General features: G+C 47.4%; 1 protein-coding gene and 1 pseudogene across 8 annotated transcripts; both read left to right on the top strand.

The window, feature by feature from the left end:
* The first annotated feature begins 24,407 nt into the window (after positions 1-24,407).
* On the top strand, positions 24,408-138,056 carry PTPN3 (protein tyrosine phosphatase non-receptor type 3). Of its 8 annotated transcripts, XM_065946825.1 has the most exons (29): positions 24,408-24,544; positions 32,516-32,702; positions 34,971-35,133; positions 58,578-58,732; positions 64,278-64,385; positions 64,461-64,503; positions 67,518-67,596; positions 72,361-72,405; positions 75,845-75,897; positions 80,423-80,543; positions 81,653-81,740; positions 88,029-88,117; positions 89,282-89,345; positions 90,732-90,904; positions 93,914-94,048; positions 96,379-96,555; positions 102,610-102,705; positions 105,227-105,413; positions 105,579-105,653; positions 106,945-107,001; positions 108,070-108,226; positions 110,001-110,161; positions 120,720-120,810; positions 121,084-121,145; positions 123,087-123,233; positions 130,545-130,673; positions 131,620-131,765; positions 132,207-132,342; positions 134,460-138,056. In XM_065946825.1, exons 4-29 carry the CDS (start codon positions 58,595-58,597, stop codon positions 134,535-134,537), a joined length of 2,835 nt encoding a protein of 944 aa, XP_065802897.1. In that variant the 5' UTR covers positions 24,408-24,544; positions 32,516-32,702; positions 34,971-35,133; positions 58,578-58,594; the 3' UTR covers positions 134,538-138,056. The 8 variants fall into 8 exon arrangements, with proteins under 8 accessions (XP_065802897.1, XP_065802899.1, XP_065802896.1 ...); XM_065946827.1 differs by lacking the exon at positions 34,971-35,133 and having other exon boundaries at positions 32,516-32,642; XM_065946824.1 differs by lacking the exon at positions 34,971-35,133.
* On the top strand, positions 73,709-73,826 carry LOC136143948 (U2 spliceosomal RNA; annotated as a pseudogene).
* Positions 138,057-143,235: the final 5,179 nt, after the last annotated feature.

The raw sequence follows: 143,235 nt of genomic DNA, 5'->3' as shown, positions 1-143,235 counted from the left end.
GAGTTCCTGGTGGGATGTTCTAGCAGAGATGTCAGAGAAGCAGTTGGATAAGTTGCCCACAGCTCAGGAGAGGGAGATGGGCTGGAGATATGTATCTGTGAGTCATCAGCACAGGGTTGGCCAGGAGAGGGGATGAGATCATCCAGGGAGAATTTGCAGAGTTAAAAACAGGGCAGGTCTAGCACAGAACCCTTGGGAACATCAAGGAATGTTCTTGGAAGAGAGGCCAGCAAAGAGGATGGAGCTGTAGCCAACACAGAGCAAAAAAAAATAGAGTCCTGGAAGCCCAGGGACAGAAGTGTTTCAAGAAAGAGGGAGCGGGCCAGAGTATCCAACACCGATAAAGTCCAACGGGTCTGACCACACGGCATCAGTTTCCCCAAAACAAGGTGCTCTGAAGCTAGACGTTCAAACACATGGAGAGAGCTCTCTGAAAGAAACTCAGTGGCCTGTCTGCACATTTGGAACGAGCCCAAGCAGACACATCCACTCCTCCCTGAAATTATTTACAAAAGTTTTTTTTTTTTTTTTATCAAAGTGCAACATACATACTGAAAGATGCACAAACCTTGAGTGTATGTAAGTGCATGTAAGCTCAATGCATTTTCCCAAGACGATCACACCTTGTATCCAGCACCCCAGCAGCACCCCGAAACCCCTCCATGGGTCCTCTTCACGAAACTGCTTCCACACTGATTTTCACAAGATGCCAGTGCACTGTGAGATCAGCGAGGAACCCTGATGAACCTGAGGCTCACTAGTTCCTATCTCAGAGCTTCCTATGCTCCCTGCTCCTCCCACCCCAACCTGTTCCCAGAGGTCTCCCCCCCTCTCTCTTTCTCCTTGATTCATTCCTTCTCTCTGTTCATCATCCATGCAGTAAACTTACTTAGAGGGCCTGTGTGTTATATACTGTCCCAGGGGGCAGAGAGAGAGACTATAAAGGTGAGGAACCCCAGGTCTTGTGCTTTAAAAGACAAACATGTCAATAGGCAATGTGGAAACATCTCGATGTGATGCTGTGGAAACAGAGCTGGTACTGTGTGTGGGTATAGAGTGAACGTGCACTTGGGAAAAGGTGTATCAGAAATGGTTGAACTTGTGCGGGAAGGATGAACAGGACTTCTAAGCCTTTGATGGAGTGGAGCAGGACCAGCTTTTGCTTTATGCCGTGGGCTTCTTCTGTGGCTGCCCTTCACTGCTCACCACCGTTTCAAGCACAGACTGATTTTTCTTCCCATTGAACAACCCACACCACTGACAGTGCTTACCTGGACAGTGGTGGTGGTGTTCAGTCGCTCAGTCGTGTCTGACTCTTTGTGACCCCATGGACTGCAGCATCCCAGGCTTCCCTGTCCTTCACCGTCTCCCGGAGTTTGCTCAAATTCATGATCATTGAGTCGGTGATGCTAGCTAACCATCTCATCCTCTGTCGTCCCCTTCCCCTCTTGCCCTCAATCTTTCCCAGCATTAGAGTCTTTCCCAGTGAGTTGGCTCCTCACATTAGGCGGCCAAAGTGTCGTAGCTTCAGCTTCAGCATCAGTTCTTCCAATGAATATTCCGGGTTGATTTCCTTTAGGATTGACTGGTTTGATCTCCTTTCTGTGCAAGGGACCCTAAAGAGTCTTCTCCAGAACCACAGTTAGAAAGCATCAATTCTTCAGCACTCAGTCTTCTTTATGGTCCAACTCTCACATCCATACGTGACTACTGGAAAAACCGAAGATTTGACCATACTGACTTTGGTCAGCCAAGTGATGCCTCTGCTTTTTAATATGCTGGACAGTAGAGGGCGCTAAAAGACTGTGCTTGATTCAAAGTGCCACGAACTTTGCAATCCAAGAGGAAACACTTTCAGCAAGGCGCTGGAAGAAGTGAAAACAGATAAGACGAGAGAGAGAGAGAGAGAGAGAGAGAGAGAGAGAGAGAGAGAGAGAGAGATGTGCCCAGGATCGCATGTCTGCTCAATAGCAAAACAAGCCCATCCCACCAGACCCATGCAATTTAGTCGGTGATCCAAAACTCACAATTAGTATAATTTAAGGATGCTTCCCAGGCAACTCAGTGGTAAAGCATACACCTGCCAATGCAGGAGAAGCAAGAGGTTCAATCCCTGGGTTGGGAAGATCCCCTGGAGGAGCAAATGGCTACCCACTCCAGTACTCTTGTTTGGATAATCCCATGGACAGAGGAGCCTGGTGGGCTACAGTCCTGGGGGCCATAAATGGTTGGACATGACTGAGTGACTGAGCCCTAAAAACATTATCCTTGTTCTTTTTTGCCATGCTATAGAGGCATATTTCAGCTTACAAACCTATTACAAATATATCTAGATGTTTTCTCTTTCTTCCTAAAGCTGAAGCTAGTGTCATGTTCCCTGGAAAAGTACAATGGTTCAGAGCAAACACAGGCTCTGGATAAGTCTGGGTTTGACTGTAAGATCTGCCTTCTTCTTAGTATGACTCTGGATGCATTTCTTAACCACCTCCAGTCTCTGGATCCTAATCTACCAAAGCAGGCCATGATAACACACATACCATATGAAGGTGTTGTCGGGGTTAAGTGAGTTGATGCAAACGAAGTTCCTGGCGAGGAATGATTGCTCCGTCAACACAAGCTCTTATTTTCAGTCTCCTGGCTGGGCAGCACTGGGCAACCACTCCGGCTGTGTCCATGTGTGTGAGGAGCCCAGCCGTGTATTCTCAAGCCCTTGGAATCAGCAGGCTTGTTTGGTTTTGAGTCCCTGTCCTGCCCTGTTTATGGGCTGTGTGATCATAAGCAAGTCCCTCCTCTGCCCTGAGCTAGTTTCCTCATTCCTTAAAAGGGCTGATAATATCATTATTAATATTACTTCTCCTAGTGCAGCAAGAATTCCTTTTAGGTCAATTCAGAAAGTATTTTCTGATACACTACTATCTATGCCCTAGGCCCAGTGTGTGTGTGTGTGTGTGTGTGTGTAAGTGGGGTGGGGTCCTAGAAAGAAAGACAAATCAGTCTAAGCCATGTACTTGAGGATCTAGTAGTCAAGTGGGCTAGATATGCTGGTGATCCTACAAATTACCAAAGACTATGATGAATACAAGAGAAGGAGAACTAGTTAGAGGGTTCCAGGAAGTCTTCGTGGAGGAGGTGAAATCTCAGTTGGCTTTTGAAGAATGAATAGGAGTTTGCCAGACTCATTTTCCTTTAAAGTCAATGGAGATAGTTTGTGGTATCAGGGAGCTCTGTTGTACATGTGTGTACATATGTGTGTGTGTTAGTCACTCATTCGTGTCCAACTCTCTGTGACCCCATGGACAGTAGTCTGCCAGGCTCCTCTGGAGTCCATAGAATTCTCCAGCCAGAATACTGGAGTGGGTAGCCATTCTCTTCTCCAGGGGATCTCCCAACCCAGGGATCAAACCCAGATCTCCTGCATTGCAGGCAGATTCTTTACTGTCTGAGCCACCTGGGAAGCTCCTGCAGTACATGCCAGCTAGAGCTTTTCTTTTGTCCTAACCTCATGGACCCCAGGCCCAATACACCATCTCATTTCTCTCCCTTTTCCTAGATACCCCTCTGAAGGAGGCAGGTGAGCCTTGGTTCAGTTCAGTTCAGTTCAGTCACTCAGTCATGTCCGACTCTTTGCGACCCCGTGAATTACAGCATGCCAGGCCTCCCCGTTCACCACCAACTCCTGGAGTTTACTCAAACTCATGCCCATCGAGTCGGTGAGGCCATCCGCCATCTCATCCTCTGTCATCCCCTTCTGCTCCTGCCCCCAATCCCTCCCAGCATCAGGGTCTTTTCCAACGAGTCAACTCTTCGCATGAGGTGGCCAAAGTACTGGAGTTTCAGCTTCAGCATCAGTCCTTCCAATGAACACCCAGGACTGATCTCCTTTAGGATGGACTGGTTGGATCTCCTTGCAGTCTAAGGGACTCTCAAGAATCTTCTCCAACACCACACTTCAAAAGCATCAATTTTTCAGCGCTCAACCCTCTTTATAGTCCAACTCTCACATCCATACATGACCACTGGAAAAACCATAGCTTTGACTAGACGAACCTTTGTTGGCACAGTAATGTCTCTGCTTTTTAATATGCTGTCTAGGTTGGTCATAACTTTCCTTCCAAGGAGTAAGCGTCTTTTAGATACCCCTCCGAAGGAGGCAGGTGAGCCTTGGTAGGCTGGTGAATTAAACCTGCTTTAAGAGGAAACAGGACTTCCCCCTAGTGGCTCAGATGGTAAAGACTCTGCCTGCAATGCAGGAGACCCAGGTTCAATCCCTGGGTTGGGAAGATCCCCTGGAGAAGGGAATGGCAATCCACTTCACTATTCAGGCCTGGAGAATCCCATGAAGAGAGGAACCTGGCAGGCTACAGTCCATGGGGTTGCAAAGAGTCAGACACGATTGAGCAAGTAACACTAAGAGGAAACAAGTCCAGGGATATCTCCCTGGTGGTTCACTGGTTAAGACTCCATGCTTCCAATGCAGGGGGGCATGAGTTTGATCCCTGGTTGGGGAACTAAGAACCACTTGCTGCATGGCAAGACCAAAATAAATAAATAATAGAGTCCAGCATGATATGATTTAAAAAATAAAAAAGGAAAGGAGCCCAAATCATGGCAGTTGGGAAGGGAGCCTTCCTCCACGCCCCCCATCCCACACAGATCACCTGGAGGTGGGGCATCCCGCCTGGCACCTGTCTCAGGGGAGCAGTCCCCATCTCAAGACTGAGGCATTCCTCTGCCTTCCAGCGGAGTGGGCACAAAGACCCCACCTCTATTCCTCCTTCAGGCAGCCTTCCCAGACATTGCCATTCACATCTTCACGACTCTGTCTCTGCCTGAATCATTCTTCCTCATCCTTTTCCTGCCTTCCCAAAGTCCTCATGTCACCTCCTCCGGGAAGCTGCTGTTGCCTACCACTCCTGGCACAGCGGTCCCCCTGCACTTCCGGTGTTACCCCAAGTTCCATCATCATCACCCTGTGTTCTGAGGTTCTGCCTCCCCTTAAGCAGGGAGCTCTCTGCAGGCAGGAACCGTGTCTGAGTGAGCTGTGTGTCCTCAGTCCCTGGCAGAGCCCGCTTCAGAGGACCTCGCTTGGTAAATGTTTGCTGAATTGAACTGAACTGAGCTGAACTGGGCCCAGAATTCCCGCCTCTTTCCAGCCAATGTTTTTGTTTTCCTATCTTGGCAGGAAGCACAGGGCACACTCAAAGAGGTGACTGGAGAGTACGTAATGAACAAATTATTTAGAGGTCTGGTTAGGTGAAAAGAAATCAACATGGTGCACTCTGGGTGCTGGGGAAGTGCCACCCGCGAGGCCAGAAGGGGTAACGAAAGGCAGCTGGAGTGAGATTTGGCAAGAGCTGCAGCCGGCAGAGAGGGGCTGCCCAGCAGGAACGGAAGAGGCAGCCACTGCCAAGCCACAGCCTGGAGTGGAGGGCGAGTCAGCGCCCACCGTGGCTCCTCCCAGCTGCCTCCTGCTCTTTGTCCCCATTGGTCGAACCCAAATAGTAGTCAGAGACCCAACAAGCCCAGGTGGTACAGGCCCCAGATGGCAGCTGCCCTGGGCACAGAACGGAGCGAATGAAGCAGAGAGCAGACCTGGATGGGGAAGTGGGGAAGACCCAGCACAAGTGCTTTTTCCCAAAATATCATCCACGTTGCATCAGCCTCAAACGACTTCAGGAGCTTGTTTCAAAAGCAGGTTCCTAGGCTCCAGCCTCTGATGGTGCACTTCCCTGGTAGCTCAGAGGGTAAAGAATTCACCTGCAATGTGGGAGACCTGGGTTCGATCCCTGGGTCGGGAAGATCCCCTGGGGGAGGGCATGGCAACCCACTCCAGTATTCTTGCCTGGAGAACCCCACGGACAGAGAATTGTAGCCCCTGTTGGGCTACGGTCCATGGGCTCACAAAGCGTCGGACACCACTGACCACAGGCTCCAGCCCAGACCTTCTAAATCAAAATAGCTGTCTATGGGGCCTGGGAATCTGCATTCTCAGGAATTTCCCCCAAGTGATTCTAGAAATCACCTGAGGACCGCTGGAAAGTACGGAATTGTGGGAAATCTGAACTTGGTTAATTCGAATTTAAACCCACAGAATCATCCCAGGGGTGGGGCCTAATGATGTTGGTTCTTCATCTGTGACTTCCAAGGGTCAGGGGAACCTCATCCATTCGTTTACCCAGCACTCCTGACACGTGCTAACCTCTGAGGCCTGGGGAGGCTTCTCCCAGCACAAAGGTGTTCCCCACCTGAACATCCTAGGATAACATCTTACATGCCACCTGGGGATCCTTCTGGGGCTCCAGAAACCTGCCTACCATGTGGGGAGACTCCTCAGTGCTTCTGCCAGCACCAGCTCAAGCACCAGGCCCAAGAGCAAGCAAACTCATAATTTATTTCAACCACCTTCACACACAAGAAACCCAAATACATCTCTCTCCCGAGTTCGGATGTATAACTGCCTGTGAAACTTGGAGGTCCCACAGTTCCCCCGATCCACATGGTGAGTCCATCTTCTATCCCCAGCCCCCACCCCAAGGCTCCCAGCAGAAATCTGGGAGTCACCTATGACACCTCCCTCCCCCTACTCCTGCCCCCAGACACCAGATCCATCCATCAGCCTCCTAACCCTACCGCCCCTCCCCTTCTCCAGGTTTCTGCCTACCCTTCAGGGCATCTACATCTCCCTGCCTTATCACTGCAATGACCTAACAAGCTTCCTTGTCCCTTCCCAAGGCACTGTTGCCCGAGGGATCTTTTAAATATGCAAAATCCAAACACGCCACACCCCTGTTCAACTTCTTCACTGATCCCCTGTGCCCTCAGGACCTAGTCCAGACTCCTTAGGTAGAATACAAGGCTCTTGCATCTGGCCAGGCCTGACTTTCTACCTCATTCCCCCCACTTCACCCCCCCTCCTCACCCCACACACCCTCACACTCTCATCATAGATTTTAAGCTCATTCACTTTCATATCTTCTCCCCAGAATCTCCCCGTTTCTATACCTGTTAATTTCCCCCTTGCCTATCAAAGTCATCTCAAATGTTGTCTTATCCTTGAAGTCTTCTCTGAGCCACGAGACTATACTACCGCAGAATCTTGCTCTCCTTTCTGAAAGATTTTTATCTCACCCCTGGGAATAGTCCATTTGTTTCTCCTATGCGTCTGTGAGCTCTGTAAGGACAAGGATCAGTCATGCCTAATTTGCCTTTATTTCCCAGAGCTGACAGAATGCCTTCCAGCCCCCACGGGTGGGTGGATGGCAAGGCAGACTGAGAAACTGAATGGATCATAGTCTCTTGCACAAAGATCTTCCAAGAGGAGATCTAGGGAGGACTGCTTCATTAAATCCACTGATTTTGACAGGAGTTCCATCTGATTCTACAACTAGTGGAATGTACCACACACTACACCAGGTTCTGTGCCAGCAGCAGGGCCATCAAGAACAATCTCTCCTCTCGAGGACCTCTTGATAGTAGAGGAGATATTGTCTTAGGCATTTTCAGACTGCAAGGAAAGGACATACTCAGGCTTCTTAGATACTGATGAAAGGGCTAGATGAAGACACTTCCTGCATAGAAGCTTTTCTTGTGTGGAAGTAAGGAAGTTTGAGAACCCCTCTAGCAACTGCCCAGTCCCTCTGAGGCAAGGATGTCAAGTAGATCTCATGGAGGTTAGAATTAAAGTTCCTTGGATCAGCCAGCTTTTGTCCCAGTAACGCTGTATAATAAGTCATATCCCCAAAACTCAGTGACTTAAAACAACAGTTTATTTGCAGTTTGGTTACAGTGTGTGTGTGTGTGTGTGTGTGTGTGTGTGTGTGTGTGCGCGCGTGCTAAGTCACTTCAGTTGTGTCCACCAGTCATGATGGGATTCTATCCATAGGATTCTCCAGGTGAGAATACTAGAGTGGGTTGCCATGCCCTCCTCTAGGGGATCTGCCCGACCCAGGGATCAAATCCAGATCTCTTAATCTCCTGCATTGGCAGGTTCTTTACCACTAGTGCCACCTGGAAAGACCTTGGTTGTAGTACTTTGCATTTTTCTCATTCTTCTGGGACCGGCAGTCTACTTGGGGCAGTCTTTTTGTGGCAGGAGCAGAAGTTCAAGAGGGACCAGCTTGACCACACAAGCCTGCTGCAAGCCTCTGATTGCATCCCAATGGTCAAAGCAAGTCACATGGCTCAGCCCAAAGTTCAGTAGGGACAAGTCCAGCTACTTCTAGTGGAAGGAACTTCCCAGTCATGTGGCAAAAAGCTTGGATGCAGGGAAAAGGGAAGAATTGGGGGCCAAGGCAATCTATACAACCTATCAAACTCCTCATTTTTCAAGATAGAGGTCATCTTAAAAACAGATATTAATGACTTTGTTTTTTGTCTTTACAAATATAAGCTCCATAAAATCAAGGACTTCACTCTCTTCACAGAACCTAGAACAGACATGGCAGATGGTTGGTGCTAATCTATATCTGTTGAATGAACAATGCCTCTTGCTGCCCCAACTCACATTGTCCCTTCCCAAGAGATGGCATCTGATTAGACAGGTTTGTTACCATCCACGATGGTGCAGGTGCCAACTAACGAGTTTGAACTTCATTCAGTGAACAGGCCACGGGAAACCATTGGAAGTTTGCCAGCAGAGGAATGACTTGTTCAAACACGTGCTTTAGCAAAATTAACCTGTTACCAGATTTCAAGAAAAAAAACAAAACTGAGAGAAAGTTGGAGACCAATTAGACAGCTATTTAAAGGAGCTCTGGTGAGAGATAAGGAGGTCCTGGGGTGGAAGGTGGAGTCTGGAAAGGAAGTGAGAACTATTGTGGGGGTAGAATGGAGAGAGAGCACGTCATTTTCTGAGCTGACAAGACAGGGAGGTGTTGAGGCTGGGAGGCCAGGCAATGGGCAGGCAGTCAATGGATAAGGAGAAGAACTTATGGGATGGAGTTGATCCTACTACTTTGGGAATTGTTTGAAGTGTTTGAGTTTGAAGTGCTTTAAATGGCAACCCACTTCAGTATTCTTGCCTGGAGAACCCTATGAACAGAGGAGACTGGCGGGCTACAGTCCATAGGGTCGCAAAGAGTTGGCTACAACTAAAGCAACTTAGCATGGGACATGGGGCTATCCAGCTGGAGGTATCTAGTGGACACCAAAAATTCAGAACTGGTTTTCATTTCCCATGAATACCTCAATCTATTCATGGGGCTTTCCTGGTGGCTCAGACAGTAAAGAATCTGCCTGTAATGCAGGAGATCTGCGTTCGATCCCTGAGTCGGGAAGATCCTCTATAGAAGGCAATGGCAATCCATTTCAGGATTCTTGCCTGGAGAATCCCATGGACAGAGGAGCCTGACAGGCTACAGTCCATGGGGTCAGGAAGAGTTGGAAATGACTGAGCGACTAACACTTTCACTTTCATATTGAGAATTATATTTATATATGACAGCCACGAACCCAAACTCTTCCAAACCTGCTGGATACCTTCGCCAGTTAAAGATCAGGCCAAGCAGCTTGTGGTGAGTTGTCTGGTTTTCATAAACCTCCACATGGAGGAGAAAAGGACAAAGGACAACAGCAGGAGATGGGAGTCAGAGAGAGACACGTGACCAGTACAGGGCACAGATGCCTTTCTTTCTCTTGAACTTTAAACCCCGCCAAAGACAGCCCTTGGCTTTCACACAATCAACAGATATTTGTATTAACCCTGTCTCTGTGCCAGGGACTGTGCTCAGGGGATTCCCAGAGACAAGGGGATGACTATGGAAAAGTCACTGCTCTCGGGATGGGGGAAGGGCAGAGACTTCCGGGCTTAGGTAAACCCTACCAAGTAATTTAGGAGTTTGGATAAATATACGGTGGGCATTAAAAACAGGGGCTGGTGGATTCCGTCTATCTAGAGGGTGGAAGATAGTAACAGACACCAAAGGTTCAGCAAAGGTCCAGATGGATGGGGATCGATAATGATAAAGAACATTCCAAATAAGGAGCATAACTTGAGTTGGGGCTAGTGATAGAGGTGAACAGCAGACTGCATTCATATTTTGGAAGGGCTGACACTTGAGGTCAGGAAGATGGGAAGGAGAGAGGGGTGGGGAAAGGAGAGTGCAAGGAGATGCTGCCTGGCTTTGACCCCTAGGTGAAGGAATTAGAAATGCAGCCAGGGTTTCCAGTCCCTAAAACATTTTACATAGGGGTTCCAAACTTTGGCTTTCCTTTTCCCGTGGAACAAACTGCATGCGTGCTAAGTCGCTTCAGTCGTCTCTGACTCTTTTCAACCCCATGGACTGTAGCCCACCAGGCTCCTTTGTCCATTGGATTCTCCAGGCAAGATACTAAAGTGGATTGCCATGCCCTCCTCCAGGGAATCTTCCTGACCCCAGGGATTGAACCCAAGGCTCTTACATCTCCTGCATTGGCGCCATATGGGAAGCCCTACAGAATCATAATAAATTCTGATTGATTGATTATCTAAAAATAGGTAAAATATTTGAATCCCCTACAAGACATATTTACGGTCAAAAGCTTACTAATCACATACATGGTGTTTTCAAAAATGCTATCAAGCTTCTTACCTCATCCAGCCCTCCTGGTATTTGAGACACAGGTGTTCCCAACATCTGATTGACATGTGAGACCATTAGACTTAGCACGAGTTCCAAATAAATACTTCTCACAGTGCTCATGAACACCTTTCTTCAAAAAGCCTTAAAGATGAGCATGAGAATGTCTAACTAAGAAAGTGGGTCTTCTTTGCTCTGGGGAATGAGAATTGTGTTCAGGCTGCCAAATGACTTTCCCAGAACTGTGTTGGCTGTGGTTTCTAATTCCTCTTCAGACTGCGGACCAAGTTGCATCAGATTCACCCAAAAGTTTTCACTCCCCAGGTGATTCTGATTTAGAGTCAGCTAGACAAGTGGTCATTTGGCCTCTTTCAGTTGCAAGAATAGCTTGAGGGCTTGATGGTAAATTGTGCTTCATAGGCCTCCAGCCTTGGCATCACTACTCAGGTGCTTAATAATCGTGCACTTTCCTGGATCCCAGATCCACCAAGTCAGAATCTCCAGAGGTGGGGTCCTGCAATTTATATTTTGAACATGCTCCCTAGATCTGCATGTTCATTTACTTGTGGATATCTCTTACTAAGGACTTCCCTGGTGACCCAACGGTAAAGAATCCACCTGCAACGCAGGAGATGAAGGTTTGATCCCTAGGTCAGGAAGATCCCCTGGGAAAGGAAATGGCAACACATTCCAGTATTTTTTGCCTGGGAAATCCCATGGACAGAGAAGCCTGGCCGGCTACAGAGCATGGGATGGCAAAAGAGTCACACATGACTTAGCGACTAAACAATAACACAACGGATCTCTTACTATGTGATGACAGCCTTCCAGGATGGAGGCGTCATGGCAGGCAAGACCCACCACATCCCTCACTTAAAGATACATTTTGACTCAGCTCTTTGAAGGCTGGGGTTTGACAACTCCTGCCTTATAATGTATGGCAGATAGAGAAGATGGAAATCTGAGTATCCCAGAACAGACACCCAGCTGGGCCCGGGTGAGCCAGAGAAGCAGTTTGGGAAAGAAAGGACTCAAGGTGGGGGCCCCAGCAGCAGGAGGTCCCACTTTGGCTGCCTCAGCTAGCTGTTGCTGATAACAAACCACTCTCAGGATTTAGTGGCTGAAAATTACAGTGTTTTTTTTTTTTAACTTTCTCATGATTCAGTGTGTTGAGAGGGTAGTTCTTCTACTGGTCTTCTCTGGGCTCAACTGAGACAAACCCGGCCTGACTGGGTCTCTCGCTGGAGCCCTTTATCCTGGGTTTCTTAATGGCATGGTGGTCCAGGGTTCCATGAGGGCCAACCCTAGGGGCAAGTGCCTATTAAATATCTACTTGTGACCTGTTCATGATGTCCCATTAGCCAAATCAAGTCACTGTGGCTCAGCCTCAGCGTGGGAGGGCACTATAGGATACCAGGAAGTCACTTCTTTGGAGGGCATCAGTATAACATTTGACCACAACTCCCCTGGCTGTGTCTTGATCCTGGGATCTCTTTGTGTGCCTTCTCACTTCTTTCCTTGCGTTCTCCAGTTTAAACGTCTACATGAAGGAATTCAACTGATCTTTCTAAGCACTTGCATGGCTCATGGGCTTCCCAACACATGGGGATTCAGGAAGCCAGTGGGGTTGGGGTAAAAGAGACGAGAAAGAAATAATGGGTATCTTGGGCTTCAGAGTTAAACCTCCCGTAGAGGACTCATGAAATTCCTGCAGTCAGTGCTGTAGGTACCCTGATAAAAGAAATATCCTCCTATACAATTACCTAGGAGCAAAGTCGAAGCTTTGCGTTTCCTATTGGTTACCTAGATTTAAAAACAAATTTCCTTCATATTTCAGAGTGCTATATGTGTATGTTATAGAAGCTTTGAAAAATATGAAGAAGAAAATGAAAGTCACCATTGCTCTAGACTGAGTATTTGTATCCTCCCCACCCTAAAATGTACATGTTGACACCTAATCCCCCATTGTGAAGGTATTTGGAGGTGAGCCTTGGGGAAGTGATTAGGTCATGAGGGTAAAGCCTCGTGAGTGGAATTAATGCCCTTAATAAGGGATTCCAGGAGCTCCCTGACCCCTTCCTCCACGTGAGGCTGTCTATAACCTGAAAACACATCTTCACCTGACATCCAGTCTGCCAGCACACTTTGACCTTGGACTTCCCAGCCTCCAGAACTGCAAGAAATAAATGTTTGTTGTTTACAGACACCTGTTGCTATTGCTGTTTACTTAGTCGTGTCCAACTCTTTGTGACCCCATGGACTGCAGCCCAACAGGTCCTCTGTCCATGAGATTTCCCAGGCAAGAATACTGGAATGGGTTGCCATCTCTTTCTCCAGGGGATCTTCCCGACCCAGGGATCAAACCCGTGTCTCTGGAGTCCCCTTAACTCGCAGGTGGATTCCTTACCACTGTGCTACCTGGGAAGCGGGTATGAACAACTAAACCCATTGTTGTTGTTTAGTTACTCAGCTGTGTCTGACACTTTTGTGACCCAGTGACTGTAATCATGCCAGGCTCCTCCCTCCATGGGATTCTCCAATCAAGAATACTGGGGTGGGTTGCCATTTCCTTCTCCAGGGGATCTTCCCAACCCAGGGGTCAAACCCACATCTCCTGCATTGCAGGGGGATTCCTTACCACTGAGCCACCTGGGAAGCCCTTATAGCCACCTAATCTATTTCTATTAAAATTTTAAAATCTATTTCTAGATAATTTCTTTACTTTTCAGTGAACTCTCAGGCTTTTTTATGTGCATATGTTTTTATTTATGACGTTATGCTATGAATAAACCTTTATGCCTTCACCTAAACTGTATCACTCCCATTTCCTCATGTGAAATAATTTTGAGTTCTATAATAATCAATGGGCCACACTATTATATATTCATTCAGTCCCTTATTTCATGTTTTTAGCAGCAGTGCTAAAATAACCTATTTCTACTCATCAGTCTTTATCTGCATTTTGGATTTTTTTCTCTGAATAGATTAGGTCCATTTTTTTTCCTTATAAAGGAACAGCTTTCAAGATTACTTCAGTTTGCTTAATAAGTAGCTAAAGAGATGTTTTTTTCTCCTGAATGGAAAGGATACTCTCCTTTGCTCCATACAGCAAGGCTGGCTTTGCAGAATGGGTCCATTTCCTCCCTCTGGACGATCCTTGTCTATTCCCATTTCCGTGTAGGCACAGGACAGCCAGGCTGGGTTGGGTTTTCAGTGACTCCGCCAAAGCTGGAGACAGAGCAGGACATGTTCCCACGGTCACCTCTTTATCCAAAGTGTGGAAAACTGATTTCATAACTGGCACAGGCTGTGTTTGGGTCAGGAACCCAATATTAACTACAAAGACTGACCTCAACCCAGGGAACTCGAGAAGAAGCTAGATAACACTGTTGGGAAATTGTTCCCTCCTGTGAGCTGGCATTTGAAACATGTACTAGCATTAGGCACATGTTTTTATGCCACTGAACGAAATGTAATGGAAAATAATACACTGGCCTTTGGAAGTCAAGGGACTTGGGTTGACTTGAGTATATCAATAAGGCACTCCAATCTCCACTGGTTTTTCTCTCACATCACACTCTTGGTAGGTTCCTGCTTCTCTCTAGGCTCAAGGAATAAGGAGAAATGATGTGAGAGTTCCCAGCAAGGGTGGTAGATTTGCTCGATTATCTATAATGTGTTCAGTGTGAATCTAGAGGAATCTCAGTGCAGAAAGGGGCCCCCTTGGGTCTGCCTATGTAGTCAGAGAAAGCTGGTTATCCAGACTGAACAAGACTAAGAGATGAAAGCCGCCCTCAATGCATCCACCCTACACTGGGAGGATGAAATATCGTCACGAGTGCTGGCAAAATTGGCCAGCTTCCCATATTGGAGACTGCTTATGATTCTAGATCACAATGAAATTGAAACCAGGAGACACTAAGTGGGGTTTAGCTCCCTCTATTCCCTGGTCATTTCTGGGTTGCATTTTACTCGCTCTTTTATTCCTGGTCCTGATGTCTCAAGATGGAGCTCATGGAATTAACTGCTTAGCAACCCAGGTAGAAAACAAAGGGGTGGGGCTTGACCTGCAGACCTTCTGCTAGCATGAATAGGTGACTTGCAGGTATGAAGAGGCAGGATGAGGTCCTCACTCTGTGAATTGTTCCACACGGAAATTGACAGTCATAGCGATGGCTAATTGGAGCTTAGTTATACCTTACCTGGGACACCACTGATCCCATTACTCCCTTATCTACCTATCTACATCTATCTGTGTCTCTCTTCTCTCTCTCTGTTAGTCAATTAATTATCAAATTCACAAGCAAAGTCCTGGAAGGAATTCTGGAAAGACTTTAGATACTCGTCTCGCTCACTGCAGAAAGGCAAGTGATTTTTCAGAAGGGACTCATAGCCCTTTGCATCTTGCTCAGAAATTAGAGTCACAGACACATCAGGAATGCCTTTGGCCCCATTCAGGGATTTTCCAAAAGCCTTGCAAAGGGACATGCATGTTTATAACTAAACACAAGTCAAAATGAGCTGACTCCTGGGGTACAGGAGTTAAGGAGCTCATAACCAGCTGGGCTCATCCAGGAAGCGGTAGCTGGTGTGATGGACCATAGAGGATGAGTAGGATTTCAAAACAGGTAGAGGTGGGGGAACGAGTCATTTCAGGAGGTTGAAATGGGTGGCCTTCATTCTTCAAGGGGAACCAAGAAAAAGGTTTGCGCTTGGGCTTGAGCGAAGATGATCCAGGCTAGACAAGGTGGTGACATCAAAGACAAAACTGAGAGAAGTCTACAGAGGTGATAAAACAGAGAGAGAGTGATGTTTTCTCATCCAGAAGCTGGAGAACTTCACCCTGGTCAGACGTTTAGGATCGAGAAGAGCAGTATCTGTGCCGGCTCTGGTGGCTGCCACAGGAAGTCAATCCCCGAGTGCTACTCAGGCACCTTGGCAGGAAATCATACAACTCTCATCCACCCGTACCTCGTACGTGAAGATGATATGCCTCAGGAGCTCTGCTGTCTCTGAACCGAACACAGATCTCCTTAACTTCACATGTGACTCATGTTTACAGAGGCATCTCTGGACAGCCTGTTTGGACTGGGATGCAGTGGCTGTGTGTACCATGGAAAAAATGAGAAAGACACCCCAGCAGGACGCCAGGGCGCAGTTGAGGAAATCCTGTGGTGTGTCATCCATGCAACGCTAGAAGGTCACCAGAGCACGGGGCAGGCTGAACAGCATCCTCCATTCTTGAAATGTCACCAGGGGGTGGGAGCACAGCTCTCTACCGAGCCTAGATCAGGTTTCCAGAGTCTCAGGGATGAAATGGTCAGCCAAGTTAGGACAGGTTTCAGATGACTGTCTTCCCATGAATGCCGTTCTCATTCGAGGCCTGGGTCACTGAAGTGCCCCATCTTCTTTCTCTAGCCATTTTGTTAACCAGTTGTGTCAGGAAAGCATCACTCTTGATCTTGAAAAAGTTACTGAAACGACTTTTTCCTGCATGTTTCTCATCCAAAGCTTTTCTTTTCTGTTGCATCTCCCCAGCCACAAGCATACCCAATGGGAATGAGAGTTCTTGACCCATGGCTGTTTCTTTTGAGCACACTATATACTGTCATGCCCTGGGCATAGTTGCAGCCTTGACTGTCAAGCAACCCAGGCTCTGTGCTTCATTAACAAAATTTAAAGGGAGTCAAGTGTGCAAACCAAGTTTTTAAAAAGTAAAAATGTGCACACATCATTATTTTTGTCCAGAAAGAAATGGTTTATTTTGAAATAGGTTATATGTCCCACGGCAGATAATGCCGAAGATACACAAATGTTTACAGAAAAAAGTAAACACCCATCGCTCCCCTGCCCCACTTGTCCAATTCCTCTTCAGGAGGTACTGACCTTCCTTGTTTCACTTTTATGTGTACCCTACATACTTCAATGTGTTTATTTTAAGGTCTGCTCCTCCTAGCAAAATGACCACCACCATGACTACCGCCATTACCACCTCCTCTCCAATTATGTGGGTTTCACCAATGGCTCAGAGGTAAAGACTCTACCTGCAAAGCAGGAGGCGTGAGTTTGATCCCTTGAGTTGGAAAGATCCCCTGGAGGAGGAAATGGCAACCCACTCCAGTATTCTTGTCTGGAAAATCCCATGGACAGAGGCGCCTGGCGGGCTACCGTCCACAGGGTCGCAAAGAGCTAGACACAGCTGAGCACATCACAGAATCAGCTCTGATCACGTGGTTAGCTTGTTAGCATAGCATAGCAGCAGCTCTGACCATGTTCCTGGCCCCAGGAGAGCATGGTCAGATGGATGGATCCAAGGTCAAGAGCAGGGGCTGAGAGCTCTCTATTCAGTTCAGTTCAGGTCAGTCACTCAGTCGTGTCCGACTCTTTGCAACCCCATGAATCGCAGCATGCCAGGCCTCCCTGTCCATCACCAGCTCCCGGAGTTTACTCAAACTCATGTCCATCGAGTCGGTGATGCCATCCAGCCATCTCATCTTCTGTCTTCCCCTTCTCCTCCTGCACCCAATCCCTGAGCTCTCTATTAGAGATCCCTATTTACCTGTAGGCACCTCTCTCTACATCTTCACTTTCCCTCCCCTTCTGCCTATATAGATATGCACCTTCTTTAAGAGACTGACACTTTGCTCCTTGGTCCCATCCATCAAAGCATCAGTGATATAAAATCTCTCTTGGTAAAATTTCCCATCCTCTTCATTTATTACTCAGACTGCTTCTTGGTGTGCACACAATGGAGACTATAGCATAGAAGTTATAGAGCTTCAGTGTACATAAGCTTCTTACAGTGAATTATCAAATGCAGGTCCCTGGGTCCCACAATCAGAGATTCAGAAAGTCTGACCTGAGACCAGGAGTCTGCTTTTTCACAATGATTCCTTCTCCCAACGTGAACTTGCTATGTGATTCCTGATCAAACTTATAAAATGCTGCCTTCAGTATTGTTCCTCAGTCTTTACCCTAGAATCTTTTATTAAGGAAATCCTCAGTGTTTCCTTTATCACTGCTGATTTTTTTTTAAAGCCAAGACCTGTGTGTGGATTGCACTGCCTCGTGCTTTTCTCTCTCTCCTTATGTTCTCGGGCATATGAATCTTCAAGGTGTGGTTGGGAGACTTGACAAACCCATTCTCCCTGGGTTTTGTTAGAGGACACCACTCCTTTCAAGGAAGGCCATTGCTTGAATACCATTGGCCACAGTTCAGAACGCCAGCTTTCATTCTCTGCATTTCTCTTCACTTCAGAGTCAGATCTCAAAGTCCCTAGACTAACATTTCCATTTTACAAGTAGCAGCAAAGCTATGTGGTGGCTCATGGGGCCATTATGGTCCCTTTGGTCTTCTGGCATATCTATAGCCCGTGCACCAGAAGACTGTTTTTAAAACCCAGGTCTGTGTATCCGTGAGGGTTCACTTGTATGTTCTTGAAGGTCTGAAAACCCTCTGGGATAACTGGTAAATATTATCTTTCCATTTATACTAATGGAATGCTGATACTATAAAAAATGGATGCATAATCTGGATCCTATGGCTGATTCCCTTACAATGGAGGGCTGCTACCTGAATTCAGTTTCCATATTCAAAGGGCCAATTTAAAGGGACTGCATTGAACATCTGACGTGTTGGCAAGCACATCTGACTTCCATCTGGCTCCGACTGAAAGGCTGAGTCCTTCCTGGGGATGACAAGTGGAGGGCCGTCAGCTTCCGGCCCCTGGAACCTCTCTGAATTCATCTCCTGCAGCTTTCCTTTGGCCCCACTGGCCTCCTTACTCTAGATATGCTCTCTTTAGGGCCTTTCCACCGACTATTCCCTCTGCCCAGAAGGTTCTCCCCCCAGATATCTGCATGAATCATCCCCTCATCTCCTTCAGGTCTTTGCTTAAGTGGATTAAATTTCTCAGTCTTGTTTCAAATTACAACTTGCCACTCGCTTCCCCTCCATCCATCTCCCTCTCACCCTTGCCCCTGGTCTCTCCACACACAACAAAACTCACTCACTCAGAGTGTGTCCTGGTCACTCTCTGGCTGGCCCCGCTAGCCTGCACGCCCACAAGAACAGAAATTGTTGTTTGTTTTGCTCACTACTGTCTCCCAAGCACTTAGACCAGTGCCCGACACACAGTAGGTGTTGAATAAATATTTGATGAAGGAATGGATGAATCATCAACAACTTCCTCATCTCTGCTCTTATACTCATGCTCAAGTTGTTCATCAGCTTTTCAGACCAAACTCCTCTCTTGGCAGTGAGGATTTGCAAATGGAAAGGCTTTTTGCAACGGCCGAAATTCTACACTTAAAAATGTGTGTTTCCCCCAGCTCTGGTCACCTGAGAGCCCCAAAGCATATCCTAACACTAAAAGTGTACTAATTCTTTTCCCCTTTCCATTTCCCTGGTAGTTCAGTTGGTAAAGAATCCGCCTGTAATGCAGGAGACCCCAGTTCCATCCCTGAGTCAGGAAGATTGGCTGGAGAAGGGATAGGCTACCCACTCCAGTATTCTTGGGCTTCTCTTGTGGTTCAGCTAATAAAGAATCCGCCTGCAATGCAGGAGACCTGGGTCAATCCCTGGGTTGAGGAGGTCTCCTGGAGAAGGGAAAGGCCACCCACTCCAGTGTTCTGGCCTGGAGAATTCCGTGGACTGTATAGTCCATGGGATCACAAAGAGTCGGACGTGACTAAGTGACTTTCACCTCCCTTCACTTCCTTCCCCTTTTCATTAGGCTTCTTTTTTATTATTATTAATACAAGTTGTTCTAAATTTGTTACTTTTTCTTTCTTCAAGCTGAGTATTCTCTATAGCTTTCTTCCCTCACACATTTATTTCAACCCCTTTAACTTTAAAAATGATTGTGTGTGTGTGTGTGTTAGTCGCTCAGTCGTGTCTGACTCTCTGGGACCCCATGGACTATAGCCCACCAGGCTCCTCTGTCTACAGAATTCTCCAGGCAAGAATACTACAGTGGGTTGCCATTTTCTTCTCCAGGGGATCTTCCCAACCCAGTGATCGAACCCGGGTCTCCCACATTGCAGGCAAATTTTTTTACTGTCTGAGCTACTAGGGAAGCCCCTTAAAAATGATTAGGTACGATTAATATTGTTTTAAAATAGAAAATATGTATTTTTTGTGTGATAATCAATTGCAGTTATAGTTTTTTGTTTGTTTTTAAAAATGAAAATAAACGTTTGTGTTTCTCAAAGTGAGATCCACATGGTTCAAGAATTCCAAAAACACAAGCTGAGGGGGTGAGGGGTCCCAAGTCAGGCTAACACATCTCTACAGGTTCCTGACTTGACCACTGACCACTTCCTCTCCCTCCCTCCTGGGCCAAGGGCAGTCATCCTGTCGCCATCTGCCACCACTGGACAAGCACAGACAAGGCCTCCCTGAAAGGAACCTCTCACTTTTCCATACAGTTGCATTTTCCCTCTCTGTCTCACTTTCTTTGGCTTGCCAGCTTTCAAGTTTGTTTCATTTTTCCTAATAATAAATGAAACACACTTACCATAAAGCAAGATTTAGGGAGCTCTAAACACATTCAAAGAAATTAGAGGCCCAAGACTTGAAACTCCCCAATTTAAAAGATACCTTCTGTATCTTGTTTCTCTGCTTATAAATGCAATACTCAGACACAACCACAATTAATCTTTTGGTGCATTTGTCTGTATTAAGTCAAACTACAGAAGTTACCGATGCTCAACCATTGTTTACCTACAAGATGGCGATTTTATATGGGATACCCTAGTCACTCACACAGTTGGAGCCACACTACGCATATAATTTTACATCCTATCCTTTTCACATGTCATCACAACAGCACCACTTGCCCATGTATTTGTGAGCTTACATTAACAGCACAAATAATTGATGAGCGTTAGCATCACAGCTGGGAGTCCTCCCTTGTAAATCACTGAAAATGGTCCATGTGGTACCCGGGCTTCCTGAATCTTCATATGAATGACAATCCTCAGTGACTCTTCCCAGAAACCCTTTCTGTGAATGCCCCCAGCCAATTGCCCGTGTGCAGCCCTTGGCACCAGATTTCCGGCCCAAACGGCAGCTTCTGGGAATGCTGCTAATGACTGTGTCCAGTTGTTCATCTGGTTCCTCTTAACTTGTGTGAATTTGGTCCTTACCTTGGGTTTGCGGTACATCTTCCTCTCCAATGAAATGACTCTCTTTGGCTTTTTGTGTTTACTGTTGTTTGTCTAGTGATTTCTGGGCCAGGTACAGTCTACCAGCATGATTTAAAGAGAGAGCTGTCTTTTTTTTTTTTTAGCTCATCAGCAGTAGGAAGGCTGTTTTTAGGGCCCTGGCTTTCTCTCTGCAAGCATCAGCAGACTCTCAGGTCTGTACTTTTTCAATACAGAGGAGTCCTGAGGAGTCCATAGACCATGTGGTTTCTTTATTCTGTGATTCTGCCTCCAAAATGGTTGTCTAGGGACAGTAATTTATGTGGGCCCTTATTATGCGAGATTTAGGATAGCCCTATTCTTCACTGGGCCACCATGTGCTCCAGATCTGGCTGGGTTCAACCACACAGGCTAAGATTGTGTGTCCACCCCAAAGTCCCATTCGCATAAAGTTTGGGAGTTTATGATATAAGATCAGCTGTTATCACTGATAATAACATCATGTTACTTCAGGTGCAATAACTTAAAGGATGGACTTTAACATTTTGGGCCCAAGAATAAAACAGTAACAGGAGACCAGAACATTTAAAGGTAATCTACAGCCTGTAACACATCAAAGGGGTATAGAAAATATGGCAAGAAGACACAAATGAAACATGCCTTCTGTCTTATGGGCAATACCCACCAAGTAGAAAGGCAGTATTATAAGACCTTAAACCCTAGTTTTGAGGTCAGTTCAACTTGCATTCAAATTCTGACCCTGGGGACTTGATTGGTGGTCCAGTGGCTAAGACTCCACATTCCCAGTGCAGGGGGTCTGGGTTTGATCCCTGGTCAGGGAACTAGAGCCCACATGCCGAAACTAGGAGTTCACATGCTTCAAGAAGACAGAAGATCCTGCATACTGCTACGAAGACCCAACACGGCCAAAAAACACCAAATCCTGACCCTGTCTCTTCCTAGTTGTGAAAGGCTCCTAGATTGTTTCCTTTTCTGTAAAACTGACCTAAAAAACACCCACTGTGCAGAGTGACTGTACAGAGTAAAGACAGAGCACATGTAAAACGCTGACCACATGTGAGCATGACAACACTAGTTATTACTGTTGTGATTATTAGACACAAAACTTCAAGAATTTTTGATTTGATATTTTTAATGTTTATCATTGCAAACACGACATTGTGACAGTAACAAACTTAAGAAGAACCAACCTCCCTATCAACCCAAATCAAACTATTTACATTTTCCCATATTTTCTTTATACAGGATATTTGTATATTCAGATTTTCTTCACTTAAGAAAGTGAAGAAAATTATTGTATTGTAAGTTTCTTCCTGTCACAACATGGTCTAGTTTAGTGTAAAATAGTTATTTCAACAACTATACCCAAATCTAATTAATCACTCCTCTATTTGTGAACATTTACTTGTTTGGGGAATATTCTTTCCTTTGTTTTTGCTATGGTGAATTTAAATGAACGATTTAAAAAATATTTATGTCTTTTTCCTTAGATGTATATATATATATTTAGCTCGAGTTTGAGAACATTGTATAAGTTAACGGCTGCTGACTGTGGACAAAGAAAAGTAGCTTCAGACTGGTTTCTAGTGGAAGGCAAACTGGAAAAACCCCAAGAATTCTCAGGTTTGTTAACCTCGGTTTCCTCATCTCCACACTTGACAAACTGGTATAAGGATGACCGAAAATTGAGGTAGGCAATCCAGAGATAGATCTTTAACGTGGACTAAACACGCTCACGTTCTTGACTTCATTCATTCCCTACACATGGTTCAAATCGACGCGAGAGGTATTCATATTATTTAAGGCACAGAGAGGGTAAGCTGCTTATCCCAGGTCACACAGCAGCTGAGAAAGGACAGAGAATATTTCTCGCAGTTTCTCAATTCCCAGCTCTCCCACTGAGCTTTGAAAAAAACAAACAAAAAGAATGCCCCCAAACCCCACCCTAATTGGGGGCGGGAACCGAGTGGGCTGAAGGTCTGGCTGAACCCTGCAGGAGGCCTCGCCCACCCCGCCAGGAGGCTCCTCCTCCCGGGCGCTGGGGCCCTGCCGGGCTCCGAGCATGCCCAGTGCGCTCCCGGCCGACCCAGTGGTGCCGCAGCTCCAGGTTTTGCTGGAGACCGGGGCGCGGGGCGGGGCACGGGGCGCGGGGCGGGGCGTAGGGCGGGGCGTTGGGCGGGTCCTGTTCCCGGGACTCCCTACCTCTGCTGAAATTTCCCGGACGCGCTGCTCCGGGGGCGCCCTCTGCAGGGGCGCTACCGGGGGCTTGCGACTCGGGGATAAGGACTGAAGTGAAGCACCCAGGTTCTGCCAGCTGCCGCGAAAGGCCCCAGGCCTACAGGGCCCCTGGACCTTGGGCATTGGTCGGGACAGGGTGATTCCAGCCTTCACTCCCTCCATTCACATATTCATTCAACAAATCGTTTTTGAGCATCTCCTGTGTGCCACGTGCTGTTGTACGGGCTGGGACAATGTAGTGAAGACAGGCAGGACTACAGTCCCAGAGCTGAAATTCCAGAGGTGAATACACAATAGTGTTAGTCGCTCAGTCGTGTCCGACTCTTTGCGACCCCATGGACTGTAGCCCGCCAGGCTCCTCTGTCCATGGGATTCTCCAGGCAAGAATACTGGAGTGGGTTCCCATTTCCTTCTCCAGGGGAATACACTATAAGAAGTAAGCAAATCAGGAAAAGACAGTGACCGACCTCATCTCCTGCTACTTTCCCCGGCTTGCTATTTCCTAAGCATTCCTGCGTCTTAATGTCTGCACTGGCTGATCCCTCTGTCAGGAATGCTCTTCCCAATTTATCTGCGTGGCTGAAAGGTCTTACCACCTCATCGAAATTGCACTCCCTCCACCCCTTCTCTTTACCCTGTTTTTTTCCCCTCGTAAAACGTTATTACCTTCCACTCTGAGTTCGCTTCTTTGCATGTTTATTGCCTGCCGAACTCCAGCAAGGAACAGGATTTTTGTCTCTTCATCACACGTAAAGAATCAAAGTAAGTGATCAAAAATTATCTGTTGAATGTACTAATGGATAATGATAAATGTGAGGAAAATAGAGTGAGGACACGGAAAGTCCTATGATCAGGGGACTAATTTAATAAAGTGATCAGGGAAGGCCTTTCGGAGAAGGAGGAAGTAAGGACAATGAGAAGGTTCCAGTCAAGGGTAAAGGTGGGCAAAGACGACCCACAGAGAGGCGAAAAGGTATATGCAAATGTTCTGAGGTTGGACAAGTTCTGCGTGTTTGATGGACAGAAGGGTGCTCCTGGAGGTGAAGGAATGCAGGAGCCAGGTCAGGTAAAGTGCCCATAAGTCTTCGGAAGAAAGTTTAAGCTGGGAAGTTTTCAGTGGACTGGGATGGGCACTGCACGGGAGTCAGCAGGACCCTGGCTGGGCAAGATTTTTCCTCATTTCAAATATTTGTTTAGCGCTGGGTGCTTGACATTCCTAGGCATAAAATCACAGAGGGCTGGGCACACAGTAGGTGCCCAATAAATGGTTATGGCACGGACGCCTGCGTGCATGCGCGAGGGGACACCGGGCTGCACGGACCTCGGCGGCAGAGCCTGGGTAACCCTGGGAGACGAGTCCGAGCGCACCGGCCCCGGGCGGGGGCGGGGGCGTCCCGTAGGGCGTTCCGGGCGCCCGCCCCCAGCCCGGCGCGCGGGCCCGTCGCGGCCAGCCGGGCCGGCGGGAGCCGCCCGCGGGCGGCACTGGGCATGCTCAGACGGCGGCCAGGTCGCGCCGCGAGCGAGCTTCCGCGCCGCCCGCACGCGCGACCTACCTGGGCGCCCCGCGCCCCCGGATGCTGCAGGTACGGATCGGCGCGACCCCAGCGGGCTCGGGGCGGGGCGCGGAGCCGCCGGTGGCCGGGGTCGCGCTGGGCGCCGCCCCACCCCCACCCGTCCCCGGGCGCGCGGCGAACGCGCGGGCGGACTGGCGGACGCGGCGGCCCCGGAGTCCCGGCGTCTCGTCGGGGCGGGGAGGGGGCGCCCTGGCCGCGCTCACCTGGTGGGGCGCGGGCGGGAGGGAGCAGGCCGGGCCGGGTGGGGCTGGGTCCCGGGCGGGACGCGGCGGCGGCGGCGAGGCGTGGGCGTGCGCTCCGACCCGGGCATGGGCGGACGCGACCGGTAGAGCCGGAGCGGCTGGCGATCCGGGAGGCCCCAGCGCCGCCGCGACCCCCCGCCCCCGACGCCGAGGGGGCGCACAGCCCGCGCGGGGAGCCAGCCAAGCGCGGCGGCCAGACCTTCTCGGCTCCCGGGGCGAATCCGCCTCTCGGCTTTCAAAGATGGCATTTCCTGGGCCTGGCACGAACTCCAGCCCCAATAAATCCTCCCCGTTCCGCGGGTGATATGGAATGATTTATCAGGTACCTGCGGTGAGACAGCTGCAGTGGGGGACTGTATGTGAGAGCGCCCGGTGCCCCGGAAATTCCCATTTTCAGCAACCTGAACTTACTGAGAAGTTGCGGTTGCCTTAAAAAATTCATGGGAAGTTGAGACGACTTGACACCTGGGTTTTCCGAGGTGGTGGAGAGAGCTTGTGACTGGGAAACTGGAGACCTCGGTTCAGGTTAGGCCCCCACCTTAAGCCAGATGATGACCTTGGACGAGTTGTCTAACCTCGCTGATCGTCAGTTTCCTCCCTTGCAAACAGCCGGTAATAATGCCCACCTCACTGGGTTGTTGGGTGGATTAAGTGGGATAAATGATGTGGAGGTGTTTGGCATGGTGCCCAGCACAAAGCAAGCGAGCAGTTGGCGTGATGTGAATTTAATTCGTTTAGAGACCCTCGTGGCTCCCATTTCACCAGGAAATTAGAATTACAAGAAGGCATCTTCAGGGCCTAGTGGCAGAGTGACAGACCCTGCCTTGTGCCCAGGAGAACTTCTCCTGAAATCTTTGGAAAAACAGTTTAGCTGAATTGTAATCGGAGAGCATCTTCTTTAAAAGCAGTTTTATACATTTAGAAACTCCAAGAGTTGGCAGTTCAGCTTTACTTACAAAAGAGCTGTCTGGCAATCCATCTTGCCAGTGTTTAGGCAGCTCATGCTTGAAAGTAAAGCCTGGTTAGGAAGATTTCTGCTCTAAAAAGCTCCCAAACTCAGTGATTATTTAGATTAGGGTTTTTTCACTCTGGCACTGTTAACATTTGGGGTTCAATAATTCTTTGTGGCTCTTTTTCTCTGCATTGTGGGATGTTAAGCAGTGTCTTTGATCTCTGCCCAGTAGATCCCAATAGCAGTCCCTCTCCCTCAATTGTCTTCCCAACCTCCTTCCCTCTGGGCGAGGGGCACATTTTCCTTTCTCCCCCTTTAGAACCACTGATTTAGATCCACCCTGCTTTTTGTCATTAGCCTATCTGAGTTGTTTGAGAAATTCATCTTCTATTTTCACTATAATAACCAACTTTTTATAGTCTTGTAGAACTGCACGGAGTGCATCCACATGCATCAGCTCATTTGATTTTTACAGCTCCCACCAGTAAGGCTGGTGTTATTCCCATTTTACAGATGAGGAAATTGAGGCTTTGTGCAGCCAATTACACAGTATGTGCTGTAGCCCGGATACAACTCATGTCATCTGGTTCCACAGGCAGGACTTTTTTCTTCTGCATCAGGCTCCCCTTTATTGTTTTCTCAAATAGATGGCTTTCCTGATTAAATCAAGATGGAAAGTAGATTGTGAGCTGGAAACCTTTCTGGCTAGTTGAAAATTAACAGCAGTAAGCTATTATCTGACAGAGAGTAGGTCATTCTAGTTAAATATTCTAGTTCATAGTGAGCTCCCGTAAATTCTACGTACAGTTAATGGAATACCGATTTGCAGAGAATTAGAGTAGGATACAACGTGCCTAATACTCTCTATTGATCCTGCCTTGTCTCTGGTGATTTGCTGGCTCCTCAAAACAACTCCTTTATGCAAATTAGACATTAGCTGGAATGTAAAAGGTCAGGTTCCTGAAGGCATCTCAGAGTGGCTGGAGGGTCCTAGACATTCCATTCAGCATTTATTGAGCTGCTGGTGCATGGCAGGTGCAGTGCCGGGTGGGGATGCAGTGTGGGCCAGACTCCAGTAAAGAACTCCAGGAGTCCCTGGGGAGCTCCTCAAGGAGAGGGCAGGTCCTGGCCAGGCCAGACACATGGGAGGCCAAAGTCAGGGACAGCTTGGGGCAGAGGAAGGAACCTCAGTTAGCACAGAGTCAAATTCAGGATCCCACACTGCTTCACCATCCTCTCTCTGAGCCCTCCTTTCCACATTTTATCAAGGAGAAGATATTCTCATAGCTTTTTAACATTCCCATTCAAGTGTCAGGAACCTAGTCAGAGACAATCTTATCCCTGAAAGAAGTTGAGGTTCCCAGCCGGTCATTGGTCCAGAGGATTGGGACCAACTCCTCGATTGTTGCGTGTGAACTAGAAGGTCCCATGTGCGGTGTTTAATTTCAGTGTGGTCCTTCTGCCCTCTCACAGATGCGGTAACTCAGCTAGCAAAGGTGGTGTGGGACCAGGAGCTGGAGGGATGAACTGGGACTGTCTGACCCTCAGGTCCAGGCCCACGAGGGATTCCATTTTCTGGGATGGCTATAACCTACCAGAGGGGCTTAGGGAATGGTAGGAAACAGGAAGACATGGCACCTCACCTTCCCGAAGTCCTCAGGGTTTGTGGCCCGTTGGTGGAGGGGGAACCTGCGATTTGTAGTCCTTCCTCCTCTCCTCAGAGAAGTGCCCATTAACCCTAATTCTCTGTGCTCCCCTTCCTTCCACCAGACAATGGGCCTGGAAAGCGGGGCCACCCTCTTCATTTCTCAGCAGGGTCTGGAATGCTGAGGGCAATCCCCTGGCGTTGACAGGCTGGGTGGGCGGGGCAGCGTGGTTAGGGTAGCTTTCCAAGCCCGAGCTCTTCTTTCTGACTCTGAGAGATAAGACCAGAGCAGATCAGTGTCCAGTTTGCCCAAGTCTGGGTCCTGGCTACTGCAGACCCCACTCTCCTAAGTGTGTCCTTTCATCTGCCTGAGGGAGAGTTAAAAGGGAGTGTTATGTAGGTCCCTGTCTGAAATCTGATCAGATCGTGCATTCCAAGACCCAGAGATCCTGCATCCCTGTAGCTTCTCCTGATGCGTACACGTGTAAGGGACTTCCGCCTCCAGAGGAAGACCAGCTGTGAGCACAGACATGACAACAAATTCGGACCATTATTGAGCCACTTCTGTGTGTCACAGAGATGGAAGGTGAGCCTGTCTTGGAAGGATTCATGGAGTTAGCAAGGTTGTGACATCGTGACGTTTCTGTGTGTGTATGTGTGTACTCGCATGTGGGCATGTGTGTGCTGTGTCTCATCTGTCTGATTACTGCTTTAAAAGAGGATAAAGCTAGATAGATGCAAGAGATCCCCGTGGAGACAGCCTTTTGTTCTGACGGGCATCAGGGACCCCTCATCGGGAGTAGCTGGCATTCGAATTCAGCCTTGGAGGTAGGAAAAGATGGTTTTCAACAGGCAGAGAGAACAGCAGATGGGACAACTTAGAGGCATGAAGAAACCTCTCATATTTCAGAAGTGGTGACTTCCCAGATCCAGCCTTCTGATCTTGGCTAATGCAGGACCCACGTTCTGTAGTTAGGGTGACCCCCCCAACCCCCTGTCTCTGTATAGTGGCCTGGCCTCACTCAGTCCAGGGGTAAAGCCTTGTTTTCCCTGCATAGGAGCGATGCCTCTGGGCCGTGTCTAAGGCATGAGCACCTTCTGCCAGAGATACCTCTGGTTTTAGTTATTGAACACTGATATGGCACTTACTGGCTGCCAGGCAGTGTTGTGAGTACTTTCCAAATATTAATCAGTCCTTTTAATCTTTGTAGCAACTCTCTGGCTGTGTTGCTTCCCTGAGTACAGGCCACTGGGGTCGGTAGATGGGGCAGAGCTCATGTCCCTAGTCTGTCTCCCTCTGTGGGTGATGCTCTCTGCACGGTACAGCTTCTCCTGGCCTCCAGTTCACATCCATGTGCCAGGAAGCAGCAGTCTGAGAGTCCCGATGGAGTGCTGACTGCCCCAGATTTCTCTCCCTGACCCCGTTTCCTTCAGGGGGCCAGCAGGGCTCCACTGACTGCATTTTCGGAACCAAAGACTGGGATCTGTAGTCTGAAAAAGAATGTTTGTGCTGCGTCTTTGTGCAAGAGGAGGTCTGGGAGGTGTTGTTTGGATACTGAGAGAGTGGAATTTTTGAGACATTTCAATGGTTTATGTGGAAAGTTAGGACAGAGGATTTGAAATTGGGATAGTCCTGGAAAATTCAGGTCCCATGATTTACTGTCAGGATACACAAGCTCTTTGTAAATATTTAAGCAATGTGTAGTTTGAATTTTCTGTCCTCAGCCTCTTGGCGCCTCAGAAGGGAATAAATAGTACCTTCTAGCCCCAGAACGTTGCTAATACTTAGCAGCCCCAGTTTACAGAATGGGATGAGAAAACTGAGGCTCAGAGCAATGAAGTGACTCTTGGAAGGGCACACTGCTCTACAGGGACAGCTAGGATTGGAACTCGAGTCTGTCCCTAGACACATCTTGACTGTTAAACGAGGATAATGATAGAACCTGTTGCCGTTCAATCGACCATTTTAAAGGAGCCAATGAACTGAAAACCCACTCGGGCAGAACTTGGCACAGAAAAGGGTCTCCTCCCTTTGTGGTTGGGCCCCTGACTCACAGACAAGCGTCCTGTTTAGCGTTTGATGCTGAGAGAGGCTGTGGTGAGTGATGGCTGGCTCCCAGGGCCGTGCTGAGGGCCCGGTTCCCAGGGCTAGAGGCTTGTTCCAAGGGGCAGGATCCAGGACCAGAAAAGGGTGGTGGCCAGCTGCATGCTGTGTTGACAAAAGGCACTGGTCTGACTTAGAGAGGAGGATGTGAAGACCTGGTCCCTGCCCCTCGCTTCCCTCAGGTGAGTCAGCCTCAGTGTAGACCCCAGGATCCTGGTGGGAGAAGCAGCAACCGGCTTTGTCAGCCAGTTGTCAGCCCTTGACCCAGCCCACTGGTGGGCCTGGAAGGGGTGTGACGACAGCCTGAGCTCATGTCTTGCCCACTTTGCCTCCCTCTCTACCCTCAACACCCTCCCCCCTCCCAGCTCCTCCCTTGGTCTGGTTACCAAGTTCATACATGGTGGTTGTAGAAAATGAAGGTGTCAGGGAGCAGAGGAAAAATCATGCGTGGGGGTCTTCCTGGAGGCGGCTCACCACCACCACCATGGTGGACTCCACATGCCTGCCACGTGCCAGCCTGTTCTCTGCCACCCGCCAGAGGGCCTTTTAAAGCCACTTCCTTTTGCTCCTAGAGTAAAAGACGATACTAACGCTGGCATCTCTTGCAGGCTCCAGTGTACTTGCTTTGGGCCCCATGCTTTCTCTTCTCATGGGGCCAGCCAGAGCTTGGAACCTCCGTCCCCCTGCCACCCCCCATTAACTCATGCTTCGGACCTTGACTCCATGTCTGCTGATGTCTTCGCCTGCCTTCCTGCTGTGGGTAAAACCGCCCACTGTAAACACTCCCATCACACCACCAGGTCTCTCTCCTTTTACAGCACTTTTCACAGTTGCAATTTTGTGCTTAATTAGTGCCATTATTTGTATTAGTACCTGTCTCCGCAGCTACACTGTGAGTTCTGTGAAATCGGAGTCTGTCTTCCTTTAAACACACACCCCCACCCCCACACACATACACGGTGTCCCTGAGATTTATTTTTTCCTTTAACTTTTCATTTTGACCTAATTCAGACTTAGAGAAAAGTTCTAAGAATAGAACAGAGAACTCCCATATACCCTTCACCCAGATTCCTCAAATATTACCATCTTATTCTTCTGTATATACATTTTTTTTTTTTTTTTGCTGAACCATTTGAGGATCATTTATAGACTCTTCCTATCCCTCCAGATACTTAAGTTTATTTCCGAAAACCAGTGACCTCTTCCTATATGACTATGATACACTTTTTAAAAGCAGGAAGTCAGTACTGATACAATACTGTTATCTCATCTGCAGGACCTGTGGGCTTTGCCAGTTGTCTCGAGAGTGGCCTTTGTAGCAAAGAAAACCCCAGATCAGGTGTTGCATGTGGTTGTCGTGTCTCTTTAGTCTTCTTTAGATTAAAGCAGTCCCTCAGGCTTTCTTTGTCCCTTATGATCTTGACATTTTTGGAGAATGCAGGCCAGTTCTTTGATAGGATTCGCCTCCGTTTGAGTCTGCTTTGGCCCACCCTTGTATCTTCACTGCCACTGAAACATCACATGCACTCAGTTAGCATTTGGTGAATGAAGATGGAAGGAGGTGGGAGGAAAGAAGTCAGCAGGTTGTCTAGTTTGCCCCACTCCCACGCCTTTCCTTGCTGAAGGATGTTATTTAGTTGCTGTCATGCTGTGTATAGATTTGAATCTTGCTACTCTTATTTTCATGCATTTATTTTTTAATTGAAGTGTAGCTGACATACAATATTATGTCAGTTTCAGGTGAACAACATAGTGATTTGACATGTGCCTGTGTTATAAAATGATCACCAGGATAAGTCTAGAAACCATCTGTCCTCCTGCAGAGTCATTACAGTAGGATGGTCTTTATGCCTTAAAGTGTATCTTGCATTCCCCATGGCTTATTTATTTTATAGCTAGAAGTTTGTACTTCTTAATCTCCTTCACCTTCTTCGCATGACGCCCTCACCCTCTCCCCTCCTGCCACCACCTTTTCGTCCTCTCCATCTAGGAATCTGTTTTGCTCTTTTGTGTTTTTAGGTTTCACACGTAAGTGAAGTCATATGGTGTTTGTCTCTCTCTGTTTTGCCTACCTCACTTAGCATAATATCCTCTAGATCCATCCATGTTGCACACACAGCAAGATTTTATTTCTTATGGCTGAGTAATATTCCATTGTGTATACATGCCACATCATCTTTGTTCATTCATCTATCCTGTTTTTGTTTTAATAGCACAGCTTTCTCCCAAAATGAGAGAGGCTTCCTCTGGGGATTATGAGCCTGCCGTCTCTGCAGGAATACAAGCAGATGCCAGGTGATGGCTTGGTGGGGATGCTAGAGAGGAGATCAGAATATTTGATAAGGGGCGGGACTCAGCCTGACCGTCCCTCCAGACACTTACGTGCCTTCGGCAGCTGCAGCTCTGACTTCATAGACCTGGGGCCTCAAGAATAAAGCAACTAGAATTTCGATCCAAACCAGAACATTTTGAGAATAAACGGGGGGCTGTTAATTGCATCTAACCGAGTAGCCCCAGCTAGGGCTGTCTGGCCCAAATCAGGCTATGTGGTCACTCTGCCCACATACGACTTTGGATGGGAGATCAGCGCCGGGGGGTCAGCCTAGGGAACTCTCTAGCACTAAGAATTTTCTGCCTGGACAAAGCAAAGCTCATTGCCCTGGCATCGCCTGCCGAGCCCCATGATCATGGCTTTGGTCGCCTCTGTGGTCTCACCTCCCTTGGGATGCGCCTCCCAGCCTTCCTCCTGCTACGTGAACCTTGTGGGAGCCCTCCCCTCACCTGCCGCTTCCTGCTACGGGGACTGTCAGAGAGTGGGAGCATCACTTCCAAAGCCAGGAGGAGGGGGGACAGGGTCCGTGGTGGGGGCACAGGGGGAAGGGCAAGCCAGCTGTGCTTCCTCCTGACCTGGTCTTCATGGGTTTGAAGAGCCAAGGGGTGTAAGTGGAGTGGGGCTGGAGACAGAGTTGCCCCGGACCTTCTCTCCGCGCCCCCCAGCACCCACAGGGCTCACACTTTCCCTGTCTTTCCTGTGCAGGCACCCAGCTTCCTCTCCCAGCCCTAGTTCTGAGATTAGAACCAAGTTGCTGGCCTTTGGCAGAGGCACAGAAGCAGCTGGCGTTGGGGACCCAGGCACAAGAGGATGGGCGTTGAATGACGAGAAGGTGCAGACAAGGACTTGGATGCAGACAGACCAGGCAGGAAACCAGCATCGAGGGATTCTGGTAACAAGGCCATTACGGGGCCGTTTATCAGGAAGCCTAGACCTGCAGTATTGAGTGCCCAGACACTCATCACAGGGGGCAGGCTCTGGGGTCTGATGAGTCCAGTTCCTTAACTCATTTTCTGCCTGGCAACAAACACAAACCCTGCCAGCCTGGTTTAAAAAGTATAGGCATGCCTCATTGTGTTGTGCTTTGCAGACGTTGCATTTGTGTTTTGTTGTTTTTTTTTTTTTTTTTTACAGATTGAAGGTTTATGGCAACCTTGCATCACACAAGTCTTTTGGTCCTGTTTTTCCAATAACATTTGCTCACTTTGGGTCTCTCTGTCACTTTTGGTAGTATTTTTTAATCAAGGTACATATATTGTTTTTTTTTCAGATATAATGCTCTTATACATAATAGACTACAGTGTAGTGTAAACATAACTTTTATATGCACTGGGAAACCAAAAAATGTGTGTGATTTGCTTAATTGCGGTATTCGCTTTTTTTATGGTGTTCTAGAATGGAACCTACAGTATCTCTGAAGTATACCTATATTATAGGGTGAAAATGTGAAGGTGTAGGGAGATTTCCTGGGGCATCCTGGTCTTGTGGACTTCAAGAACATGGTGCAGTATGGTATTGTGAGTTTACAACTGAAGGTGTTGGTGGCTTTAATGGAAAAGCCAGTTAGTGAAAGAGTTTCTAGTTATTGGAATGCAAGATACTAGCACCAGTATCTTGGAAAATTTTCTAGTTAACTGTGATACTGTGTTTACTGGTTAAAAACGTCTCCCTCACCCCCTGCCAGGCTGTGTAAAAGGGCTGAGTTTGAGGTCACCTTTAATAAGCAAAGGGTCATACAGTGTCTGAACTGGAAGGGACCTCAGAACCTTTTTCAGCTCCCTCTCTTTACAGATGGGGAGACTGAGGCATGTCCAAGGCACACAGTCAAAGAAGCAGGGACTGGTACCCACATCATACAGGGTCCAGCCCCCAGACTCTGGGTGTGTTTTCTAGGTCTTATCTAAGGAAGTCTGTCAAGTAGATTGTGTATTTCTATCATTTTATTAAACTCCTGTGGCATTTCTCTAACTGTAGAAATAAGCTGTGTTGGCATCAAAGCAGTTACTCATTTCTTGCTCTTTTTATGTAGAAGTTGCTAGGCTGATCTTTTTTTTTTTTTTTTCGTTTTTATGTAAAGATGATATAAACCCTTCACTGAATTTCTGTATTCTGCACTACTGTTCCTCAGACTTGAGGACATCACAGTCATCTTTTAAAATACAGGCTGCTGGACCCCACCCTCAGAGATTCTGAATCAGTGGGTCTGAATCAGACTCACAGGAGGCCTCAGAATTTGCATCTCTTAACAAGCTCCTCTGTGATGCTACTGGTGGGTCCAGAGACCAGGGGCTGTCCTTTGAGGACCTCTGCCCCAGGCTTAGTGATGGTTGCAGTTGATGTGCTCTGGGCTTGACAGCCAGCAGGGCCCTCCTTGCTGCCCAGCCAGGCCTCTGTCCGCCCCTGTTGCTCCCATGCCAGCCACCCTGACCTTTCCACTCTCTCCAGCTATCCTCCCAGTTGCCCTTCCCTCTCCAGGTGACCCCACCACCTGTGGCACTGGGATGGTCAAGGCCATCTGGAGGGAGCCTCCTCACGTTCCCCGCTCCCTCTTTCTTTATCTCTCTCTCTCTTAGAAAATGAGTGTCTCTGGCTCAGGCTCACCTCTCCACTTCCAGAAGAAGACTGTCATCCTTTTACCTGAGGGGAAAAAAGCCTTCTCCCAACCCGGCCTCACCGTTCGGTCTCCGCCCCATCTCTCATTTCCTTTCACCGGGAAGCCTCCTGGAGGAATAGTCTACAGTCACTGAAAAAGATTCGCTCTCACCTCTCTTGACACAGACACACTATTCAGTTCCAGGAATTCAGGTTTTCTATACCTCTGCTGAAAGGGAGACACATTTTTTTAAGTGTTTGTACAGTTCAGCGGCATCAAGTACAATTTTGTGTTACCTTCACACCATGTAGCCAAGGAACTCTCATCATCTTGCACAACTGAAGCTCTGTATCCGTTAAATACAAACTCCCCATTCTCCCCACCACCAGCCCTGGCAGCCAGCCTTCTACTTTCTATCTCTATGATTTTGTCTACCCTAGGTACCTCATATAATTGGAATCATGTTATCATGCCAGTACTTGTCCTTTTGTTATTGGCGTATTTCACTTAGCATAATGTCCTCCAGGTTTATTCATGTCACGTGTCAAAATGTGCTTCCTTTTTAAGGCTGACTAATACTTCAGTGAATGTACATACCGCATTTTGTTATTCATCTGTCAGTGGCCACCTGGGGTTGCTTCCATCGTTTTTGGCTATTGCAAGTAATGCCGCTATGAACACAGGTGCACCAGAGGACACAGTCTTGATGAAAGGGGGCTTGCAACCCCAGGTGAGATGTTTAGACATTTATTTATCTAGCAGTCTCAGCTGTATCTGCTGCCTGCAACTGCCAGACCAGTGTCCCCAGGCCTCCCCACCTGACCCTTGAGTAAGACTACCCTTGACTATGCTTGCCGTGGTGGCCCAGGATCACTCACTCGTCAAGATCAGCAGCATTTGGTCATTCAGTCCATTTGGTCTCTGTGCTGACACCCTCATGCTGGGGCTTCTGTGATGCAGTCCCCGCTCCTGCCTCCCTGCCCATCCTGGCTCATCCTCAGCTATCTGTTTTCCCTCTGCTCTTAACCGTCCTGCATGCCTTCCTGGGTTGCATCATCTGGGTCTGCTCCAGCCCGGTCATCTCTGTGTGTATCACATCTGAGCACTCCCCCCACCCATCCCCCGAGCCCCGAGTGTCCCCAAATCCCGCCTGTCAGCCCACCTCAGCCCCTCCTCCAGCCTGCCCCTCCCCACTGCACACCCTCCCCACCTTCCCACCCCCCTGCCCAGCAAACCTGGGTGGGTTCACTCGCTTCTCCCATTTGCCCTCCACTTTGCCTCTCTCCCCAGTGGCCCCTCACATCTATGCCTGCTTCACATCGCTTCAGACAGTGTTCTCTGCAGAAACACCAGGATCTCCTCTTCTCTGCGGGTTCCTGTCACCTGGCTCCGTAGGCCTTGCTTTCCCTAAGCCCTGCAGACCATGTGCTCTCAGCCAGGGCATCCCAAGCTTGAATGCTGACTTGCTGGTTCTGACTCGAGGGGTCAGGGGTGGGCCCTGCCTGCTGCATTGCTAACAGGCCCCCCAGGTGGTGTTGAGACTGTGGTCCGGAGACCACACGGGGAGCAGCTGGACTCCAGAGGAGATCTGTGTTTCACAATTTCCAGCCTGTAAATAGTGGCGAAATTTAAAAACTCTTGTGTTGTAATTTTAAAGTTTTCTGTTTTATACAAAGTTAATCTTAAATTGTTTCGGTTGTAAGGCAGTTTCCTTGTTGCAGTGATTACCTGCTGCTAAAAGACATTTGCAAAGACTTAAGATTTCAGTCTCTTGAGAGTTCGCAGTGGATCCAGGTGCCTGAGTGTATGGGCAAATGAGATTGTTCCCCCACTGAAGGGGCTGCACACTCAGGGTCAGGCTCCCCCTTGTCCTCCTCCCCAGGGCAGAGAGGGTCAGGCTGTGGGCCGCAGGGGAAGGAGGCAAGTCTCCGGCCGTCCTCTTGGAGACGATGGTGGAAACTGGTGATTCGATGTGGGAAGACTGGGTTTGGAAGGGAGCCCCATCCTAGGAGGGGAGGGAAAGGGTTCCTGGCAGCTGGGCCTTGTTGAGGGGCACGTAGGCCTCCTGGAGAGGGGAGGGCAGGGCGGGCGATGGAGCGGAGCGAACCCGGGGGAGTTGACTGCATTGGTCACTTCTGGAGGGTTGGAGAAGCCTGAGAGGGGAGGGATCAGCTTCGTGAATGTCAGGGAAGGTACAGCCGTTTAGGTCCAGCCTGCTCCAGAAGCGTCACTGCTCCTGAGCCCCGAAAGCTGCAGCAGTTGAGCCTGTAGTTGAAGGCTCCGTGGTCTGGCCGCTGCCTGCCTCTCCCGCTTGTTCGGTGACTCTGCCCCTGGTTTCTAGGTCCAGCCGAGTAACTGTTCCCAGTTAAAATGCAGGCGTACCTCCTCCCCCCCAGTCTTCTGCGAGGCTGTGGTGCGCACTCGTATCTCTTAGTGCAGAGCGTGAACTGGGGCTGTCTCTGGAACCGCGTCTCACTAACTCCAGGACCCCAGCAAGCCTCCCAAACCTGATTGCCATGGTGGGGATGACAGGTGTCCCGGGGAATGACAGGGCTGAGTGAAGATTCCACGATGACCAGGCTCCTCCCAGTGGGAAGTACTGCTGCTGAGTCCCTGCCTGACGTCTGTCCCTCTCAGCGAGCTCGTCGGGAGGACCGCAGGGTGACAGTTGACCCTGGGTGGGGCCGGGTGTGGGATGGAGGGGGCTGTGGTCCCTGCGTGCTCCCCGGGCAGGATGGGGCTGGAGCGGTGCCGCTGGGGGGTGGACGCGCTGCAACTGGGGTGTCAGCTCTCCGTGTGGATCCCCAGGGCACCGATAGGTGGCAGCTGGCCGCAGAGTGGAGAAGAGGAAGCCGGAGGCCCGGGGGTGTAGGACTGGGGCGGAGAGCAGGACTTCTCAGGCTTTAGTGTGCATGTGATCTCGGCCCGCGGTCGGCTGTGAGATTGTCTTCCTAATGGCACGTGGTCATGTATGAATGTGAGAGTTGGACTGTGAAGAAAGCTGAACACTGAAGAATTGATGCTTTTGAACTGTGGTGTTGGAGAAGACTCTTAAGAGTCCCTTAGACTGCAAGGAGATCCAACCAGTCCATCCTATAGGAGATCAGTCCTGGGTGTTCATTGGTAGGACTAATGTTGAAGCTGAAACTCCAGTACTTTGGCCACCTGATAGGAAGAGCTGACTCATTTGAAGAGACCCTGATGCTGGGAAAGATTGAGGGCAGGAGGAGAAGGGGACGACAGAGGGTGAGATGGCTGGATGGCATCACCGACTCAATGGACGTGGGTTTGGGTGGACTCCAGGAGTTGGTGATGGACAGGGAGGCCTGGTGTGCTGTGGTCCATGGGGCCACAAAGGGTCGGACACGCCTGAGCAACTGAGCTGAACTGAATGGCACGTGGGTAATACTGATGCCGCCAGTCCAGACATCATGCCGTGAGTGGCCCTGCTTAGGAGTGTGGTGCGAGGTGGCCTGACGAGGACAGGAAGATGTGGAAGACGCAGGACAAGCGCAGCTGTGTGGCTTTCTACCCAACCTCGTGGAGCAAGTGCGCCCAGGTGTCTGGGGTCTGGAGAATGAGATGGGAATCAGGTTGTGAGTGCTGGACAGCAGGCAGCGGGGGTCCCTGCAGACTTTGAGGGAAGTGTTGAGTGATTTGATTTTGCTATTTGATGCTCCATCCTTCAAGGTCTAGTTTGCCATTAGAACCCCCCTAGAAGCTCTTTGCTTTGGTCCCACGCTGAGCCGTGGTCATGCCCTAGACAAGGCTCACCGGCCCCGCACCCCCGCAGCCAGTGGTTCACAGCTGTCTTCACAGACGTACTTCCCACCCTGGAAGGAGATTATTGGATTATTCACGCATCTCTCTCTCTGACTAGCCTCTGAGTTCCCGGAGAGCAGGGCCCTGAGACAGCCTCTTCCTCGTCTCTGAGCCCCGGCACCTGCCGTGGAGCCAGGCTGCAAGCGGGCCTCATTAAATGCCTGCGAGGTCATCAGGGGCCGAGCGCAGAGTGGTCAGGCGGGAAGAACAAAGCCCTGTGACCCAGAGAACAGGAGAACCAAGCCCTGTGCTGGGGGGTCCGGGAGATCAAGCGTTGGTGTGGATGGGAGAAGGTGGTGTCAGGAGCCAGCAGGACCTCAACTGAAAATGCGGGGACCGCTTCGGCAGCTAAGACAGGGACATGGGAAGGATGAGCGCGGGGGGGCGTGGGTTTGGCATCAGCTGTGAGAGTTGGGCTCTTGAGTTTTCTGGAGCGATGGGAATTTCAGCCAAGAAACAGTTGTTTGGTCCGGGATCCCAGAGCACACCTGCTTTTCTGCTTCCTGCAGGGAAGGGCGAGATTTCTGCAGATGGAGAATTGAGAAATTTCTCCCCGACCACCGGTGTGCCATAAGCAGTGCTTCTCTAGGCTGAGTGATGCTGGCAGGTGGAAGCTCATCCCGTGGTAGGAAGCCCATCCCATAGTAGGGGGCTAGAGACACACCGCCGTTAGCCTGTTGAACCTCTAGCCGGGGAAGAAAGGGCCCCCTGAGGTGGGGGGGGGGCATCTAACGCCCTGAACCTCAGACGCCCTATGAGTTGGGGTTCACCTCATTTTCCTGCGGAGGAATTGGAGTCTCAGAGAGGTTCAGCAACTTGCCCACAGTCACACAGCTGGGAGGCCGAGGAGTTAGGCTCTGACCTGGGTCCGGGGGCTGGGGGAGTGTCGGGCGGGGGCAGCCCCACCTGGGGGAGGAGAGGAGGGGGTGAAGGAGGGTCAGAGCTGTGGTGGGCTAGGGAGGGCTGCCGGTACTAGGGGCTAGGGGCCGGCGGGAACACCAGGGAGAAGCAGGGCCAGGTGAAGGCAGGAAGAGGCGAGGAGGTGGCCAAGTGTCATGGGCTGGAGGTGTAAGCAGTTAGACACCCTGCGCACCAATGAGGCCTCCGGTGATAGCGTTTAAGTGAACTTAAAAGGTGTCTGACTCTTTGCGACCCCATGGACCGCAGCACGCCAGGCCTCCCTGTCCATCACCAACTCCCGGAGTTTACCCAAACTCGTGTCCATTGAGTCGGTGATGCCATCCAGCCATCTCATCCTCTGCCGTCCCCTTCTCCTCCTGCCTTCAGTCTTTCCCAGCATCAGGGTCTTTTCAAGTGAGTCAGCCCAGTAGCGTTTTAAGTGCTATCAATTTGATTTTTGAACTCATTATTACTCACAGAAGCCTTAGGCAATACAGAAAGGTTGAAAGAATGGACAAGCTAACAATTTTCACGTCCTGTGAGTTCCTGTATGCTTTATACAATGACTGTTAACAGTTGTGCTCACACTGTAGGTACAGTTTTATAACCAGCGTTCTTTATTTATTTTTTTACTTCTCATATTTTCCATGTCATTATGACGCCTTCATGGACATCCCATGGCTGTTTTGATTTACTTAACTGGCCCTCTGAGCTTGGAAACCGGCTTTTTGTTTGTCCTTTTCAATGTTATGTCTCTGCGGGGAAGATCTTTGCAAATAAAACTTCCATGTCTTGATATATCCTGACAGTAGGGCCCTCGAAATGGACCTCCTGGGTCCAAGCACCTCCCAGCGTTGTTGGAATGACGTGCTGCCAGGAGTGCTGACGCGAGCCTGCTAGGAGGGCAGGTGTCAGCCTTGTGCACACTCGCCATTCACTGGTGTGTGTGTGTGTGTGTTTCACAAGCATTTGTTAAGTGCCTGTGGGAAGAGACTCCATTCTCCGTGGCCAGGTGAGCGCAGGAGCAGCTGCTGGCACCCTGGGCTTGGCTGGGACAGGTGGGAAGCTTGATGGTACATGGTTTCCCCGCCCTGCCTGTGCCATCACAGGCCCAGGAGCCCGGCACGGCCCGAGGGCCCTGGCCTCAGGGTCCAGGCAGAGCCCACCTGTGAGTCTAGAGCCGCCCGCCTTCCCCGCCGTAACACTCAGGACCCGGTAGTAGCTCCGGGGGTGTGTGATGGGGAGTGCGATGCTCCCAATCTGTCCTTTTGTCCATGTCATTCGCAGGTGCATTACGGGGCACCGCAGGCTTGCTAGGAACGGCTCCAGGTGCCAAGGGCACAGCCGGTAACAGTAAAGCCCCTGCCTCTAAGGAACTTCCATTCTAGTGGGAGGCATGGACGCTGGTACTGGGAGGAAGCAAGCCGTGAACGTGTTTAATATGTCTAGGGCTGAGCAAGGAAGAAGGGAGATTGGGAAGGCCTCACTGGTCAGACACTTCAAGTGAGGGACGGAGCCAGGTGGAGGGTGTCGGCGGGAGAAGAGTTCCGAGCAGGTGGAACAGCAGCTGCAGACACCTGCGGTGGGAACAGGCTTGGAACACTGGGGTACAGGGGCGGGGGCAGTGCAGCTGGAGCGGTGAGCGGGGAGGGCGGACAGGGAGCACCCCCCCCCGCCCCCTGCCCCGTGCGGCAGAACGAGGTCCAGGACCCAGGCTCACTCTTCCTTTGGCAGGTTTGGAGTCAGAGGACCACTCCCACCATCTGAAGCAGTGGAGGCTCGCCTGGTGCCTCGCTGTGTTCCCCAGTGGGTGATCGCTCAGGCCTGTGTTTGGTGGGGAAGCCGTGGGAGTGAAAGCCCAGACTCTGGGAAGTCACTGGCTCCATCGGCCCTTGTTTCCTCCTCTGTGCGATGAAGGACTTGAACTAGAAGGCTGCTAAGGACATGTTGAGCTTTCCAGGGCCGGGACCCTCTGCCCTGTCCTTAGTTAAATGCGCTGGTTAGATCTTGGGTTGTTTTAGTTGAACTAATATTGTTGTTTAGTTGCTAAGTCCTGTCCGACTCTTCAGCAACCCCGTGGACTGAAGCCTGGCAGGCTCCTCTGTCCATGGGATTTCCCAGGCAAGAATAATGGAGTGGGTTGGTGTTTCCTTCTCCAGGTGATCTTCCTGATCCAAGGATCACACCTGCATCTCTTGCATTGCAGGCGGATTCTTTACCACTGAGCTCCCGGGAAGCCAGTTGAAGTAATAGGAATGTATAAAGTGCAGTGGTTGATACATATTTAGTTCTTAATATGGTTAGCCTATCAGGTTTACTTTATTACAGACCAGAGGCTTTCAGCCAGCTGTGGGTGAATTATAGTAGTGATGAGAAGCAGGTGGGAGATAGGGGACACCCCACCCCATGGTTTATTCACTCAACTGTCCATTTATTCTACAGTTAATTCTTGAGCACCTGCTGGGTACCAGGTGCTGGAGCATGTTTTTAAAAGACTCTGCTTTCATGAAGTTCACAGTCTAGCGTAGCAGTCTTCTGCCAGAGGATTGTGGTAGGGAGAGATCCTGGTTAGAAGGACCAGGGTGCCTCCTACCTCGTGCCATATATGAAAATTGACTCAAAATGGATTAATGCCCTAAATATAAGAGCTAAAGACTTGGAACTCTTAGGGGAAAAATAGGGATAAATCTACACTACCTTGGAGTTAAACTTGAATATGACACCAAAAACACAAGCAACAGAAGAAAAATAAATTGGACTTCATTGAAATTACTTTTGTTCTTAATAGACATAATCAAAAAAGTGAAAAGATATCCTACAGAATGGGAGGAAATATTTGCAAATCATATCTGATAAAGGCTTAATGTAAGAATATATAAAGAACTCCTATATCTAATCCAAATTAAGATAATCCAATTTAAAAATAGGTAGAGGACTCAAATAGACATTTCTCTGAAGATCGGCAAATAGCCAGTAAGCACAATGAAAAGATGCTTACCATCATTAGTCATTAGGGAAATGTAAATTAAAACCACAGTGAAATATCACTTGACATCTACTAGGATGGCTGTTATCAAAAGTATTGGTAAGGATGTGAAGAAATTGGAACCCTCTTATATTGCCAGTAGGAATGTTAAATGGTGCGACCTCTGTAGAAAACACTTCAGTGGCCCTTCAAAAGGCCAAGCATGGAATTCCTGCATCACCCAGCAAGTCAGGACCTGCTCCTATGTGTACACCCCAAAGCAGATACTGCTATAGAGATGTCATTGCAGCACTGTTTACAATATGATAGCCACATGGTGGAACCAGCCCAAGTGTCAACAAATGAATGGATAAACAAAATGTGGTCTCTCCATACCATGGAATATTATTCAGCCTTGAACGGAATGGACTTCTTATACATGCCACAGCATGGATGAACTTTACACATTAGGCTAAGTGAAATAAGCCGGTCACAAAGGGACAAATATTGTATAATTCCACTTTTATGAAATATCTAGAATAGGCAAATTCATAGAAATTAGCTGGTTGCCAGAGGTGGTGGGAGGGAGCAGGGAGTTATTGCTTCATGGGTACAGAGTTTCTGTTTGGAGGGATGGAAAAGTTTGGGAAATAGATCATGGAGCTGGTTGCACAATGTTGTGAATGTAATTAATGTCTCTGAATTGTGCATTTAAAAATGGTTGACATGGCACAAGTTCTGTTTAAACACACCCCAGAGCAGGTGGTGTGATGTCTGGGGGGAGTGTGACTTCATCAGGAGCCCCTGGGTCTGGGTTCCGCTCTGCCAGGTGACCTCAGGCATGGTCCTCGCTGTCTTTAACCTGGGTCCTGCTTCTGATATGGGAGCTCCTGGATGAGATGAGAGGTGTATTCTCTGGTGGGTCATGGGAGGTGGTCATCCCCCTTCAATTCCGTTCTGCCTGGTGAACAGCAGAACATCTGGTGGTTTTGTTCCACCAGCATTAATTACCTGCTCATCTGTTTTTTGCCCTTTTTTTTTTGGTCAGGTGGTGGCCTAGCCCTTTCCCGTCACCCTGTGGCCATGCGTCTTTGTGGTTGGGTTGTTTTTTCCCCCCTAAAGCAGGGCTCACCTGGGCGCCAATTCGTGATGTTTGGTCACCTGCTCCGTCTTCTTCACCTGGTTTATTGTGGTTTCCTTCGGAAGTCTGCTATGTCGTGCAGGGTTTAGTCACCATTGTGTCCAACTCTTTGCGACCCCGTGGACTGCAGCCCGCCAGGCTCCTCTGTCCGTGGGGATTCTCCAGGCAAGAATACTGGAGTGGGTTGCCATGTCCTCCTCCAGGGGATCTTCCCAGCCCAGCGATCCAGCCCAGGTCTCCCACACTGCAGGTGGATTCTTCACTGTCTGAGCCACCCAGGAAGCCCTGGGAAGTCTGAGCCCTCCTAGTTAGAAGTCATCTGAGCAGTGGTGGTTATGGTTCCACTCGGTGGGATACTATAAAACTGTAACAAAACTTCCAGTAAAGTGTTTGAAATACCCGGACAAATGTTTCATCCTACGATGATGGGAAAGAGTAGGCTGTGTGGTTATATAGATGTGAAAGTACAACTTTAAAAAAAACCCTCCCCGAACTGACAGCTCTGTTGGTGGTGTTTGACAGGAGTGTGTGGGAGCCGCAGTTTCCTCCTTCCGGTGGTCAGAGTCAATTTGGTTTTTTTTTTTCATGGGCGTGGAGGTAGGTAGGTTCTGTGCTGCCCAAGTACCTCCAGTAAGTAGCCAGATGAAAGAACTTCAAGGTTTGGGTGCTGCGAGGCTGTCCTGGACCCTCCTGGAGACCCAGGCCCTGCCACACTCAGGCGCCACTCTCCCACCACCACCCCCCACCCCTGGCGGCTGACCTCGTGAGATCCCGTGGCTTGGAGCCAGCACGTGTGCCCCAGAGGTGAGCTGGCAGTGATCTGGTTGAGCTCAAGGTCACCGAGAAACCCAGGCTGCTAGGGGCTGCAGCGTACCCAGGCCTGAGTCTTCCCAGTTCCGAGGTCCTCGGAGGCAGGTGCCGTGGAAAGGGACTGGCCAGACGCACTCTCAGGATCTCCCTGGAAGGAGAGCTGTTAGTCACGGGGTAGGAGAGGCCCAGGCCAAACCCAGGGCCTGGCCTCAGGAAATGGGGTGGCCCACCCTGCCCTCCTGCTGTTAATAATTAGCTCAGGGTGGCTGCCTGTGGAGCTGGAAGGGCCTTTAGACGTTCTGGGCACTCGCTCCAGCCCATGCCTTTTGTAAAAGTGAGGCGAAGTCCCTTCCTTGCTACATCTCCACAATTCTGAAAGATTCCTGTTCCACACTTTTCTCTAAAATCATGATCCTCACAATCAGAGGGTACTTGGGATGTACTGACCCTTTAAAAGAACTCTTCTGAAACACCTGTTGTCACTTTAGAACAGAAGAACGATGGTAATAAATACCCAGGCGTTACTCAGGTTTCTGATGTTGCAGAATTAATTAGAGGGAAAAGGGGTTTTTCTGGATCATTTCCTCCCTAAGAGGAAGTTTACCAACCCGCGAGCTGGGGGAGTGCCGATGAAGACAATTTCAAAGGGTGAGAACATACCTGTAGTCGGTCAGTTGCCGAAACAGTCATGACGGGGTGGGGCCTGTTCCCTGCAGCAAAGCACCTGTAATTCACCTTCGTCTGATGCACAGGCCGGGGAACTCAGAGGGGCGTGTGCGGCGCCCCGCATCGAGCTGGGGCCCTCACGCCGTCTGGCGGCTGACTGTGACTTGGGCAGAGTTCTCCCAGTGTCTCCTCTACCGTCTGTAAAATGTGGACAGCTGGGCCCCATCAGATAGAGGGGAGTCAGGAGGAACGGGCGTGCACGTCTTTGGAGAACCCCGAAGCCCTGTAGAGCCCTTGGTTGCTCCTCAGGGTAGGAATCCTGGCAGTGGGAACGGCCCGGGGACTAAGAAGGAGGAGGCAGAGAGGGCCGTCGTAAAGGCTCAGTCCTCAGGGCAGCTGGGGCCAACTGTCTGCACAGGGTTAGATGCGAGATCGCTGCTCCTCCGCATTACTTAGAGATGCGGAAACAGACTTTTGACAGTGAATTCGTCCAAGGTTCCATCAGCCTGGGCGTGGCAGAACAGAGATTGGAACTCTGGTCTGGTGCATTCCGTCAAACCTCCAGTTGGCCCTGGCCACCGGGGGGGCCCCAGACAGCGGTGTCCCTGGTCAAGTGGCTTGAGGACTCCTGGAAATCAGATCATATGTCTGTATTCCCAGCTCCCAGCGCGTGGAAGGTCTCGGTACAAATACATAAATGCAGCTACAGCGGCAACAAGATGTGTTCTTTTCATTTCATTATTTCTGAATACTATTCTGATGAGCATTTTGGCACTCCTTTATAAGTCTTTTTTTTTTTAAGAGTTTCTTTTGTGGTTTCTTTTAATTAGTTTTCTGCTGGCCCCCTCATCTCACCAAGTCAAAGCCCTGAAAATCGAAATAGGCTATATGAAGATAGATTTTTATCTTGGTTTCTAGACCTGCTGGCAGCCGACAGAGTTACTGTAGCTAATATAACCAGAGATGGCTCCTCCGATGAAAACCTTACAGGGAGAGGATTTTAAAGCTGAGAGGGCCTTAGAAGGCTTGAAATTGGAAAACCGAGCTGAAAAGAAATGAAGCAGTAACTTTCCAGGTCACTTGGCTGATAAGTGACAAAGAGGGTGGTGCTTTGGTTAAGAATCTGCCTGCGATGCAGGAGACCTGGGTTCGATCCCTGTGTTGGGAAGGTCCCCTGGAGAAGCAAACAGCAACCCCCTCCAGTGTTCTTGCCTGGAGAATTCCATGGACAGAGGAGCCTGGCGGGCTATGGTCCATGGGGTCACAGAGAGTCGGACACGACTGAGCAACTAACACTTTGGTGGTGGGAGGGGAGCTGGTATTTTTTCTGTGTTTCCTTGAGATAAAAGGATGGCGCGGGCTGCTTGTGGCAAGGACTGCGTTTCTCTGGGCAGGCTGCTGCTGGCCTCAGACTCCTTGGCAAGAACAGAGCTGGCGGGATGGTCCAGTTGTGAGATTCCGGCTTCTTGGCTGGGATGCGCCGCAATTAGCACATCTCAAACCTTTCAAAGTGACTTGAGCTGTTTTCTTTTCTGAAGGCTTCTGCTGCTTCTGGCTGAAAAGGGGTGGGGTCTGGAGCCTAAGATAGAAATATCATGGACTGACACCCAAATGGGTGTGTCGGCCCCAAGGGCAAATATTAGCACAGTATTTTTGTAAAGTTTATGCAACTTGATTCATGTCCCTGTAGAGTAAATTTATTCCATCCTGTTTTCCAGCCTGCTTGGGGCCCAGTGGAACTATTCAGAGGGAGAATGAAGAGCGATGGGTAGCTTTATTTTAGGTAGAAACTGCTCAGTATAAGGTCGATTTCATCATCTATATTTCTTTACATACTTTACATACTGCTTTTTGTCTGTTCATACCATTTTGTCCTCTGTTTCATAGTTTGACAGGCCATTTAGTTTTTTTCCACCCAAGACTGAGGTATCCATTTAGAATGATTTCCCATGAGAAATCCAGCTTTGACCAGTGCTACTTTGAGTGGGTTTTGGCACTGTTGAAACGGAAGTCATAGAATATTGGCCCTGGAAGCTGGAGGAGGTTCACCTCTCCTACCCCTTCCAGTGCTGGCCTGCTCTCTGCAGCTTGCCAAGGGCCCTGTCCACCTTCTCTGCTTGGTCACCTCTAGCGCCGGGGAACTCACTCCCTTCCAAGGCTGTCCCTGCCATATTTTTGCAGCCCTGAGTGTTCCAAAGCTCTTCCATTTTTTTTGTTTTCATCTTCTAACTGCTGAACCCTTGGGGTCTGAAACAATCAGTCTCATGATGGTGGTAGTAATAAGTACCATTCATCAGGCCCTGTTCGTGGCAGTTAGTTTGCATCCATATACCTTCAGTGCTAAAAACAACCTAGGAAAACAGAATTTTCCCCTTTCTGCAGATAAGGAATCTGAATCTTGGGCAGGGTGATCTCTTTATGTTCACATAGCTGGTAAGTGGTTAAATAGGGTTTCCAGTCCACATCTCTGCCTGATTCCACTGATGCTGACCTTCTCATAACCTTTAATTGTGTCCTAATTCCTCTTCTATGTGACACCCTGGATTTTTGAAGAACCTACTCTCCTCTCTCAGATTTCTCTAGGATTTCAGTTATTCCTCAGACACTCCTACTAATAAATCTGTTTTTGTGGGGTTAAAATGCGCATGTGCTTCCCCTCCTGGCCTTTGCACACATGGTGTGCGGTTTCCAGACTGCCGCTGCTTCCACCTGGCCAATTCCCCTTTATCCTGCAGACTTTCCCTTGGAGCCTCTGTGAGCCGGTCATGCCACCTACCCCAGCTTCCCTGGCTTGGATCCTGCTGTTCCTTCAGCACCCTGAGCTTTCACGCCTCTTAGAACGTGAAACTCCAGGCATCTCTGCCTTCACCCACCCCACTCCCTTGGCCTGGCACTGAGCAGGTGCCCAGCTAGTGAATACTGAGTAAGTAAAAGGTCCAGAACTGCTGCCAAAGTAATAACAAAGGCTGGAAGCAATCATAATCGAGATGGATTGGCCTGGGAAACTCCAGTCCCGGTCCTACGCAGGGGTTTGGCTTGGAGGCTGTGTTGACAGCTTGTCTGGTAGCAGGTCCCATGGGTCATCTCCCCCAGCGTGGTTTGCTTCCGTCCCTCCATGGCTGGCAAGTGTCTCTTTTTTTTCCCTCCCAGAAGGCAGGCTTGCTGGCCTCTGAAGTTTCTGGGTTCACTGTGGTGGCACCCTCAAAGCCTCCACGAGCAGAGAGAAATGGTCCTAGGACATCTGGATCCCGCGAAATGTATGGCTTAGTACCACACCGTGATAACCTGTCCCTAAACATTGTTTTTAAACTTCAAGATCTCTCGTTTTAAACAATCTGTGAAAGTGATGTTAAAGTTTGGGAGAATGTTCGCTGGGCTGGGGGGTGGGGGGCATCATGTTTGGAAGGAGCAGGAGGAGACTCGCCCCAGCCTCCTTGACAGCGGAACACGTGCGCTTGAGATTTGTGTTTTTTGCCTTGGTGGTCCTTCAAGATAGAGAAGAAAAAGAAGGTGATGGGTTCACTGAACGTCCTTGCAGGTTGAACGTGTTTTCTGGTCACCGGGGAGCAAGCTGTGTGTTTCAGGTGCTAGCTGGCTTCTCATCACAGCCCTGGATGCCCGGCTCGTGGGACGTCAGGAGTTGGTTTCTCTTTATAGCAACATTACCTCTGTCCCTGAAACTGCCTGCAGCTCCCACGGCATTCTTTGTCTTGCCCTCCAGGCAGCTTAAAACTACTTCTTGTTACCCTCCCGGTATCAAGTATAACTTTTATTTGGTTAGTTTTGTGAGTGTCATGGTGTCGGACCTATAAATAAACCGGCCTCCATAATAAGAAAACTATTTGACATTTTGAAGTTGTAGGAGAACAAGGCTGCTAATTACAGGTCTCCATTGGAATACCACTGATCCTACATGTGACCCCCACCCTGCTTCCCAGGGGCGCCTGGTTGGAGCTCCACTCCCTGAACAAGCTACAGATCCTATGGAGTAAAGGAGTTGATTGCAAGATGGTACCTCTGGAGTATTGGGATTAATAATTGCAGAGAGGGGGACGGCTAAATTAGGTTGGGATTAACATATACACACTGCTGTATAAAAAAAATAGAAAATCAGCAAAGACCTATTTTGTAATAGGTCTTTGTATATTTTGTAATAACCTATACAAGAAAAGAACCTGAAAAAGAATATATACATATGTGTAATTGAATCACTGTTCTATACACCTGAAATGAACACAACATTGTAAATCAACTGCACTCCAATTAAAGCATAAAATTTAAAAAAAATTTAAAAAGAACTAATAATTGCAAGATAATTTGGGTATTGAGCTGTGGTATTAAGGCAACTTGTGTGAGCATTTTCTCCATATGGTGAATAATGTGAAGTCAGAGTTAAAAATTCATAAATGATTCATGGAAGCATTTTTCTAAATAAAATTTATTAAGTACTTTTATATATGCATACCCAAATTAAAAATAAGTCTTGTGCACCAATACTTTCATTTTCAGCTGTGATTATTGCATTCATTAGCAGACTTAAAGCTTTAAAGATGTTATTTAAATTTTTTTTGGTATGTAGGCCCAGTACAAAATAGTTTATTGGCCTTATCATTGAATTAGCATCATGAAAATGCCTCTCTTAGTGAATGGATTTTTGTAACTTAGTAGGTTTTCAGTAGTAATTATGTTTACATTCTAAGCTATTTTTTAAAATAAGTATATTTTTCTTTCTGTTGTTCTGCAGTGTTGTACTTTGGAAATTAAAGCCAAGTAAGTGAAGGGGGGGGGGGGGATGGCAGAAGGTAGTGTTGATAAATTTATGAAAATTATAGTCATGAGAATATTAAACTGCATTGTACCAGTTGTATGGTAATGTGGTTATCAGCTTCACATAATCTAAAATAAAGTGAAACAGTTGTTTCTAAGACATGGGCATGTCACAAATGAACTAAAATCACTGGTTTTTAATTAGTTGAAGCGAGTTCATAACATTTGTGAAGCCTAATGAATCATACCATGACAGTCAACTTATCATTGTCTTAAGAGATACATGTAGGATCATTATATGACAGTGGTAGTTGAGTGTCCCCCATTTCTGAGAGAGTGAATAATACAAGGCACTGTGGTCTGTTTTATATATATAACTTGGATATTATGAATTGCTAGGAATTGCTGTCTGTGAAAGATGTGAACTAATTTGAGTAAGTCAAGAGGACAGACTGTCACGTGACAGAAGCCCTTCTGGACTGAGTGGATTGTCATGTTGCTCTCTCCCTCTGTTATGACCACAGCGCTGATTCCAGGACCAACGTGAGGACTGGAGAGTCGGTTACTTCAGCACCGCCTTAGGGAGTGCCTCCCCAGACTGAGGGGGGGGCAGCTGAGCTGTAGAAACCCCTTCTGGTTCTGGGAAGCGACTGGCAATACAGACAGGAAAACGGAGACGGAGGGAGTGCTGACCTAACCAAGCCCCTGCCCGTAGGCACAGTCGGTCAGAACCGAAAGGTGACACCTGGTTGAGAGTTTTGCGTGGCCTTGGCGCTCAGGCCCCCTGCATCCGTGTCCTCCTGGGACGCTTATTACAAGTGCAACTTCTGCCCGACAGCTAGAGCAAGGCAAAGCCCTGGTCAGGAGCTTCCCTGGATAAGGAGGAAGGAAGGAAAGGGGTATCACCAGAGCAATTTGCAAAATTTTAGCATGGACTATAAATACTTTATTGAGCTAAATTTCCTCAATATGATTCCTGTGGTTATGAAGTACCCTTGTCCTTGGAAGATACTTACTAAACTATAGAGGTAAAGAGGCATGATATCTATAGCTCCTAAGCGTTCAGTATTAATAAGGAGAATGAGGGGCATGTGTATGTGCAGGGGAGATTGTGAAAGAGTACCTGGTAAAATGTTGCTTTTACAATTCAAGCAGGCGGGGTTTATTAAGCAGGCAGCAGATAGTACACCTTTGACAGTGAAAACTCAGAGTCCTAACCACTGGACCATCAGAGAACTTGTAGTACACCTTTGAGATGTGAGAGCTGGCCATCTCCCGTAGAAGTGGCTTATACAATGTTTGGTTTTTTTTTTCTTTTAATTGAAGGATATTTTCTTTACAGAATTTTGTTGTTTTCTGTCCAACTAATGTTCAGTTTTTGAAAGACACTAATTTGGCTGCGTCAGGGGCACTCAGCATCTTTGTTGCATCATGCGGGGTCTTTCGCTGTGGTGCCCAAACTCTCTAGCTGTGCACGGTCTTAGCTGCTCTGTGGCATAGTGGCATCTTAGTTCCCCAGTCAGGGATTGCACCCCCAGCCCTTGCATTGCAAGGCAAACTCTTAATCATTGGACCACCAGGGAAGTCCTGCAAAATGTTAAGTTGAATCCAGGCCAGTGGGGAATACAGGAGTTCTATTTTTCTTGCAGCTTTTCTATTGTTATTATTTAGTCACTAAGTCATCTGACTCTTTTGTGACCCCATGGACTCTAACCAACCAGGCTCCTCTGTCCATGGGATTTCCCAGGCAAGAATACTGGAGTGGATTGCCATTTCCTTCTCCAGGGGCTCTTTCCCACCCAGGGATCGAACCCAGGTCTCCTGCATTGGCAGGTGGATTCTTTACCACTGAGCCACCAGGGAAGGCCCAACTTTTCTGAAAGTTAAAAAAAAAAAAGAACGTTGCAAGTTTTAAAAAGCAGTTGTTTCCAAAGTCCTTGCAAAACCAGAATTTCTATCGATGGTACCCAAGGGTCTGTTTTTAGCAAGCTCCCTAGATGACTCTTAAGTATACTTAAGTTTTATTTAAGTCTCTGCTTAAAGAGTTTCCTTTTAATCAGTTTTTTTTTTTTTTTTTTTAGCAACTTAAGTATACACTCTTACAGTTTGATCTGAACCTAGTGCTTGATAAATGATAAATCCCCATCCAGATTTTTTAAGTTTTTTCTTTAGGATACCCCACTTACTGCAGAGGAGCGTAAGGGATGCTGAGGCCCAGGCTAAGAACAGATGGGAACTAGAAGCTTCGTTACGGGGTGAACTGGTAATGCAACCCAGCTTCTGTGCTTACAGTGAAAAGGAAGAAGCAGTGTTGGTATTAGCAGCTAAACAAAACATTTATCTTAAATACATTAAATACTGATATTCGAGAAGCACACAGTTTGAGTCATCCGTCTAGCATGGCTGATTGTGTGTGAATGTTTATTACTGTTCCTTCTAGAGAGGTCCCTCTTCTGCCTATCAGACATCTGTTGAGGCTTGTAAGTAATCTGAAAGAAAAAAAAAAGGAAGAGAGCTCCCCTGAGTTCAGGAGGGAAAGGGAGAGACTTGGGTGACAGAAAAGTCCTTGTATGTTCTAGGAGACTTTTACAATGAGCTGAGCCATGGATGGTAAACCAGAAAGGAGCGTAACTGTCCCTGTTTCCCTTGAGGAAGAGAGAGGCGAGTCATGCTCAGAGGCGAAGTGTATTCCTCTGATGGCCACTAGGGGGTGGCATTGGCCTGGGTCAAGCTTGGGGATGTGAGGCCAATTCTGTAGGGAGCCAGCGGTGGTTAGTCTGTGTGGTTTACTCACAAATTAGGTGTTTACAGATCAGCGCTGCTTCCTTTTTTTCCTAACTGAAACTTTTGCACTCTTTGAGTTAGGGATGTAGTTCTTAAAAACAAGGGTATGAGATAACTTTAACACTCCTTTTAAAATGATCAAAATGGAGTTGAGTTGCTTCCTAACTTAGTGGAGAAGACTCCTCTCCCTTCTTCCTGTCCGTGATTCCTTGGCTTGTGAAAAGAACAAATGTTCCCCAGATCAGCATGTAGACCCACAGGAAACAAAGCAGACAGCATCACTTCCGTCTCGGGCTCCAGGGCAGGTGATAGAAGCTCTGTTCCCCAACTCTGACCGCCGTGCTCGGGGCAATGGATTCCTGCTTCCAGGCCCGTTGAGTTGGTAGAGCAGCTGAAAGGTGTGTCACATCTACAGTCTGCAAATAGGATATCTGTATTTGAAATAGTGCGTTTGTGTTTGTCCTACAGTCTCTACAGCCAGCATCTGATGACATTAGAAGCTTAACATTGCTTTTGTTTGTTTGGGGCCAGTTATGCTCAGAGACTGAGATTTAACCCGGGTTTGCTGTGGGAATTTTGATCTATGATATTTCACAAGCCAATAACATGCAGGATTTCAACTGAAAAAAAAAAAAAAGCACAACCTAAAAGTTAAGAAATGCGTTTTATTTGGCAGACTTTCTGAGGACTTCATGCCTGAGAGGCAACCTCTCGGATAGCTCTGAGGGTCTGAAGAGGTAAGGGAAGGAGCCAGGATATATAGGGTTTTGTTTTGTTTTGTTTTGTTTTAGCAGTGACTTTGTTTTAGTAGTTGGGACATCAAAAGATTACTGTTCATTAGAGAAAACCAGATGTCTCAAATTAAGGAATTTCGCTCATTTCTCTGTGGGAGAGGCTGCTAGAGTCTGAGCTCATTGAAACCATTCCTTTGATGTGCACCTTAGCTCTCTAGGGCCAGCATCCTGGGCTTTTCCGTCCCCAGTGATGAGGGTGGTTGCAGGGGCCGAGGGCCTGGCAGTGGGCAGGCCGTGTGTTTCTGTCCCGAGTGCCCTCAGGGCTCACCTTCGGAGGAGGCTGTAGCAGCAGCATCCTCTGTTTACTTATGTGGCAGGCAGCATTGTTCATTCACCAGGATCATGTCTCTTAATAAGCCAAGAAAGAAATTACATACACCACACCAATGACAGATTGATTGCATTACTGTTCCAGGCAATGGGGAGATGAAAGAAGTCCAAATTTAGTTGAGGTGGACCTTTCTAGGAGGTGTTTCTCATAGAGATCATCTTTTGAACCAAAAGCTGCCAGTTTGGTTCCCTCGCTGCTGGGGCACGTAGCTTATGGGCAGTTGCACCGGCATCGCCGGGCTGGGTGAACTGCTCCAAAGGTTATTTTTCCAGGGACCATCACTTGCCTGGCACCGCTGCCTATGTACGAGGAGTAGCCTCACCAAGGCAGGAACAGATGTCCCTTCTCTTCCTGAGACTGGTGCGTGTTTTAACACCTCTGCAACCAAGTGTAGCCTGGGCGTGGCAGGAGCAAGTGTCTCAAGCTCTTTGGAGAGCTGTTTAGATGAGCAAAGAGGAGCCTTGCTCAGGTCGAACACTCTTGAGTTGCTGGTCAACCTCCTGGTATTCGGTCCATCAGGTGATGGCCACCAAGCCGTTACTATGGTATCAGTGACATGATGGTCCCCGGCACTTCAGGTTTTAAGAGTTGGATTTAAAAAGTCCCAATAACCAACTTCCAAGCCATTTCATCAAAACAGGCTCTTCAAACAAGTTTCAGCCATAAACAACTTTTGTCTGAAGCCAGCTTTCACAGCATAGATTTGAAATCATAAGTCAGAACAAAACAGATTGTTATTAAAATGCCTGCTGTTGAGTGTCTGGTATGTGTTACATTGTGTAGGCACTTAACGCATGGCGATCCCATGGCTCATGGTAGGTATGAAGCCCCCACCATCCCATTGTACTGAGATGTTGCCTCATTCTATAATGTTTTGCAAGTATAATCTTTGTTAAAAACTATAGTCAACAGTAGACCCTGTAGTGTTATTGTGCACGACATTCATTTTTTTTCCTCAATGCAAAGAACCAGCTGGGCTTCCACGTTGTAAAATTCATCAGCTGCAGATGTAATCATCTGTGGTTGCAGAGGCCACTGTGTTCCTGGTTGGGTTGTCGCTTTGTTTAGAATTAAGAGGCTTATAAAGGAAGCCATAGAAACCCTGAGTTCCCCAATTGCCTCAGTTCAGGAAACAGGGCTGTTAGTCAGCATCCATTGTCCTGACCGGATTGTTTAAGATGTAATTTCAAGACAATCGGAAAACACCACGTGGCTCATTTATGTGGTTATCCAACACCAGGCTCGCGCTTATTAAGGTTTGCTTTGGGGATAATTATGGGGAGAGCGTTGCTGCAACTTTCATGAAATTTCACCAAATTATGATGACGTTGGGCCCCAAGCTGATTATGTAACAGAGATCATGTGAGGAGGAACAAGTCGATCCCTTCTGGGCAGCTGGTCTGCTTGAGTTTGTGTGCAGTTGGCTGCGGGATCTTGCTGGGAGCGCCGCTAACCCTGGTTAAGTTAGTAAGTCCCCGGCATACACACGCTGGCCCTGGACACGGAGCCGCCCAGCTGCAGGCGGTGTGAAGATCAGCCCTGCCATCGCCACCTCAGCCCGTGGGCCTTTCATTGGGAGGCTCCTGTGGGAAATCACGTTCGGTTTTTTCCTGTCCAGGGTGGTAGCGAGCTTTGCTGTCAGCTGGAGCTGAGCTGAGCATGTCCCCGAGTGTTGCACGTGCACCCTCTGAATGGGCCAGATTTTGTGGAACCTGTACACTTGTCCCTTGGTATCCGCAGGGAATTGGTTTCAGACTGGGATATGAAAACCCGAGGACGCTTAAGTCCCTCATATATAGTGGCGTGGTATTTGCATATAGCCTGTGACATGATTTAGTGTACCTTAAATCATCTCTCGATTACTTAGAACAGGGGTCCCCAAGCCCCAGGCGTTGGGAAAGCTGTTTTCCACGAAACTGGTCCCTGGTGCCAGAAAGGTCGGGGACCACTCACTGACTTGCAATACCTAGTGCAGTGTAAATGCGTTAATAGTCACAAATATGACATAAATGCTGTATAAGTAGGTGTGATCTCATGCATGACAAATTCAAGTTTTGCTTTTCCCAACTTTCTGGAATTTTTTGTTTTCCTGAAGACTTTTAATCAGTGGTTGGTTGGATCCGAGGCCAAGGAACCTAAGGTCTGGAGGGTTGACTGTATTCTAAGTCTGACCATCTGAAACACACTCTGAGGTTCCCCCCAAAACTCGCTCTTCTAGCCCAGGCGGGCCTGACCCTCTGAGGGCTTCCCGGGAGGAATGTCATTCCGTGCCACACCCCGGGATGCTGAGTCACCATCTGTGGGGCAGGGACGGCATATTTTCTGAAAGCTCCCCAGGTAGCTCTGATGTGCACCTCCCACTAAGAGCAATACTGGAAATGGTTCTATTGTATCTTTAAAAAAAAAATTTTTTTTTATAACCCACCTGAAATTCTTCGACAAGGACTAAATAATAAATTTGACATTTGAAATTCAAGGCAGTTAAGGCATTATGGAACACATTTGTTGTCTTTTGATAACTTTTGGTATTACTCAGAAAACGCACCCCTTCTTCTGATGACATTTTCCTTGGAAAGGGCACAGTGGAGGTGGTGGGGTGGGTGGAATTTCTTAAGTGACAACAAGTTCCCATCTATTGTCAGTCCCAGGAATCGTTTTTGATGAATTTTTGAGACTTCTTGTCCCCATATACAAAAGAATGGAGGTTTTCCTGGAGCTTCTGAAGTAGGATTAGCTCCTGAAATACCCAAGGACACCCTTCTGTCCTGGGTGTATCTTCTGCACAGCTTTCATCTCTCCTGTGTCTCTGCTGCCTGCAGCTAAGCTGTGCTTCTGTGACTCCCGAAGCTGGACTCCTCAGGTCCCTCGTTAGCTTTGTCCTCATTCCTTCCTTGCTTCCGACTGCCAAATCTTTGCTCTCTGGCCCTGCCCTGATGCATGTGTGCGGTATTCTGAGTGTGTGTGACTGCCCTTCACAGTGTGGGCCCTGTAGCTTCGGCATCACCCGGCAGTCTGAGAAATGCAGGTCCTCAGGCCCCGCCCAGACCTGCTTAAGTCCTTGTCTGCATCTTAATAAGATTCCCAGGTGATGTGTGTGCACGTGGCAGTGTGAGGACCCCGGTCAACAGAACCCCAGTTCAGAGTGGACCTGGGGGTCCACCCTGCATTCTAATCAAAGTCTCCACTCTCACCCCATCCTTTTCTCCTGCCTATTCCCACCATCCCATGTTTGTCTATTAGGTTGTACTATTTTTTTTTTCCAGGTTATAATCTTGGCTTCAGTTTTCATTTTGTTCATTGATTCACTCAGATATTTATCAATTGCTCCCAGAGTTAGGTGTTGGGAGATGCAATGAGCAAAACCAGACCTGGTTCCTGCCGTCATGAAGCTCAGCTTATAGTGGCAGAAGCAGATATTAAATTCATCATCATTTATAAATGTGAAGTTATGATGAGCAATGTAGAGAGCCTATAACAAATATATGAGTCACTAGGAATGCCAGCAAAGGCTTCCCTGAGGAGGTGATCCTCATGCCGAGCACTGAGGCTTGAGTAGGAGTTAATAAGGTGAAGAAGAGCAGAAAGAGCTTCCCAGGCAGAAGCAGTAGCACATGCAGAGGCCTGGCTCATCAGAGAAAGCCTGCAGAAAATTACTTTTTAAACAGACGTTAAATTGCTTTTAAGTCCTTCATCTTTATCTGCTTTTCCACCCAGTCTTGTCAGATTTACCCCTCTGTTCCTAAGCCGAGGAGCTGGCCTGGATGCACGTGCCTCCTGCCTGCACAGAGTGACCATGTCCTAGGTTGCATATGACTTTAGCCTTGTTAGTCTAACACCTCACGATTGCATTCACTGGTAAAGCCACTTTCCTTACTGTTCCCTGAGTATACCGTGCTCAGCTTGCAAACTGCTAATTCCCTCTTCATTCATGTTTTTAAAAGGTAAACTCTGTTGAAATATACATCAAAAAAAGCGCACAAATCATAATGATGTTTGATGCATTTTCACAGAGTACATTGGTGTTATTAGCACCCCAATCAGGAAGTAGACTATACACACCCCAGAAGACCCCTGTCCACCCCCTCAGTCACTGCACCCAGAGGTAACTGCTGTCCTGTCTTCTATTGATTAGTTTTGCCTAGAGCTGAACTTTGGGTAAATTGAATCATTCTAGGTCATCTATTGAGTCTGGCTGCTTTTGCTCAACACAACACTGGAAGAAATCCTATCGTGTATCACAGTAGTTCATTTATTTTCTTTGTTGTGTAGTCTGTGCATGGTGTGACTACTACAGTTTATTCATTCTAGTAGGTCTTTTCCAGTTTGCAGCTCTTATGAAGTCTTATGCGTGTCTTTTAGCAGATAAATGTATCCTTTTCTTTTGGAAATATGCCTAGGAGTGGAATTATTTCACAGAATATGGGTATGTTCAGCTCCAGTAGATACTGCCAGTTTTCAAGATTAGCTGCACTAATTTCCATCCTCCCTCAAAATCATTTGTAGGGCCCAAGAGTTCCAGGTGCTCCTCACTGTGGCCAACCCTTGGTTTTGTCAGATTTCTTGGTCACCGTTTTGGTGGGTGTGTGGTACTGTTGCTTTGAGGTTTCACTTTGCATTTCTTTGACAACTGATGTTCCCAATTTTTACCTACTTGTTTTTTCTCTTTTTGATTTATAGGAGCTCTTTGTATATCCTTTGTAGTTATTTATTACAGTTATCTCTGTGGGTTGCCTTTTCTTTTAAATAGCCTCTTAATGAATAGAGTAGTACTCTTAATGTAGTCTAATTGATCAATAAATATCTTCATATTTTAAATAATTTCTGTACCACATTTAGTTCTGTGGTGCAAAAAAAAATCTTAGGGGTAGAATACACAAATATATAAAGTAGTAAAACAAAAATTTACATGCATGGAAAATATGAATTAGAAGATTTAGACTAGAGAAATAATAAGACACAAGCCATGTAATTCTGTGAATGTGTTATAGTTGATCGGTAAATATTGTCTAAAGCGGCTTAGAAGTCAAAACTCAAAGGGAACATCATTTGTCATCCAAGTCACATTTATCTGAGCTCTTCAGATGATTTTGTGAAGATCCAGGCAGACAGGTGAGGGATGGATAGACCGAGAGATACATTCAGATGGAAATGGTAATTTGCATATTAGAGCTAACAGGCGTGTCTTCTGTTACAGGTTATTCAGCGATAGTTATGACCTCCCGGTTACGTGCGTTGGGTGGAAGAATTAATAACATACGCACCTCAGAATTACCCAAAGAGAAAACGCGATCAGAAGTCATCTGTAGCGTCCGCTTTTTAGATGGCTTGGTACAGACCTTTAAAGTTAACGTAAGTTCTCCAGATTTAATTTTTTTCTGAATAAATGCCCCAGAGAAATATTTTTCCATCTCTTGGATTATAAAATGGAGAGAATTATTTTAAAATAAAAGCTTGATGTCTCCGATCTTGCATGTTGAGCTTGACCTAGAAATACCCATGAAAACTTTGCCCACATTCTTGTCTCTGCCTGACATGTCTTTCCCCCTCTTATCTGTAAACTGTAAGAGTCTTCGATGTTAACTGCTTCTGTGACATCTTTGACTTCCTGAGCTGACTCTGCAGTCATGGTGCCCATGTCACATCGCATGGATAGTAGTTACAACTATCAGGTCATACGTCACGCTTCAAGCTTTCGAGCTCTGTAGAATAGTAATAGCGTCATTTTCACTGTGCCTGCCACACAGCAGGTGCTCCTTAGGTGTGCAGACGGTAAATAGAGGGTCCTCTCTGGAGGGTCATGAGGTGGTTAGCTACCCAGATGGCAGGGCTTGGGGACAGCCCGGCTTCTCCCACCTCAAGCCTGTGGCAGAAGCAGGACTAGAAATGAGGTCTCCAGTCCTACGTCCGCAGTGTGATGCCTCACCCCACCCCACTCACCACCTGGGTTTTTGTGACCTTCGCCTGTCTGTCTCATCCTCTGGCCAGTCCTAAAGGGGTCATCTCCAATTCCAGACTGGCTGCCGGCAACTGGCCCAGCCTGGAAGACTCAGTGTGCAAGGGAAGGCGTCAGAAAGAAAAAAGAGGGTATGGGAGAACCACTGGGGGGTGATAGGAGGCCACAAGAATTTAAAGGGTAACAAAAACTGGTCCATTCCGGAATGTCCCCCACCCCACGAGTCTGCTTCCTGCTGACCCCAGGTCACTGTGGACCCGAGCAGGCAAGAGAAGAGGGTGGTGGATGTGAAGTCACCACATGGTGGGTGCTCTCTGAAGGCCCCACAGGTCTCTTCCGGTTGCTATAAACTGACAGATCAGTTTCCACCTGGCCCTTCTGTTAAAATTTACATTGCCCTGGAGCTGTTCCTTAGCTCTTCTTCCTGACAAGACCATGGATGTTTATTCGGCACATGTTTACTGAGCACCTACTATGTGCCAGGCCCTGTTCTGGGTACAGAGAATACAGCAGTGAGCAGAACAACGCCTGGGTCCTTTTAAAGCTTACCTCCCAGAGGGAGGAAACGGACCGTAAGCAAATGTGTGTTATGTCAGGTGATACTGTGTACTTAGAAGAAAAATCTGGATAACAAGGGTGGAGAGTTCAGGTCAGGGCAAAGGGTGGAGTTGTCATTTAAGGGTTAGGGAAGACCTCACTTGTAAGATGACATTTCAGAGATGACCTAAAGGAAGTAAGGGAAGCACCGTGTGCTTCTCTGGAGGAAGCACGTCCCAGGTAGAAGCAGCAGCAGAGCAAAGACCCTGGGGCGGGGTTCCCTTAGTGTGGTTACAGAACAGGCTGGACGCCAGTGAGCGAGGAGGAGGGCAGCCAGGGGTGAGGTCAGAAATAACAGGTGACAGGCTGTTTAGTTTTTCTTCTAATGCATGCGTGCTCAGTTGTGTCTGGGTCTTTGCAACCCCATGGACTATAGCTTGCCAGGCTCCTCTGTCCATGGGATTCTCCAGGCAAGAATACTGGAGTGGGTTGCTCTTCCCTTCTCCAGGAGATCTTCCCAACCCAGGGATCGAACCCAGGTCTCCTGCATCTCCTGCATTGGCAGGCGGGCGATTCTGTACCACTGCGCCACTTTGGAAGCCCTAACAGCCGTTTCAAAAGATTTTTTTTTTTTTAATATCAGAAAATGTTTTATGAACAAATGAGCTGGCAAACACACATACACCAGTGTGCCTTTTGACAAAATGTCCCCTACTCCCACATCAAGGTGGACACAGGATTGGAGAAATGAACACAGCAGATGGTACAGAGAGAAGGAAAAAAAATCAGTAAGGATGGAATATAATATTGTGCTTGATTATTTTCCTATGTCACAACAAAACATTTGGGTGCAGATAGTTAATTTTTTCCTCTTTCCCACTTAAGTCTGGAGAAGAAAAAAGCAACTTTTTCTGTAATAAGATAGGTAGGGTTTTGGTTTTTTTTTTTTTTTTTTTTTTTAATTTTTAACATAACTTTTTTCCTCTTGAGGGGACAGGGGGATTGTGAAGAGCCTAGTAGGTCATGCTGAGCACTGGCTGTGCTCTGAATAAGGCAAAGAGTGTTGAAGGGTTAGGGCAGAGACCTGATGTGATCTGACTCAGGTCTTACTCAGGATGCTCTATTGACTGGGAGGTGGGGGTGGAACAAGAGCTGAGACTCTAAGCCTGTGGCAGAGACCATGATCATTAGACGAGATGGTCATTCGGCCAAGAGTACACCAAGCCTGGAAGTAACTTAGAACATAGAACCAGTGGGATCTGGGATGTGAAAGAAGCCTCAAGGTGATCCCCAAGGTTTTTGGCCTGAGCAGTAGGCAAGATGGAGTTGCAATTTATAGAAATGGGAAAGGCTGAGAGAGAAACAGGTTTGGGGGGCAAAATAACTGGTTCTGTTTTAGACGTGGTCAGTTTGAGATACTTGTTACTTGTCTTTGTAGACATGGCATTATGTCCACAAATGAGTTGAAGGAAGAGTCTAGGCTCGGATACACGTGTGGATGTAGAGATGTTATTTGAGGATCACTCGAGAATAGACAGAGGAGACGACTGACGTTTGGTGTTTAAAGGCTGGAGTGATAAGAGGCAAGCAGGAAACTGTCTGGGGAGATGAGGGGAGGCTGAGAGGGAATGAGAATCCCAAGTGAGAACGTGTTTTAGGGAGGAAGAATGATGAGGACGGCATCCACCGAGGGGTTACGTGGAGCCTCAGAGCAGAGCCTGGTGTCCAGCGGGCACCCGGTCATCATCGGTGATGGGCGTCATCGTGACCCACTGCTGCCTGGGCTGCTCCCCTGGCTTCCGGCAGCCTGGTCAAGTCTGACCCGTGAACACGAGGGCTGGTTCCAGCTTAGAATCTCCATCGCTTTGTATGTTTTTGCTCCCGGGGGTCACATTCAGCTTCCTCAGCCCAGACCGTCTCATGACCAGGAGCGGGCATCCTCAGGGAAGCTGGCCTGGACGCCAGCTCTTCTCAGCTCAGCCCAGAGAGCAAGGCTGTCTCGGACAGTGACCTGATGTGGCCAGGTGACCTCTGGTGGGATGCTGGGCCCGGAGGCCTTTTCTCATCAAAAATGTGTCTTATTTCAGGTCCTTTTGAGAACTGGGTGAGTTGTGCAGATGGTAGAATGATGGATGATGCATTCCAGAGGGGGGAGAGGAGGTGCAGAGGGCACATGCAGGCTCTGGCATCAGACCCAACCTGAGTCAGGGCGTCAGACCACCCGTCAGCTGACAGCTCAAGGCACGGAGCCCTTGGGACCTCCGTTTGCTTCTCTGCACAGGGAGTGTGGTGACGGCTGTGTGACGTGGCTGCGCAGATTGGAGATCCTATATGAAATGTGCAGAGGTCCGAGGCTGGCTCCTTGTAGATGCCCCATAGATTGCAGTGATTGATTTTGTTGTCGTTCAGTTGCTCAGTCATAGCCGACTCTTTGCAACCCCGTGACCTGCAGCACGCCAGGCTTCCCTGTCCTTCACAAGCTCCCAGAGTTTGCTCAGACTCATGTCCATTGAGTCGATGATGTGATCCAACCATCTCATCCTCTGCTGCCCCCTTCTCCTGCCCTCAGTCTTTCCCATCATCAGGGTCTATTCCAACAAGGCAGCTCTTCGCATCAGGTGACCAAAGTACTGGAGCTTCATCTTCAGCGTCAGTCCTTCCAATGAATATTCAGGACTGATTTCTCTTAGGTTTGACTGGTTTGATCTCCTCGCTGTCCAAGGGACTCTCAAGAGTCTTCTCCGGCACCACAGTTCACGTTAAACGTAATATAAAATCGTACAACTAATAACTTCAGCAAGGGGAGCAGATAGCTCTTGGCATCGTGAGTATCTTGTAATTCGGGGAGAGACTATGTCATGATTTGGAGTGTGTGGACTAGGTCATCTTTTCCAAACCATCCTGACTCCCCTGGGATGGGAGGTGACCTGGGAAGCGGAGGCAGCAGCAGGAGCCAGGGCCCGGGGCAGGAAGGGGATGTGTTCAGAACAGGGGTGTGTCTTCATGTTCCCACGCTGTGGCCCAGATAATGTGAGACTGTCCTGGAGAAGCCGCTGCAGGAGGGGGTGACAGTTATCTAACTCTCCCCATCCTGGTCATGGTGACCTGTTTTCAGGTGCATCATGTGCTCTCAGGCGCCCAAAAAAGCCGCCTTTGCTGGTTCTCTACGTGGTCTATTTCTGACTCACATTGCCCTTAAGTTAAAGGGTTGGGTTCAAAGGATTCCAGAGAAGTCTGCCTATTCAAGTAGAATCTGCAATTCCCACCCCTGTGCCTTTGCGCTGGGCCATCCGCTCGCTGCCTTTGCGGAGTGCCTGCACCCGGAGGGAGCGCGTGGCGCTCAGCCCCGTCACCCTTGCAGACCACGGTCAGGGGCTGCCTTGCCCTGCCGGCTGTGTTCACTGTGCCCCGAGTGTTCCATGACATTTACACACCCAGTCACGCTCACTGCTTGCACAGCTGGCCTCCCCGGGAGGGCAGGAAGAGGACGCGTGTTGTGGCTCTGACCCCGTTCCCCAGCCCCACGCCCGCTCCCTGAGCGCCAAGTGGAGAAGGTGGCTGAGCCCTGCTCTGGACGTGAAGTGGGTTGAATGTCTCCACTGGCTTCTCACTTCAGATGGCGCAGAGTAGGGAGGCAGATAATCCCCCAGTGTCCCCTGCCAGATCCCTTTAAGGGTTCTTCCAATGGCATTTGAGTATTCTTAGCTGTCTTCCTTCATGCCATTCGAGTTTTCCTCCCTGCATACACTTGCCTGGCTTCTGAGGAGCCAACACGAACCGACGTGGATTAGCGTTTTGCTGTGGATAATCCATGAGCAGGTGACGCAGAGTTTACTGTCATCAGGACGTCTTAGTTTTCCGATTCAGACATTATCACTTGGGAATCTCAGCTAAGAGGAAGGAAGAAATCTTAGAAAATTAAATTAATCTCATTCTTCTAAGTCATATTTACCTTAGCCTTATTTTCCAGATGTTCAGTCGTGCTTCTTGACTTAGAATTTATTAAAGCATTTCTTAGTGTAGGGTTGCGCTTCCCAGGTGGTAAAGAATCTGCCTGCCAATGCAGGAGACGCAAGAGACATGGGTTCGATCCCTGGGTGGGGAAGATACCGTGGAGGGGGAAATGGCAACCTACTTCAGTATTCTTGCCAGGAGAATCCCATGGACAGAGGAGCCTGGTGGGCTGCAGTCCATAGGTCACAGAGAATTGGACATGATTGAGCATGTGCATGCGCACGCACACACACACACATATACACATACATATACACATATACACATATTGTGTATGTGTGCATGAAATCTCGCTACATGTTTTAATACCTTCTTATCTGCAATAAAGACTCTAGAGAGCAGCTGTTAATTTGTTTTACAATTTTGTCCACTGGACGTTTTCTTTCCTAGAAACAAGATACCGGTCAAGTTCTCCTGGACATGGCTTACAGCTGCCTGGGCGTGACTGAGAAGGAGTATTTCGGTTTACAGCACGGTGATGACTCGCCGGACTCTCCCGTGAGTATCCTCCCGTGAGAACATGCTGGCTCCTGCAGGGCTTGGTTTTACATCTTATGTTTTCTCACCCAACAGAGATGGCTTGAAGCAAGCAAACCCATCAGGAAGCAGTTAAAAGGTGGGTGTGAGCTTCCCGTTTCCCTTGAACACTAGGTGTTAGCGTATCACGGCCCGTTTCTCTCCTCCAGTTCTCAGCATACGTGAAACATCTGGAACCTGGATTCCAGGTGGCCCAGGAGATGTGAGTAAGCTGGCTTCCTCCTGCCTGACTTCTGAGTTAGCAGAGAAACGTCCAGGGGGAAAGGTAAAAGAAGGCGGCTAAGAGCAGAGGGGCCCACACTTCTCTTTACAGGAAGGAGAGGGGAGGCGATGACCTTCCTCAGCCCAGTGTGAGAGCCAGGATGGGAAAGACAGACAGACAGACAGACACACACGCACGCACACACAAATGCACGCACACTCACACACACACAGCCAGGATGGGAAAGACACACGCACACACCCCCAGGATGGGAAAGACACACACACACACACACACCCCCAGGATGGGAAAGACACACACACTCACACACACACACACACACATACACACATACACACACACACCCAGGATGGGAAAGACACACATGCACACACACACACGCACCTGCCCGCCCACCCCAGTCCATTTCAGCAGTACAGTTTTTCATCCCAGTGTGAGAGCCAGGATGGGAAAGACACACACACACACACACACACGCTCACACACACACACACTCACACACACACACACACACGCTCACACACACACGCACCCACCCGCCCGCCCCAGTCGATTTCAGCAGCAAAGTTTTTCAGCCCAGTGTGAGAGCCAGGATGGGAAGAAAATGATACACACACATCACACTCTCCCTCCCCACCCCCGCCACCCCCACCGCCAGTCCTCTTCAGGAGCACAGTTCCATTCCCTGGAAGCAGAGGCATGGATAGATAGTGTCACAGATAAACACACATGAGTATATCCTGTTGCTATAGGTCACCTTCCAGTTAGGCGGGCTGTCCAGCTACACCTCACCCCACTCCCTGCCTGGATTGCCAATCATGCCCTCTGTTCCTCTATATGCACTGTTTGCCCAAAACCAAACTGACATACAGGGCCACATACCCATCCCTGTGCCTTCCCTGGGTCTGTTCCCCCTATGGGGAATGCTGTTCCCTCCCACTTCCCTATATCCCAGTCTTGCCGTTTCTCTTCAATGCCGCTGAGATTCCATTTCCTCTAATAGAAGCCCTGCCTCCCTCTCCCCTCCCTTACATCCATCCCTGCCTGCCTTGTGTCTCAGAATATCCCCTCCTTCACTCTCAGTTATTGGCCTTTATCGTCTTTGCAAAATGGCCAGCTCTTTGCAGGTAGGGTACTTGTCACATCCCTCGTGGTGCTCTCCATATAGGAGGTGGCCAGTAGATGATCGGGGGGTGAAGACAGATGGATCTTCACACACGAATATGCACACCTATGATGACACACTCGCCACTGGCCTGGCGCCAAAGCGGGAAGGAATAACAATCAACAGTCAGTCAGACCTGACTCTGACCCCATTGCTGCCCTTACCTGGAGTCAGGCCTCAGCCCTCTTTCCTCCCGTCAGTTGTGTCCTTAGCATTGGGAAGTACCAGGGGGAGCTGCAGGGATGCTGTGCAGGCAATTATGTGCCCCTATTTGAATCCACAGAGGAATGAGCTCACATGTGCATGGACAGGTGTTGTCATTCATTCTCATTAATTCTCTCAGCAGACAGGTCCCGTGCTCAGACTCTGGCATGGCACTGGGCTGAGCTCTGGAAGTGAGAGTTGGAGCTTGCCCGCAAGGAGCCTACAGCCAAGTGTAGGGATGGAGAACAAGGGTAGAGACAGCTCTGGGGTAGCCCTGAGCTCGTGATAGGATGCCCTGGGTGCACAGAAGAGGATGAGAAAGGCAAGGAGGCATGCTCTGAACACAGAAATGAGGAGTTACAGAGCGGGGAGGCAGGGAGGGGAGCCAGTAGGGCATTCAGACCATTGGGAGGACTTACCCATCCCCTGATGTATAGGTCGTCAGCCTGCACCCAGAGCTACAGAACCACCCCCTGGACCCAGGTCCCTGCACAGAGGTACATTCACAGGTACACACACACCATTAGAGACTTTGATACAAGCCAGAGATAAAGACAGAAGTCCTACTGAGATGGGAGGGTGGAGCCCAGAATGAACTACCGTAGAGGAGCTCAGTGGAGGAGAGCAGGGTAGAATAGGCTTGGGTTTCAGAGAGCAAGAAAGTTCTGGAAAGGATCAGTGACTATATACTGAGTAATGGAGAAGAGAAAAACGGGCATGAAGAGTGTGGGATCTTTGAGACAAAATCTGATCGTCTGTTACCACATCCAGCAAAAGAAATGGACAAAGTCTATCCTTACAAGCAAATTGGACTCTTGGCCCTGATGCATAAAATATCTGAGTATGTTAGCTGTGTAATATTTGCTAGTATATGAATCATTTTTAGAATTCACTTTGCATTAAAAGCGTGAAATACTTTCCAGGATCAAAATTAATTTTAAAATGTGGCCACGCAGAGTCAAAAGACTCAGTGCAGTTAACTGTGGTGTTGTCCTCGGCTGTGTCACCTAAGACAAAACTCTGAGTGGCTAAGTCGTTGCACGCTGCAGTCGACAGCACCCCAGCCTGTTCATAGTCGTGGCGGTGTTCACATTCAAGAGTGTGTCTGAAAATATTTGAAAAGTACAGAGTCATTACATATGTGAGAGATTTTCTTTGTGAGTTCTGTTTAATCTGCTAAAGTAAGGATTTTTAAAATTCTTAATACAGGTGACGGCGTGCAGTGTTTGAACACCTCCCTAAGTTAAACATGTTATGGAAAACAGATTATCTCTCATTTTATCCTGATCTTGCAAAAATATTTTACTCCTTATAGGCTTGGCGATTTCTGAGCAATTGACTAACTCATACACTCTTTTTTGTGAAGTTCGTCCTTTTATTGATGGAAAAAGCTGTGGTCTAGTAAAAAAAAAAAAAATGTGTGACTTACGGGAGAGGAGCTGCTTACATACATTGCCTTTTTTAAAGGGAAAATTTAATTTGTTTTTGAAAAATGTTGTAGGAGGTTTCCCCTGTACCCTGCATTTTCGAGTAAGATTTTTTATACCTGATCCCAACACACTACAGCAAGAACAAACCAGGTAATAACCTTTTTTCTTAAGTTTTCTATTTAGTGTATAAAAATTGAGTAACCACTAAAAAATGTACTCTTCAATGTCTCACTGTGGTCAGATCCTTCATTTGGGTATCACTGCAGCAACAGTCACTTAAGATCCCAGTAAAAACTGGGGGACGTGTATTGAAATTTTAATCAGCAAATTAGTCTTCATCTTGAGCCTCTTTCTGTCACTTTCTGATTTGGTGCAGTCCCCAGCATGCTCCTACCACCACCTCCCACCCTCCCCTTCCATCCAGGCTCCTCTTCAGCTGAGCACCTGTGGTCTGAGAACCTGGGTATTTTCTGCTCCTGCAGGCAGGGAGTTTGTCAAAGTCCTCTACCGATCAAACAGCTCAGTGTCTCTGAAGGGCTAGGAGTGAGCTCTTTAGGAGCAGAGGTGTCTCAACTGAGAACTTTCTATCCGATCGATCCCCAGTTGGTAGGAGAGGAGGCCGGCCAGCACCTTGCCTCTGCCTCCCCGAATCTGTGAACCAGATGAGAGAGGGCTGCAAGAGTTGTTTACCCCTCCAGGCTGGGCTCAGGTCCTGGCCCTCCTGTTGTGGGTTTTCTGGGTGGGGACCAACGGGGGGCACAGGAGCGTTGTTGCTGTTTAGACTCAGGCTCTGGAGTCTCACCTGGCCTCTCCTTCCCCTCCGCCAGGGCATCAGCCAGCCCTTTGGTTATGGAAGCATTTGTGTTTCTTAGGGAGGGGAACTCTTCCACCCGACAAAAAGCATCGTTAAATCTGGTCTTGTGCCCATGGTGGCCTTGAGACCATCACCAAGGAGGCAACATTAGCCTGGGCGGAAAGTGCTGTTTCATTTTTTTCCTTTTTTAAAATTGTAAATGTAAATTGTAAAATTGTAAAATGTAATCACACGATCACATTTTAACTTGTAATGTGTGTAAAGGCCAAATATTATTCTATTACTAGTTGGTCTTCTTTGTACACCCCGTCCTTCTACAATAGAAGGCATTGATAATTTGACTTGTGTTTACTATCAAGTTAAATTTTAAGCAGATATAAGGTGTCCCACATGACTCATTGAGTAACCACGGGACATACACGTGGTACCTTGAGTTTTCCCCATAATAGCTCTTCACACAGGTGGACTCAGGGGAGGTGTAGGACGCTCAGCCCAGCAGATTAGCTCCTGCTGGCGGACGCAAAGGGGTGACATGACCTATGAGATTTCCCCAGGCTACCACCAAATACCAAGTTTTTTTCAAGTTTTGTTTTAAAATGTCATAATGGATTATGTGTGTGTGTGTGTTTAACCAGTGGGATTTTTTTCTTTTTTTTTTCCGATCACAACCCCACATATATATTTTGCTTTGTAATATATTACACAGATACGTGTAAGTTACTGAAGCAGACATTTCTTGAAACAATAGTAAGTGCAAAGCACCCTTCGGTTTTCCCTTTCCTTCGCTTAAAATGCCAACTGTGGCTCATTAAATTGATTTTACTACCCACTGAAGGGTTCCCACCCCAAGTGTGAGCTGCGCTTCCTCCCCTAGGGGGTTCTCCCCCACAACCCCTTGTCCTCCCTGGCATGCTGGTGCCCCAGAGTTGCCCAGAGTACCTGAGTGAAGGGATCACTCGCGCCAGCTTAGCCCAGGCGCCCCTCTCCAGGGCCCCTCTCAGGCGTCGGACTCCACATCCATCCCCACCAGGAGAGCCTCTGCCTGCTGAGCCTCCCTGGCGTTTGAGGGACACCTGAGGAGGTGTAGGGAGTTGAGGATGGAGAGAAGACTCAGAAACCAAGGCTGCCTTCAGATCTTCAAAAGGCCGTCATAGGAAAGGGGGGATTAGAGGTGTTTGGTGGTAGAATTATAGTCAGTGAGTGGAAGCTACAGAAAGGCAGATTTTGGCTCAAGACAAGTAATAGACTGAATTTTGTTCTTAACCTAAGTCCCAGGTAAAATTTGGTTGGTCCATGTCCCTCCTGAAAGTCACCGGTTCCAGACTGACACCCAGCCCCACCACCCCACCTCCCATCTTGAGATGGATGGTCGCCCCAGCGTGGAGAAGATCATAGCTGTCAATTCCTGGGACGTGGGCACCGCTTTTCCCTAACGCAGCAGGAGCCATGCTAGCCATGTGCCTCCTGAGAGCTGGGAAAACAGCCAGCACTGCCAGTTCTTCTTCTTAGTCTGGGCCAGGTTTCCACCATTAATTTTTTAAAAAATGGTCTTTTGTCTTGTTTTTACTTAAAGGAAGAATTTTTCCTCTGTTCCTGACCCATGCTATCTTTTTTTTTAAATTGAGGTATAATTGATGTACATATTATACACAGTATCTTTTTTTAAGCCCCAGCTCTATAGCTTATCCAAAAGGAAGTTCCCCTTTAAAGAAAATTTAGTCTCAAGGGTCAAAGAAGGAATGCAGAGGTGGTGCGTGTTGTCTCCTGTTTGTTTACCAAGGATCTAGGCAGGGAGGCCTTCGTTGCTTTTTTCTGAAGTTGAGGTCATGGATGGGGCAGACTCCAGCATGAGCCTTTACATTTCTAAAGTCAGACACATGGAGCATCTCTTCTAAATGACTTCCTTTCTCCTAATCACTGTCTCTTTGATTGTGAACCTCCACAACGGCTGTTCCTGATAAATTTAGATCATTCTGTATAGACTTTCATGTACTGGCAGTCTCAGAATCAGGCTCCTTTAAGATTCCTAGGGAGCTTCAAGATTCCTAGGGGCTTGGGCATCGTTCCACTGTTCCTGTGTCTTTGTATCATATCCTAGGGTTGACTCAGAGACATTGCTGAATATACAACAAGGTAGCATTTGGTGAACGGGGGTCTCCAGGTTCCTGTTCTCCTTTACATCCCAAGGAAGACCTACTGCCTAGCAGGACTCGTCAGTGAAAGTCCAGGTTTACCACTGGATTATCTGTGATTCTCTCCCTCCTCTTTTTTCTCTCAGTAGCATTATAGGAGGAGAGAACACTTAATTCCCTTGAATATCAGCTTGAATAAACATCGGAACAAGGTAGGAAGGACCCGCTGTGTTCCGCTAGGTGGCAGAGATAGAGATTGCGATACGGAATAAGCGTGATTCAGCCTGTGAATGTTACACCATCCCTCGGTGTTCTGGCGCTGAATGCATTAAGAGTAATTGACAGTTCTTATAATCAAAGTAATGTCAGTTAGGAGATTGATCCTAAGGTTTTTAGTCATTAGACACATAAGAGATTTGTAATATAGTCAGATTTTTTTTTCATAACACGAGTGTCCAGGTTAAAATAAGACAGACATCGCTGACCCCACGTCACCCATCTGAACATCCATGTCCTCATCAGTAAAAAATGGAGGTAGTGGTACCCACTTCAGGGTCATTCAGTTCAGTCGTTCAGTCTTGTCCGACTCTGCGACCCCATGGACTGCAGCATGCCAGGCCTCCATGTCTATCACCAACTCCTGGAATTTACCCGAATTCATGTCCATTGAGTTGGTGATGCCATTCAACCATCTCATCCTCTGTCGTCCCCTTCTTCTCCCGCCTTCATTCTTTCCCAGCATTGGGGTCTTTTCAAATGAATCAGCTCTTCGCATCAGGTGGCCAAAGTATTGGAGTTTCAGCTTCAACCTCAGTCCTTCCAATGAACAGTCAGGACTGATCTCCTTTAAGATGGACTAGTTGGATCTCCTTGCAGTCCAAAGAGGTTGAAATGAATCAGTTAGTTGTGAAATACCACACATAGCCCAGAACTGTGCAAATACAGGGTTGTAACACCATGTGAAACATTCACATCTCAAAACACTGGCACCTTGACCTTTAAACATCGAAATTAGAAGGACTATTGAGACTGATTTGTTTAAACTGCCAAAATTCTCTCTCTCTCCTACCCCCTGAACACTCCTGCCTCTGTATTAGATTTCAAGAAGTTTCCCTTTTCTCACCTTGGCCAGACACTGGAATCTGTATCCCATGTGAATCCGGGCTTTAAAAAAGAGTGGTAACAGCGGCCAAGTGTCACATGTGTGCTGCGTCCCTAAATATAACGCGCTCCAGGGCCCTTCCTGGCCCGCACGGCACTGTCGATGCTCTCTGCTCCCTGCATAGAGGCGCCTGTGACTTACCAAGAGCTTACCAGGTTCTGTCCGCGGATCAAGTCCCCCAGGTTTCAAAGTAGCCGTGCTGGGAGCTCACAGACATGCGCACAGTTCAGCCTGGAGACGGCTGATGTCTGGGCTTTGGCTCAGGCACCCACAGTTCCTGGGACCCAGGAAAAAGCCCAGCTGGGTGTTTGCACCCCAGCCAAGGAGGTGTCTGCGTAGACCCTCCTCCTCTCAGTAACTTCACACAGCAGGAACGTGGGTGTGCAAATACTGTGTGCAGAACAGCAGCCCCTCGGCATGCGGGGGCGGCCTGTGGGTCCTGGCGCCCTCGGATACCCCAAGTTTGACTGGGAAGGTCCAGGGCGGGGGCGCCCACTGGCGGCTGCACCAGCCAGTCGTTGGTGGGCTCCTCACTCTGTCCATCCCTAAGACAGCATGTGTGCGCGGGGCTGGCTGGAAATCACCCCCCCGGCCCATTGAGACTGAGGCAGCCACAGGAACCACTGTGACAGAACGGGGGTAGCTTTGCAATGTACGGGAACAGCATCTGATACTTGAGACAAAAATATGTTCTGTGTGTTTTGTTTTTCAAATGTGTAGGTCTTGTCCTTGACTCATCTTTTATTATTTTTTTTTGCATGTTTTCCTTTGTGTATTATGAATTAATGAGATCAATTATTTCATAGGCATTTGTATTTCTTACAACTGAAGATGGATATTTGTGAAGGAAGGTAATGAGAATTTTGCATCTTCTTTTCCCATCGGTTGCCCCAGGCTACTGAAATTCCTGGTTTTAATCTAATGAGTGTGCATTTCTGGTAACAAGATTAAATGTAAACAGCGATCGGATGTTGAAAGCAGCATCCTGCTTGAGACGTCTGTTTCTGGCTCGGTCTGGACTTAGGAAGCCTCGTTTCATGATGCTTCAGTTTTATTCCAGAAGGCAGTTATCTTTCTGGTCAAGACCTGAGAGGCTGTAGAGAGAGGGAGGGAGAGACCCTGAACATGAAATGAGCTTCATCCAGGAAGGCACATCAGGCCCAATTTAGGTCCCCTCCGAGCCCCTGAGTACCCAGAAGTGACTCGTTTTCTCTCTGGGGAACTTTGCTGGAAGACTGGAGCTTCAGCCCTGCTTCAGCACTTCTTGTGCATGAGGACCATCTTCCTGGCTGCAGAGTATCTGAGAGGCTCAGGGAGCGGGGAGACTCCAAGTCAGTGGTCCCTGAGCCAGCCACCTTCTCCAAAATTCAGTTTTTCTTGACTTACCGGAGACACTGCAGCAGGTGAACAAGTGGGAACAGCCGTGTTTGGCTCCTGTCCTTCCCACTTCCTCTTTCCTTCTACTGAGGAGGGTCTTCAGAAGCCCCCACTGTGCTTCCACATGGGAGCTTGAGGTCTCATTGGAGAAATGAGACAGGAGCCCGTGAAGCAACTGGGACCAGTATGCAGAGTGGAGAGCGCAGCCACAATAGGCATTAGGAGAAGGCGATGCCAGTGTGAGCTTTGTGAAGAGTGTGGACCGCTGTGATGAGCTGGGGGTTGGGGGCTGGTGGAGACGTGAGGAGTCAGATCTCCTTGGGCAGAGAGGACAGCACCCGACGCCCCACAGTCCCAGTTGGAGACCACATGCTGGGGGCTTAGGAGAGAAGAGAGGGAGGGAGGGAGAGCTCCTCCTGTCACACGCAGATATGCATCTTGGATCCAGCAGGCAGAGCAGTGCTGTCAGGGGTGTTTAAGCAAGAGGGATCTGGCAGGAGCAGCGTCTACAGGGAAAGCTGGAAGAGGCTGAGGAGCTTCCGTCTAGGTGGGAGGGAAGGCACAGCCCTTGAGGGAGCTATTAACCAGGCCAGAGAATCGGGAGCAAGGAGTGTGGGGCAGGAGGGACAGTTAGAAGCAAGAGACCCCTCGAAGAAAGGATCGCCAGAACTTGATGGCCTAGTGGCCCTAGACCGTTTCTGTAATTTGGCTCATCTTCCCATTTGAGGGCGGAACAAGTCCCTTCTGTAGCACAATAAGCAGGACACGAGGAGATAAATGACTTCTTGGCCTCTTGGCTAAGATCAAGCGTAGTGTCTGTTCTTACCAGTTTAATGAATCTCACTGGGCAGCGAGGACACCTCCCTACCCCCACAGCCCCAGTTGGAGACCTCCTGCCAGGGGCTTCTGAGAGAACCCAGGGGGAGAGAGAGGACCCCTCCCGAAGCCCAGTGCGCACCCTTTCCTGAGGCAGCCTCGTATTTCAGGGGAACTCTCAGCTGAGATGGTCACCCCTGCGCTGGGTCCAGGCAGCCCTCTGGCAGCAGAAACGGTTGTGTCTCTCTCTTCTGCACACCACCGTGTTTTCCCCACACGTTTTGTGAGCACCTCTTACAAGACGGCACTGACGGTGCTGGTCAGATGAGGCTGGGCCCTCCACCCCCACCCCCACCCTCGGGAGCTTCCAGTCTGGCTCTTCAAGTGTTGGAAATTGGTCATCTTCGTTTTCAACAGGAGAAGCCTATTGAGGCCCATGTCCTGGTTCAGATCCCTGGCACCTTATGAGGCCTGCAGGCGGCCCTCATCTCGGGGGCGAGGTGTGTGGGGTCAGGGTGGCATCTGGCCCTTACAAACCGTGGATCTCTTGATAGAGCTGGTGGATCTGGTTAGCGTTTCTCATGGGCTAGGGAGGGCTTGTTCATCCTCTCCTTCCTGCTGAGATAGGGGATCTTGTCTGACAGGTGGAGACCCTGAAACTTACTGAGAAAGAGAGGAATCTGTCGAAGAACACGGTGTGCTTTAGTTTGTTATTTACGCCATTCTTTGGGAATGTTCTTTTCTGACTTACTCATAGGGTTGTTCCTTCCTTCTAGACCGAACCCCTTTAGCCACTCTCCTAAGCTGTTCCCCAAATCCCATTCACAGGCTCTTCCGGTAGCAAGGACGCCAGCTTTGACTTCACTGAAGCCCATCTTGGTGGGAGAGTGAATGCTGACCTTTGCTGTCCCCATGGGCTGTCTCCAGATGATTGGATAGATAGCAAGTATCCCTAGATGTATCTGCATTTAGAAGTTCTAGCGGGGACACAGGGTTACTTGAAAGATGGGGGCCCACTCCGGGCTACCTCCGTATTCATATTCAGCTTCAGGACCAGCGCACAGCACAGCAGACCAGGAGGGGAGCCCTGGTGAGCCAGCCAGATGAGTCAGGGAGGTGGGGGTGACTCATATCTCGGGAACTTCATGGGCTGCCATGGAAACTGCATGTTTTCTCCACTTCCCACGGGGCTGCTGGGCGGAATGCTTTTAAACTCTGCGTCCCCCCACCACCCACCCAGCCCGCCAAGCCCTCACCCTTGCTGCCATTCATGTGTTCCTCTACCTGGCAGTGATCCCTGGCCCAGATCTGCTGAATGAGCTCCTAGGCAGACTGTGAAATCCGAGGCTGAATGGAGAGAAGGGAGCCGCCAGATGGTTTGGAATATGACAGAGACAGAGATAGAGTCTTTGACCCAGACAGGGTGTTTGGGAGGGCGCTGAGCTTAGGAGGAAAGAAGGAAGACACGTCCAGCTTGGGCTCGTGGATTTCTGATTCACGCGGGAAGACTGAGGTGTGGCTGACCATTGCCTCTAGGTGGGAAGTTTCAGGAAGGTGAATAGATTTAGGAGTCTTACATCATAGTAACTAATCAAATAATTGAGAACTCACAGGAGTTTTAAAATTCAGAATACTTTTCTGTTTTTCCCTTCTAAAAGGAGGTGACCCTTTTGGAAAGCGGGTAATCAAGAATCAGAGTTAACAGAACTCAGGAATTCAGGAAAGGTCTCACGTCTTTACCAGAAAGAGACAAAGGCTGCCTGCCCATTGACCTAAGAGTACACTTTTCCTCTTAGTGATATGAGCCTGACCTTTCTTGACCAGCCAAAAACCCTGGCCAACATCAGACCTTTAGCCTCATGGTATTTGTATTAATAATGTTTTATTTTAAAAATGGGAAAATTCTCTCAATTTCAAAAGCTCTTTAATGTGTTACATTTATCTTTATTGTTTTAAGTACCCTAAAATTCTTTGTTATCATTTGGGATGTTTTTAAATGATTATTTCAAGGAAAAGGCACGTGCTACCCATGATCAATTGCTGTCTCGGTCTGTGGTGGGTCCTGGTAACTTTCCTAATGTGTTTTTCTCCTGACAGGTTAACCTGCCCTCTTAACTCAGCAGTGGTTCTAGCATCCTATGCAGTACAATGTAAGTCACAAATGAGTGTTTCGTGGATGGACAGCTTGCTCTGACCAGTATATTAAGAAACTCGCTGACCTCTCCTGTTTGACCGAGTCCCTTCCTCCCTTCCCCAGGAATCCTGTTGGGCAACATCTCTGGCTGTTTGGATGGTCCCACTTTTCATCCTAACTTACATTCTCTTGAGGCTCAGGGATGTTCGATTAGGGAAAATGAGGTTTTCTCCCAGGGGGGCCCAAAAGACAGAAGAATCCTATCACACATTACATTTTCCAGTGCCTTCAGTCAGTTTCCAATGCCTTCAGTCACAATCAGATTTGACTCTGTAACAAATCCCAGTGGGGCAAATGCCTCTACCACCAAGACCCAGATAGGTTCAGAAATTTGCTGGAGGTCACTCCCAGTACTTGCTGGGTACTGCTCGGAGACACTGCTGGGATCTTAGGAATTTATTTTTAGTTTCAGTAGAGTGATGGGTTATAGGCCTGGAGCAGCACAGTAGAATAGAAATATAATGGGAGCTGCACATGTAGTTTTAAGCTTTCCAGTAGCCATATTAAAGTAAAATGAAATGGATCGTATTAATGTACTTAGCTCAGTAGATTCAGAATATTATTTTAATATGTAATCCATGTAGAAACAGTTAAGGTATTTTACATTTTTTTTCACAGTAGGTCTTTGAAACCAGTCCAGGTTTTACACTCCCGGCACATCTCAGTTTGAAACAGCCACATGTCAAGTGCTTGATAGCCACATGTGGTTAGTGGCTGCCATGTGGGATGGAAAGTCCAGATGGAATTTTCCATCAAGGCCTGGTTAAGCTGAAGGAAGAATCCTCTTATTCAGTCATCTCCCCACATTGCCCGCATCCCCTTCTCCCCAGCGGGAGACATGGAAGAGGTGGCCCGGGGTGAGCCTGGGTGGATGAAAGGTCCCCGCCCCCTTCAGTACAGCTGACACAGACCTGGCTTTGTCCCATCACATGGGAAATGACACCAGCCAGCCTGTGTTCTTAGTGGTCACTAGACCCAGTGATCTCCATCCCTGTCAGGCTGGTCGGCTGAGGAGAGGTTTCCCATATCTCAGAGTGAGTTTGGTACCCACCGCTAGAGCTTCAGGTGTGAAGGACAGGAGCACTAGGAAGGACTTTGCTTTGTATGCAAACTCCAGTTAAACCTGGCCCTCCATCTGCTTCTAATGTAGTGGTACCTCTCTGAGCCTCACCTGTAAGATGGAGGTGAGGATGGTGATTAGGACAGCTTGGAATACGACTGCTCAGTTCATGTATCACCTGGGAAGGTGATAACTAGAAAACTCTTTAGAGTTGGACCATCGCTATTAACTGAGTCAGTGAAAGCACAGGCTGAAGCCACATTACTTGGGGCTCGGGTCTTCCAATTGTACCTACCAGACTTTGAGCCTCAACTTTATCTGTCAGGTAGGGATGATAACAGTATCTAATCATAGGGTCATAGTGAAAATGAAATAGATGTAAAACTCTTAAAATAGTGCCTGGCTGATGGCAGATATTACAATGTTTAACTCGTACTGTATTTTCTTTTCTGCCCAGCAGAAAGCTGTCCTTTGGTTAAGACTTTTGCCTTCCCATAGAGAGGGTGTGGGTTTGATCCCTAGTCAAGAAGCTAAGATCCCACATGCCCCATGGCCAAAAACCTAGAACTTAACAGAAGCAATATTGTAACAAATTCAATAAAGACTTTAAAAAATAGTCCACATCAAAAAAAAAAAAAAAAGTCTTAAAAGGGAACAGTCTATTGTAAACAAACTATTTGTTGTTGTTGTTGTTCGGTTGCTAAGTCATGTCTGACTGCGACCTCATGGACTGCAGCATGCCAAGCTCCTCTGTCCTTCACCATCTCTTAGAGTTTGCTCAAACTCATGTCCATTGAATTGGTGATGCTGTCCAACCATCTCATACTCTTGTCACCCCCTTCTCTTTCTGCCTTCAGTCTGTGCCAGCGTCAGGGTCTTTTCCCAGTGAGTGAGCTCTTTGAATCAGGTGGCCAAATTTAGAATCCCCCAAAAAATTCCTAAGTTTCAGTAGTCAGGTTTCCCTCTACAAAGAACGAATAGAATAGGGACTAAAGAAAGTTATGAGCATTTAAAAAGTCAACTAGCTGCAATGCAAATTTGAGCATGGCTGTCATGCTAATAATATCATAAGTTGTCAGATGAGCAATTTTAAGTAGAGGTTTCTTATTCCTCCACCCTCAAGTATATATACCTACATACATTTTCTTACACTTCTGTGCATATATTTCTGTAAGATTAATTCTTGGATATGAAATTGCTTGATCAAAGAGCAAGCCTATATTTTATCTGATACACTTAGCCAGATTGTCCCAGAGAGACATCTGACATGAAGACAAGCCTACCAGTGTCAGCGAAGCCAACCAAAAGCACATGTTCTGACATAGATAAAAAGTAAAGTGATCTGTGGATAAAGAATCTGAAAGGACTTGAGGGTGAAAAATTGCTGGTGGCCTACCAAGGATCAGTGAGGGTCAGAGAACGAAGTTTTCGAAAATAACGTTATTTGTTCTATAATGGTCTCTGAGCCTCTGCCATGTGTGGGTTCTGCACCATCCCCAAGTTGCACAGAGAGCATGACTACTCTCTGCAAGGGGTCTGCAGCCTGGTGGGAGACAGAGATGGATCAGCTGATGCTGGCAGTGAGGATGGACATGGGGGAGGCACCGCTCTGTTCTCTTTGGCGGGGGGATAGGAGGTACAGGGGGACATAGTGTGGGAAAGCTTCCTAGTGATGACCCCTAAGAAGAGCCTCCAAGATCAGGTTGGACTAGGATGAATAGCAAGTCAAGGGCATTCCCAGCAGGAAAGCTTGACACACCATGCATTTGAGTACCTGAGACACTCTCTGTCCTGCAGAATACAAAATAGCCAGAAGAATGCATGGGACTTAAAAGACTAGGTATTTCCCACATAAGCATTTGTTTCCTTTTCTTTTTGCTATAATTAGTTTTCCCATGTGTTGCTTCCCCACAAATAGAAAAGTGTGTTGCTCTGGAGTTGAGGGCGTGTGGGACAGTAAGTAGATAATGAGGATGGACTGTGGTCAGAGTCTAGGCTCCAAGTTACCAGCCTGGGCAGCCATGAGCGGGTTCCTTCCTTGAGTCTCAGTTCCTTTATCTGTTTAATGGGGATAAAAGCAATGCCTGTCACTAGGTTATCAAGAGCATCTAGTGAGGTGATGCCATTGGTCGTTAAATTCAGTGTGGAGACTGCCCTGTGCTTTGCAGATGGTTTCCAAAGACTGCTTAACTTTGTCTCCCCCTAGTGGTTAGCACAGGGCATTGCAGAGTAGCCGACTAAGTTCAAGGGTCTGTGAGGGTCAGAGAATGAAGGTTTTGAAAATGCGTGTTTTTATATAATGCCCTTTGACCCTTACAGAACCCCTTAGAGGGAGTTCTCTGGTCTTATATTAAGTACAGATATTTGTCAGTGACCTGACTAAAGAGAGAAACTTGCTCTGTGTTTGCAGAAAAGCACAGGGGTTGGGACTATTCGTTAACATGATGGATGACCAAATCAAGCTCTAAGATCTTCGTGAACTGATGGAACATGCAGCATTCAATTTAATAGGACTCTGCCTTGAGTTGTTTGACCTCAGGAAAGCCATTTGCAGGGTTTGGTTTCCCTCTGGGGACAAGACCACTGTCTGCAAATGGCCAGCAGCAAGTCATAGGTCTGGCAGGCAGGCTGGTGGAATGATGGGAACTCTAGCTGGGTTCTGGCCTTGACTGCTGAAAAATGGCTCTATGATAGGGGTAGGTCCTTTCTCATCTCTGGACCTTAGGTTTCTTTTCCTTCAAGACTCGGAGTTTGCGTGAGCTGATTCTAAGGCTTCCTCAAGCTTTCTTCACTGGGGACCCTGCCTAAGGGCATCTAAGTTGCTTCCTGTAAATGCAGAGCCATGCACTTCACCATGAGAAGACTCACCTGTAAGCCACGCTTGTGCTTACACACTACAACCTTGACACTTCTGTCCACAGCTTAGCCACATTTGGCCGGCCTTCCTGGCCTGTGGTCCGCCCGTGACCAAGTCTGCCCTTTTCCCCTTGCAAAGCTGAACTTTGCAGTAGCTTCTTTACAGCTCAGTTCCAAGCACCCAAGTACCTCCTGCGTGCCATGCCTTGGTGCAGGGCTCAAGAGATGGATGTGAGCTACTCCCAGCCCTCAAGGAACAGTGAAAGGAGAACACAAATCCCTTCATCACAGCCCAGGTCTCAAAGAGCTGTCCTTCTGTGTCATGGCAGTCGAGGGTGAGCCAGACCAAGTAAATGTGAAGGAAAAACCCTTGTATCTGACTTTGCAGATTGGGGATGAAATTCACTTAAGCAACCACCTCACTCATCTCCTTTCCTTCTGGGATGGGAGACATTGATTTTAATAGAGAGTATTTCCGATGAATTTTTCTTCTTGTGATGTTGTAGATGCTTATAAATACAGACCACATTGAAAAGGTGCTCTTCCCCTCATTGTGTCTTGATAGCTCATTTTGGAGACTACGATTCTTCCGTTCATGCTCCGGGCTATCTCTCTGATAGTCAGTTCATACCAGATCAGAACGAGGACTTCTTAGCGAAGGTGGAGTCGCTACATGAGCAGCACAGGTGAGGAGGGGCGGGTGATCTACTTTGGAAATTCGGGTCGGTGCTTCCAGACCTCGCATCCCCTTGGGTTTGATGTCGTCTTCTCTGGCTTTTGCCCATGAACGCTCTTTCAAGAGGTGGGAGGTTTGTGAACCTTGAGTTCTTACGGTGACAGATTTTGGCATAACTAGCATTTCTGTAAAGTGTGAAATCCTATGAGAATTCGGGATGACTTGCTATGTTCTCTTTCAGGGTGTCATTGAAATCCATTAATTCCTGAAGGAAATGCTGGTTGTAAATTTGGCTTCCCCACACATTGACTCTACCAAACAAACCTTTGAACGGTTTCCTACGTTTAATGAAATGGGCTGTTCCCTTAAGTCGTGTTGAATAGATAGACAGGCAGACGGAGGTAAACCCCAGCCCTCACTGGTTCAGTTGGTGAATCCGCCTTCCTTCCAGCCTTCTGTAGCTGCCTCGGGCCAAGCCTCCATTCCAGCACATTCACCCTAATCTGGCCTCCTCTTCCCTTGCCTCCTTTCTTTTCAAACTGCAGTGGCTCCATCCAGGCCAGGTCAGATAAGGGCCAGCCTGACCCAGAAGGCCAGGTTTCAAGGGACCTCACACTCTCAAGAAGGCTGTAAGAAACAAAGGCCTAAGCAACCAGTGTCCCTTCAAAGAGGCACTGCCAATCCTCTCCCAGAATTGCTCCCCATGCAGGAGCCAGCATCCTAAAATAGTATAGTGACGTTTGGAAGTTTGAGGCTGCTGCTAAAAGGGTAGATGAAGGCCGAAAGGCCTAGAGAGCATGTGCTCATTTAGCAACTTGGAAAAAGTGGGGTGGGGATGGCAGAAGGTGACAGTCTTTGTCTCTGGATGTTGAGAACCCACTAAATGAGAGGTGTTATTTAATATAGGAACATGAGGGCTAAATGAAGTCATATTCAGTGGACAAGAAAAAAACCTGGTTTAGTAGATTTGGGGGTTCAGTTGTTTAAGATGAACAGTATAAGGCATTTAATCACCTTATAGTAATGATAGCAATTTTTTTAGATTTTTATTAGCTTTAAAATTGTGGGTTAATGTTCTGTTTGTTGGATAAATACTGTGTATTCCCTCTGCCTCTGTAGTGGGCTAAAGCAATCAGAAGCGGAATCTTGCTTTATCAACATAGCTCGGACACTCGACTTCTACGGAGTGGAACTGCACAGCGGTAGGGTAGGTACCTTCAGCATGTTGTAATTCAAAAGTTTTTTCAATTTTAATTTCTGAACATCTGAAAGCTGCTTTGAAACTTTTCCAGTTTCAAATAAAAAAAGATCTTTTTTTTTAAGGTATCTGAAAAGTTTATAAAGTAATATTAAGTTTTTCTGGTTATTTATCCTCTGTCCACTTGGTTTTTTGATGTTTTCCTTTGTACTTGAAGACTTTTTACTGATGGAGGGTGATGCGGGCTAGAAACAAGTAATTTTTATAAGACCATCTCATGGTCAAAGAGGTGATAAATGTATAGATTCCCATTTTCCAAGTGGCTGTTTAATGAGCCAAGGTTTCTACTGTTTAATCTTTGTACTGCTCAACTTAGAGCCTATTATGTGCTCAAATATGATGGCTTTTATTATGATGATCAGTTCAGTTCAGTCATGTCTGACTCTTTGCGACTGCATGGAGTGCAGCACGCCGGGCCTCCCTGTCCATCACCAACTCCCAGAGTTTACTCAAACTCATGTCCATTGAGTCAGTGATGCCATTCAACCATCTCATCCTCTGTCGTCCCCTTCTCCTCCTGCCTTCAATCTTTCCCAGCATCAGGGTCTTTTCAAATGAGTCAGCTCTTTGCATCAGATGGCCAAAGTATTGGAGTTTCAGCTTCAGCATCAGTCCTTCCAATGAATGTTTACGACTGATTTCCTTTAGGATGGACTGGTTGGATCTCCTTGCTGTCCAAGGGACTTTAAAGAGTCTTCTCTAACACCACAGTTCAAAAGCATCAATTCTTTGGCGTTCAACTTTCTTTATAAAGTACAACTCTCACATCCAAACTTGACATTGGAAAAACCATAGCTTTGACTAGATGGGCCTTTGTTGGCAAAATAATGTCTCTGCTTTTTAATATGCTGTGTAGGTTGGTCATAGCTTTTCTTCCAAGGAGCAAGCATCTTTTAATTTCTTGGCTGCAGTCACCATCTGCAGTGATTTTGGAGCCCAAGAAAATAAAGTCTGTCACTGTTTCCATCATTTCTCTATCTATTTGCCATGAAGTGATGTGACCAGATGCCATGATCTTAGTTTTCTAAATGTTGAATTTTAAGCTAGCTTTTTCACTATCCTCTTTCACTTTCATCAGGAGACTCTTTAATTCTTCTTCACTTTCTGCCATAAGTGTGGTATCATCTGCATATCTGAGGTTATTGATATTTCTTGACAGTCTTGATTCCAGTTTGTGCTTCATCCAGCCCGGCCTTTTGCATGATGTACTCTGCATATAATAAGTTAAATAAGCCAGGTGACAATATACAGCCTGGACGTGCTCCTTTTCCTATTTGGAACCAGTCTGTTGTCCCATGTTCAGTTCTAACTGTTGGTTCTTAACCTGCATACAGATTTCTTAGGAGGCAGATACGGTGGTCTGGTATTCCCATCTCTTTCAGAATTTTCCAGTTTCTCATGATCTACAGTCAGAGGCTTTGGCATAAACAATAAAGCAGAAGTAAATGTTTTTCTGGAGCTCTCTTGCTTTTTCTACGATCCAGCAGATGTTGGAACTTGATCTCTGATTCCTCTGCCTTCTCTAAATCCAGTTTGAACATCTGGAAGTTCATGGTTCACATACTGTTGAAGCCTGGCTTGGAGAATTTTGAGCATTACTTTGCTAGCGTGTGAGATGAGTACATTCACTCAGTAGTTTGAACATTCTTTGGTATTGCCCTTCTTTGGGATTGGAATGAAAACTGACCTTTTCCAGTCCTATGGCCACCGCTGAGTTTTCCAAATTTGCTGGCATTATTGAGTGCAGCATTTTAACAGCATCATCTTTTAGGATTTGAAATAGCTCAACTGGAATTCCCTCACCTCCACTAGCTTTGTTCATATTGATGAAAAAAGGCCCACCTGACTTGTCACTCCAGGATGTCTGGCTCTAGGTGAGTGATTGCACCATCATGGTTATCTGGGTCATGAGATATTTTTTGTATTGTTCTTCTGTGTGTTCTTGCCACCTCTTCTTAATATCTTCTGTTTCTGTTAGTTTCATACCATTTCTATTCTTAATTGTACCCATCTTTGCATGAATTGTTCCCTTGGTATCTCTAATTTTCTTGAAGAGATCTCTGGTCTTTCCCATTCTATTGTTTTCCTCTGTTTCTTTGCATTGATTACTGAGGAAGACTTTCTTATCCATCCTTGCTGTTCTTTGGAACTCTGCATGCACATGGGAATATCTTTCCTTTTCTCCTTTGCCTTTAGCTTCTCTTCATTTCTCAGCTATGTGTAAGGCCTCCTCAGACAACCATTTTGCCATTTTGCATTTCTTTTTGGGAGGAATGGTCTTGATCCCTGCCTCCTGTACAATGTCACAAACCTCCGTCTACAGTTCTTCAGGCACTCTGTCAGATCTAATCCCTTGAATCTATTTCTCGCTTCCACTGTATAATCATAAGGGATTTGATTTAGGTCATATCTGAATGGTCTAGTGGTTTTCCCTACTTTCTTCAATTTAAGTCTGAATTTGGCAATAAGGAATTCATGATCTGAGCCACAGTCAGCTCCTGGTCTTGTTTTTGCTGACTGTATAGAGCTTCTCCATCTTCAGCTGCAAAGAATATAAACAATCTGATTTCAGTATAACCATCTGGTGATGTCCGTGTGTAGAGTCTTCTCTTGTGTTGTTGGAAGAGGGTGTTTGCTATGGCCAGTGCATTCTCTTAGCAAAACTCTATTAGCCTTTGCCCTGCTTCATTCTGTACTCCAAGGCCAAATTGCCTGTTACTCAGGGTATCTCTTGACTTCCTGCTTTTGCATTCCATTCTCCTATAATGAGAAGGACATCTTTTTTGGATGTTAGTTCTAGAAGGTCTTGTAGGTCTTCATAGAACCGTTCAATTTCAGCTTCTTCAGCATAACTGGTTGGGCCATAGGCTTGGATTACTGTGATAATATTATTTACCTTTGCCATAGGTCATTTTTGAGATTGCACAAAAATACTGCATTTTGACTCTTTTGTTGACTATGAGGGCTACTCAATTTCTTCTAAGGGATTCTTGCCCACAGTAGTAGATATAATGGTCATCTGAGTTAAATTCACCCATTCCAGTCCATTTTAGTTCGTGATTCCTAAAATGTCGATGTTCACTCTTGCCATCTCCTGTTTGACCACTTCCAGTTTGCCTTGATTCATGGACCTAACATTCTAGGTTCCTTTGCAATATTGTTTTTTACAGCATTGGACTTTATTTCCATCACCAGTCACATCCACAACTGGGCGTTGTTTTTGATTTGACTCCACCTCTTCATTCTTTCTAGAGTTATTTCTCCACTCTTCTCCAGTAGCATACTGGGCATTTACCAACCTGGGGAGTTTGTCTTTCAATCTAATTGGCAGCTGACCTTTACATTTTCTAACTGTAATTGGCCTACATCATATCCAAAAAAAAACCAAATAGTAACTGAATACCTAGTCCATAGTAGCCATTGTTCCAGATGCTTTGTATGTGACCATAGGTCTCATGTAAATAGACCTCTCATTTATAACAAACTTGGGAGATCAATGTTCTAATCATCCCATTTTACAGGTGAGAAAGCTGAGGCTCAGGGAAGTTAAGTAAATGGCCAGACTTTACATTTATGTAATATCTTTGCAATTCATGGAGTCTTGCTTCAGTCCCTTAACTGTGCAGTGGACAGCATCAGTTCAGTCACTCAGTCATGTCCAACTTCTTGCAACCCAATGAACCGCAGCATGCCAGGCCTCCCTGTCCATCACCAACTCGCAACCACCCATGCCCATGTCCATTGAGTCAGTGATGCCATCCAACCATCTCATCCTCTGTCATCCCCTTCTCCTCTTGCCCTCAATCTTTCCCAGCATCAGGGTCTTTCAAATGAGTCAGCTGTTCGCATCAAGTGGCCAAAGTATTGAAGTTTCAGCTTCAGCATCAGTCCTTCCAATAAATATTCAGGACTGATTTCCTTTAGGATGGACTGGTTGGATCTCCTTGCGGTCCAAGGGACTCTCAAGAGTCTTCTTCAACACCACAGTTCAAAAGCATCAATTCTTCGGCACTCAGCCTTCTTTATAGTCCAACTGTCACACATCCATACATGACCACTGGAAAAACCATAGCCTTTGACATAGGTAATAAAGTAGGAAAAAGATCTGGATCTTACAAAACATCAACTTTGGGACTTGACTATTAAATTTTATTCCATTTGCAAATACTATTTTGTCTGGTAGAATATTATGAAACCCTTCCTTCAGTGGTGAGGTGGGCTTTATGTCTGTCTCATGAGGGTCCTGAGGCTAGTTGATGACCTGCCTGCCTGACACCACCATGGTATCAGAGAGAGTTGGGTTACCCTTGACTAAGCTGCATCAAACAAAACCCCCTGAAAATCAATAACTTGACGCCACAAAGCTTGTTCCTCAGTAGTTTGAGTCTGCATGGGTCCTGGTGACTCCAGGGCAGCCCCCCTCCGAGCACTGACTAGGCAGCTAGGCTGCTTCCATCTGGTGCCTTCACTGTCCTCACACATGGCTTCACGCATGTCACAAGGAAAGAGCAAGTTGGAGGGCCAAACACCAGCTCTTAAATGTTGCAGTCCCAAGGGGATGCATCACTTCTGATCATAGCTCATTAGCCAGGACTAGTCACACAGTCCTGCTCCACGAGCTGGGAGGTGTGGAGATGGGCCTAAATTTAGCCGACAGTACCTGTCTTCGCTGTGGTGGGTGTGGTGCAGACAGGAGCAGCATGCAACCAGGAGATTTGAGACCCATGTCACTGGCCCACCCGAAGCATTCATTTATTGCTTTATTCTGCACTCAATTTTTATTTTGTTTGCTAATTTTCTCTCCCACCTGCCTCATATTTCCATGTATTCCAATTCCAAGTGTCGTGTTTCGATGCCACCCTGGTTTTCAGCTTGCAGTTTGGTTTTGCTTTCTGTGTGTGATTTCAGCTGGGTGCCCGGTCGTGGTTACTCTCTGGATAGTCCACATGTCAACAGCATTTGCTTTGGTCAGTTTCTCCATCTCCCCACATGCACGTCACTGTTCATAAGTGATGCATCCCACTATCTCTTGAGAGGTGAAGGAGATGAATGTTTATTATGCCTACCACATGCCAGGCCCTGTTCTACATTCTTATATTCTCTAAGTTCAACCTGATAAAACTCTTAGAGGTGAATTCGATAATCCTTATTGCACAAAAGGAAAAATTTAGGCTCAGGAGCCCAAACCAACATAGCTCGTAAGAGACAGACCTAAGGTTCACACTCACTGGTAACTCTGCCCCTTCTGGAAAATTCAGAGGGACTTCCCTGGTAGTCCAGTGGCCCAGTTATTCACCTTCCAGTGTAGGGGATACAGGCTCAATCCCTGGTCCGGAAGCTAAGATCTCACACTCCTTGAGGCCAAAGAACCTAACCTTAAAAACAGAAGCAGTATTTTACCAAATTCAATAAAGACTTTTATAAAATGGTCCACGTCAAAAATAAAATTATGAGTATCCGAGTGGGTAAATAGAATATAAGTGACTCAGGAGGAGGAACTGTTTTCCTTTGGTTTGTATTGTTCTTTGGCCATGCCGCACAGCATGCAGGATCTCAGTTCCCCAACCAGGGATCAGACCCGGGTTCCCAGCAGTGGAAGCTGAGTCCTAACCACTGGACCGCCAGGGAATTCCCCATGATGAAACTGTGTTATTTTAAAATTTTCATTGCTTGTCCTTTAACAGATTTAAAACAGCTTTTGTCACTGTATCTTTGTCATCTTCATTATCTACAACAATGCCTAGCACATAGGCTCTTAAAAATGTTGAATGTATTGGATCTAAAAGCCATATTTTATTTCTTCATTGGGTTTAGAATCAGCAGTGCTACACTTCAGCTAAAGCCTTTGCAGTGGTGGGAGTTGAGATTTGTTTAAAGCAGTGTGGGGGACGAGGCTTTTCTGTTTTTAATACAGTGTCTGATACTAATTATTGAAAGTGTAAAGGCAGATGTTCATTTCTCTGATTCTGTGGAATGAGTGAGCTTGCTTAATAACATTGTAAACTGGCAGGACCCAGGTGTTGCTGTCAGGCAATATATTTTCACTTTAGGAGAATTTGGTGCTAAGTGCTTAGATCTTAAGTTTATCTGTTAAGAGGAGATTTTTGCCTGTTTTCTGTGATTTTCCTTTTGGAGCTTATACTTAGTGCTATTTATAAAAGCGTGGGTGCTTGAGTTACCAGAGGCCATAAGCATGACGGTAACACGCTGTGAATCTGAGGTCTTCCTATTTTACAGGATCTGCACAATTTAGATCTAATGATTGGAATTGCTTCTGCGGGCATTGCTGTGTACCGAAAATATATTTGCACAAGTTTCTATCCTTGGTAAGTGCAAACCAGTTCTAATTATTCTCTGAATCATGCTTCAAAAATATGCTGAACAAAAGTAACGGTACCTCTAATTTTAAACACTTATTTCTAAAGAAGGGACAGAGACTTTCTCCCAAGTTTTTACCTCTGCTCTACAATTCATCCAGATTCTGTACTTGGGAAAATTCTTCTGGTTATTACTGGCCATCCCATTCCGCCTTGGTCACCCTATGGTTTGGGATACTCTGTGAAACATGGATAAAAACAGCTCAAGGCAGGTTTTGGTGCTAAAGAATCCTTCCTGGGCAGCACGTGAGCCAGAATTCAGAGAACTTCCTCTGAGCAGGAGTTGTATTTTCTGTGTCGTTTCTGAGTTATTAATTGAAGCCTTGTCAAGTGCCCGATTCTGGTCTAAAACCTGAGGAGACCCAAAAGACTCGAATCATCACAAATCTGAGAAAGGCAGTGCTGTCCCCCTTGTTCCAAAGGCTCTCTGCTGGAGGAATTAAGAGTACATGCTCCGATCCTGGCTTCAAGCATCTCTGGATGAATTATCTTGAGCACTTATGGGATATCTCCCAGCCTTAGTTTCCTCATTTGAAAATTGGTTATAACGATATGTAGTTTTCAGGACTGCTGCAAGGCTTAGCAGAGGGGCTGCCGTAAAGCTTGAAGCAGAGGACCTGGTGCATAAAAAAGGCCCAGTTCGTGGTGGCTCTAACTGTGTTGCTCTGCAGACAAGAGGCTAGTTGACACATGGCCGTTAAGTGACTTTTAAGTTGCAAAGCAGCTGGGCGCGGATCTCGGTCTGTCTGTGCTCCTCCCACTGCTCCACACTGCCCTCAGCTGTCTTGCCCAGGTACACACCAGCTCCCGCAGAGCTGCCGCATCACAGAACAGCTGACAGCAAAAGGAGCGCCTTGCCCGTGGTCCTCGTTATTTAAGAGCTACATCATAATCCGGTGGCCCAGATGTGACACTCGGCTTCGGTCAGCCACTTGGTGCTTGGCCGGGGCCATGGGGCCGCCATCCTTTCTACGCTGCAGCGAAGCCTAGGAAGCCGAGAGCCCCTGGCCATCACGACCATGGACTAGAGGACACACACCGAGAGGCGTCAGCTGCAACCCGGCTGCTCCCTGATGTGCTTTTTTTGTGTCATGTTTTATTTTTTTTTGGCAGGGTGAACATTCTAAAAATTTCTTTCAAAAGGAAAAAATTCTTTATACACCAGCGACAAAAACAGGTGAGTTAAATCTCTGCTCACTTTGGTCCTTTTGCTTTTAGCCACTTCAGCTCTTAGCCCTTGGGTAGGTGAATGTGGTTGTTGTACTTTTAACACGGAAGAGAGAGCTCAGCAAGCGGTGGGAAGAAAGTGGGCATTTGGATCCTGAGGGCCCCATGGTTCTCTGTGTAATTCACTCTGCTTATCTGGCTGGGAAAGTCGCTTGCTTTGGAGCCACAGACATTGGGTTCAGGCCCTAGCTCTTCCACTTGCCCAGCTGGGCAGGTTACGTAACCTCCCCTAGTTGGAGTTAACCTTTTTTGCTGGAACGCAGCAATGCCCACTTCTCAGGGAATCATCTGATTTAGGTAGAAGTGCCATTTGTCAAAGCCCCTGGCCAAGCCCACCGTAGAGATAGCAGTGAAAGTCAGCAAGGTCAGTTTCTGCCCTTGATGTGTTTAAAATGCATGGTGGCCTTGGGTGTATGCCTCATAGGAGGAATCCACAGCCCTCCAGATAACTCAACTTGCTTTTTCACTTGGAGAAAAGTGACTTAGAGGTGAGAGAATCCACAGCTAGCAAGGTGGAAGAGCTGGAGTTTGAACCAGTCGTTATAAATCTGAGCTGCCAGCTCTTACCGTGACACCACACTCTGTCTTGTTTGTTAGGCTGCATGTTTTTCACTTACCGTCACTATGCCACTTCCCAATTTTCCAAAGACAATGTGTGCTTAAAATGGCTCCACACCACAGTGAACTCTTAGGAATGAGAACACTAAAGCTCAGAGCAAATAAGGACTAGAATCTGGGTCTCCCGAGCCCCACATGCAAGATGCAGGGTACCGCAGAAATGCACAGGATGGTAATTTAACATGAGAACAGAAAACCTGAATTCAAGTAGGAGGGAAATTGAGCAAATGATCAAAATGATGATTTTGAGTGAGCACTAGATTTGACTCGCTTTGTGGAAAGCGAATAGAGATCCAAAGCGTTATAAGATTCCTGTCATTTGACAGGTGAAAGATTATTTCTTCAGGGGAGAGATTTTTCCCAGAGCTAAATTTTAAAAAGGATTGTATCAGACAGCCCTTATTCTGTTGCTCCAAATATATCCGACCTAGAAAGGTAGACAGATGTGAAATGAAAGCATCCATGAAAGGCCACAGAGGGTGATGGAGAGTTTCACGCTGGTGATCTTTTTTTTTTTTTACCACGTTCATAAAGATGGTTAACAACTCCTGCTGTTGAATATTCTTAGAACCCTATTTTGTGGCCTAAGGAATTTTGAAGCCAGTTTTCCACTGTCTTTTGTTTCTTCCCGGATTACCACTCATACGGGCATAAAGTGTTCGAGACCCTGCTTCTACAACTGTGCAGCTGAATTCTCTACTGTGTTTTTTTCTCCCAGACGGAATCCAGGGAGCATATAGTGGCCTTCAACATGTTAAATTACCGATCTTGCAAAAACTTGTGGAAGTCCTGTGTCGAGCACCATACATTCTTTCAGGCAAAGAAGCTGCTACCTCAGGAAAAGAATGTTCTGTCTCAGTACTGGACTCTGGGCTCTAGGAACCCCAAAAAGTGAGTATTCTCTAGAGGTAGTCTCCACAGTAGCCTGAAATGTAAGCCCGTCTTAGTAACCCCCGGGGAACAGACATCCTCCGAGAAAGAGATGTCTTTCCCCGAGGCCCCATGTCCTGGGGCCAGAGGTGCGGGTGGATCTTAGAAGCTCAGATGAAAGTCTCTCCAGGGACAGGCAGCGATGTCTCCTTCCACACACACTCAGGCACTTCTGCTCCTGTCGCTTGCTTCTGCCTTCTCAGCTCTGTATTGCTCAGAGCTCCGGAGCGCCCACAGTTGCAACGACTCCGCCATGAAAGCGCCAGGAAGCTCACAGCCGTGACTCATGGCCATCTTGGTGGCATTAAGGCAGCCTCTCCCACTGAATGTTAACTCCATTAGATGCTCTGTAATAGTGAATGAATGAATGAGCAGAAGTAAAGACTTCCAGAGTCAGGCAACTGACACTCACAACATACAACAGTAGGAACAACAATAGTTGCAGCTGACAATTACTGAGTGCTTACTTTGTTCCTCGCACATATTGTGTTTAATTCTTTTTTAAATATGGCAATTCCATGTATGCTGTTATTCATAGGAATGATATTCAAAATACCTAATGGTTAGTACAGTAAAATAAATCTATAAATTGAAGTTTTTAGTTTATAGTGTATTGTCGAAACTAACCATGCAGTTTATATTTTCGTATTTGTTTTTATCCTGCCTTCTTTAAAGGTGTAGCAAAAATTGCCTATCAAATTATTCAAATTGTTTGGTTGGAAAATTTATTTTTGTGATTTTTTTTTTTTGATGTGGCTGTTACTAAAAATGATACCCCTGTCTGAGTCATTATCTGATATGTGGGACTGTATGAGACCATTTGACCATTTCAGTGACTTTCCTACTATATTGGTAATCAGTAACATTCTAGATTGAATAAGTGGTAAATGTCTGTTGATATTATTGATGGTATTTATGGTGCTAAATGCTCTCTCTGTTTCTGTTGAACCAAGAACAAATGTATTTTTAAAGGTTTTGGCTTAAGAAACCATTCAGTATTTTTATACCTGCAGTAACTCTATTTCTATCTTCTATGTCTATAAACATAATTTGCTGGAATGTAGCATTTACTTTGGTTGGACTTAATCCTCTCGGTGAGCTGAGAAGTGGCATTGAGGGCAACTGAAAGCCTGGACTCTGTTACTAAGAAACCTGATCTACATCAGTTTTAATTTAATTTGCTTCTTCAGTTTCTTCTTCTATAAAGTGTGGCCAACACAGAGGATTTTTGTTGTTGTTGTTGTTATCCATTGTGACAGATGAAACCGCCCCTATTTTGGTGGCTTAGAGCAGTAATCATTCTGTTATATCTTAAGACCTTGTGGGTCATGTTTTCAGGAAGGGCGTGACTGGATGGTTCTTCCACTGCATGCAGTATGTGGATTGAGGTTTCTTGGTGAGATGTGGCTGGGCTGGGCTGGGCTAGGCTGAGGGTCCAGGACCACCTCTCCACACCTGGTGCCTTGACAGGATGATGAAAAGACTGTACTCCTCTGGACCGCCATCTTCTCTGTGTTTCTCAGGGCCTCTCCCATAGTATTTGGACTTCTTACACGGAGGCTCAGGACTGCAAGAGTCTAAGGCAGAAGCAGCTGGTCATCTTAAAGGCTGGGCCCAGACCTGGCACAGTTAATCTTGGTTAAAGCAGTCACAGGCCGTTCTGGGTGGAAGAGGCAGAGAACTTGTCCCCCGCACCCCCCTTTAATCTGCAGCTGAGGGTCACGGGCTCTGAAGGGTGACTCGGTGGCCACAGGTCAGCAGTTCTTCACCACCAATCTCAGCTTCAGCATACTGGCAAATCTCATCCTTCATTATCTCTGTTTCACAGATAGAGAAACTGAGGCTTAGGTTACACGATTTGCCCAACCCCTAGAGATGCAATTACACATTCGCATATTGGGCCTCTGAAAGCTTCCACATGAAAGAAGCTTGTTTGGTATTTTCCAAGCCTACGGGACAGTGGAACACTTCTTTTTCCAAAGAGTACCTATTAATAACCCATGACACATACTTTGGGGAACTGCTACATTCAACCTTTGAATCATCTGGCTTGCTCCCACTGTTGCGATGCTGTGCTCTCAATCAACGATAATTAGGTTTCTGATGTGGATTCTCCTGGTGATGCTGCTGTGAGATTTTGATCAGGGTGACAGCCATATTTCTCATTGAAAATCAGGACATTGATATTCTAGAGGGTGTGCTTCATGTCACCTATGTTCTTCTGAGGTCTTTGTCATGATTTTTGTGGCTTGCTGGCTTTAGGCTGCAAGGAAATGTGTCAAATGTTTCAAGGTACTAAAACATTCATTTAAAATTTACAAGTGCCAGGACTGAGTTTTCCGGAAACTAGTTTCCAACTCCATCCTCTCAAATAATTCATACTCTGAGGGGTCTAGGGAGCTGAGACTTAAGTTACCTAGGTGTAAATGAAATCCGAAAGTAACCTTTAGGGTGACACATTCAAAGAATACAGCCCCAAACTGCTGTCTAAGCATATTTTCTCAGGTCTGCTCTTAAGAGTTCTGAGTGATTTACGGTGACAGCTTCTGCCAGCTAGAATGACAGAGAACACGGGGAAGGATGGTTAATGTTTGTACTCCTGCCAGTGTGAGTAAAAGTGAGAATTCCTTGAAGTTCCCTGAACGGTGTTTCACCGTTAATCCTGAAATTCCTTCTCATCTGGTAAGGCATGGTTTATATTCTGAAAACAGTTTTGTTGCTTGCAGCAGTAAGGACAGGAAAATATTTTTGCACCCAAAGAAAAGAAAGAACGTCAGGGAAAGCCAGCCCAGAAAGGAATCTCTGACCCAGGTGCCTCCACTCCCGGGAACCTCGGCTGGGGTCACCAAAGCGTTAACTGGCCCTGCGTCAGGGAGGGAGCGTGTGCAGACTGTTTGTCTCATTTATGCTATCACTTCTATCTCGTTGAACATGTCAGTGTAGAAAGTGAACCTGCATCTGGTTTTTCAGGTCTGTAAATAACCAGTATTGCAAAAAGGTGATTGGAGGGATGGTGTGGAACCCAGCCATGCGGAGATCTTTATCGGTGGAACATTTAGAAACCAAGAGTCTACCTTCCCGGTCTCCTCCTATTACTCCCAACTGGTATGTCTTTCTTTTTTTGGTACTATCCACCAGTAAACACTTTATTTCTTTTAAAAACTAAATAAAAATAAAAACCTAACTATAGATGGTCTATGATGAGAGTTTACATTTGCATATTTGACTATTGCACAAGTGACTATTTTTATGAGATGCACAAGTGTAGCTAGATTTTTTTTTAGTGTATGATGTTTGGATGTTCTTTTTTTTATATATAATTTTTTTTAAGTCTTTCAAACTTGTTACAATGTTGCTACTGTTTTATGTTTTGGGTTTTTTCGGCCATAAGGCATGTGGGATCTTAGTTCCCCAGCCAGGAATCAAACCTGCACCCCACCACCAGACTGCTCGGGAAGTTCCTGGGATGTTCTTTTTTAAAAAGTTATTTGGTCTAAATAAATTTGAGCACCACAGCCTACTGAAGTGCCCTTCTTGAAATTATAGTATGCATTAGCATATTCAAGTTTCGAGAAGTCCTGTGATAAAGAAGCATGTTTAACTTTTATTTAATCTCATGTTTCCCATTAATACCAAACAAAATAAACTTTGAGAAAACATAGTAAAGTATGCAATACAACTAACAGAAAGATGTGTGACCCTCAGCCACAGTAGCAAATGCTCGTTGGAAAGTAGCCTGCCAACTTCTAAGTTGATGGACTTGGCCTAAAAGGAAGGAATTGGCAGTTTGGTGACGTGGATAAGGGCACTGGGCTTGTAGCTGGAAGACCTGGACTCAGATTTTGGCTCTTCTGTCCATTAACAAATGTGTTTATCTCTCTGGTCTCAGCCTTTCCATCTGTAAAGGGGTTGAATGAACTAACAATGTACAAGTGCTTTGTTAGCTATACAAAAAAGATCAGGTAGAATTGTTGTTATTGTTTGTTATTTTTATTATTTTATTATTATTATTATTATTGTTAGTATAATGTTCCTCAGAGACATCAGGCCATTTTTTAAATGCCTCCAAAACAGCCAGGCGTTATGGGGGGGGGGGAACCAAGCTGGAAACCTTGGCCCAACTCCGCCCTAAAATAGGATTATGGCTTTCTGTTCATTTCCTGATAGACAGGGTGTACCTATAAATTCTTAAGGAGTGATCTTCCAAGACTAAGAAACATTCTGCCAGGCAGGCAGAAAGGGAGTGGTTGTGCAGGGCTGCTGGGAAAGGACTCTCTGCTGGGGCGAGATGCTCTGGGCAAGAAGGGTGATGGTATTTGGTGTTGGAAAGTTATAACATGACCGAGTAGATTGATTCTTGGTTTCTGAAATGTAGGCACTCATCCTATAGTGGTCCGTGTGTGCTATAAAGCAGCGGCTTAGTTTGTCTGCAAGTCTCTTAGCAGCAGAGACCAGGACAACATGCAGGAGAACAGTGGGGTTTGGCTCTCACTGCTATTTATAGGTCCTCTCGGGAGGAGTCACGAGCCTTTCTGCTCAGCTCTGGGCACAGTGTATTGATCCTCCAGGCCCAAAGGGATTGCGAAAGTGGAGGCCCTGGCAGTCCCAAGGAGAAATGGCTAAAAAGGAAGGGGAAGATGAAAAAGCAAGGAAAATGAAATTTAAGAAAGTTTAGCGGCCTAGAGTTGCCGACTGCAGGAGCCGCTAGTGCCTAGGTGCTACCCCAGGTGTCACCCCAGGCATCCGAGAACATTGCCTCATTTGGCTCATTTTCAGGAGCCAGGTGGGTCCAGCTGAGGCTCAGAGAGGTAGAGTGACTTGCCTCATGACACACGGCTGCTGCTGCTATTGGAAGGACAGAGCGGTGCTAATACAGTCCTTGGGGTTTGCAAAGAGGTGGACACGACGGAGCAACTAGCACTTTCACTTTCACTGCCACCTAGATCTATTTTGAAAAGCGAACATTTCTTCTTGGATCAAGTGAAATTGACATTAGGGGATATAGTTGAAATAAGGTTCAAATTTTGCCAAAAAAAAAACACTTTAGCTTCTAAACCTTCTATTTATACTGCATAAGTGAATCAGGAAAATTGTCTGATGAGCAGCCAATTAGACCTCCTTATGCATTGAGACCTTGAGTGCTCTTGGAAGAATAACTCCCCCTAAACCAACACTCAACAGCTTCCCAAAAGGCACAAACCAGTCTCATCTGCCGGTTTATAAAGTTGAGTAGCACTGGGCTCAGAGTCTCTGGGACCACTCAGCCCCTGGTGGATCCTGGTGTACTGAGGGGGTTAACCAGCTCTTAAATTCAAGCAGCATCAGTAAAGCCAGCCTTGGGACGGTCAGGGCACAGAGGTTAGATCACTGATGTCTGATAGAATCCTTAAGTAGAATCTGCTCTCAGCGCTTCACTCTGCACCTTTCCCCACCAGGCGAAGTCCTCGGCTCCGGCACGAGATCCGAAAGCCACGGCACTCTTCTGCAGACAACCTTGCCAACGAGATGACATACATCACCGAGACCGAAGATGTGTTCTACACCTACAAGGGCTCCCTGTCCCCTAAAGACAGTGATTCCGAGGTCTCTCAGAACCGAAGCCCACACCGAGAGTAAGAAACCTGTGCTCCTCTCTTTCCTGGGTCTCCTTGTTGGAGCTGTTGAGGAATTTGCTCATGCCCCACGGCCATTTAAAAGGAGGCAGAGGCTGGAGCTGGCAGCCAGCTCCCTGGGGTGCTCTCTGCCAGGCTGAGAACATCAGTCGCACTCTGCCTTCCCCCACAAGCTGTGTGCCTGGGGTCATTAGCTCGCCCTTCTTTTTCTCAATGACAGCAACCTACCATCCACACACCCATTAGCTCTCTGAATGGTGTTCTCTCCAGTTGATGAGCAAAACTCAGTTTAAACCATTCCATACACCAGAGGTTGAGGACATGTTGACTAGACCAGTATGTCTCTAGGTTGTCGGCGTTCATCCACTGCAAGATTCCCCACCCCAGAAAGTGTGTTCATTTCTCTCTGTCTGCAGAAAACCTTCTCAGATCCACAGTCTGTCCTCAGGGCATTTGTTCGCTTTTGGTTTTTAATGAATATTTAGTATAAAGAAAAAAAAACATGGAGAGAACATCTCTGATTTTCTTTGTTAAATTTTTGTCAAGGACAGTTTGCATCAAATTCTTTTATGTCCCCATAGTCTTTTTTTTTTTATTGTGACAAACTCCCTTCACAATACATCTCTCCTAAAATACTGCCTTGAGTCCTTTTATTATTCAGTAAGATAATATCTGATTTACTTGTTCCCTGTTCGCTTGACTAGCAAGCAGCTCAGAGCTGCATGTCAGACTCTGTTGCATTAGCTTCCCAGAGCCCAGATTTCTGACATAGTCCTTACTCTTTCTTCTCTGTCCTATTAATGAGTCTTATTTTTCCTCTGGTCTTAATGAATTCACTGTTCTGCCATGTCTGCACATTTTAGAGTAAGCTATCTCAAATCATTTTTTGAAGGGGACAAGACACAGATCATAAATGACAAAATGTGATGGGAATGGATCTTTTTTTTAGGAAGTCAACCATGGTCATTAGTATCCATTCTGTTTGGTCCCATGCTGTGCTCAAAATGTAGAAACATACGATGCCTCCCCTGAAAGCAGAGGATTAACAAGAAGGCACTTCGGTTGATCTGTAAATTTTTACCACTCTAGCACTCTAGCTCCTAGGATTAAAGCCTTAAATGCATCCTGACCATTCTCGGCCTCACAGGTGAATCACAGATCTCACTTCACACTTAAGTGTGAGATTGCCACACTTAAGTGTGAGATTGCTCGCGCTCTCTCTGCTCTCCCTGACCACAGCAAACATGGTTTCCAGCTTATCTGTGTTCTTAACACCTCTGGTTGAATAATCCTCTGGTCATTATTTCCTTGTGACCTGAGCTTGGATGATGCTTCTGTTGAAATGATCGCTATCTCTTGCTCCAACTCACAGTGCTGTTGAGGCTACAGTGGAAGGGTGTGAGTTCCTCTGTGGGGCACAGTGGTTTTTGCATGTTCTACAAGGAGCCTAGGCAAGCGTGACTTAAGCCAGTATGAGCCTGTCAGGGGCTATGTCGCTTTGGTGAAGGGAGAAGGAGGGTTTAGGGACTGTCTGAGGGCTCTGAGCTGCCCAGTCACACCTTCCTCCGTGTCAGACCACCCTGTTGTGGTTTGCAGTCCCATCATGGAGTTGTACTATCCGGTACAGTAGCCTCTAGTCACGTGTGGTTATTCAGATTGAAATTACTGAATGTAAAATAAAATGTTAAGTTCAGTTCCTCAGTCACACAAGCGTCATCTTGAGTGCTCTGGACCACATGTAGATAGAGGCTACCAAACGGGACAACACAGATACAGCACATTTCCAGGGTGGCAGGTGGACAAGAGATGGATTCTGTTCACGGGTACGTGACTGGGCTCTGCTCGTTGTGGGTACGTGGATGTCTTAAAGGGCTCCGCTCGTTGCTGAGTCCTGCAGCGCACTTTATATACCCTTGGCTGCTCCTTGAGGGAACGTGAAAGTGAAGTAGACAAGTCTTTGCTTTCAGGGACCTCAGGCCACCTGGGCAGAGAGCACATTATCAGCCTTCATCAGCGCCCTGTGGGGCTCGGTCCGTTTGATGGAAGGAGAAGAGAGTTTAGGAAAACGGCAGCTTCTGAGAAGCCTGATTACAGGTCCTACCTCAGATCTTCCTAAGTGCGGTCTGTGACCCAACCATGGAATTACAGAGCATCCAGACCTTCACAGGCGAGGACAGCCACACACACGTGGCTGTTTGAATTTAAGTTTATTAAAACTCCATTGAAAATTGACTTCCTCAAGCCCTGTTTGGTTTAAGTAATTCCTGGCCCTATTCACCCCTGGGCCTTGCCCATCAGTTCTTCCTGAAAATGCCTTCGTGAGACCTCGGAAGATGTATCATCCTGGGACACTCTTTATTTTGCAGCGAACCATTAGAAGTAGCAAATAATGTTGATTCAGAGGCATCCTACCTTGCCTTGGGTTTGCCAGGTGAGCCTCAGTAGACAGCTCACAGAGTCCAGTTAGCAGCTGTACTTTGCAAGTGGGATGAACAGGTGAAACAAGTTCAGGATGGGGACCCTGTCCCACTGGCAGGAAGCCACCTTCTTCTGAGCTTTCAGAGGCATAAGGCTTCCATTGGTCCTCCATTGCCCAAAGCAAGGAGGAAAAGTTGGTCTGTACTTGGTGAAAAAACTGCGGTGGTGTTTTCAGTGAGTACAGTCATCCCAAAGTACCTAAGGGGGATTGATTCCAGGACCCTCAAAGGTACAAAATCCATGGACGCAAAAAATCTCTCTTGTAAAATGGTGAAGTACGGTTGGTCCTTCGTGTGTGTGAGTCCCTCAGTCATGTCCTACTGTTTGTGACCCCATGGACTGTAGCCTGCCAGGCTCGTCTGTCCATGGAATTCTCCAGGCAAGAATACTGGAGTCAGTAGCCATTCCCCCTTCCAGGGGATCTTCCCGACCTAGGGATCGAATCCAGGTTTCCGGCATTGCAGGCAAATTCTCTCAGGATTCCCTGAGACACCAGGGAAGCCCTGATCCTTCATAACTCTGGATTTAATTTGATTCACGATTAGCTGAATCCACGAACTCCCAGTGTCAGCTACAGTATTTGCAAAGTATTTAAGAAACATCGGACATGTTTTATATAGCAAATTGGCATGTTAAGAGGCAAGAAGAAATATCCTGTCGGCGATATCAGATGAATACAGACAGCAAGAAGAGTTCCTTTTAGAAAGAAGGATGACGTGCAGTGTTCTGTACCCATGTGAACCAGAGGAAAAAGGAGAGAAAGGAAGAAAAGAGTGATTCAACTTTGGCTCTCAACCCAGAGGCATAGCTCCGACTCTCTGAACATTGTCCTCGCGGATGAGTCACCGTGGTTTGTCGCGTATTTATAGCAGCGCGGCAGAGTTTATGATTATAGTTACGAGTCCTTGGCAGTTTGCTTTCTGCCCAAGCAGGCGGTCCTCCTGTTAGCCCTCAGCCATTCTGCGTTCCATGCCTTGCTTCGGAGCCAAGGCCAAAATCTGCAGAAAAGGAGGTTTCCAAAAACAAAAACAACCTGCCACCCAGGGAAGAAATTTAAAAAAAAAGGAGGGGGAGTGCCCCAAAGGAGAAAACGACTTTGCAGAGCAGAAAGCTGGAGGAAAACAACTTTCAGGGCAGATGAGGGTTGTGTTTGAAGAACTTTTCGTCAGAGGGAGTGGGGCCTGGTGCCACCATGATGTCTTGGCCGTTTGCTCATTTCCTTCTCCAGAGCCTGCCTTGTTCTGGGGACACAGGGCAGCTGTCGGCTTTTATTTCCAAACTTCTGTACGTACAGCCGTGTGAATACATTTCATGCTACTGAACTATACACTTGAAAATGGTTAAGATGGTAAATTTCATGTGTATTTCACCACTGTCTTTTAAAATGTTTTAAAATAGCCTCCATGCATTGGAAGGAACTCTAGGTATCCCCTTCTTCAGCTGCATCACCAGGGGTAGGAATTCCCTCTGCCCTGTCACCTGGTCACCCAGCCGGTGATGGGCAGCTCTCCTGCCACGGGGCAGCCTGCTGTCTTGGACAGCCTGGTTTCCAAACTGTGGCTCCCCGCAGGAGACCAGCCAGCGACAGGGTTTCACAGGAGTCTTGTGTTCATTTTCCCTGCACCTTGCCTGCCCTTCTCTTGGTCTCGGGCCGCTTGCGTGTGGACATCTGATGACTACTTTAACCCAGCCTGACGCGGCCTCAGCTCATCATCCTCTGTCCAGCCTGCGGCTGCTCCCATGTCTTGGTGAGTGAGGCCATGTTCAAGAACCACCCTCTTGGCACCTGTTGGGACTTAAGGCATCCTCAACAACTTTTCTTGCACCTGTGTTATCCAGCTCCCGCTGTTTCTCTCCCACAAACATCTCTTGGCATGGACCTCTCCGCCATCCTCCCCATCGCCTTGCCCGTGCATAACTGCCATTATCTCTCAAAGGGATGCTTTCAGCAGTGTTCTAAGTATCCTCCTGTCTGTGGTCTCTCCTCCTCCTTCCAGACCATCCTTCACAAGGGCTCAGTTCAGTTCAGTCGCTCAGTCGTGTCTGACTCTTTGCGACCCCATGAACTGCAGCACGCCAGGCCTCCCTGTCCATCACCAGCTCCTGGAGTTTATCCAAACTCATGTCCATTGAGTCGGTGATGCCATCTAACCATCTCATCCTCTGTCATCCCCTTCTCCTCCTGCCCTCAATCTTTCCCAGCATCAGGGTCTTTTCAAATGAGTCAGCTCTTCGCATCAGGTGGCCAAAGTATTGGAGTTTCAACAGGGTAACAGGCTTATCTTCCTGAAATTCAATCCCGAGCACATCACTCCCCTACTTAGGTGTCTTTTCTGTGCTTTTTCAAGGTTTCATGCCTTTGCAGATGCTGCAGGTTTGTTTTTTTTAATTAGAGTTTTGTCTACAATTCTTTCTTCTTCCCTTCTGACTACCTGTTTAAACTGCTGCTAGTTTATCTTTCAGACTCAAGTGCACCCTCTTCTGTGGAGTCCTTCCTGGCCTCCCACTGTACCCCAGACATCTGAGCATCTCCCTTAGAGCGTGATGATAATGTCTGATTTATTTCTGTACCTTAAAATAGACAGTGAGCTCTCCGAGGGCAGAAACAGTGCCCTATTCACCTCTCCTTCCCCCAAACCTGGCATGATGCCTGGCACTTAGATATACAATGACTCTGTGGATAGATGGACAGACAGACAGACGCATGGTCACATGAAACAGGATGCAGCCCTTGGGTAATGCCCAGACAAGCTCCCAAGTTTTCATAATGTGTGTCTCCTCTGCCACTTCCATGGCAGGTCCCCATATCACATGACCACACAGCATCTGATCTGCACACCAAGGACTCAGACAGATTTACTGCAACAAGTTTTGGTTAACTGTCCTCTGTCAGCAGTTCCCCGTGGTAGGTGCCGCTGCAGGGCGCATATGGGTGAGAAATTCTCAAACAATTCAAGCACAAATTGACCAAAATTTACGCAGTGCCTTCTTGCTGTTGAGGTATCACCGCGTCCAAGGGGGCAGCCTGGGGATGATGCATGACCTGTGACTCCATTAGTGATGAGACACAGAGCTCAGAAGGCGGCATTTCTGACCTGTGTTCCCTCCGCCACTTCTTGCGTGAAGTTTGGATCTCGGGCGCTTGGCGTGTGTTGCAGAAATAAGTGTCACCTGGACAGTGTTTCCACGACACCAACACCCACACTTCGGAGATACTTTCTGCTAGTCATTGCTCCTTCCATCAGGACCCATGTAGATCACCTGGCTACGTGTTCAGTGCCCTTGGGGAGGAAGAGACAGAGGACTAGGGTCCCTCCCAACCTCGAGAAGCTCATAGACGAGAGAGAGATGCCATCCGGAACAGCGCCCATTCTGTCGCCCGCCAGAGCTGTCAGGCGCCCCCAGTGAGAACCGTGAAACCCTGGGTGGGAGCACAGCTTTGCTCAGCTGACAGGTTTGGGGGTGGGTAGCAGGGGTCTTTGAAATTTCTCTAGAGTGTAGGAGAGAGTGGTATAAAAAATATCACATGGTAAATCTTGCCATTTTAACTTTTTCTTTAACCTTGCTTCTCTTCAGAGAAATGAACTCTGTCCTGGCTTTTGTTTCCGATGCCTACTGCGTTTACAGTTCTGAAGCATCGGCTTCTGAGGGCGAGCACCCGCTTGTCTGCCGGTCAGTCCGTCCGTCTGCCTCTGCCCCTTTCTCCTCCGGGAGCTGGGGGTGGCCAGTCCCTCCCCGACCGCTCTGGTTCCCCAAGAGCAGTGGCAGTCCCTCCTCCTGCCTCTGGGGCAGACCACCTGCTTCCAGTCTCTCTGCCTAGTTTCTTGGCCCCTTTCACAGTTACCCCGAAGCCTCAGGGGGTGCCCTGGTCCCTCCCTCAGTCATGCCTCGCATCCTGCCCCGAGCGGGGAGGATGGCTACATGGTCTGGCGTCCTCACTCGCGGCGTCGCTGTGCTGTGTCCAGCTGCCACCTTCTCGTTGTGTCTCACATTGTTTGATGTCCTCCTCGCCATCTGTCTGTCCATCTTCCACGCTGAGCCGAACGTTACTGCAGCCTGCAGGGAACGTCTGTACATGGTGGTTCAGCCAAAAAAAATATTGTCATGTTTAATAAATTACCATCTAAAAGTAACCTCTCCGCCCCTACTTAGAAAATAGGATTGGGGACATAATGACTTTGAATAGGTTATTTTTAGTACTGTGGGTTGTTTTGGGTAGACCATTCAGTTTGATACTGATAAAAGAAAAATACTTTAAAACCTTCCAAAATGTCATCTAAATTCTATATAACGTATTTCAAAATTCAGAATTTAGAAGTTAGATATAGTGAATACAAAAATATATTACACTTGACTGAGAAGTCTGTTTTCCGCTGTTTTGCCTTGCTCTTTTGTTTGCATGTCCTCACCCTTTCCATCACTCTCGTCTCCAGATTCTCCCAAATACTTGAAGTATGAATGCTGTCGGCAGCTCCGTGTTAGAGGTTCAGTTCCACCGCTAGCTGGAAATAGCGTTTCCTAAATGCTTTGGGCTTTATCTTGTTTAGCAAGTTCAAGTCTCCCTTTCTGCCACTAGGAGGTGCTCTTAGAAACATCAAGAGAGAAACAGTGCCCTTACTTGAGAACTTTTTTTTTTTTTAGTTTCCTGTTAACTAAAGTCATTTATTTCCAGCCTGAAAACATCCCACTAGGACACAGCTTTAAGTCCAAAATCTCCTCGCTCTGAAATGCTTTCCCATCCATGATACCCCTTAACTGGCAGTTTGAGCACCTTAAGTTCAAACTCTTCTCTTGCAAATAGCTCTATTTCTACGCTGTCACCGAAATTTTGTATTCAAATGAATTGAGATTGTGAATCACTTTGTATGAGTAAAACGATACAGATTTTGTATTTAAAGTAAGCTAATTTAAACTTGCTGGGAAACAGAGAGGTACTCCGTTAATGGAAAAATCCCTGGAAAGGGACCTGAAATAAAGGTTTAGTAAGAGGCAGCAGTGACTGTCGTCCATCTGTCTGTCTCACTGTCCTTGTCTGCTCACCTTTCCCATCAACTGACCCGGAGTGAGGTCAGAATGTGGAGGAGTCTGTGCAGCGTGAGGATAGCCCCATAGTCTGTCGGCGTTTGAAGGCGTCTTTCGCTCAGCCTGCAGCCCTGGAAGGAGTGTAGTGTGGGTGTGCATGATGCAGAGGAGTTGTGTACCCTACACAGTGTTCATCCTTGCAGCCCCGAGAGGTTGGAGAGGATGGTCTTAGGAGCTGATCTGGTGGCTGGGAGAGGGGAGAGGTGCTCAGGGACTCCTGTTCACCAGACTCCTGGTGGCTGAGGAAAAAGCTGTGTGACCTGGGACAAGTCACTCAGTGCCTCTTGACCAGTTTCTTCATCTGTGAAATGAGAACGGGACAGATGGCCCCAGAGGTCTTTGACACTTCTCAACGACAGCGTCATCCGTAGAACTTCCTGCAATGGTGGAAGTGTTCTGTGCCTGATCTTGTCCAGTGCAGGAGCTTCTAGTCACGTGTAGCTCTTGGGCATTTTTGAAATGTGACTGGTGCAGCTGAGGAATTTTCTAATCCTCACTTCTTTAAATAGCCACTTGTGACTGGTGGCTGCCATATTGGATTGTGCAGCACCAAGATACAGAAGGACCTATGTTAGAAAAAAAGAAAACCCATGATCTCAGCGGAGGCAATGAGTGGATGTCACAGGTGAATAATGTAAACTAGGATTGATAGAAATTGTCCTGAATGTGCAGTCCAGTCCCATTTCCTCTGGGTAGCAAACTGTCCTTTGAAGCAGAGCTATGAGCGGGAATGAGATGGAAGGAAAAACTTTCAGCAGCGATGGAGACCCACACATCTGAGTGAGCTTCAATAATTAAGCAACAGAATAGCTGGGCACAGCTCCCTTTTACCTTTCTAAAGCTGCTGAGTTGTCAGCAGTTCTTGGTACTGCCCTGCTCTCTTTCCCCTTTTCCCCAAAACTAAAAGCTGATGCTATTGAGGCCAGCTGGGGGTGTGGGCAGCCAGTGGACTCTGGGTGTGCCTGAGCCCTGGGCTTGACCTTCAGATCCCCTCTAAGGTTCTAAGGATCAGTGACAGCCGTGAGATGCCAGGCTCCAACAGTCAGTATTGTGTGCTCTGATAAAATATTAATCCAGTTATTAAAATATCTCCTCCTCCCCCACGATGAAGGAGTATATCCGAGAACAGCCCAGCACAAAGCTGCCTGACCCAGAAGTCATCCAGTTCTGTGTCTCCATCTTCAAATGCTCCAGGCTCCTGCTCCCCAGATGGCGTCGATCAGCAGTTCCTAGAGGACTTCCACAGGGTGACCACAGGGGGCATCGCCGAGGACTCCAGCCAGTACTACTGTGACAAGGTGGGGCGCGCAGGTGCTGTGGCTGAAGTGGGGCCAAGCCAGCCGGGCTACCCCTGTGGGGCCGCCTCTCGGGCAGTTAAGTGGTTTAGGACTCAAAGGAAATAGGTTATCACCAACCGCTGGAGAAAGAAGTTACGTAATTGGCGATTTTCTGACATTTTCCAGAACGATGGTGACGGCTACTTAGTCCTCATCCGCATCACACCAGATGAAGATGGGAAATTTGGATTTAATCTAAAGGTAATGTTGTGTGTAATTTATAAGGACGTGTGATGCTCTGAAGCACTCTTTAGATGATTTTTAAACTTCCATTACAAATGTGCCACAGACCTAAGGGTGTGTAGGAAAATTGGCTTGGCCTTCAGAATTGGGAGCTTTTCACCGGGGCCGTAGGAGTTGCCTCATACTGAGTGCCTACTCTAGGTACTTGTTTATATCCCCTTATTGAGGATGTAAAGGGGATCATTCATTTCCCCTTATAGAGTCCTTTTATTAAGTGGTGAAGTTGGTATTTCTAAACATTTCATAGATGCACTCTAAGGGCCTTCCCAGGTGGCTCAGTGGTAAGGAATCCGCCTGCCAATGCAGGAGACGCAAGAGATGCAGGTTCGATTCCTGGGTCAGGGAGATCCCCTGGAGGAGGACATGGCAACCCACTCCAGTATTCTTGCCTGGAGAATCCCATAGACAGAGGAGCCTGGAGAGCTACAGTCCATGGGGTCGCAAAGAGTTGGGACACGACTGGTTGAACACAAGGTTCAGAGAGGTGGCAACCCCTCAGCACTGCTAAGAGAGAACGAGAGAACAGGGATTCAGGTGCAGGGCCATAACTCCTCTGTTTCCCTCTAGGCCGGCTCTGCAAACTATGACCTACAGGCCCAATCCCATCTGTTCTTACAAATAAAGTTTTATTGGAACGCAGACACCCCATTCATTTACAAATGGTTTATGTCTCCTTTGGCATTTCGATGGCAGAGTTGCTCGAGTGCCCTCTGTCCCACAAAGCCACAATAAGCAGTATCTGGCCCTTCACAGAAAAGGTTTATCAGCCTTAGAGCAGAGTGAAGGCAGGTGATCTTCGCTGCCCACCCCGCAACTGCCATCATACACCCCTTTCTCTTACCCCATCAGCCCTGCTGACAGCCAGTTCTCAGAGGTCAAAAGCCCTCACAGTCTGGGGCCTTTCCACAGCTCCTCTCCTCCACCGTAAACTCCTCTCCCAGCAGCACTTATGGGCTGGGCTTTTAGAGTCTTTTTCCTGAGAATGTTTGCATTTTTTGAAAGGAGCTTGCTTTTTCCAAGTGTATCTTTAGTCCATGGATGGTGGGGATGGTGGTGGGAGGCTTCCGAGTGGCCTTCTGGTTGACCCACTAGATTCATAGCCTCTGGAACCTTATCATTCTAAAAGGTACCAACCCTTGGGAGTAGAATATATTTAAGTGAAAGTTGAACCCTCCCTTTGTGTCAGAGATATCTGCATGTCTTTGGTGCTGTGAACAACTCAAGTGGTTTTTAATCTACATGTTTACAGGGAGGAGTGGATCAAAAGATGCCTCTCGTGGTGTCAAGGATAAACCCAGAGTCACCTGTAAGTAAACATATTCTGTAATTTCCCAAGTCCATTTTCCTGTAAATGTAACAGATTTCTATTTCTGTGTCCTGTTTCTTTTTTACTGGCAGCCTAGAGTGTGTGTCAGTGCATGCGTAGAGATAGGAGGAAAGAATTTTCCAGAACCTTGCTGCTCAGTGTGGTCCCCGAGGCTGCAGCACCAGCATCCCTTGGGAAGCTTACTAGAAATGCAGATTCTCGTACCCCACTCCAGACCATCTGGACCAGAATCTGCATTTTTAACCAGATCCCCAGGTGATTGGGAGGCACATTAAAGTGTAGAAGTCCTGCTCGAAAGAAGGCAACTGGGGGCATAGTGTTTGCTGTTCCACAAGCTCTAAGTGGGCTCGTAGGCCTTATGCCTCTTCCCCCACCCCCACCCCCACCTCATCCTCAGCCCTCTGCCTGGGCCTCTAGGCATCTAGGGGATGATTTGCTATTTTTTTTAAGCATTGGAGCACCAAAGAGTCCCTGTACCTCCTAAGAAAGGGACCCGTTTGGGGGTTTTACTCTTAAGTACTCTTTAAGCTTGTCGTTTACTTTTTCTTACTGCTTATGGCCTCTCTGAGTTAAGAAACCTTTCGATCAGTTGCACGGCTTCTTGTCCATAACAGTTTGTGCCTTGGGGGTTATGCTTGCAAAGGCTCTCTCCATCACAAGATAGCTAGATACTTGCTTTTAGCTGACAAATCATTTTTTAACAACGCACCTGGAAAAACAGAAGGTAGAGGCAGTAGAATCATTCTGACATTACAGTAATAAGTGAAGCTTGGCTACCATAGAGAAATGGCCTCAGCACTTTTTTTCACTTTATTCTTAAATGTTTCATTCGTAATATAGGTTTTTGAGCAACACTTCTTTAAATCCCACCACTAGCTACCATGTCAACATAGCAGTGGCTGAAATAAAAATAAAGGCGGTAATGCCGGAGGGAGAAAGGCAGAACCTGGTCACGGTCTCCAGTGTCCAGGCTCAGAGAGCATCAGGTTCTCCCCTTGAGGATTATGTTATGGTAACGAAAGAAACTCGCTCTTGCCCTGCGTGCAGGCAGACACCTGCATTCCTAAGCTGAACGAAGGGGATCAAATCGTGCTAATCAACGGCCGGGACATCTCAGAACACACCCATGACCAAGTGGTGATGTTCATTAAAGCCAGCCGGGAGTCGCACACGCGGGAGCTGGCCCTGGTGATCAGGAGGAAAGGTAACAGCCCCCGAGGGAGAGGAGCCTTAGCGAAGAGGGCCTTCTCGGGCCTGTTCCTTGGTTTTGAGATGTTGTGCTCGTAGCCGACATCGGAAAATCAAGAACTTTCCCCTGATGGGGAGCAACCTGATGGCTGACTTCTCACTTGAAAAATGTGGAGATTTGGCCCCACAGGGCCCCGCCCCTCATGGCCAGTCTTCTGCAGGTAGGCAGCACCCCCCCCACCCCCACCTTTAATACAAGACATGACATTCCTCCCCCCTATTCCTTGCAAGTCCATCTCAGCCCACTTCATGCAGCCCTCTTAGCTGCCTGCCTCTGCCTGCATTTGCATTTTCAACCCTTTCTCAAAGGATCGGGTTATATTTCATTCATGTGCATTTGGTTTCGTTGGAGAGAGACTTTAGCAGAATGGGGCCGGAGCCTGGCTGCCTCAAAGCTGTTCTAAGTCTGCCTCCTCCTGGGTTACGGGGCCTTGAGCAGATTTCTTACCCAGTCTGTTTCAGTTTCCTCTAATGTAAAATGAGGATGACATAGTCGCTACCTCCCGGGGTCCATGACAAGATAAAATGAGGCTCACACTGGAAAGCGTCAAAGATGCTGCCCGGTTCTTGCTAGGCGTCGGAAGGGCATCCTCTGTTGAACATGGCTACTTTTAGTGTTGTTGTTACAAAGCAGGAAGCCCAGTCCTCGAATCCTCCTTCCCAGCTTTCAGACACTGAAGGTAAATGAAGCACGTAACTCGGGCCCTGACCCTGCATCTCCATCTGGACTCACAGTCATCGGCACAGCCCACACCCCCCACATACCCCTCTGTTCCTACTAAAACTCCCAGTGCCAGCGCTCATCCCACCTTCTCTGTGAGGGGTCCTCCCAAATCTCTCCAGCCCCCTAACCCAGCTCCTCCCACCACCCGTCTCACCAAACCCAGCTCCACCCTGGACACATAGTAGGGGTCACTGGTGACTGGCCGACCTCTGTGCAGCCCCAGTGAAGCGCCTGCGTGGTGCTAATTGCTTTACATAATTATCCTCTTCCATTCTCACAGTGATCTCATAAGGTTGGTATTCTTATCCCCGAATGAGGCCAACAGTCACAGAGAGGTTAAGTAAGTTGCTGTGAGTCTGATAAGGCCATGTGATGGTAGAGAAGGAAGGAGGCCAGCAGCTGGAAGCAAGCCTGCCCATCACGTGATGTGCCAGGTGACCTGCTGGCCCATAAAGGGCAGCGTCTTGGGGGGAGGGGGAGGGGAGTGGCATCAGAGCACTCTGGCCAGGCCGTGGTGGGCATCCTCCACCGACCCATGGCCTTGAGTTAGAGGTGAACTGACCAAGCTCTGTGGGGCGGGGGTGTGGACAGCACCAGACCCCATACCAGCTTCCTGGGAAAGCGCCTGTATGAAGGGAACTAATGCAGGGCACCTGAGAAGGAAAGAAGAATAACCAGGTCAGAGAAGGCAAAGGGAGAAGATGTGTTCTCTTCAATGATGTGTGTTCCCTTCCTCTTACCTCTGACAGAAGCCTCTTGAGTCCTGAACACCATCATTTAAGGCTAACCAGAAAGATTAGTATGTCATTTTGTATAATTAGCACATATTGAATCATTCAACGGGAAGTAGTATCTTTGGTGAAAATGATTACCATGTGCTTAATCATTTAATAAGATGTTTTAAACCGTCTGCATTCAGGTGTCAACAAGTGTAATTTGGGGGGAGGAAACCGATCCCCTGCGCATGGCTGGGCAACCCCGACGCCCCCTTTCTCGTCCACTGCAGCTGTCCATTCGTTTGCTGATATCAAATCTGAAGATGAACTGAACCAGCTCTTCCCAGAGGCCATCTTCCCCGTGTGTCCGGAGGGGGGCGACACGCTGGAGGGGTCCATGGAGCAGCTAAAGAAGGGCCTCGAAAGCGGGACGGTGCTGATCCAGTTTGAGGTAGGAGACCCCCAGGGCCTCGGTGGGCTGCCCGATGGCTGCAGGGCCCCCCAAGTCATCACCAGGCGGCCGGACTCATCGAGGGACCCCTGAGGGGCTCAGGGCCTCCGGGGGAAAGCCAGGGCGGGGCGGCTGGGGGCCACGGCCCATGCCTGAACTCTGCCTCCCCTTCCTGTTCTAGTAACGATCAGTAGTCATGGAGAAATGTGTCAGAAACCGAGGAGGTGGGACTCTGAGCATGTTTAGCTGCCAACACAAAAGCTCAGAACACTCGCAGTCAAAGGTGGTGGAGAGGCCGCGTGGGCGAGCGCAGAGGGCTGGCGGAGGAGCCGGGCCCTGACCCCACCAGGCACGCTGTAATTTGGAGCACTTGGTACCATCCCGTGAGGGCGCAGGGGCTAGGCTTCTCAAGTCCCCCGGAACCACGGGGACACGAGGGGAGATCAAAGTCAGACCCCGTCTTCCCTCCCCAGGAGAGACCTCTACTCGTGGGATTGAGGTTGTTGACCAAAGGCACACGCAGAGATTCTGCAAAATAAAGTAGGACTCGAGGAGACTGGGTTTTCAAGTCAGTTTTACTGACCACTAACAGAATATAAATAGAATGTATTTATCTTCCACATTTTTTAAAAGTGGTAGAAGACAGAGTAGTTCATGCAGTGAAAGATAACAGAAGAGATCAGAGAAAGCATAAAATAGGCCCATGAAAGACAGTTGATCATGACTAATGACAACATACACAGTCTGGATTCATGAATTAGCAGAGTCTCAGGTCAGATTGAAAAGCCGAAGTCTCCACTGCATTGTTTATTAGAAAGCCATATAAAGGGAAGAGTCACAGAAGCAAAACTAGGGAATTTGTCAAATGTTTATGATTGCATATTGATTTAGGAAAGCCTAAGTAATGTGAATATCAAACAAGAAAGATGCAAAGCAGAGAGTCTTGAGTGAGAGAGAGGTTTATTTTATAATGGGGTAAGGAATAGAATGTAAATAAAATATATTATTAGAGCAATGTGTATTGAACCACAGTAGGAAGTAAAACCCACAAGTGAAAGGTGAATTGACCCCACCCAAAAAATCAATAGGGGATTTGGAACTTAACAGCTTTGACAGATAATGTAGACAAAAAAATAAGTTGAAATCAGGATAAAAGGGCAGGAACAGTATGATTACTTAGATAGAACTGATGAACATATACTAAATATCTATTAATACAAAGATAAAAACTTTTTTCCAGTAGCCTGCAGGAGGCTAGGTAGGCTTAAGACTTTTAAAAGAAAAAAATTGTAGACTCTTTGCATTGCAGAAATCTGAAAATTGAGACAGACATTTTAAACACTAAAACTCACGTTTTTGGGCAGGAGGGTGATGTGTCTTGATTTTTTTTTTAACTTTTTATTTTATATTGAAATTTAGCCTATTAATAGTTGTAGTAGTTTCTTGTGCATAGCAAAGCGACTCAGCTTTAAACATGTATTAAACACTTCAAACAAGGAGCACTTAAAAGCCAGAACATACCAGTTTTATTCTGTTGGCAGGGAATTGGAAGGAAATGTCAAAGGGGAATGGCACTTTGGAGTCGTCCGTTCATTCATCCAGCGAGTGTGTATTAGGTATTTATCATGTGCCAAATGCTAGTCAGGAACACAGTCAGGGAAGGAGAAGGGGGGTTTCTGGCCCCAAGACGCTTACAGTCTTAATTTTGGCATATTGGTGGGGATGTATCATGAGTCCCAGAAGCAGCTAAAGGCCAAGGTTTCATCCTACGTATGTTCTGTAGGAACTGGAGGTGAGAGGTTTCCAGGAGGCCCTCTAGGATAAGATGTAGCATGAAGTGTGGAGGGGAGGGTATCCCAGGATGGTCGCAGACGAAGCTCATGGGGTCAGGTAGGCAAACCATCCTCCCTGAGGTGAGCAACACTCCGGGAGTCCTGGGCGACGTCTCCCGGTGACGGAAGCTCTTCGCCCAGGCGGAACCAGGCCTCTTCGATCAGACTGTCCCCAAGGAGGCGCTGTGGGCTCTCGGTGAGGAAAAAGGTGGCGCCTGGCTTCAACCGTGCCCCGGAAAATCCCCTCCCCTCTTGGTGTTTTCCACGTTGGACTCCCCTAGGAGGTTTTCCTTGAGGAATAATGTTCACTGAAATTCATTAGGAAGGTGATAAATGCTTTAGCAGGAAGCACCCACCTGTCCCCCTGTGGTTTTCAGCAGAGTATTTCCCACAGGGTGACACCCTGACCGCCTGTGTGGGTCTCGCCGGAGGAGATTGTTAAACAGCCTCAGCCCAGAGCTACTCCATCAGCGCTGGGAGGGCGCCTGGGGACCGGTCCTTAACAAGGTCACCAGGAGGCCTTGATGCAGAAGCTGATCCTAAGGGTGGGAGAGTAAGATCGTGCGAGAACCACGGCCCCACCGCTGCCCATCCTAAGCCCTGCCTTTAGAGCCTATAATCGGACTACAGCAGAAATAAGAAATGGAGAACATGGGATTTTTAGAATTAAATTCTTGTATGCACACATTTCATTCATTTAATCAAGACATTTCCTAGAAATTAAGTAGGAAAACCCTCTTTTTAAATAAATTAACTTTTTCAGCGCTCCAAAATGTGGAACAAATAACAGCAGAGCTGTTCTTTGACGGAGCCAGTGGGATCCACGGAGCCCCGCCTTTCAGTCTCTGCACGTTGCCCACTAAGGAATCCTAGGCTGTGAAATGCAATTTAACAACCACTGCTCCAGCTGGGGGAAGAGGTCTTACACAGCTGCTGAAGGAGGGGAATACCAGAGGAAGCAAAGGAAACCTTGAATGTGCCTTTCCCACACGCCCAGGGCTCTATCGGCATCATCCCCCAGTAGCCCACTGGAGGAGCTGTCATTATCACTGTTGTATAAGTGGTTTAATTTATACAGTTTGTTTAAATTGAATAATTTATACAGTTTGTATGATGAAGAATCAGAGTCTTGGGGAGGTTCTCTCACAGTAAATGGCACAGCCTGATTTGAGCCCAGGAAGGTTAAACTCACAGAACTTGTTCTCTTAACAGCTGTAGAACCTTTATGTAGTTATATGCGTGTGCGCTCAATTGCTCAGTCCTGTCTGACTCTGCAACCCCATGGACTGTAGCCCTGCCATGCTCCTCTGTCTATGGGATTTTCCAGGCAGGAATACTAGAGTGGGTTGCCATTTCCTCTTCCCGAAAATCTTCCTGACCCAGGGATCAAACCAGTGTTTCTGCATGGGCAGGCAGATTCATATTACCACTGAGCCACCTGGGAATCCCCTTATATAATTGCTGTTTCCACATGAGAGTTGTTAGAATAGCATGACATCAGAGCTAAGAAAGATCTGAAATGCTGTCTAGCCACATGGAGTTGAGGAGACTTTAAATCCTGACTCTACCACTTGCTTCCTGTGTGACCTCAGGCACGTCCCTTAACCCCTGTGGCCTCTACTTCCCCATCTGTAAATTGGGTATTTCATGACTAGTTGTTGTTTTTTTAAAAAAACTTATTTTGTGTTGAGGAATAGCCGATTAACAGTGTTGTGATGGTTTCAGGTCAACAGTGAAGGGACAGACCCATTTGGAATGGACAGGTACACACTGCCGTGTCTAAAGCGGATAACCAGCAGGGACCTACTGAATAGCACATAGAACTCTGCTCAATGTTATGTGGCAGCCTGGATGCGAGGGGGGTTTGGGGGAGAATGGAAACATGTATATGTGTGCCTGACTCCCTTCAGTGTTCACCTGAAACTGTCATGGGCTAGTTGTAAGGGTTAAGAGGAGATAAATACTTAATGTGTTGTCTGCCACATGGTCAGGGCGCAATAAAAAGTAACAGCTATTATCATGTGTAAATAAAGTCTAAAGAACCCGCCCCATCCATACAAGAAGTGGGAACCAGTGCTGTCTGACTCCCGACTATTGGCTATTCTGTTTCCCCACCTGCTTCTCTTCCGGTGCCGCCAGAACGTGGCAGCTTGACTGTTGGAGGCTGTGTCTGAAAGCAGGAAGCAGGGCCTGGTTCCTAGCAGGTGCCCTTCCACCCTCTCCCTGGCATAAAGGACCTGCCCGGGGGGATCTCGGCTGTGGATGGAATCCCTTTTGCAATGATAACAGGCTGGTTTTCAGAACAGCTTGCTTTGAAGCATTTTTCATTAATGGAATTCCCCTGTTCCTCCCGTGGCTTTCCGTAAACAATTACAAATGTGTTCCAGAAAGCGTTTGGTTCCAGCTGTAGTAAAATCACACTTAATAATTAGCATTTCTATAGCACTTTGGAATCCACCAAGTGTGTCTCACATATGTTGTCCCAGTTGACTGTCTCGGCAGTTCTGTGAGACAGATATGGGCAGAATTATTGGGATCACTCCTTTTGTAAGTGGAGAGAACAGGGCTCTGTGGCTGCAGGACTCTCCCAGGGCCACCCTGCTGCTCAGAGATAGAGCTGGGGTTAGCATCAGTGTTGAAAGCCCATTGTCAGAACTCCCCAGGGGTGACCCAGTTCTCCACCAGCCTCCATCGGGAGCTCTTGTCTTCAGGAGTCATGCAGTGTGAGCCATTCCTTGTGACCCATTTGCCAGCATTGATCACCAGCCTCAAACTGCCTCAATTCTGTGCGCGGCCGAGGCACAGCATTCCTCTGTCTCTCACGTAAAGGAGCCAAGACTTGGGGTTCACAAGTCCCAAATTTATTACCACCTCTAGGACACTTTCCTCCCCTAAGGAACTCATTGACTCAGACCCAGGGTCCTTCCTTCCTGAGTAACCTGTGGCTCATTTCATGCTTTTTCCCCTAAGTTGAGCTTTCTATGTAGGCAAGGGAGAGGGAATGCATTCAGTATAGTCAACCCTGGATAACAGCTAAGTGATGATGCGAACTGTCCTTTGAAAACCAACTTCCCAGCACACGAAGGCCCCTCGTGCCCATCCTCACGAAGTGGCCTTGCACCCTCTTTGGAGATTTGTGGGATGAAATTAATAGAAAAATGAGAAACATCTGTCCTCCCACCTCCCAGGACTGATGAGTTGGAGGAGTATCTACAGAGCTCCATCAAAGGTCATGCCAGACTTGGAAACCCCTGCCTCTCCCACATCAGCATCTTCCCTCTTTACCAAAACCAGATGCCATCTTTTTATCTCCTCTGACCACTGTTTTTCCTGAACCTGCTCCTACATCATCCATTAGAAGAAACATCCATTACTGTCAAAACAGGTGACTTACTACTTGCTGGTTGCTCTGATCATTGTAAAGTTGATTTGGAAGGACAGAAACAGCTGAAGACTTAACACCTGTAGGTATACCTTCAAGATTGAAACTCACACCAAAAAGCTTTTTTTGATTTTCCAGATTTTTGTTCTAAGAAAGGCAAACATTATCAAGTATAACATCTATGGAATACAAGGAACAGACTGTGGGCTTTGGAGTGAACACATGGGTAGCCTTTACCTTTCAAGTGCCAGGGACCCAGTTAAAGCAGTTGCCACCCCAGCTCATTGTCAAGGATTTCCTTGTGAAAGAATAAGAATCTTGTAAGAACGCTTGAGTTTGCCAGCACTGGGACCTGCATTTGGGACTGGGATCTGAAGTAGCACTCTTGAAAGTCCCCAGATGGCCAGCAACAGCGTCAGTTCATTTCGCCAAACCTTTACAGGAAGGTAGGAAGAGATTCTTGAGTCCCCCCAAGGCAGTGTCCTGGCCCTCTGACCAGGTCAGGTACGGGAACGATGAAAGTCCCCAGTGTGGGTGAGCTCTTATGAGCGGAGAAGTGTTCTTATGTCTGCAAAGTGGAGAATCACCTCTCAAGGCCTTCATGAAAAGGGGCCACCCTTAGCCTAGTTACCTGCCGCTAAGCCACCTCTCATCATTTTGTTCAGAGCGGCAGACCCCGTCATTCTGCTACACATTTTTATTGCGCACGCTGGCCTAGGGCGTGGGGACCACAGTTTAGCGCTTGGGACAGAAAGCGCAGTGTGTGACTGGAAAGGCACTGCCCTGCATCGGACCCTGGGTCATTGCCAAGGGCAGGAGAGGGAGTCTCTTTCCACCGTTTGCTCTCCTTGCCCGTTGTCCCTTCAACTCCCTTCTCTTCTTGGTCTTTTCCTTTTTTCTTCCTCCTCCTCGGGTTGTCAGCCTTCAGGAATTCCGGCGGGAATTCCCTCTTGGTCTGGGGGTACAGTTGATGGGGCGCTTGCTTCCACGTGCACAGGCTTGCCAGCGTGTACTGGATGGAGCCAAGTAGGGGTCCAGGGCCTTTACCTGAGGGGTGTGAGCAGGTTTCACATCTTTGGTTGGACCAGAAGTCTGAGGAGCTCAGCGTCATATCCTGATGCGCTCTCTCTTTCTGCTTTTAGATGATCTTTTCAAAAGAGAAATGTTTAAACTGGAAAACTGATATCTTATCCAGCCCACGGAAACCACGCTGGTCTTCTCCAGCCCCCAGTGTTCAGTTTTCTGTCTTTGAAGGCCAGAGCCAGTGATGCGATACTTTAAATACAGCTGTTCCGTAGCAAACCCTCTCGGCTGATCTTATAATTCACCCTCAGTTTCACAACTGCTCAGAACTAGACCCTGGTGGCTCAGATGGTAAAGAATCTGCCTGCAATGCAGGATCCTCAGGCTTGATCCCTGGCTCAGGAAGAGCCCTGGAGAAGGGAATGGCAACCCACCACAGTATTCTTGCCTGGAGAATTCCATTGACAGAGGAGCCCGGCGGGCTACAGTCCATGGGGTTGCAAAGAGTCAGACATGACTGAGCAACTAACACATAGAACTACACCCTGATAATGATGAGAACAAAGCACTTGAGGACATAATAATTAAGATTTTAATAAATAAGTGGTCTTACAACCCTCCCTGCCTATGACCTTCCTCAGCCTCCTGACTGCTCTCATTTTAGGGCAGAATTGAAGGGATCTTAACGACTGGCAGTTCTTGCCCGCTTCGCATACCTTTAGCCCAAGAATGAACAAAACAAACTGTCTGTCCAATGAGTAGTTCTTGAAAGAGCCGTGTCTCAAGTTCTGCCTAATAGTCTTCACCTCATTTTCTCCCATCCCTGATTCTTCCAGAAAGACATACCTGTGTTTCCAACACATCACTGTCCACTCTGGACCACTCTTCCTCTGGGCAGTGTGTTCACACCCAGCCTGCCACACAGCTTGCAAAGTCTGGAGAAGAGTCAGTAAATTAAAAGAACTGGAAAATCAACTGCTAACTCCTTCAGAAACTAAGTGTGTGAATAGGACTGAAGCAATCCAGTGGGAAGAGCGTTCAGTATTAGCCTTGGCAAGGCAGGCATAAAAATGAGTGCATCGTCAATCCTTCTAAAGGCCAAAAAAACCCCAAAAACTTAGCTTTGCTCACCCAAGTTTTTGTAAAAAATTTTTTAGTTTTATATGTAAATTTCTTTTGTTGTAGCTCTTTTTCTTACTTAATTTGAATTTTTAAAAATTCACATTGTAATGATTCAAGTAATTCGGAAATCTCCTTTAGCTTCTTTCTGTTATAATTAACAAATAACAATTTGATGTGTATCCTTGAGTACTTGTTCTATTGCTCATGCAAATATATTTTATACACACATGTATATAAGTGCACATACATACGTTGTACGCACATTGTGCATATACTGCTATGTGTAGAAATGGGATCATCACTATGTTATTCTGCCACTTCCTTTTTTCACTTAAATAGATGAGTGGATACCCTTTTAAATCTGTACTTTTAGTCCGTCTTATTCTATATGCACGTAATTTGTGGTATGACTGTCATAATTTAAGTTGACACTTCTCCCTATTAGGAAATATTCGGGCTGTTTCCAGATGTCTACTAATAAGAAAACATCCTGATGCAGATAAATTTCTTTGATATGTATCTTTATGCACTTCTGTCAAGTAAAGCCCAGGGTGTGCACATTTAAAGTTTTACAGATAGTTCTATAGTACTTTATTTTTTTATTTTGCTTTAATACTCTATAATCTTATCAGCACTTACTTACTGCTGAGATACTTCATAAACTTGTGGCAGTTAAAGCCCTTTGCTAGATCTATGCTTTTCCACTAAACCATCTCAAGTTGACTACATTTACATTTTTGCTATTTGGAAAAGAAAAACTTCCTGCCTCCAGGTTAGTATTACTGATTATATTCACTCAATTAGATTTCACTTCTATGAAGTTCGTTAGAACCAAAATGACATTTAGGGGAATTGACTGACTCAAATATTCTCCTTCTCCCGGAATCAAACCAAAACTTCTAATAAATCACGAATGTATTTCTAGAAGGAGCCTGGAGAGTCCATTAAAGCTCATAGACATCTAAGAAGTTGCTCAGGGGCTACTTGATTGTTAGGAGCTGAAATTGTAAAGATGATTAATATTTGAGCTTAGGGAAATACCGGAAATTCTGACCATTTGGTAAATGTATGAGACATAATTATCATTACCAAAAATCTCTCTGCTAATTGCCTCTTGTGCAGTTTGTTTGTTTAATAAAATAACTAAATGGAGTAAAAAATGAAACAGACCAACAAAGCTGGTTTATAAAATAAAAAATATAAAATATGCAAAAATATACAGGGAAAGACATTATTCTGTGTCGCTATTCAGACTGCAAGCTGGCTGCAATTTGGCAAACTAACCAATCTCATATTCCCCTGTAGGACAACTCCTATATATATATATACATATGTGTGTGTGTGTATATATATCCTCAAAAATATGCTTTAATTCAGTAATTCTCTTCCGGGGAATATTTGATAGTAAAAAATTAAAAACAGTTTAATCAAGAAGTGGGATGAAAGTTAAACTTTGAAAATTTATAGATTGTTGAGTCAGCTGGAATCACGTATATAGAGAATATTTGAAGTATTTAAATGACACAGGAAATTAGACATTATATAATAAGTACGAGAAACAGCCTTCAAAATTATGGTGATAGTTCCCAGAACACTTCTTGTGAGACATGAGATCCTCAATGGCCAAGTTAGCTTGAGAAACGCTCTAATCAGAATTAAATAAACTTATGCACTGCAGGACTTGCCATGTTAGAGGTTCATAGAATATAAGATGACTTATAGTATTACCTAAATTTCCTTGACCTTGAAACTTATTTCAAGCACCACCTGATATAGTTTTTTCCAGAATAGTTGGGTTCCATAGAACATAATATAGGAAGTGCTAATTTATGTTGTCTCATGTTTTGTTTTTAAAAAAGTAATGTATCTGTGTATTATGTGTAGTTACACATATAATTGCATACACTTGTATACAGATGTGCATGAAAAACATAAAATAGATGAAAAGGGACATCTCAGAGTTGTGAAGTTACTGATAATCTTTTTTGTTTATATTAGTCTGAATTTGTCAAATTTTCTGCAAAAAGTCACTTCCAACACTGGGGAAAAAAAAAACTTTTAGAATTCCCACAAAGTTAACTAAAACCACTGGTGAATATTGTTTCACACTCTAGTTTGAAATGGCAGATACAGTTGTATAGAAAAGAGAACTCAAAAGGGCAGGAGGAAACTTTGGGAAGGAATAGATGTGTCTTTGGGCTTCTCTGGTGGCCCAGCTAGTAAAGAGCCCATCTGCTAATGCAGGAGACGAGACTCGGGTTCCATCCCTGGATCAGGAAGATCCCCTGGAGAAGGAAATGGCAACCAGCTCCAGTATTCTTCCCTGGAAAATCCCATGGACAGAGGAGCCTGGCAGGCTACAGTCCATAGGGTTGCAAGAGTCAGACACGACTTGGCGCTATCTTTCTTTCTTTTTCAAAGAGGAAAGCTCAAGCATTAGAGTCAGATCTGAGTTCAGCCTCTCATTTGTAATCTTGAGCCAAGCTTTTCATCTCTGCCTCTTGCTTGCAAAGTAAGAATACTATTAATACCTTTCCTAGAGCTGTTGTTAACATGACGTCAGGTACAGTACAACTGTGTCTAATACGTGCTTCTAGATATGCAGTGAGGGTTTTAACTGAATTTTTGCCAGTGATTGCATGTATAGGGACATACCTCCTTAAAGGAATATTTAATTGAAGTTTACTATGTATTGAAATAAATGTTTTTGCTGTGGAGGTATACTTCTGAAATGATGAATGAAAATGCTCTTGTTCTTGGCAAAGAACGTGGTTCACTCCATTAAATTGGAGGTAAATGTTTTTAGACTAATGTAAATGATTTCTATTTAATTTTTAGTCAGAACTCTTTTTTTTCCTCTACTTGCTTTTAGCTCTTGTCAAATAATTGTCATGAAGGTGAAGTTTTACTTACTGTGATCCATTATCTGTGACTCACACGCCTTCCTATGACTTTTTTCCCCCAAGAGTCTCATGTTAAAAAAAAAAATCCATATATATTGAAGAATTTAGTCAGTTTCTCATGGGGTTGTAGAATTTCTTACTGGTAAGATTTTTCTCTTAATATATAAAATCACTATTAAATGTTAAGATTTTGCTGCTGTGAATGGTAAACTTTACTGTTAGAGTATGTTTTCACACTCTTCATAGCTGTGTTTTGCAATTTTTTTTTTTTTTTCACTTCCCTGTTTGTCATATAGCAACTCTATAGAAAGAAGCCCGGTTTGGCCATCACGTTTGCAAAGCTGCCTCAAAATCTAGACAAAAACCGATATAAAGATGTACTGCCTTGTGAGTATCTGGCATGAATGCCTCCTCCCCCCACACACACTGAGATAATGTTTCCCTTTTTAAAACAGATTGTCTGGTATTCTGGAAAGACTCGCAGTGTGTCTGTAAACACCACCGTCTTTATTGCAGCCATTTCAAACTCGGAACAGTTGGGGAATAGTGTTTATGCTAATGAGGCGAGGGCTGCAGATGGGCCGGGAACTGAACCCTTGTTTACTTGGGGTGGTAAAAATAACACTCTGAATAATCAGTAAATTTCTTCCTCCTCCACAGATGACACCACCCGGGTATTGTTGCAGGGAAACGAAGATTACATTAATGCGAGTTATGTGAATGTAAGTTAGAATTCCGGATCATGAGAAAAAGCACATTAATCTTTGTAACAAGCATGACAGCGACATGTGTGGTGCTTTGCAGTCTGCGAACTGCTTTCCTATTCACTGTCTTGTCTCAGCACCGCAGCAGCCATTGAGGGAAGGCAGGATAGTCTCATTATGCAGAGGATGACACTGAGGTTCAGAGAGATTAAATCATCTGAAAAGTCGTAAAGCTAACAGAAGATGAGACCTAAACTCAGCCTTCTGTCCTCAACTGCTGACCTATAGGTGTTTTGTTTGGCCATTGGTACATTTGTAACTTTCTGTGTTTTTCCCTCCCATCTGATTACTATACACCCTGCCTAAAAATAAAAATAAAACCACCTTTGGGCATATAGCCCAAAAACAAGAGGTAAAAAATTTCAACTTGTTGTGGGGAAAGTATTCATTTCACTCTGAAAATGCATCTTGGGCAGCCTGGCCTCTCTGAACCTCAGCCTCTTCACCTAAACCAGGGCTCAGCACACTTATTTCTGTCAAGGGCTAGACCGTAAATATTTTGGTCTCTGCAAGCCAAGAGACAAAATTGAGGATATTATTAGGTATTTATATACCATTTCAAATGCAACCATGCAAAAATATCAAAAAACATTGTTAGCTCGCAGTTCAGCATTTAAATTTGGCCCTCAGCGCACTGTTTAGCTGATCTAAATAAACAGAGGACTTCTCAAGTTCTCAGATTATAGCATGATGTCAATAACTACCAGCAAGAATGGGTCTGATCAGTGATTCTGCTCATTCCAAAGCATCTGTGAGATTCATTGACCCTCACTTTCAGCATTTCTGGTGTCCTGTGATTAGAGCACTGAAATGGTGGGGGTGGTAAGACCATGCACCTCAGGGGTGGGGAGTGGCTAAGACCAGGGCTGAGAAAGCCATTAACCAAGCCACGAATTAGGCACCTCCGTTTACTATCCCCACCTAAGAATGAGTCAATCACTGTGCTGTCCAAGCTCAGCCAGTTCTGAGTGTTCTTTTACAGAAAACACTTAGTTTAAGGACTTCACTGCTAGTTTAGTGGTTGAGAGTCTGGCTTCCAATACAGGAGACGCAGGTTCAACCCCTGGTCAGGAAACCAGGATCCCACATGCCAACTAATAAGCCCACACACTCCAGATCCTGCATACCACAACTAAGACCGGACACAGACAAATAAATAATTAAAAATTAAAAAAAAAAAAGAAAAGACTTAGTTTAGAAGTAAAAGCAGAGCAGGGTAGGAGAGGGATACTGATGACAGTTGCACTTATTTTAACGTTAATCAGCTCCGACAGTAACTGTGTGAGGTGGTGATGTGTTCAAGAACTTGACTCTGATCATCATTTTACAGTGTATATGTATATCAAACCATCATGTTGCATACCTTAAATATACATCTTTTTTATTTGTCATTTATACCTCAATGAAGCTGGGGAGAAAAATTGATCAACTGAGTGGCACAAACATTGGCAGCCATGCAGAAAGCCAAGTGTAACAGTAGTTGGTGGCATAAGCCTGTGTGGTTTATGCGTCAGAGAAAATATTTTGATAGAAAACCCTGCATAGGAACAGTTATGGGCATGAGGATTGGCATGAGTTGCTGAAAATGCAGATTCCCAATTTTGATTATATTTAGGATACAGCAGAGAAGGTCATTTAAACTCTTTTTCATCTTGTAGGTCCACTTCTGATTATCACCTATTGACTAGCACATAGTTTTATCCTGAGTAGCTAGCATTATTGTCAAACACCTTTGAAGCGTTTTCTAAAGTAGCCTGTTCTTTGATCATGCTTATTGCTCCAAACTTGGTAGAACTGTTCTGGTGTGCTGACAGTCACCAGCTCAAAGAGCGTGAGCTCCAGTTCCCTGTCCATCTTGCTGCAGTAACAGGTTCTAATGCCTGAACCATCTCTTGCCAGATGGAAATTCCCGCTGCTCACCTTGTGAACAAGTACATTGCCGCTCAGGGACCCCTGCCACATACCTGTGCACAGTTTTGGCAAGTGGTCTGGGATCAGAAGTTATCGCTCATCGTCATGTTGACGACTCTGACCGAGCGAGGCCGGGTAAGTGGCTTGATTTCCAGACAGGTGCGTGTCACTCTGTGCTCTGCCGGAACATGAACTTGAGAGCTGGGAAAGGCCTTACTGAAGTGTCCCCCAGTCCAGCCCCCTTTGCGACCCGCGAATCTGTACAGAGCTCCTGATGGACAGCTCCAGGGATGAGAAACTCCGCCCTCCTCCTTCCCACTTGCTGGCCTTTCCGAGCTAAGCAATGATCAGGCAGCCCCTTCCATTCCTGCCTTGGATCTGTTACAGCAGGCTGGAAGGCGCTTCCCCTTGCCTCACCTGCCCCAGAACTCCTGTGTTAGCTGTGATCTCACCCACCCAGGACATGTGCTGGTCCTCAGAAGAGCAGTGTAAGGGCCAGGTTCACAGTGGAATACAAAGTAGGAGAAATTACCTCTGTCAGTCTCTGCTTGTGTTACAGCAAAACCTGATGCCAAAACAAACAAACAAAAGGCTAAGAAGGGCTTAATTAGGACAGCGATGGCATCATGCTCTGTTCAGCCTGATGTGTGTTTCAGAGGATCAGATCGCTGACCATGTAACTGAAGTCAGTGTGCAAGGAGTACTGTGTAGCATGAGTTCTCTAACTTCTGTGTGCATCTAGATAGCTTCATGATGAAATGTTCATCCAGAAACACATTCAAAAATCAAATATAAATTCATATTTAAGGGATCTATGTGCCACTTCTTCCCAGGCCTGTCCTCGGTGTGTAGTTCAGAATGCCAGACGGATCTGTGCCAGAAGTCAGTGTACAGAATCGGAATGGATCGCATGTTTGAGGATATCAGTCTTCCCTCTCACCCCAAAAATCAGGATTCCTGCTAATTCTGGAGAGCCTTGTGGATTTCACCTAGGCTGTCCCAGACACATGGCTTCCCACCTTGGCTAAAACACTTCCAGGGTCCATCCGTGGGTTATTCAGCTCTGATTTAAAAAAAAAAAAAAATCCCTCTTCATAATGAACTGAAATCCACAGCACTTTGAACCCCACTGCACCAGCTTCTCTTGCCTGGAAGACACAGTAATAAGCGACCCCTCTCTTCCATGCAACGCCCTTTCGGATATCTGAAGATAATCTTGGACCGCCCTTAAGTGGTTGGTCAGCAGAAATTGTCTGGTCTTTGTCTCAGTGTTGCTGTGGGGTCAGTCTCCCCACTTTGTCCTCATGCACTTGACTGCTGAGACCTACACTGCGGCGTACTGGGGGGCTCTGGAGCCAGACGCTGTGGGTTCAGAACAGGTTCTTCTGGAGCGAGCTACAAATACTTAACCTGTCTGACCCTCAGCTTCCATGTTCGTAAGCTGCAGTTAGTAGTGCCGTCTCAGAGGGTTTGTGGAGACTGAGACAATATATATGGAAAGCTTAGAGAGCTGTCTGTTGCAGGTGTCTGGCAAACATTACGCTGTTGTGTGTGTGTCCATCATTACCATCCCTGGGGGGATTTGCAATCAGATCTGGCTTTTTGTTCCCCTCATGCTCCATGGGCTTCCCATCTGTCATTGTTCATGTCAGCCCTCACTCTTGGCTTCTTGTCGCTCATAGTGTTGATCAGAATCGCTTCACATAAATCACTGTTTAAAAATATAAAGGCCCTCAAAAGACGATCAGAAGATCCTTCTGGGATGCTGGGAGTCAGCGGCGTTGCGGACACTCTTTGGGGAGCAGTTGCTGACTCTCCCAGCTCTGCTTCCAGCCCTGGTTGTCTCTGCATCCAGTTTGTCTCATTACTGTGAGAATTCTCAGAGGCTTTGCTGAAATCACAAGGCAGCAGGTCTGTGGCATCCCTTAGTCTGGGAGTCTTGTTTTTTGCCTGTTTTTAATCTTTGTTGCTATTCTGCTTCTCTGGGCCTGTGTGTGATTTTCTGGTCTTGTTTTGGAAAGGCAGTGAAGTCACTGGGACCTTTTTTGAACTTCATAATGCCAGCTGGCTCACAGTCCCATCCTGTGCTCTCTTTGTTTCTGGATCACCTGCACCTGTCTTGTTCTCTGGTGTCCTGAGTAAGAGGGCAGAGCCCAGGGCCACGCTTCCTGCGTTCATATGCCTCCTCTGTTACTCCCTACCTGTGCGGTTTAGGAAACTGGCAGAACCTCTGCATGAAATGGAATGCTAATAATACCTGTTGTGGATTTGTGAGGCTTCCCAGGTGGCGCTAGTGATAAAGAACCTGCCTGCCAATGCAGGAGATGTAAGAGACACAGGTTCAATCCCTGAGTCAGGAAGATTCCCCTGGAGGAGGGCATGGCAACCCACTCCAGGATTCTTGCCTGGAGAAGCCCATGGACAGAAGAGTCTGGCGGGCTACAGTCCGTGGGGTTGCAAAGAATCATACAGGACTGAAGCAATTGAGCATGCATGCGCACATTGTGCCTTTGTGAGGCAATCGAATGAGTTAATACAGTCAGCCTTCTTGGAAAAGTACTTGGCACACAATACATATCATACAGATGTTGGTTAGCAGTAACAGTAGTTTGGGTACCACCTTAATTGTTGCCGGGACTACATATATTTTACTGCAGTATTTATTATTTTTATTCAAATTGACTCATCTTTCCTTGCTTTAAAAATTTTCTTTGAAAGATACGTCTTAACTGGAAGCTCAGTATCATTTGCCATAAAGGAGGGCGGGTATGTGTAAAAATGCAAAAGACACAGGGCAATATATTAAAGTCTAAATAAATATTCTTGGCTTCCAGGCTCTTAACCCAAGGCCTGCTTGCCCACACCTTTGCTTGCTCTTTCCTAAAAAGAGAGTTAAAGTACTAAGGAGATAATGTTAAAGCTATCCTAGGTCCAAATTGAGACACTCTTCATGGCATATGTGGAAAAAAACAGTTTCCCACCATGTGGGTCTATGCAGTTTAATACTCCTAGTGAAGTGTGAAGTTGCTCAGTCATGTCCGACTCTTTGCAACCCCACGGACTCTAGCCCACCAGGTTCCTCCATCCATGGGATTTTCCAGGCGAGAGTACTGGAGTGGGGTGCCATTGCCTTCTCCAGGGGATCTTCCCGACCCAGGGATCGAAGCTGGGTCTCCCGGATTGTAGGCAGACGCTTTACCGTCTGAGCCACCAGGGAAGTTTGTTTAATACTCCTGACCTCCTACCAAGCCCACACTCTGCAGGCCTTGATCTGGACCGTTCTGGCATCTTATAGATACAAGACAGCGTGTTTATGGCCTTGCTGTCGCCAGAATCTCCCCATATGAAACTGTGCCGTGTTTGTGTATCTGTTCTGTGACTCCGGCGGTGGGGGAGGGGGGCGCTGCTGAACGCTCCAGGTTTTCTCAGAAACTGCCCGTGGAGGGGCCACTGCCCGAGCTCACGAGGTCTCCAGCGACGCTGCCTCCCTCAGAGCCGACACCTGAACCCACAGGGCAACCGGGCACTTTCTCCTCACCTGTGTCGGGCCGCTCTTGCCTCTCCTGTTGTCTCGGCCCTTCCCAGCTGCAAGGCCGTTGTTCTCCATGGAGTCAGGGAGCGCCAGCAGGCGAGGCTGGTGACAGATGATCTGCCCTGACGGCAGCCCCTTCTCCCCTTCCTTCTGCCCGCCCCAGCATGGGAGAAAAGGCCCTTTCTTTCATCCAGAAGGCCTCACTTCCTCCAGCTGCTCTCGAGAGTCCTGCCCCCCCCCCGCTCTGTCCTGATTGGAGTCCGCTCGGAACCTGAGCTCCTCCGAGGTCTCCGTGTGACCCTTGGGCGGGGGTGGGGGGGTGGCGGTGTTTGTTTCCCAGCCCTTTCTTCCTAATCGAACCCCTTCCGGCTGGTTCCTTCAGGTTCCTGCATTAGAGATCTCCATCTCCTGTGAGTCAGAGCATTCCTGTCGCCATCTCTGGCCCCAGGAACTGACTTCTGTTGTTTATGGGTGGCTGGAAGCCTGTTCTTCTCAAATCCAGGCTACTACGTGTTTCTTCCCTCTCCTGTTACAGACACTCAGCTGACCTGAGCCTTTTGTCCCAAGGTCCCTTATCTGGTCGCCGCCACCGTCCCTGAGTTCCTCCAGATTAGGAGTCAGTCCTCCCGGGTCAGCAGTGCTGTCCCCTGATTTCCTGAGAGATGAGGTTCTCAGCGTGTCCTGTTTGCTCTCTCCCTGGTTCTGCGTTTAGCAGAGTGGCCTCCCCGTGGGCATGTGGCTGGTGGGATCTTCCTCTCCGCTTGGGACCTTCTCTAACGTCAAGTACACGGAGCCTCCCCCAGAGGCTGGGGGTCTGGGAGGCACTCCCACCGCAGGCTCGCCTTCATTGCCTTCTCTTTTCATTGCCACCCAAAACGTTTTCCATTATGTTCTCCGTTCATGGTCCATTGTTTCCTCCAAGAGGAAACAGACCTATAGAGAATGGTCTTGCCATTGAAACAGACATCTACATATGCCCCACTTCCTGTGTGGAGGGCAGGACGCAAGCAGATTCCATCTCTGAGCCTCAGTTTACTCTTGTGCAAAACAGAGGCAGTGACATTATGTACCTCACGTGGTTGTTTTGAGCCCCAGATAAAATAATGTCCGTAAAAAGCACCATTTAGTGCTTAGCATATACCGATCAAAAGAAAACAGGTATTAGAGACTTCCCTGGTGGACCAGTGGTTAGGAATTCATGCTTCCCACTGCAGAAGGCATGGGTTCAATCCCTGGTCAAGGAACTAAGATCCCACAAGCCTCGAGGCACAGCCAAAAAAAAAAGTAGTCATTAACATCATCCCTTCCCATAGCAGCAGCATTTGTGGGGAAACCAGGGGTCAAAAAAGTGAAGTATCTTGGCCAGGATGGCAGAGTCAGTTTAGTGGAACTTATTAACCAGGAGGGAAATTCAGAATTTCCACAAACTTCTTTCCACAAACTTCTTGTTCTTTCCGCTACACCCTCAAATGCTTTGAGATCCAAATCAACCTAAAATCTAGATTTGATCAAGGGGTAAAGAGAGTCCTGTTCTAGTCAGATTCACTGGGAGTCTCTAGAAATAGAGATATTTGTAGCGCAGCCCTGAATCAGCTCATCACTTCAGACAGAAGCTTCCCATCAGCTGTCCTGTGGACAGGACCCCAGGAAGCCCACAGCAGAGAGCCACACCCCTTGTGCAGAGGAGGATGGTGTAGGCCTGGTGGGCATCCAGTCTGCCTCGGGTTCTACAGACAGCCTTCCTTCATGTCTGAGAGGGATTGGGAAGTGGTCACGAACCAAAACCCCCAGGTTTAACATTTACAAGTAAGTTCTTAGCTCTGCCTTCCCAACAGCATGCTTTAATTCCAAACATTCACTGATGTTTGAAAATAAAAACAGAAAAGCTCTTGCAAGTTTTTGTGCATCTGGGGGTTTATACCCCCTCTTCATTTTCAGTTCAGCTCAGTCAGTCATGTCGGACTCTTTGCAACCCCATGAACTGCAGCACGCCAGGCCTCCCTGTCCATCACCAACTCCCGGAGTTTACTCAAACTAATGTCCATTGAGTCAGTGATGCCATCCAACCATCTCATCCTCTGTTGTCCCCTTCTCCTCCTGCCCTCAATCTTTCCCAGCATCAGGGTCTTTTCAAATGAGTCAGCTCTTCGCATCAGGTGGCCAAAGTATTGGAGTTTCAGCTTCAACGTCAGTCCTTCCAATGAACACCCAGGACTGATCTCCTTTAGGATGGACTGGTTGGATCTCCTTGCAGTCCAAGGGACTCTCAAGAGTCTTCTCCAACACCACACTTCAAAAGCATCAATTCTTCAGCGCTCAGCTTTCTTTATAGTCCAACTCTCACATCCACACATGACCACTGGAAAAACCATAGCCTTGACTAGACTGACCTTTGTTGGCAAAGTAATGTCTCTGCTTTTTAATATGCTGTCTAGGTTGGTCATAACTTTCCTTCCAAGGGGTAAGCATCTTTTAATTTCATGGCTGCAGTCACCATCTGCAGTGATTTTTAAGTAAGCATAATTTTTACCCAAGTCGATGCAATTGTAGGCTTGGAGAGAAAAAAAAGTTTTTTTTCATGAGTCAGAATTTGGCTGATGGGATAGACAACTTGACCTTGAACTTTGCTTTGAGGCCAGAGGCAGGAGCGAGACTGCTAGGGAAGAGGCTGCAGGATTTAGAAAGTAAAGTGAAAGTGAAAAATCTCTCAGTTGTGTCCAACTCTTTGCGACCCCATGGACTACAGCCCACCAGGCTGCACTGTCCATGGAATTCTGGCCAGAATACTGAAGTCCATAGCTGTTCCCTTCTCCAAGGGATCTTCCCAACCCAGGGATCGAACCCAGGTCTCCCACATTGCAGGCAAATTCTTTACTGTCTTAGCCACCAGGGAAGCCTCTAATACCTGGCATGGGTAGCCTATCCCTTCTCCACCGAATCTTCCTGACCCAGGAATCGAACCAGTCTCCTGCACTGCAGGCCGATTGTTTACCAGCCGAGCTACCAGGGAAGCCCTAGGATTTGCAAGGGGGAGAGGAGAGGGGGGAGAGGGGTGGGGGCAGGGGGCAGTCCACCTGTGGGGAGGCACAGCCGCCCTGGACGGGGCCAGCTCACTGAGTCCCACTGAGCCCGGGTTCCTCCTCTGCCGTCTGCCGAGCGTCGGCTCCTCCGTATGCCTCATGTGTGAAAGCGCTCATGGAACTGTAGCAACACCAGTGATGACGGCGGCCGCTGACCTGTCCCCGCCTGCCCCGCAGTGAGCCGGGCACTGCACACCATCCCCTCCAGCCTCTGTCACCATCTGGGAAACAGGTGCCATCCTGTCTTCCAGGTGAAGAATGTGGAAATCGGAGAGGTTAAGTAGTAACAGGTTTGAGGTCACGGGGCTCACAGAGGAGGAGAGAAGGATCCTAGCGGAGTTCTGTCTGGCTCTCAAATGTGCACTTTTTAGTGGTCTCCCTTCTCAAGGGGGTAAGGGGTGGCCCGTGAAGGAGGGATGAGGTAGAATAGGGAGTGTTGAGAGCAGGAAGGGGCAGAGGCCCTGCAGTGGGCGAGAGTGAGGAGCAGAGGTCGCTCCCGAGTCAAGGCCTCCTACGTCTGTCTGAGGCTCTCCTGTCCTTCCAGCAGTTGGACCTGGTGATGAGGAAAGAGTCAGTGCGTTCCTCCTGGCGCTCCAGCCGGGTGAGAGCTGCGGCCTGGCCCCTGGCAGGCTGACTGCCCCACTCCTCCTAAGCAATACAGCACGGACGCAGGGCAGAGCGGCCTCGCCCACGTTTCCTTCCCTCCCAGCGGCTCTCAGAGCCGCTAGTGCCACTGAGAGAGTCCTGGCTCAACGTCCGACCCATCCATCCGGCTAAGCACTCGCGAGCACCCCCACGGCCCAGCCTAACTCCCGCCCGGCGATTCCCTTGCAGACCAAATGTCACCAGTACTGGCCCGACCCCCCCGACGTCATGGAACACGGCAGCTTTCACATCCGCTGTCAGTCCGAGGACTGCACCATCGCCTACGTGTTCCGGGAAATGCTGGTCACCAACACCGAGGTGATTGGGGCCCGAGTGGCAGGGGCTGTGGGGGACCCGGGAAGGCATGAGTTAAAGGCTGGTGCTAAATTAGCATCCACCGTGGGCCCAGGGAGGCCTCTACTTCTGGGTCAGTCTGGGTTTTCACCCGGTGAGCATTTCAGTAGATGTGCAAGGTTGCCTGGAAAAGAGCCAGCATCTGTGTTCACGGCAGCATATTCACAACAGCCTATGGGGCAAACAGCCCAGGTGGCCACTGACAGATGAACAGGTAGACAGATCGTGGTATAGTCATACCGTGGAATCCTAGTCCCCTCACAACGAAGGAGATTCTAACCCATGCTGCAGCATGGCTGAGCCTGGAAGACGTTGTACTGAGCGGAAGAGACCAGACACAAAAGGGCAAATACCATGTGACTTCTCCTGGAGTAGTCAGTTCAGAGAGACGGAAGTGGGATGGCGGTTGCCAGGGCTGCAAGCCTGTGGGATGAAGAGGTAGTGTTTAATGGGCACGGTGTTCCAGTTTGGGAAGCTGAAAAGCTTCTAGGAAGAGTGATGAGGGTTGTACAACTTTGCCAATGTACTTAATGCCACTGAACTATACACTTAATAATGTTTAAAATGGTAGACTTCTTGTTATGTATATTTTGCCCATTAAAAAAAAAAGTGGGTGGGCTTGACAGCAAGTACCATGGGAGCAACCAGGAAGAGATGGCTGTGGGCAGAAGTGGTGGAGAGCCATCGGGCAGGAGGTGGCCTCCGCAGAGTCCTGAGGGGGTGGGAGGTGGGGCCTGGGAGCATCGGGAAGGAGGGTGAGTGGGAATGGGCAGGGCCCATGGCTGGGAGATCCCCAGGGGGCAGAAGAGCGTCCAGAGACAGAAGCTCGCTGGCTGGAGGCTGGGAAGGGGCTGGGGTCCTCCTGCCCACCAGTCAGATAGATCAGTGAGGCTCCCCTGCCCCTTTGCAGACTGGGCAGGACCACACAGTGACCCATCTCCAGTACGTGGCCTGGCCAGACCACGGCGTCCCGGATGACTCCGCAGACTTTCTGGAATTTGTGAACTACGTGCGATCCCTGAGAGTGGACGGTGAGCCCGTCCTGGTTCACTGCAGGTACTGTGGCTTATTGACCTGGTTTTATCAATCCTGGTACTCCTTGGGCGAGGCCTGGAGACAGTTGGCAGGCATCCAACCACCTACATCCCACAAGACTCAATATGCGCTTACAAGGCTCTGGTTGCTTTCTGTCTTCACTCTGTTCAAAGATGTGGACAAATTCTGACTGCACCCAAGAGTCCCTGCCTCGTCTTTCCGTCTGTTCCTGTGGTTGATGTGCAGGAGATGGGGGTGTTTGCAGAGAAAGATGGGTTTCTTCCCATTGGTTTCTTAAGCCTCTGGCCTGTTTGGGAGCACGCCCTGATCATGTGTTCCGTGTCCTTTGAAGGTCAGGGAGGAAAGCTCCATCTGAGTAAACGTGGGAACGGGCGGGGAGCTGAGCTGGGCTGTGCAGAAATGCTGTCTGAGCAAATTCCGCCCCTGCTTCTCTTCCCCCAGCGCTGGGATAGGTCGGACCGGTGTGTTGGTCACCATGGAAACAGCCATGTGCCTGATCGAGAGGAACCTGCCCGTTTACCCACTGGATATTGTTCGGAAAATGCGAGACCAGCGCGCCATGATGGTGCAGACATCAGTGAGTAGAAATCTAATAATAAAAATCCTACCAATGGCCAGGCCTGTACAAAGGGCTTTGCAAGTCAAGAGACCAAGGCCCCAGAGGACTGAGTCACTTGCCCACAGTCACAGAGCTCGTCAGGGGCTGAGCAGTTCCAACGCCCACCCCGTCCGGCCTCTGCTGCTGGCTGTCCTCCGCTTCTCCTGCCTCGCAGTTTGTTTCCGCTTGCTCCCTGCCGACCCGGGAGTAGCCCTGATTGCACTCTGCATTATCAAGCCGCTGACCCATCATCACCTCTCAGTCAGAAGCAAGCAGGGTCACCTGAGGGTTTCACCCTCCCACCTAGACGTTTCACAGGGCCCCACTGTCTCCTGCTCTGGGCTGTCTTCCCCCCTCGTACCCAGAGCTGCTAGTGTCCTCAAGAGGAAGTAATCCGGGGACTTCTCTGGGGTCCAGTGGTTTACATCTCTGCCTTCCAATGCAGGGGAAGGTCAATCCCTGGCCAGGAAATTAAGATCTAGGTGCCTCATGGTGCAGCCCCCAGAAAAAGAGGAAATATTCTGGTTTCCCCTAGATCTTCAAGAGGGGCCGGGGCTCTGGGGAAGTGCACGATTCACTCTCCCCCACGTACAGGGCCACCTTTGAAGAGTCCCTTAACCTCTCTCAGCCTCAGTGTCCCCATCTGCAAAATAGGGACCACCCCCTATTCTTTCATTCATCCCTTCAACAGATAGTGCACCAGCAGAAGAGGCCTGAGCTTTTATCTAGTAGGACTGCATCAGTTGGCTATAAACCTCAGCAGCAGTGGGAGAAGTCCAAGGGGGAGTCTGAGAATTCAGGAAGAGTATCTGAAGCTGACTTGGAAAGGCAGGGCTTTCTGGAGGAAAGGCCTCCAGGACACCCCACACACCCCCACCCCTGATGGATGAGGAGGAGTTAGCAGAGAAGACAGCGGGTCTTGCACACAGCTCTGTATCCTCACAGGCTCATGGCCCACGTTCATAAGATTTCTCTAATGATTGTGAGCTCTTGTTTTTATTTTATTTTTTTATTATTTTTATTTTTAATTGGAGGATAATTTCTTTACAATGTTGTGTGTTTCTACTGTACAATAACATGAATCAGCTATAAGTATACAAATATCCCCTCCCTCCCAGCTACCCATCCATCCGACCCCACTAGGTCATCACAGGAACTCTTGTTTTAAATTCACGTGCACTCCCGGGTGGCCCTAGTGGTGAAGAACCCATCTGCCAATGCAGGAGATGTAAGAGAGGCAGGTTCAGTCCCTGGGTCGGGAAGATCCCCTAGAGAAGGGCTTGGCCACCCACTCCAATATTCTTGCCTGGAGAATCCCTTCTACTGAGGAGCCTCTCAGGCTACAGTCCATGGGGTTGCGAGGAGTCGGATACGACTGAAGCGACTTAGCATGCACGAACCCAAGAAATCTGGTTAAGGAAAAAAAAAAGTTGTTAAGACTGTTGTCTGCCCAGTTTTGTGGTATGGAGGACCTCATTGTTAGTTAAAAAAAAAAAATTTCAAGTGTGTCTTCTGGACACATTTTCCTAGCTGGTGCAGCTCAGTCTGAGGCTTTCCTTCACCCTGAACACATCCCTCAAATAAGTCTCAGGTGTTTGTTAATAAAAAGAACCATATCCTGCAGAGCGACTTCCAGTGGCTGTCTTTTCAAAAAGACAAAATCCGGGCTCCTGAGCCCAGGGCGGGGGTCCCCCACAACAAGGTCCCAGCCCACCTGTGCAGCCTCCCTCCGGTCCCCCCCACCCAGGTGTTCCAGGCCGGGACGGTGATCCCTGACCCTGCTCCTCTGGGTGGGCATCTGCTGGAAGGGCCAGCCTGCAGCGTCCTTTGTGTCTCCCGGACTTCCCCAGACTGCTGGTCCCCCTCGGCAGAGGTGCCCAGCTTTCCCTGGGAGCTACCCCAGCCCTTGTCTCACAGAACAATGAACTCACAGCTGTGTCCACTCCACTCTGGGCCCCTGGATGTAACCCAGGGCCGGGCCCAACTGGAGCTGGAGCTCAGGGTGTTTATGAATGAGGTGAAAGAATAACTGTGTCTGGGGTGAGAGGCTGTGTCTGTGGAGCTGCTGGCTTGACGGGCTTTCCTTTCCTCCCCAGAGCCAGTACAAGTTTGTGTGTGAAGCAATTCTTCGCGTTTATGAAGAAGGCTTAGTCCAGATGCTGGATCCCAGTTAAGACTGCTGTGAAGACATTCATTCCCCTTTCCCCGGGGCATCCTCCTCTCTGGAAGCGGCAAGAGGAACCTGTAGGCTGTGGGAAAGGAGTGAGCACATTTGACCCAGGCACTTTAAATTTCTATTACAAAAAAAAAGGTATCATGTACATAAGAACTGTGTAGATAACGCATGCGGTGATAGCATCATGCAGGCCCGCGCCGCCTCTGGAGAGAACCAGGCAGAAGGGGAGCTCAGTTTGGGGCCTGTCCTAATGCCTTCCTCCCTCTCCATCTCCATATTCCTGTAAACCATCCTTGGGTAGTTAAGAGAGGACACCAGCCATGCTGTGGACCTCCCAGAAGCGAGATGGTGTGGCCATTCAGAGTTACTTGGATGCGTTGTGTGTCTGTGGGTCTAGGACTAAGAGCTGAGCTTTCCGTGGGTCCGGGCGGAGCTGAAACAGTGTTCCCAGCCTCGGTGATGCTAGGGGGACCCCATGGATGTGCTGAGTGGCAGGGGATGGGGTCTCAGGCAGAGGATAAGCCGTGCCTCTGTGCCCTCCCTTCCTTTGTCCAATCTCCCTGCCGCGTCTGCCGTTTGGCGTTTCTGAGATTCGTGTCCACGTGCCCTGCCTCCTCCCTGCGTTAGTGACCCTCCTCAGGTTCCCACCAGTGCCTGAACCGGACGAGCAGTGCAGGTTTCAGGTGAGTTCTCAGCTGAGACTCTGAGAGTGAGGACTCCCGGTGTTGCCCCGCGTGTGAGCTTTCGGAGCAGGTGCCTCTTGTGTCTGCCTCCCTCCTGCTGCACGCCCAGCGCCCAGGACTGGAATCATCCACTACTGAATCTAATACATGGATTGCTGCTACTTCGAGCTATTACACTTGAACCATTACGATTTTCCTGAGGGGAGATGGGATGTCATCTAAGCATTCAGAATCTTTGGCCCTTCCGAGGAAAGATCTAGACATTGAACCACGGGAAACCCAGCTTCGAGAGGGTTGCCTGTGGATGTGTATCTGTGTGTTGTGTTGTGTGTGTGCGCCCACGGGTGAGTGTCTGTCAGGATTCCTAACTTGATTCAAATTACAGTTGAGTTTATATAAAGAATGAGTCTCTGTATAGAAGAACAAATGTGTGCATTCACTCTTAGTTACAATGGTCTCCATTTCATTTCAAAGGAGAGGATCAGACTATCTGAATACAAACACAATTTGATGTTAATTTATTCTAAGTACACCAAGATTTTGATTGTCCTAAAGAATTCTGCCTTTGTTAATACTGTGTTAATTTTTTTTTTTTAATTTGTGACAGGATTGTAGCAAATTATTATTTAAGGAAAATAAATTACGTGAAAATTTGAATGTGGTATTTTGAAATAGTGGTTTTATGTATCCAGAAAAAGCAGCTAACTAAGTATCCAATTTCTTGGCGGGGTTTATGGGAAAAGGATGGTTCCATGTTACAGTGCTCTGATAGGAGGCCGTTTTGATGTTTAGCAAACTCCAGACCAATTGAGCAAAAACGTTTCCTGATCACAAGATGGGTAAAGACCTTTATGTAGGGGCCAGGTTTCTAAAGTTCTGTGTCTCCAGACCTAGCATATTTCCTGCATTCTTTCCATCTTTTCCCCACTGACATTTTACTGTTAAGTGACAGGGGTTGGGGAAGCTATTATACAGTGTCATAACCTACGCTGGGCAACAGGAGATGACGAAGCCCCAACCTTGTCAGCATGATGCCAGCTAGCTGAGTGTAGCGGCAAGGCTTGGAGCTAAGGGCTGGGGGATTTAGTTTCTGATTCCTCTCATCAGCTAGCCCTGGGCCTAGTCACCTGAAAGCTTTACCTCCATTTTCTCATCTGTAAAATAGGCGAACTAAATAATACTGAGGACTCTAGGTCAAATATGAGGATTGAATGAGATCACGCTATTAAAGTTTTCATCAACTGGGATCTGACACTGCTCTGGATGCATTACTTGGAAAAATTAATTTCTTAGTGACTAGCCCCTAAACCCATGAAACAGAAGTAGAATCACTGAGGTTTTTGTAAGAGGAAATCGCTTTTATTCTCAAGAGAACCAAAGGCACAAAGGAATATCATGCAAGTACTTCTATTCAATCTGGACTCAGAAAATTCCATCAGCCAGGCACCAAAAAAGAGAGACGGCTGAAGAAAATTGAAATACCATCAGGATGCTGAGCAAATCATTGCCATTTGATAAAAAAGGCATCACCACCCTGTGTATAAAAAGCTTGTGAAGTCTAAATGAGATTGGAGATTTGTGTTTTGCTTGTTTTTTTTTTTTTAAAGAAATGCATTTTTTAATATGGTTGCAGAAATGCTGCCATTATTTTACATCGATTACCCAAAAGTTTACCAAAGATTGCCACCAGCCTTTTTCCGCCACTGTGCAGGCCAGTAGTTCAGACTCAGCAGATGCTACCTGGAACAAAATCCATGCAATCCTGGGGAAGAACAAGACAAGAGAATTATCAAAAGGAGTAAAACGTGCAAGTAGATACTATAGATGCTACTGATCATCAAATTGGGGAATTCAGGATTTCTGCTTCACCACCTTATACACTTAGCAATTGGACCTAAGAAGCCCTTATTAGCTGTAAGTGAAGAACTTCATCAAAATCAGGATAGATAGTTTGCCTGGGAAATTGTAGTATGCATGGAGAAGACATTTACATCCTGCATTCTGGCACTCTCAGAAGATCTAATTAGACATCCATGTGCAGACATAAGATGAGAGGTTTCTCTTGGTGTCACTCCTTAGAACCTGCACTTGATGTTGTTTGACTTTCCAGAAGAAAAGATTCAACTCAGTTCAGTTGGGATAGGAGGGTTAGAGAAGAAACTTGGGCTGGTCTTCAGTTCCTACCACAGTAATTTCATTTTTCACTTTGCTTTGAGACAAGCACAGAGGCTGTTGCTGCAGTTGCTGGTTGACGTTTTTTGTTTCTCATAGAAGTTATCTTAGAACCAGAGGCATCGAAGAGGCAGCGTCAATGGAGAGAGGCAGTTAGAGGCAGGATGTGGGTCCAGACTAGACTTAGACAAGATACGTCACCTTGGCCCTCACTTTCCTCATCAGCGAAAGGGATGTTGGGCTGGACTAGATGAGCCCTCTGGTTCTTTTCAACGTCTACCGTTCTGGGAGTCTGTGTTCCAGAGAATCGAGATTAATCCTAAGCCCAAGCCTCCAGTAAGCTCCTAGAGAGAGATGTATCACGTTTCTAGAATTTGTCTCCAAAAGCTGGTCCCTCAGTTCTTGGCAGAGACTCTGACCTTAGTCTGAGGGACCAGGCAGGGGTGGGGGTCTGATGGTCGGGCTGTCCAGCATCTCTTCCAACTCACGTTCCACCTGGAACAACCAAGGGGTTTGTGTTAAGTCGTGTCGTTTTGAAAAGTGTCTTAATTGATCAGCGATATTTTGTCTGTAAATTTGGAATGTTTTTCATTCTGGCCTGTTCTTACGGTGACTCTGCTGAAATACAGTTTGATCAATATAAAAACCTTCAAGCTATGCAACACTCTTATTGTGTGTTGATACTTTTATTCTGATGTCTTGATTTTCTGGACTTGTTTTCTCATTTTGTTTGCTTTTTTTTTTTTTTAAGTAAATGTTAACCCTCTGGGAGGAGAGTGCTCTGGGCCTATCTCTACCTTCCCTCTGGTCAGAAGCCTTGACCTGCGTGGCAGGTTCTAGGTTAGAATCAAGTTCGGCTGTCATGACAACAGTAGTTTACACAAAGGCGGAATCTCTTTACCCACTACTGTTTAGGACTTCCAGGTGGGTCCAGGATCCCTAGGATCCCGGGTTCCTTCTGACTTGTTGCTCGGCCCTCCCCAGTATGCAGCCATCTACACTGAGGTCCATGATGCAGCTCCAGCCACAGTCACATTCCCGAGGACAGAATGGAGGAGAGGGGAAGAGAAAAGCAAGACTTGTTCCTTAGGGTGTGTCATGTGGATGTTGCACATTTCACTGATCTGAATGTCCAGGGAAATACCTACCGCACAGAAGTCTGGGAAAGGTAGTTTTTTATTCCCAGATGCTATGTGCCTAATTGAGATTCAGGAGTTCTATTTCTGAGGAACAAGGACAGGATGGGCTTGAGGGACAGTTAGTAGTCTCTGCCATAGCTCAGCCCTTTGGTCTCACCTTTCTTAGCTCATGTGGAACCCATGCCTCGTCTCCTCTAAGGTGAATAACCTAAACCCCTTCCAGATATGGCGTGGACCTAAAATGAAAATCTCATTTGAATGATTTGTGGTCTTCTCCATCAGCTCTGGGTGACTTCTTGTGGTCTAATGACCTATAAACTCAAGTTATCTTCTCCCAATGCATCCCATAAACAGGAGTGAAGTAGAAACAGCAAACAGCCATTGAAAACTGAATGAACAGGAAACACTTCTGTGGGTGGTTATCCACTCCCACTGCAGGAATAGTGAAGATGCTTCTGGCAGGCCAGCAAGTCCTTTGGATTGCCACCTGCCATGCCATCGCAGTCCCACTCTCCAGGAGGGCCTCCTTGCCCATTGACCTTCGTAGCCATATCCAAGGTGGGAATGTAGAGCTTTTGTAGCCCTGCTTACTCCTGGGGCAGTTTGGAGATGACCAAGGATTATAGTTTCTCTGCCAATAGAATTCCACCAAGTACCCACAGTCAGAGATCAGGTCTAGCCAGTGTTCTGTCTTCTTCCTGTGCCTCATCTCAACTTAAAGACAGCGACCTTAGGGCCTCCTGACCAAGAAATTTGAGGGAGGAAGGCAAAACCTTCAGTCTGATCTTTGGAGCTGCTGGTTTGTGTTTTCTGGCAAAGAAGTCTCGACGGTGGCTTGCTGCCGCCAGTCTTGTCTCCTGCCCAGGTTGCCACTTCAAGGCCACTGTTTTTAATAGCTGCAGTTTGGCAAAAGGCAGTTGGCATTTTCTGTGCTTCAAGACTCTAATCAGTTTTGAGCACAGGCTCCAGCCAGTGCCTCCCTTAGTAAAGCAGGATTGTCTTCCATGTCTGCTACAGTCCTGCTGGCTCTAGCCCTTGTTCATCCCAATTTTATATGACTTTATGAAAAGCAACAAGGAACAGCTTTCACCCTTTGGCATGCTCCCACCATTTCCTCTATGGCCATATCCTCAGTCAGCATGTGGTCCATCCAATTTCATCAAATGTTTAACCATTATATAAAAGATAGTATCTATTCTTGCCATCCACTGCCTCCTAATTCTGCTAAGCTAGTGCTATGTTTTGATGATATTTGCAGCATTCTATCCAAAGTAGCAAAGTTGGCGCAAAGTTAGAGCAAAGTGGGTTTATTTCTCATATAAACATAGGAGTCCGAAGCTAGTACAGTGACTCCATGGTCATTGGGACTTATGCTCCTCCAATCCTCAACAGACACCTTCACCTCATAATCCAAAACGGCTGATCTAGCTCCAGCCATCACATCCATATTCCAGCCAGAAGAGGAAAATAGAGAGGGGAAAGAATGCCCTTTCCCTTTAAAGATAATTCCTGAAAGTTCCATAGGCTACTCAGAATAACACACAGTTGGCCAGAACTTCATCATGTGGGTACACTTAGCTGCAAAGGGGTTAAGACATGTAGTCTTTACTGTGGATGGCTCAGTCCGGCTAAAATTCAGGAGTTTTATTATTGAAGAAGGTGAAATGATTATTAGGGGAAAAAAATCAGCCTCTCGAGATTCCTTGACGTCAGATCTAGTGAAGGGCTGGCTTATGGGGAGCTAATAGTCCTAAGACCCAGCATACAGCAACAAATGCAATTATGTCATTTAAGCAAAACTGACCCACCATCTTGCAGAACAGTACTGACAGCTCCTAACATGATCAGCGCCCGTACAATACACACATGAATCATTTGGCTAAGAAGAGACTGATAACAAACTTAACCTCTTTTCTAGAAACCCCAGATCGCCACCCGTCCCCAAACCGCAAATTATACAGGTCATTCTTCTTCTATGGCCACCCTGTATCCTTTGCTGGTTAGTCCCAAAGCCTCTGGATTCCTCTCGTGGTTGAGAAAGGCCCCAGAATTCCTCCTTAGGCTGCCCCAGGGCTTCCAACATCATTGTCCAAAACAGGAAGAGCCAGAGAAGAAGACCTGTTGAGATGTGGTGGCAGAGATCCGGGAAGGAGGGATGGTGGCAATGAAGGCAGTAGGTGGTCGTAGTTTAAACATATTTAAGAGGAAGGAGTATGGCTTAATAACGGGTGTACCAAGGGAGGAGTCAAGAGGGGGCCAGTTTCAAAACTGGGCAACTGGGTGGGTATGGATGCTGCAAACAAGAACTAGGTGTGGAGAAGATAACAGATGTCCTTTGGGTCTGAGATCTAACATTAGGGACACGTGTAACCAATCAGTCTCTCAGCTATGTCTGAACATGGAAGTTTATTCTTAAAATTGATGTAGACATTTCTGGGTCTTGAGCACTCTATAAACAGCCATAGCAAATGTCTTATGTGCCATTCTTATTTGAATTTTAATCCATTCAAATGATTTCTGTAATAAAATCCAATTATTAAAATAGCCCATTTGGGGGTGAATGTTCAGTTGTCTTTGCCTCCTTGGACTGAGATAACAAAATACCACTGACCAGGAGCCTTAAACAGCAGACATTTATTTCTCACGGCTCTGGATCCTGAGAAGTCCAAGATAAAGGTGCCAGCAGAGTCATTAATTGGTAACAGTTCTCTTCCTGGCTTGCAGACCAGGACCACCGCCTTCCTGCGGTGTCCTCATGTGATGGAAAGCGAGCCCTGGTGCCCCTTCTTTTTATAAGGGCACCATTCCCATCACAGGGGCCCCTCATGACCTCATCTCAGCCTAAATATCTTCTGAAGGCCCCATCTGCGAATACCATCACCTGGGGGTTAAGCTTCAGCATAGGAATTTGGAGGAGGACGTAAGTCAGTCCACAGCAGCGAATTCTTGTTTGATCATGTAATCAGAGGTTCAAGTTCTCTCTGAATTTCTTTCCCCACCCCTCCTCTGTCTGCCTGAACACTCAGAGCCCTCGCTCCCCTCTAGAGCCCCACAGACAAGACAGATCACGTGGGCTGAGAGAGGTCCCCGACCTCGGTCTGGATGTCAGCCTCTGCAGGGCGGTGTTCTCGGCACAGGTGTTATGCATGATTGTCTTTAGTGGTGGTCACCGTTACCCTGACCCCCTCCAGCCCAACGGAACAGACCTTTCTCCTTCCTGGAAGGGTGGGATAATGGAGTGGGGCAGGAGGTGAGGATACCCTCCTTCAACTCCCATCAGTGGTACCCACCCCAGTGCATTTCCAGATTCATACATCCCATCCCTCAGCCAGGTGGCTCCTGGGTAACCACATTTTTGGCATTTCTGTTCCTCCATCAATGACTATATGAATCACGTCCCCAGAGTTGTACCCAATGGCAGCGCCTATCATGCTTTCTTACATCAACCAGGGGAACCATTGGGTCATCTGTCCTGCCCTAGAGCTCCACAAAAAAGCCTTCAGTGCTTGATGGATTCCTGGGCTAGGCTGAAACACCCTGCCCCACCCAGAACTCCATCCACTTCTCACTTGTATTTTGGGAAATGAGTCTACCATTTTTGTTGTCTTTCAGAACTGCTCACTGACCACTTTGTGCCAAGCCTGAGATTCTGATTGAACATTTTCTGAAAATAAGCCTCACGCCTCAGAGGTTTTAACTTGCAACTCATTATTTAATGCCAAACAGACACTTAAGAATACAGGGAGGAAATATCTCTCCGCTGGCCTTTTCCTCTACACACACACTCATGCAGGAAGGGTGGTGAGTGGTAGTCTAAATAAAGTGGTGTGGCCAGTGTCAATGCGAAGATCAGACCTCAAAATTGGTCCCTGCAGATGCCACTGCCACTGTCCCTAAGTATGGAACATGGCAGGAACTACTGAACCACTGAAGCCCACCCCGCTTTGGACACTGGGTAGAGCTGACCCTGCAGCCGTCCCCCTCACAAAATGAACCCTCACAGTCCCTGCAGCCTGTCATCTCTGAGTCCTGGGGCAGGCGCTTCTCACTGGCAGTCTAGCTCATGAGCCTAGGCCTAGTTACAAGGGAGGCTGGAAAGCAAACGTGTGGCATTTTCAGGGTGTGTAATGGGAGTATGGGAGGTGATATCTGCCTCCTATGGTAGAAGGGTTTCCAAATTTAGAAGCTGGGTGACCAAAGCTAGATGCCCACTGTAATCCACTCATTTTGCCACCTAATACCCAAACTCCGAAAACATAACTGCACCTGCCTGACATGAAACAACCATCCCTTATATAACTGAAAACCTGCTAACCCCTACCACAAAGATGTCAAGCAGAACAGACATCAATTACAACAACAGCTATTCCTTTTCTCCTGGGTCATGATCTATCTCAATTTCCTATACACTGTGGTCTAAATTGTATATGACAGCCATCAGCATATCCTATAAAAGAGTATAAGAAAAAGAAGAAAAATTAGATTAAATATTTTAAAATATAAACAACACATCCAGGGGAAGGGGGAAATAGAACAGAACTACTGGTGACTCATTGGAAAAGATCCTGATGCTGGGAAAGATTAAGGGCAGGAGGAAAAGAGGGTTGACAGAGGATGAGATGGTTGGATAGCATCACCAACTCAATGGACGTGGGTTTGAGCAAACTCTGGGAGAGGGTGAAGGACAGGAAAGCCTGGCACG

Source organism: Muntiacus reevesi, chromosome 10 (assembly GCF_963930625.1).
Source record: "Muntiacus reevesi chromosome 10, mMunRee1.1, whole genome shotgun sequence".
Classification (NCBI taxonomy): Eukaryota; Metazoa; Chordata; class Mammalia; order Artiodactyla; family Cervidae; genus Muntiacus; species Muntiacus reevesi.
This window is presented reverse-complemented; position numbering and strand designations above follow the sequence as displayed.

Coding starts and splice junctions, on each gene's coding strand:
- PTPN3 (XM_065946827.1), top strand. CDS start 58,595: ATGACCTCCCGGTTACGTGCGTTGGGTGGAAGAATTAATAACATACGC. Junction 90,905..93,913: donor GGCTCTAGGAACCCCAAAAA/GTGAGTATTCTC, acceptor CTGGTTTTTCAG/GTCTGTAAATAACCAGTATT. Junction 102,706..105,226: donor GAGCACCCGCTTGTCTGCCG/GTCAGTCCGTCC, acceptor CCCACGATGAAG/GAGTATATCCGAGAACAGCC.